At 41.0% G+C, this 144179-nt stretch overlaps 3 protein-coding genes across 8 annotated transcripts; 2 read left to right on the forward strand and 1 right to left on the reverse strand.

Annotated features, from left to right (window-relative positions):
* Nucleotides 1–20270: 20270 nt before the first annotated feature.
* Nucleotides 20271–80825, reverse strand: LOC135199438 (UDP-N-acetylglucosamine--dolichyl-phosphate N-acetylglucosaminephosphotransferase-like). Of its 6 annotated transcripts, none has more exons than XM_064227473.1 (7): nucleotides 80479–80825; nucleotides 76249–76396; nucleotides 71611–71814; nucleotides 69876–70003; nucleotides 31819–32050; nucleotides 23327–23515; nucleotides 20271–22704 (listed from the first exon to the last, which is right to left on the reverse strand). In XM_064227473.1, exons 1-7 carry the CDS (start codon nucleotides 80573–80575, stop codon nucleotides 22401–22403), a joined length of 1302 nt encoding a protein of 433 aa, XP_064083543.1. In that variant the 5' UTR covers nucleotides 80576–80825; the 3' UTR covers nucleotides 20271–22400. The 6 variants fall into 6 exon arrangements, with proteins under 6 accessions (XP_064083543.1, XP_064083544.1, XP_064083546.1 ...); XM_064227474.1 differs by having other exon boundaries at nucleotides 80432–80483; XM_064227476.1 differs by lacking the exon at nucleotides 80479–80825 and adding an exon at nucleotides 79996–80143.
* A 328-nt stretch (nucleotides 80826–81153) lies between these two features.
* Nucleotides 81154–96714, forward strand: LOC135199439 (histone H2A-like). Its single transcript, XM_064227479.1, has 4 exons — nucleotides 81154–81311; nucleotides 85022–85198; nucleotides 95192–95304; nucleotides 96388–96714. The coding sequence occupies exons 1-4, from the start codon at nucleotides 81290–81292 to the stop codon at nucleotides 96487–96489; spliced, it is 414 nt and encodes a 137-aa protein (XP_064083549.1). The 5' UTR covers nucleotides 81154–81289; the 3' UTR covers nucleotides 96490–96714.
* Nucleotides 96715–111453: 14739 nt separating this feature from the next.
* LOC135199440 (ubiquitin-conjugating enzyme E2-17 kDa) lies at nucleotides 111454–138133 on the forward strand. The gene is made up of 4 exons (XM_064227480.1): nucleotides 111454–111612; nucleotides 127113–127286; nucleotides 135107–135212; nucleotides 137295–138133. Exons 1-4 carry the CDS (start codon nucleotides 111589–111591, stop codon nucleotides 137432–137434), a joined length of 444 nt encoding a protein of 147 aa, XP_064083550.1. The 5' UTR covers nucleotides 111454–111588; the 3' UTR covers nucleotides 137435–138133.
* Nucleotides 138134–144179: the final 6046 nt, after the last annotated feature.

Raw genomic sequence — 144179 nt, forward strand, 5'->3', positions numbered from 1 at the left:
TACCTTACAGACCTTACATCTTGTTCGGGTTGCCCCAGGTCCCTCAGTGTGAGGCACCTCAATGTCTACCAGAGAGTTGCTAGTACATCTTCCGGTATATTTTGCATCTTCCAATCTTGGATGGTCTGGGATGCAGTTTAGATATTTGTCGAGCTTATTCTTAAACACATCTACGCTCATCCTCCGATATATTCCTCAGATGAGCTGGCAACGCATTGAATAGACGCTGCATTATCGATGCTGGTGCGTAGTGGATTAATGTCCTGTGTGCTTTCCTTATTTTTCCTGGTATAGTTTTTTGGGCACTATTAATCTACCTCTGCTTGCTCCTTTCTGATATTTTTAGTTTCCATGATATTTTCTGCTATTCCTTCTATCTGTTTCCATGCCTGAATTATCATGAGCGTTTCTCTTCTCCTTTCCAGACTATATATAATTTTAAGAATTGTAGTCTTTCCCAGTAGTCTAGGTCCTTAACTTCTTCTATTCTAGCTGTAAAGGACCTTTGTATCACACTCTCTATTTGTGCAATATCCTTTTGATAGTGTGGGTACCATATCATATTGCAATATTCAAGTGGACTACGAACATATGTTTTTTATTAAAGCATAATCAGTGTTCAGCTTTTCTTGTTTTGAAGTGCCGTAACAAACATTCCCATTTTTGTTCCCATTTTTGCTTTACATTTTTTGCCAACAGAGTTGCTATTTGATCATTGCATAACATGTTCCTATTCATCATCACACCAAGGTCTTTAACTGCTTCCTTATTTGTGATGGTCTCATTATTAGGTCCCTTATATGCATATAGCTTTCTTTCTCTGTCTCCATAATTTATTGATTCAAATTTATCAGAGTTAAATACCATCCTATTTACCTCTGCCCAATCATATACTTTGTTAAGGTCTCTTTGTAGAGCGTTTCCTATCTTCATCACAAGTAATTTCTCTACTTATTCTTGTGTCATCTGCGAAACTACTCACATACCGAATCCTTAACATTATTGTCTATGTCTTCAATCATAATAACAAACAGTATTGCAGCTAACACCGTACCTTGCGGCACACCGGATATTACCTTGGCTTCATCCGATTTCTCGTCGTTTGCAATAACTATCTGTTTTCTGTTGTGTAAAAATTCTTTTAACCATCTTCCTACTTTATCCACGATATTGTGTTTTTCTAATTTTCTTCGCTAATATATTATGGTCTACTTTATCAAAAGCTTTTGCAAAGTCTAAATAAACCACATCTGTTTCATTTCCGCTTTTTCATATTTTTGAATATGTTTTTCACGGTGGACTAACAGTTGGGTTTTGTGTACTTTTTCCGGGTACGAAACCATGTTGTCCTTTATTAAAAAACAAATTATTTTTTTATTAAATGTTTCATAATATTTTCTTCATTACCCTTTCATACACTTTCAGTATTATGTGATGTTAGACTCACAGGCCTATAATTACTTGCCTCTAGTCTTGATCCACTTTTGAAAGTAGGGGTAAATATACGACTAATTTGTGCTACAATCATATTCTTGCCTGTATCTACACTTTGTCTTAATAATATTGCAAGTGGCTTTGCGATAGAATGAACTACTTTCTTTAACAAAATAGCAGGAATTCCATCAGGCCCTGCAGCAGCTCCATTTTTAATTTCATTAATAGCCTGCACAATATCAGCTTCATTAATATCTATGTCAGCTAAATATTCATATTTTCATCCCTTACTTCTATATCATTATCTTCATTATCTATTCTAGGGGTGAATTCTCTCTTATATCGTTTCTGCCAGTATGTTGCAAATTTCCTTTTTTCATTCGTTAATCTCCCTTCAATTACTCAGAGGGCCTATTTCTATTCTTCTTTTATTCATCTTCTTCGCATATGAGTATAATAGTTTGGGGTGCTTGATAGGTTTAATAGGGTTTTTTCTTCCAAGTCCGTTTTTCAACTTTTCTTTTGATTGTATAATAATCTTTTTTTCTGCATTTTCTATCTTACTTTTTAGTTCTATAACTTTCCATGCATTTTTTTCTTTTGCAAGACCTTTTTTCCACTTTTCTGATTTTCTGGAACAAGATTCTTCTGTCTCTTGGTATGCATGAATGATGTTTACTTTTCTTCTTCGGTATATATTTTTCCACTATTATCTCCAATATTTTATAATATATCTCCGTATTTACCCTTATGTCATCACTTACGAAAATGTTATCCCAATCTTTGTTTAATTCTTCATTAATTTCTGACCATTTTATATTTTTTACTGTAGAAGTTGTATTTTTCCATTTTCATATCCTTCCCACTTTTTCATTTCTTGCTTATCTCTATTTTCCACTTGCTTTGGAATGAACTGTTAATTCTATGACATTATGGTCTGAAAATACTCGCATTATAAACTATTATTTCTTTAACATAATTCATCTCGTTCACAAATAACTAGGTCTAAAGATATTTTCCTTTCTTGTTGGCAGGTGATTTATTTGTTGATGTTGTATTCTAGTAGCATATCTAATAGCTTTTCAAATTGCCTCTTATCTTCTGCACTACTATTACTCTCTTTTTTATATGTATAAGTACAACCACAATCTCCTATTTTCGTTCTTTCCATTCTACGAAAGGAAAGTTGAAGTCACCAGATAGGAGAATAGTCCAGTCCTTGTGATTTCTACATATATCATCCAATTTTTTTCAATTATTAAGTCAAACTCTTTAGTATTAGGAAGGTCTATATATTACTATGTTCATCAATTTTTCAGATTCAAATTCTACCGCTATTAGTTCACATTCTGAGTTACTATATTTCTCATATACCTTGTTTTTTGTCTTTCCCATATATTGCGGTTCCCCCTTGATTCCTATTTTTTCTATCTGATCTATAAGTTTGGAACCCTTTTATTTGATCATCATTCCCAGTCTCTTGGGAATACCAGGTTTCACTTATATTCATTATATCTATTTTCTTTTCATTTTGGGTTAGTTCTTCTAAGTACTCTATTTTTCTTTTTGAGTTTACTCGTAACTAAACCCTGCGCATTCATCACTATGATGGTTTGCGTTGGTTTTCTCCTTCATTTAATACTGATAGTAATAAGGATTTCCCATGTCTCTTTTCCTGTTCTGTATGTTGTTCTTTTTTTCATTTCCAGAAATTCTGACATTAAAAAATCCAACTTTTCCATAATATTTGATCTTCCTTCATCATAATTATTCATTGTGTCTGAATCTGAACAATTTTCTCCGTTTCTGCAATATCCTCTTGCATAATAAATACAGTTATTATCTCTTGAGTAGAATTTCGGAGCTGATGCTTGAAATTCTTTGCTGGACACCTCTGCATCATCTCATTGGCGGTTTGCTTTCTCTTTTACCTGATATTCTTGATTTCTCTCTTTATTTGTTTCTTTCTTATTTTGGATTTTATTACTTGGTTGGTTATTTATTTGATTATGATTCATGGCTACAGGGTGCATATATTTGCATTTTTTGTCGAACTTACATCCTTTTCCTTCTTTTAGGTTTTTACATATTTTTGGATGCAGATCTCTGCATCATCCCCATATCCATCTAAGTATGCACATTTACCATATATTTCATAGTTTTGACATATCTTAGGATGTTTGTAGTAACATCTTTCTCCAAATCTGCAATTCCCTCTTTTCAAAAGGTTGCAGATTTTGTCTTTCTTGTCTATTTTTTCCTCTTTCCCGTCATTGTATAGATCTGGGTAGAGCCTCTTCGGGATTTGCTTTTCTGTTGTCATATCGTAATTTATTTCTTCGTAGGTATGTTGCTTTATTGCCTCATATGTAGTATCAATGAGTATCTCTGCATCCATACTTTTATCTTGTTCTTTGTTTTCCTTATTTTTTTCTGTCATTTCATTTTTGTTTACTTCTCTTCCGTTTTCCTCTTCTTCTTTTCTTCTTCTTCTTCCTCTTCCTCCTCTTCTTCTTCATCCTCAACTATTTGTACATTCAATCTTGATTTAATAACATTGTCTATCCATGATAGACATGTTGAACAAAAAATTCTTGTATCTTTTCTCAAATCTTGTATTACCTCAGACACTGTGGATGGGTCGGAATGTTGCATGCAGCACATTTTCTGATTAGGTTTTGTGGATTGACTATGCTATACCAAACCTTACACAGTTTGCATGCTTTTGGCATTCTTTTTCCTAATGCATCAATTAAGTATATTCACAAGATTCACCTTATTCATTTTCTTTGTCGGAATATGTTGGTTTATGTATATTTTCTTTATGAGTCTCTCGACCACTGGATTTTATTTGGAACTTCTTCAATTATTTTCAAGATGTTTTCATTAGATTGTTCCAGTTTGAAGGATTATATCCTTCTAATATATCTATGAATGCTTTTTTGTATCTTTTTGGTTAGGACTGTTGCTGATTTCATAGATGAGAAATGGCCCCCCAGTTCCTTCCTGACTACTATTCGTATTGTCGAATCTTGCTAATGCTAACGCCCAAAAACACGCCCAAAAAATTACGCAAATTTCCCGCAAAAAAATTGGAACTTACTGCCATCTTGTTCTGATTTATAGTATTTTTACACTTGATAAAAAAACTAACTTAGAAGACGCTTTATCCTACTATTTTCACACTAATCTTATCACCGATTTAGTTTCACGAACACTTCTAGATATTTCTCAAATTCTAGTCGTATGTTAAACTTGTGATATCTGTTGATTATTTGTGACTTCACGCGGGTACGTCTCACCAAGCAAGATGGCTTACTACGAGAGAGAGAGAGAGAGAGAGAGAGAGAGAGAGAGAGAGAGAGAGAGAAATTTAAAAAACAAAAAAACCGGACTGGCTGGCAACATTAAGAGAGGAGAGAGAGAGAGAGAGATGAGAGAGAGAGAGAGAATTTAAAAAAACCGGACTGGCTGGTTCAACATTAGAAGAGAGAGAGAGAGAGAGAGAGAGAGAGAGAGAGAGAGAGAGAGAGAGAGAGAGTGCTTAAATTGACGAGAATAAAAAAAACTACGAGAAACTAATTCAACTTTTTTTTAACCTACGAAATCGTTTCCATTTAGTTTTCTGGAAAGAAAATATCACAATTTCTCCTCAGAGATTTATTTTTTTTTAATCAAAAGAGGAAGTTACAGGAATTCCAGCGCTTCGATTAACAAATCGCTGGGATCTACGTCGTTATACACCCTTAAGAGAGAGAGAGAAGAGAAGAGAGAGAGGGTTGGGGGGGGGGGGGTTAGGGGGGGGAGGGGTTTTCAACTTGTTTAAAAAATGGTTTAAAATCTTATTTGAAGACTATTTTCCTTTATATTTGTTTACAATGCGTTTTAAAATCTTGCGTATATTAGTAAATATAGAAGGAAGGAAATATAAGTACTATTTATCTGTATACTTAGGCCTATCTGGATACCTCATTCACAGACGCTTGGAGGTCACGTAATCTTCTCCTGTCCGTCGGTCTGTCGTATTTATTATATAATAAAATTATTATATATAATTAATAAACGGCATCTTCGTACGGCCGTCTACTTTAGCACATCAATGTAAAAAAAAATAAAAAAAAAATGGCCAAAACTGACGATAACTGTTATAAAAACAAAAACCATCTCTATTAAACAGCCCATTCTCCCATAAATTAAAAAAAAAGTCTAAACATTTATCGTGCAACTTGATATATGACGTAAATACGTAAAAATAAAATGAAGGTATGCACTGTTTATTTATTTATTTATTTATCTAGTTTTAAACTCAACAACCCGCCCAAATGGAATTTTAACGTTTCCCGGGTTGGGGAACCTGTTATTACAATTTAGCTGGATAATGGCCTAGCCTTAGTAGAGGTATATATATATATATCCGCTTATCCTATATACCTGTAATTAACTACTTGTCTAACTACTTGTTACGCCCGAGTTTAACGAGATTGTGCAATTATCAAACCTGTAGCTAATTAATAGAACGCTGTCTTCACGTTCTAACTGCATGTAACCGTATATATTAGTGTGGTTTTGGTACTATAGTACTAAAGATGGGGGTAGTACTGGCGTGGTCTTAGTATTATAGTACTTAAGGAGGACGTGTTAGCGTGATCTTACATCTTAGTACTAAAGGTATTGGCGTGGTCTTAGTATTATAGTACTAAAGGAGGATGTATTTGAGTGGTCTTAATTCTATAGTAATAAAGGGGGAAATGGGTTGGTCTTAGTACTATAGTACTGAAGCAGGGTTATTAGTGTGGTCTCAGTACTATAACATTAAATGATGAGGTATTAGCGTGACCTTTAGTATTATAGTACTACAGTTGGGTTACTAGCGGGGCTAAGCTTAGCACTATAGTACTAAAGTAGGAGGTATTTGCGTGATCTTAGTAACTATAATACTAAAGGAGGAGGTATTAATGTGACCTTAGTATTATAGTACTAAAGGAAGAGTAGGGTTATTAGCGTGGCTATAGTACAGTACTATAGTGCTACAGATGGGGGTAGTATTGGCGTGGTCTTAGTATACTATAGTACTAAAGGAAGAGTAGGGTTATTAGCGTGGCTATAGTACAGTACTATAGTGCTACAGATGGGGGTAGTATTGGCGTGGTCTTAGTATACTATAGTACTAAAGGAGGAGGTATCAGCGTGGCCTTAGTATTATAGTACTAAAGTAGGGTTAATAACGTGGCCTCAGTACTATAGTACTAAATGGTGAATATTAGCGTAATCACACTACTAATGAGGGGTTAGTAGTGTGTCTTTAGTACTATAGACCAAAGGGTGGCTATTATCGTAGCCGCGGTAGTACTAAAACTAAAGGAAGGGGGTAATCAGCGTTCGCCTTAGTATCACTATAGTACTAAAGGGAGATCAGTTTGGAGTCCCTCTTCCACGGAGGTTGGGATCATCCTTCTTTTCATATTAATGAATCCAATCTGCTTTTTTTTTTCTTTTTTAAAGGGAGTCGGGACCCCCCCTTTATCCCCCACCCACACTCCTACCCCACCTCCAAGACCCGCCCGACGACGCCCGTGGTGATTGGGTATTCGGTACGAGACCAAAGCCCGTGTGGGTGGCTTAAGCGTGAAACTTTGTTAATGATCCCTAACTTTTTTTGGGCGCAGGAGTCTCTCTCTCTCTCTCTCCTCTCTCTCTCTCTCTCTCTCTCTCTCTCATACGTATAGACCTATCCTGACTGTATGATCAATATTAAGTATGTAATGTATACGTATACAGTAATGTCTGTTTGAATGATTAACGGGGCACTGAAGTGCATATACTTATTTTGAATCTCTCTCTCTCTCTCTCTCTCTCTCTCTCTCTCTCTTTCAGTTGAATCCGTATTTTTCTTCCAAAATAGAAGTAAAAAATAAAATTAAATTCGTACAAGACAAAATCTCTCTCTCTCTCTCTCTCTCTCTCTCTCTCTCTTCTCTCTCTCTCTCTCTCTCTCTCTCTCTAATAATTAAAAATAAAAATCAAGAAAATAGTTTGTGTCAAATGCCCCAACTCCGTAGAAACCGTTCGACCAATTAAGTAAGTCAACACTTGGGTCGAGAATTTTCCCGTAATGCCAGGAAATTCTGTGAGCTCTCTCTCTCTCTCTCTCATCTATCCTCTCATCTCTTCTTCTCCTCATTCCTCTATCTCTCTTCTCTCTCTCGTGGTCAAATCAAAGAGAGATTTTTCTAGCAATAAATCACTGTTTCTACCTTTTTTTTCTCGCTTTTTATATTTTTAGGAGACTTTAGGGAACGTAGCTTCAAGGAAAATGTTTCTCTCTCTCTCTCTCTCCAGCCCCTCGGGGATCAAAGTATTATATACGCCCATTTCTACATTGTGTGGTCGACAAATTATATTTAAAAAACCAACGACTAGTCGTACCAGCACCTCTGCGTAGCACCACCATACTTACATGTCAGCGCTCATTCCCAACGCCATTTCCCTCCCCAGAGAACCCCCAACCCCCCTTCCACCCCTTAAATATATCATATTTTATCTAATCACGGTTTGAAGGTCAAGGAACAACCACCCGGCGCCCCCCCCCCCCCCCCCAAACGTTTAAGGTTACAAGACCCACAATATTATAAAAACTAAGCGTTACAAGCCTTAGCAACATAGGTCTAGGAGTTGGCCATATTTCGAGAGCGATAATGAGACAATGAGACCCATTGACCCAAATTGATGGTTTATATGCCCCACAAACAGCTGAATTCCCTAATACCATTACTTACTTATTAATATCATTATAATTAATGTTAACGGTACAGGTACTATAACTGTTACCAATTTACCATATTTTTATTAAAAAAAAAAAAAAAACACCCGCTGAATACAGAGCAATAACTTTCATTTTTAATGAGTATTTTTACGTAATAGAAAAAAAGTGCATTCAATATTTTAACTCTTTACGAGGCTACGAGGCGCTATAAAAGGGGTATTAAGCCCCCTTTAATATCATCGTCCTTTATATACGCCTGCGAGGCAGTTAGAACGCCCCCGCACCATCCCCCAACCCGCCCCCGCTACTAAAATAAAAAATATATATATGAGACAATGACAAGGAATCTCTTTATATGCAAATTCAAATTATATCGCTTGGATACGTTCCGCTATGGTCAGCTGCTTCGGAATAGGTTGTGCCCTAATGTGTGTTCTACCAAGTTTTTTTGGTAGGTGAAAATGAGAGAGAGAGAGAGAAACGAGAGAGAGAGGAAGAGAGAGAGGAGAGAGAGAGAGAGAGAGAGAAAGGGTTATTATCTTTTCACAATACTAACCTTACGAGCTAAATATAGCTCATACGGTGTGCGGGCAAAACAACTGTAATAATTGTTTTTGGAGGTGAAAATGAGAGAGAGAGAGAGAGAGAGAGAGAGAGAGAGAGAGAGAGAGAGAGAGAGAGAGAGGTTATATCATAACAATACTAACCTTATGAGCTTCACGGTGTGCGGGAAAAACAACAGCATAATTGGGTATTATATGATACTATATAGGCCTATTAGTACTCGACAAATTACAAATCCATCAATATGTTTCATGAATATATATTTTTCCCCTAAAAAAATACACGAATAAATATATAACAATATATGTAGCAAAGAGGAAGTCATAGGCCTAGCGAGTAAACAAAGGTGGGGAAAATTGACAAACTTTTAATAACTCACCAACAATGAAGACGGAAACTAAAACGTATTTCCCAGTTCCTTGTTTTAAGGAAAAAAAACAGTCGCAACGTCGTCGTAATGACACAAAACAAAACAGTCTAGAATTACGTCTTTACTCACGTCACTTTTTTAGCTTGTTTATTACCTGGTAATGAGGCAGCGTCAGCTATAGTTCACAACCACATAGATTAACTTCGTTTGTGTTCAAATGAGGTACAATCATCTTATATTTTGCGTTTAAATTTACATATTTTTCCATTAAATCTGTTGTCATTTCAGCTGTGGAGTTGTAACTGTTACGTCAGTTTTACTACGCCCACGTAACTGTAGATATAAGTTGAAACAGATAATCACTGATACGTCATAAATAAGTTACGACCATCTTAGATTTTGTGTTTAAATTTTTATATTTTTTCATTAAATCTGTTTGTAATTTCAGCTGTGGAGTTGCAACAGTTACGTCAGTTTTACTACGTCCACGTAACTGTAGACCTAAATTGAAAACAGATAATCACTGCTCTTCATGGACATAAATTCCGTAAAGGGGTATACTATATGGCGCCGTCAGTGCACCTCATGCTGTGCACCGTAGGCATTACTTAAGGTTCTTCAGAGCGTGCCTTACGCCCCTAGCTGCAACCCCTTTCATTTTTTTTTATTGTACCTCCATCTATAGTCTTTATTGTTTATTGTTTATTCATATGGTGTTTTGACTTACATGGAACCAGTGGTTATTCAGTAACGGGACCAACGGCTTTACATGACTTCCGAACCACGTCGAGAGTGAACTTCTATCACCAGAAATACGCATCTGTCACCCCTCTATGGAGTGCCCGAGAATCGAACTCGTGGCCACCGAGGTGGCACGCCAACACCATACAAACCACGCCACCGAGGCGCCTTTTATTATAGTCTTTAGCTTCCATATTACTTTCCACTCTGGTATTATTTCCTCCTGTTATACACCTTTTAAACTTCTTCACACTCAATTCCCCTTTGAGCGGTGAATGACCTCATAGGTTCCAGCACTAAAGGTCTTTGGCCTAAATTTCGTATTTCATTCCATTTCATCAACTTGAATTATGTACCTGATATATAATCAACTGTGGTGGGTTGCAGCCAGGTTGGAGAAGCATGAGCCTAACAAATTCATCCCAAAATGTCCTCTGACGTTATACAAGATGGTCTTAATAAGGTCACTTCAGACTGAGCTGTTTATGGGTCAAGAAAAAAAAATCTTGTTTTGGTGAGTTTATTTGTTTGTATGGTGCTTTTACGTTGCATGGAACCAGTGGTTATTCAGAAACGGGACCAACGGCTTTATACATGACTTCCGAACCACGTCGAGAGTGAACTTCTGTCACCAGAAATACACATCTCTCACTCCTCAATGGAATGGCCGAGAATCGAACCACCGACCACCGAGTTGGAATGCAAACACCATACCAACCACGCCACTGAGGCGCTTTGTTTTGGTGAGTCTTGGCTGTCAAGAACAATCATAACTCCCACTCAAACTAATTGGTACTAGTGTGCCCTGTGAAGCGACTATAGACGGTACTATACATAGGTTCGTAAGTATCCCTTCAGGCCCACTGGAGGCAGTACCCAGGTTACAAAGGGCTCGCCTTATGACGTCCCGTGTTTACAGCACTTGAAAAATGGCTCCAAAATGGCATTATGGTAAAAATTTTGAGTCTTTTTTATGAAATCTCAATACAAATAGAGATGATGTAATATAAAGACATCCAATGGATTAAAAGTAAGGTTTTCTTACAATTTTCAACAATATTTCGGGTTACAACAATTTTAGATTTACTGCATAGCAGCAGAATGGAGCCCCCATCGTGAACCGGGGACTGCCTGTATTGACTTTCTGTGCTAGTCTAGCAATGTGATTCAATTTTGATAAACATTTTACTATAATCCATCTTCTTTGACCTCAGACTTCATAACCCAACCTCTTCAGGTAGTGATGTGAATGTTTCCACCTGGATTTTCTAAGCAATCCAACAGGCTTCAAGTGAGGTTCAGGCTGAACAAGATTGTAATCTGCATTTACTGGCATACTGGGATAGCTTCGAACACCATAGGTGATGATAATTCAGACAAAATGTGGAACTCCAAGGTCTACGTAGTACCAGTTCTGATCTTGGAGTTTCTCCCGAGCCAGTCACAAAATTAATGTAGAATTTTCCCACAGATCATCTTCCTATGTTCTAGCAAGAATAGCCTGTCAGTGGTCTGGGGTGGTTAACACTAACTCCATATTGGTGATCATGATGAGACTTAAGTTTCTGTCATTAGCCTCATCATCACTTAATTGGATTTCATTCAATCAGGTCATTAGGGCTGAAAATGTTTATCCAGCCTTAGTCATTCAGGTTTAGTAAACCATTATTAGTGGTGCCACATTACATCCTATGGCAGTGATATGAGTGACCAAGACCAAGGGACCTCAAAATAAGGTATCATCATATAGGGCAGTTTTAATTACGTTTGGCTTCTCCAGTAAACTCTGGAAAATAAAGATGCAGTACTGTCATATTAGTAAACCCATATTATTTGAAGAGGTTTCTGGTAAGACCAACTGTGAAAATATACGAGATGAACCAACACCACTAAAAATTGTTCTTAGGAGTAAAATAGCTCCAATTTTGCAATATACATGTATTAGACCCTGAAAGGCCTAAACCAAACTTATCAACTTGATGTCCCATAAGATCCATCACATTTTTTTTCTTAATTTACTACTGGGGTTTTTCAAACTTTAATCCTAAGGTTTCTGTGACATTTAACACTTTCTGTAGCCTCATGTTATATTTACACATACATCATATCACTCATTACTTGACATCCATTAATTTCCTAAAGATTCTATATCTTATAAAGTACCCTTTATAAGTTATAGAAGGTGCAAAGAAAGCAAAATTTTCAAAGCATTGAAAAGGCTGTAAATAAATTAATTACCTTGTATTCTAGCTTTTATTTTATCTTTAATTATATTTTCATCCAACACATAACAGAACAATAATTTAAATTAGAAAACATCTGCGGATATAACTTTACTATATACATTTACTATATGGTAAAATCAACCTGGGTTTCAACAACCATATTTTGTTACACTTCAGAACAATAAAAACATTCAATAATACTTAATATCTGGTAAACTAAAATTTAACCAGAGAAATATTAACATACAAAAGAGATCATTAAATGCTTTTTACTGGACTAGTATAAGCATTTGCTATTTTTTCTTCTAGTGATGGGGAGAACTGCAGCAACTCAAACTGTCATGCAGTTCAAGATATCCCCACCTGGACACTCAGCAGACAAAAGGATATACGAAAATGACAATTTGTCTAAAATTGCATTTTTCCTAACTATACAAACCTGAGGTCCTTTACAATAGGAAGGTACTAGCGGCAGCTGGATAGGTCGTAAGCTTTCGAACAAGGGGTTCGGTAGTTAACTGCTTGTCGACAGGCGCGCGGCGCGCGACTGGGAGGTAAACAAATCACTTTGCTTTTGCCCAAGCAAAAACTGCAGAGTGAGGGGTGGCATGAGGTGGGCTATGTGTAAAAGGACCTCAGGTTTGTATAGTTAGGAAAAATGCAATTTTAGACAAATTGTCATTTGTTCCGACACGGCATACAAACCTTCGGTCCTTTTACAATAGGAAGACTCACTTCTTGGTGGGAGGAATCTGAGTCTTTGTGAACAGACTGGTGTTCGCCCAACCTTGGAAGCCTCCCTGGGTCGTAAGAGCGAGGGAGGGATCCAAGCCTCGTCCGATTGATCGGGGGCTGTGCACCGCGGATCAATGGTCAGACCTCTGGACCGAGTACTAAGAGAGAGGCATGCGTATCTCTTCGTACCAGCAATGTAAGAACTTGTTCCTGTACAGGAGCAAATATAAAGTCATGGGTTTGACTCTTGTAGGCATCCACTTCCCCCCCTTGTAGAAGAATGTGGTGGATATTCTGCTCCTATCCCTAGTGAAAGGGATAGGATGGGGCTCTGTCATATAGCTCACCTGCATCTCGTCCTCATCCAGCGTAGTGACGACCGTGGCCCTCTGCCCACAGGTAGAGGAGAAGGAAAAGATGGGAAGAGAGAGCCAGTCACTCACTCACTCACACATCCATCCACACAGTCACACCAGGACTCGATGCTGTTCAGCCTGCGAGGGTCTGGGTTAGCTACACAACTTGTTGAGCAGCACACGGGTCCCAAGGAAAAGGTATCCAAGGACCTGTGGGCAATATCCCGAAGGTAGAAGGGACGAAAGGTAAAGTCTCTGTTAGACCCAGACCCCTGCCTTCAGGACTGCGCCACGGAGAAGTTCTTACGAAACGCCAACGACGGGGCCATACCTTCTGACTTCGTGAGCTCTCGGACCGGGACGTACGGATGTCGTCACTACCATCAGCCTCATACGCCCTCCTGATGACCTCACGCAGCCAGAATGAAAGAGTGTTCTTGGATACTTCTTTCTTGGTGACCCGGTGCTAACGAAGAGGCGTCGACACTCAGGCCTGAGGTGTCGAGTTCTCTTCAGATAGCGCCGTAGCGCCCTCACAGGACAAAGCAAGCATCTCATCCGCATCATTATCGGTGAGTCCAATAGGAGGAATCGTGAATGACTCGAACCTGTCCGTCAGGGATCGACGGTTTCTGAGTCTTTCGCAACGAAGTTCGGGACGAAATCGAGCGTCACAGATCCCCATCCCCTGGAGTGTCGTACATCATAGGAAAGACCATGAAGTTCCCCTACTCTCTTCGCCGATGCCAGGGGCCAGGCAAGAAGAGGGTCTTGAGGGTCAGATCCCTGTCTGACGACTCTCGGAGTGGCTCGAACGGCGTTCGAGTCAGACTCCTAAGGACGAGAGTCACGTCCCACGCAGGGGGCCTGAGTTCCCTGGGTGGGCAAGACCTTTCGAAGCTCCTCATAAGCAAGGAGATCTCGAACGAGTTCGAGATGTCCAATCCCCTCAGTTTCAAGACGAGCGCCAAGGCGGCCTCTGTATCCTTTGACTGTGGGGACTGAGAGGAGCTTCTCTCGGGCGAAGAAAAACGAGGAAATCCGCTACCTGCTGAAGAGTGGCTCTGAGGGAGATAGTACCCCGTCTACGACACCAACCACAGAAGACGGGCCCACTTCCCCTGGTAACAGCTGCAGAGGACTGACGGACTTTCCTCCAGCCATCTCTGTTGCTGGCGCTTAGACGAGAAAAGCCTCTCGTTCGCAAGAGATGGTGGATAACAGCCAGCGTGAAGACGTAGAGACTGGACTGCTCGGTGGTACCGCTCGACGTGCTGGGCGAGAAGGTTGTGCCAAGGGGGAATCTCTCTCGGTTCTCCTGCGAGAAGAGCCAGCAGGTCCGGAGATACCAAATGGCCTGTGGCCTTTATTTGGGAGCCACCAGGATCATCCTGAGATTCGGGGTGACCAGTGCTCGACTGATCACCTTGCGAATCAGGCTGAACGGGGAAAGGCATAGGCGAAGAGGTTGTCCCACGGGTGTTGAAGAGCGTCCTCTGCAGCTGCCCATGGTCCGGCACGGCCGAGAAGAACACCTGGAGCTTCCTGTTGTGCCGGGTGGCGAACAGATCACAAAGACTGGTCGCCCCCACAGGTCGAAGAGCCTTTCCGCCACGTCCTGGTGTAGAGACCATTCGGTTCCTATCACCTGATCCCGACGGCTGAGCGTGTCTGCTACTACATTCCTCTTCCCTGGAATGTAGCGTGCCGACAGCTCTATTGAGTGTGCCTCGGCCCACTCGTGCACCTGCCGAGTCAACTGGTACAACGGGCAGACACTAGTCCCCCCTGTTTGTTGACGTAAGCCACCACCGTGGTGTTGTCGCACAGCAACACCACTGAGTGTCCCATCAAGCGGTCCTGAAAACTCTTGGAGAGCGAGGAACGCTGCCTTGAGTTCCAGTACATTGATGTGAAGGTGCTTGTCGTTCTCGTCCCACACTCCTGAAGTCAGCAACTCCTCCAGGTGTGCGCCCCATCCCCTCAGGTCGATGCGGTCCTCGATGAACAGCTGCATGTCCGGGGGGAGAGTGCGCAGGCGGGGCACTACCTCTTAAGAGGATTCCTGTCGTCCAGCCACCAGGCTAGGTCCTGCCTCACCTCCTGTGTCAGTGACACTGGGAAAGCTTGGGGGATCCGTCGCCTGTGACCAACTCTCCTTTAGTCTCCACTGAAGAGAACGCAGGTGAAGACGCCCGTGAGGGACTAACTTCTCGAGTGACGACAGGTGTCCGATCACGACTTGCCATCGCTTGAGCTGCCTGTTCCTGCCGAGGACAGGAAACTGGTTGGCTTGCCTCCCATGAACCATTGCTGATCGCGACGTCTGCGGGGAAGACTCGCCCTGCTTACCGTGTCGATCAGCATACCAGGTACTTCATCCTCTGCTTGGGCTCGAGATCGGACTTTTCGAAGTTCACAACGATCCCCAGATCGCGACAGAACTTCCGAGACCAAGGAGAGTACCAGTTGGAAGAGAAAGGGAGGAAAAACAGACAGAGGAATTCCCGGAATCCCCCTCCTTTGTCCCCCCTGTAGCAACTGCGAGCGGGAGCTCGCCAGGACTAACCAATCGTCGAGATACCTCATCAGACGTATCCCGTGCGAATGGGCCCAAGCAGACACCAGAGTGAACACTCGCGTGAACACCTGTGGGGCGGTTGAGAGACCGAAGCAAAGTGCCCTGAAACTGGTACAAAACACCGTCCCGTCGAGGATGAAGCGGAGGTTACTTTCTGTGGAGGAACTGATGAATGGGTATTTGGAAATACGCATCCTTCAAGTCCACTGAAAGCATGAAATCGTTCTCCCTGATGGAGTCGAGCACTGAGCGTTTGCCGTCTCCATCGTGAACCGGGTCTGCGAACAAACCGGTTCAGGGGAGAGAGATCTATCACCGGGCGCCAGCCTCCCATAGACTTTTCCACCCAGAGGAAGAGTCGACTGTAAAAGCCCGGTGACTGATCCGTGACGATTTCTACAGCTCTCTTGCTCAGCATGGTCTTGATCTCCTGTCTCAGTGCTACGTCCTTCGATGACCCTGGAACGTACGACTGCTGTTGGACCGGGTTGGAGGTGAGGGGTGGCCGAGATTCGAAGGGTAATAGATATCCCTCCCGAAGGGACATCTACAATCCAGGTCTCGGCGCCGTAGCGCTGCCAAGTTGCCCAATGGCTGGCCAGGCACCCCCCCACACTCCGCAGCAGGTGAGGGGGAACGCCGTCCCTAGCGTTTCCCCCCTTTCTTCGACTTCTTCCAGAACCTCCACGGGAGGAGGAGGGCTGGGAGGAGGGCTGGTTTTACGACGGCCCCCCTTGCCAGAAGTCGAAGAAGACAGAGTCATTCCCCAGGGGCTTCGACGCAGCTACCGTCTTAGCCACCGAGGAAGCGCTAGCCGAGCTCTTAGACTTGGCCGCAGTCCGAGGCTGCCCAGAAGCCTTCGAGACCGCCTGGTGAACCAGCCGGTCACTGTCGTCAGTGCGCCGTCTGTCCACCGCAGCGTCCACCATCTCTCCTGGGAAGAGAGACGTGGAACTCCGTAAAGGTCCGTTGCGAAGTCCCAACGCCGCTTCACCGCCCCCAGCCGCCCTGGAAACCGACGTAAGGACAGCGTCCCTTCGTCGGAGAACCAGGTTGGCCCACAGGTTCACCGTCTGGTGGGCAAGGAAGGAGATGGCTCTTCCCCCAGACTGGCAAAGTCTCCTGAAGGCCGAGTCATCTTCGGGAGAAAGAAATCCCCCCGGAGTTGGCTGCGACCTTAGATACTGTGAGGGACCACAGATCTAGCCAGGAGACGGCTGGAAAAGCTGCCAATGGCGGTAGATTCCAGGCCGAGTGGCCTCTTGCTGCGAGAACCACAGGTTCTCGGACAGGAGCTGCTGCAGAGACACACCCGAGTTAGCCTGGCTAACTCCGGGTTCACCTGTTTGGGCGGCATCGGGTCTTCGGATGGCACGTAAAAACGCCGCTGTCGCAGCAGAGGAGGTGGAAGCAGCTTGCTCGACCTGCCAGACTTGAGAGAACCGTCTTGTCCGGAGACGAAGCGATTCAACCTGGTCAGCACTGAGTCCGCAAGCTCAGAACGCGGCAAACCCACCGTCGGTCTGGGTTCCCTCTTCAGGCCCCAGAACGACTCGAGCCGGGACGTGGGCTCGGATGGTGGGAGCGGCGATCCTTCCCCGAGGTCGTTGTGCTGACGAATCAGCGCAATAACCTCGGCAAAGTTCCTCTGGATCTCGGAGTGACTGCGTCCTGCGGAGTCGGACCGTCCAGTCCCTCAAACAGGAGCACCTCCCGAGACCCTCCTCCCTCAAGGAGAGGAGCAGCGACAGACCCCTCTCGGTCTCCTCCAACCACCTGTGCGTACGACCTGGCTGGTCCGAGAACCGAGCCTGGTACGTACGACGACGGTGGTGGGATCCTGAAGGGCGCACCCCTCACGATCACTCCTCAATACCTCGCCCCTCCCGGTGTAACCCGAGAGGTTGAAGGTATGGGAGAGGAAGACCTGACGCTCCCTCCTCGCTCGCTGGCAGAACCAGCGGGCTTGGAAGACTGCAGGCGATCGCCAAACCAGCCCGCGGTGGCGATCGAGCTGCAGACCTAGTCGAGCCGTCTCGCTGTGGAGAACGGCTGGACCGAGAACAGCGGCCCCGGTCTCGTGTGTCAGAGGAGCTGGTGCTGGTCGCCGTACCGATCGCTCTCTGGTGAGAGTGACGGTCAGGCGACCGGCGAGCTCCACTGTCACGGTGAGATCGTGCGTATCCTCACGGTGCGTCAGTTCGCTGGTACCAGCCGTGGCTGGTGCCGGCGAACGGGGGACCTCTTCCCAGCCTCAGCCCGTGGCCGGTCATGGACCGTCACGTCCGCCGCCCGGGTAGCCAGCTGCTCGCCGCGAGAGCGAGAGCTGGTCTGGTGAGAGTCGCGTGAGCGGCTGTCACCAGTCTTCCGCTCCGTGCCGTGAACCTGACGCTGAGCGGACTCAGAGGTCTGGTTCCTGGCTGCACGGTCGCTGGTAGGCGACCGTACACTCGGTACCTCTCGCGAGCGAGCGGCCGAGACGGACCCTGCTGCTGTTGGCCGAACCACTGACAGCAGGTGAGGAAGTGCCGGTGTTAGCCGGGCACTCCTCTGGTCCCCGGTAGTCTTCTTCCTTGCGGAAGAAGAGACGGGTCCTGCCCCCGAAGGAGCAGGGAGACCAGCGGAAGAACCCCCCGTCTCACCAGAGCGAGACGGGCCCTTAGAAGTTCCCGAAGGAGACTTCTTGGGGGGGGGGGAGGCGACCTTCTTTATTCTTCGGTAGCTTTGGGCGGGGGTGAGAGAGGGTGAAGAAGAGGGGAAGGGGTCAGAACGGATAGAGAGAGGGACGCATCGGAGAGAAGCTGAGGCGATGGGAACGAAGAGGCCGATGGGAGAGGAGGAAGATAGTAGGAGGAGGCGTCGAGATAGTGGGACGGAGGGGGAACGAGCGGAGAGAAGAATGAAAGGGAGCCTGAGTGGAGAGGAGGAGTTGTAAGAGAAGATTGCGAGGCGGAGCGAATTAGGCGTTGAAGCGAGAGCATTGAGGATGGGTAGCGAGGGACGATTGAGAGTAGATGGGGGATAAGCCTTAGAAGAAAGAAAGGGGGAGGGGGAGGGAAGGGGAAGGGAAAGAAGGAAGGGGAGGGAAGAGGCGGCAGACGACGACGACGACGAAGAAGACGATGAAGACACGACGACACCTTCCTCCTCTTCTTCTTCTTCTTCGTCAACAACCTTCTCAGACCGACGTCAGATCTGTTATCCAGGACGGAGCCGGGGCTGCTGTTGCCGAAGCAACAGGGCCCGGACGCACCTGTCCGAACAGATCAGCATCGGGAGCAGCGGCGCCAGGAACAGGAACAACATCGCAGGTGCAGGCATCACAGGAACGGCAGACGAGACAGCAGGAGCAGGTACAGGAACGGCAACAGTGGTCACGGCAGGTACGGCAGACTGTGTAGGCGGTCCAGATGGGCGGACCAGCGGCACAGACATCCTAGGTACCGGTGGGAGGTCCAGGGGCGAGCTCTTCGGGCACACGAAGTCCGGTCGCGGCAGCACGCAAACCCAGGTGGCGGCATCACACTCCCCCGAGTTACGGCGACTGGCCCCTGCACCGATGTAGTGGGTGTCACAGAGACCGCGTGCTGGGTGTACACCAGGTGAGGAGGTGAAGCGTAGCCAGGTGTTGTAAGGGTCGTGGTGGTGGTCGAGACCGTTGCATGGGTGACCGCCACTAGCGCCAGCGAGATGGTAGAGCAGCCCCTGGACACTCGGCACGCCCTGCAACCCCAACGATGCCCACACCTGTCCGAGGTCATCCTTCGCGGCAACCGCAACCTGAGGAGGCAAAAGTCGGGTGATTAGGGGGATCCTCTACCCGCTCGCAGCGAAGACGAACGGATAGAGGACCCAGAGTACAACTGGACGTCAGGGTATCTAGCGCCCTCCTCCACACTCGACAAGTCAGGAGAAGAGAAGGACCTAGACACCCCCCCCGAAGGGGAAGGCGCGAGACATGGAAGTTGAGCGGGCGGCAGGAAAGAAGACGAAGTGTCCGTCACCAAAGGAGTCGCGGGAGAGCTTTCCGACGACTCCTTTGCAGGCCTTGTTCGCTTCTTCCTGCCCTCATACAAAGTCCACTGCGCCTCCGACCAATCATTACAAACATCACAAGGCTCGGCTCGGGTGCATTCGCGCCCCCGACACCGAGCACACAAAATATGAGGGTCTATCTGCCGGGAAAGAGCGGAACTTCCCGCATTTACGCCTTCGGGATACCCGGGCAATAGTCTCCGTGGGGTAGCGAGGCGAGGAGATTCCATCATAAACCAATTAGTTGAATTAATATGAAAAAGAGAGAATGATTGTACTTACAATTAACTCTTTCATACACAACACAACCAATACTTAAGAAAGCAAAACGACGAGAAGCGGGCAGAGAGCGTTCGAACACACAACGTCCACTCGCGTGAGGCCGAAAGCAAAAGTGGTTTGTTTACCTCCCAGTCGCGCGCGGCGCGCGCCTGTCGGACAAGCAGTTAACTACCGAACCCCTTGTTCGAAAGCTTACGACCTATCCAGCTGCCGCTAGTACCTTCCTATTGTAAAAGGACCGAAGGTTTGTATGCCGTGTCGGAACAACATTACATTTAAATGATGACAATGCACAGGGAGGGTGATAGTGATAATCATGAACCACCTGAAGGATAATGACGAGATAAGAGCCTTTCAGGCCACACAGTCTTATGTTCTATATACCTCTTCCTGCTACATTATCCTCAGCCAAGTCTCCTCACATCTGCTTTTTTTCCATGGGACTTTAACAACATCCAAGATAGCGTCAACAGTTTGGTTAGCTAATATATAGAAGGGTAATTTTCCTATATACAATACACTTTTATTCTTTTCCCTTTATAAATACGTAGTATCTTCTGGGTGCATGTAAATTACCTCTGTAGCAAAGAGTTATAAAACAACTGACATCAGCAATGACAGACCAAAGTCATTCTTCCATCGCTTTATAAGATAACTGCAAACTTGTCCTGAATCTAAACAATAACTTCCAGACAGACAGTATGCTTACAAGACACATACAGGTACAGTTAGGCTATTCATATCAAACCAGCTACACATGTATATTTAGGACAACCTTGATACTGGTTTTAAGTCCTGGCTTGTTCAAACTGATTCTAATGGTGCCATGGACTTGTTAACCATGTCACTCATATGAAAATTGTAACTTTGGTGCTGGAAGCTATGAACTCCAGTTCATTCACAGCATTTTAAGTGACTAGTAGCAGTTTACGTGGATGGTCATTAATGAGAGCACTAGCACAAGTTAAACAGGTGCAAATTTTTGAAGGCTAAAGACACCCACTGGTTGTCAGGTAAGTGATGCTTAGTGAAGTTATGCAATTATGGATCTAGTTAATGGCCATACCACGTTGAAAACACAGCTTCTCATCCTGTCAGCCAAGTTAAGCAACCTAGCCAAGTCCAGGGAGATGGTTAGAGTCAGGAAGGGTATCCAATCTAAAATATCTGCCAAAACCAACAATGAAATGACCCATTCAAGATGGATAAGGCTCATTAGAAATGGCAACCACAGCTAAGGAAGAAGAAAGAGAAGAAGATGAAGTGTTGGGTCTGCATATTATTATGATGAGTGATCCCCAAGTAATACCAGATCCCATTAACTCAAGCTCACAATACTCTGAGATTGTAAGCACTGGGTTATCAACTTTATTCTCCTTACCCTAATGCCGGCAAAAAGACGAGGGTAGAGTGTAGATTTAAAATTCTTGCCCCATCTAAGCCAGAAAATATTAAAACTTGAAACATCCCAAGTGTCTGACCCATGTTGCAATGGGTCATGAAGCCCAAAAATCCAACAATGATGAGATTTTTATTAAAATATTTAAGTATCGTCATGCATCCTTTGTCAGACAGATTACAAAATATTCAAGTATTGTCATGCATCCTTAGTCGGACAGATTACTGTAATTTGTAATTTGCTTTTCCATCTGACATTTCAGAGCTGAGTCACACTTGATGTGAGTCCTGTGCACTTCAATCATAACCTGAAGCATCTCAGGAAAGTGTATCTTAACCTCATCTATGGAGCCATGACCTTAGTTGAGGGTTATATCTCATGCATCACTAAATTCTGAAAAGGCTGCGTAACTCTCAACGTAAATTACTTCAAAGTGATGTTTTACTGGTTATTTGAAGGGAACCTCCCTAATCTGTTGGTCTGCATATTGAACAAGAACATGCTAAATTATGGGGCATACATTGTACAGTATTTCCATACCATAACTTTGTGCTTTCATTTAATAATTGCATACGAACACCATACAAATGAAAAAAATAAGGTGAAAGAAAATGTGCTTGGTGTTAACTTCATAAACTACACGACAGTAAGTGATTTACATTCTTTTGTGGGGACTTTTGATTTTTAGAAAATCCAAACTGGCTTTGGGTGAATTAGTTTGAGTAATCATGAGTGAACTCAATTGTAATTTACAATATTGGGAAATGAACCAACATTCAACCATCCAGTGTCAAGCTGAACTAAATGCGTATTACTTACTCTTGAAATAAGTAGTTCATTCCTTGAAATAAGTAGTTCATTCAGGACTGTATCACAATAGTAATTGTCAGGTAAAAACAAAAAGAATATAAATTCTTAAAAAAATAAGTCTGCTAAAGGATATCGTATAAAAAATGCTAGACATGAACTCAACACCTGTAAAAGTAATAATATGGAAGTTAATGTTCCCTCATTCTGAGGTCCTAACTTTAGTAATGCTAAGTTTATCAAAGTGAGATTATTTATTGTACACATGTCCCCATCTTCACCAAGGCCTTCCTTAAGGCGCACAAAGCCAAATCTTGACAGAATTCGTAGAACAGAGAGTACTGGTTTTCGAACAGCATTTGTCTTGAATTCTGCTAGACTTGGCTCCAACTTATCTGAGTCAGGATTATATCTGAAAAACAAAGAATGAATTACAAGGAAGTTTGAACATGTAACAGAAACTGTTGTCCATTATATCTGGAAACATAATTAAAGAAAACAGTAAATATGTCAAGATAATGGTTCAAAGTTCCAATAATGTCTGACAACAAGATTTTAAAGGGGACTTTATCTTTCTTATGTTCTTTTACACAAATCTGAGGAAATTTCAAGTGAAATTACGACGGACTTTTCTCATGTGTTTAAATTATCAACAAATTTCTTTCTGTCACAGAGATTTGTTGTATTTCTGAAACATGCATAACAAATATACGTATAGAAAAATTTCCCCCACAACACTGTAGTAGTTATAAAGCTGCAAATCTTAAAAGTAATATAAGCCAATGTTTCGAATCATTTGTATTATTCTATCGAACTGGACATGAACTGATAAAAATATGCTTTTCAATATGCTAATACAATAGCTGAAAGCCACCAAGTAAGCCCCTGTATCTGATAGAGCCAGCCTTCATGCAGGTTTATGTGGGGATACCACTGCCACTGAAACTCCTTTAACTTTGTAAGAAAGAAAACATTGTTATTTTAAATCCCCCATTCTTCTACCGAAACTACAAAAGATGTTATTATCCACACACCTTGGTAAACGATGTCTTGGACAGGGTACAAAATGAAACAGTTGTGGCGTGGAGTACAAGAAGTTGAAGATCTGTGGCAAGAAAAACAGAAGAACTGTTTTGCTGAAGTGACCAATAATTGCCACCACAGCGAAAGTCATCCCAGCAAAATAGGTGTAAGTGTCTCCAACAAAAGCTTTTGCAGGATATCTGTGAAAAGAAAGGCTACATAACTTTTAAGCTGATGAAAGGCTTTGTTAGACTAAGAACTGAAGAGTGACATAAGTTTAGCAAATAACATACCAAGTGACTTCGGGTACTAGAATACAACAAATATTTGTCTGTATTTGTTAACTTTTGGGGGAGAAACAAACAGATCCAGTTAATGTTTCTAGCTATTAACTCATTCAACATATACACACATACACCTAAAGTAAATAACATATCTCCCAATTACTCTAATGTACAGAGACTACAAGCATCACAAGCAATGAAAAATGTCAAAATCAGGTAGTAATACAACGATAAATAGAGAGAGAGAGAGAGAGAGAGAGAGAGAGAGAGAGAGAGAGAGAGAGAGAGAGAGAGAGAGAGAGAGAGAGAGAGAGAGAGCAACCTGGAAGTAAGTACTCACTGCATGACCAACAATTTATTTCCCAGAACTCAAAAATCATTTCAGCATTCAGTTCCCAGTAGTGACTGGAATATGTATAAATGTTACAAGTAAACAAGCAAATGGAATATAATGCCATCATTGGGGAAGATTTCTTTGACAAGCTTCATGGACCAGCAAAGAAGAAATCGTCTGTGAGTAGATAAATATGAAGAGCAGCAGATATGCTAACAGGTCACAGAGCAGATACCTTGACAGCAAATCAGTTGGACTTTTGATAAGACTTCCAACCCCATAGCTTACTTGAGTTCTGTGAGTCCAATACAAGCCACAATAACATCCAAAGCAATGATGAATTAGTTTAACAAAACCAATGAGTCTCACTGGCAGACTAATGGCTTGGACGGAGGACGTGTCCTTGAACAATGAACACATGAAAGTATAGTAGTATATGGAAACTGTCAGTCAATCTAAACAGTTTTACACTACCTCCACATATCTAAATTTTTTCAAAGACAATTAAAATGTCCCACACTTAGAGAGAAAGGATCCAAGACATTGTTTTCATAATTAATGGAAAATTCAACTGAACTTTCCAACTTCAAAGATGTGGACATATACAGTTTCTCTGGCTCCCACATCTCTCATTAGCCTAATTTCTGATCAGATTCTCCCAGTGAACTCCAACCATGGACTTTCAGCAAATTTTTGGCACATCTACTAAAAATCTCCTCCATTTAAATAACATGTCGATAACTGCCTTGGCTGAGGTAGCTCAATTAGAGAACATCATTACCCATTGCTTAAAAAATATCACAAATTTTAAGTAATTTGTGATATTTTTTTATGTTTCTAGATATACTTACCCAGAACTACTTTATTAGGAGAATCCTGGATGTCAATCCAGTACCAACCAGAAAAAACTGGTTATTCCCTCCTGACCCCCCAGCCAGGTATGCCCCAGGGTCGAAGATCACGACCTCTGACCTGCAGTCCTTTCCACACCCCTAGAGCTCCTGCCCTCAGATACTCGGGGACGGAAGGGTGGGCAGTAAAAATTTCATAGTTCGGGGTAAGTATAGCTAGAAAAAATACAAATTACTTAAAATTCGTGATTTGTTCCGATGCCGTATACTTACCCCGAACTACTTTATTAGGAGACTTAATCCTTAGGAGGCGTGTGTATCTAGGGAAGGATGAGTCCCTACAAGGAAGAGGTCAGCCTCCTTCAGGAAGGAAGAAGGAGAAGGAAAAAGGGGGGAGACCCACTCCGCCGGATTAGGGCGGAGGTGGGGATCCCCTCTCCGTACAGAGGCAATCTCGACTGACGGATAGAAGAGGGAATAAAACTCTATGAGTGTAATGCAATGTTCTGTAAAAACGACTATTCTTCTCATAGACTCACCTGAAGACTGAGGAAATTTGGTGATTACTTCGAAGGCCCCGTAGGGAAAGGGGGGAGAGGATGGACATACCCCATACACACTTGCATTCATACGACGCATAACCTCCCCAGGCTATGCTAGCGCCTCTGCTGGCCTGCCACCATCGGCCCTATCTCAAAGGCGTCAAGGGACCTCCTTGTGCCATCCTTGAGGTAATATTAGGGTCATAAAGGTGGACTGTCTCGTCCACACCCCTGCCTGTAGGATCTGACCGACGGCCAGATTCTAGAAGAAAGACAAGGAGGTGCTTATACCCCTTAAGTCATGGGGCTTCGCGCCTTGCTCCCTCAACCAGGAGATGGTGTTCTTCGCGACCGTCCTCTTCTCGCCCCCGGAAGAGACAGAGGTTTTGAACACTGGGGCGGAGTCCTTCTGTTCTGCTGAGATACTTTCTCACCACCCTGACTGGGCCGCGGAGCAGGCCCTGGGATCCTTGGACTCCGGAAGAGCTGGAATAAAGAACTCCCAGAACCGCTCGTCTACCACCGACAGGTTCTGTGTCTTGGCTACGAAGGACAGTACGAATTTGAAGGTTAGTTCTCTCCAACCCCTTGAGTGGGACACCTGGAAGGAGAGGCCATGAAGCTCCCCCACCCTCTTGGAGGATACTAAAGCCAAGAGGAAGACTGTCTTGAGGGTGAGCTCTCGTTCTGTGAAATCCTGAAGCGGTTCGAAGGGGTCTTTTCCAGAGCAGCCAGGATCCTGGCCACGTCCCAGTGAGGTACTGAAAGGGACCTGGGGGGGTAAGTCTGTTCGAATCCCCTAATGAGTAGGGGAATGTCCTTGGAATTCCCCAAGTCTACCCCTCTTTAATAAGAGACCCGGCTCAAGGCCGCCCTGACCCCTTTGATAGCCGCGATGGAGAGCCCTTTGTCCTCCCTCCTATGGACTATTAATTCCGCAACGTGGGGAATCTTGGTTCGTAAGGGGTCCAAGTTCTGTCCCTTGCACCAGGCCCCAAATACCTTCCACTTTGCTTGGTAACCTGCTTTGGGGGTCCAGAGTAGATTGAGGACCTGCCTGAGGTCTCAGAAGGGAGAAATGCGTAAAGGTCTAGTCTGTCCCAAGGGTGCTGGAATGCGTCTTCCCACCCCACTGCCTGGTCCAGGACCGGGGCCCAGAACACCGGGAGCTTGCGGTTCAGCCGCATTGCGAACAAGTCCGTGGAGGGGGTGCCCCAACCCCCAATCAACTCGCCCACTACTGCCGGGTGTAGGGACCATTTGCCCCTGGTACCTGGCCTTGCCTGCTGCGTCCGTCGGCAATTATGTTCCTTCTTCCCAGAATGAACCTCTCTGACAGGGAGATCCCGGCGTTCTCCCCCAACTCTAGAACGGTGCCCACTAGGGCACACAGGGGTTGCGATCTCAGTCACCCCTGGTATTTGCCATAAGCAACGACGAATGCGTTTTCGCACCTAACTTCCACTCTCTTGTTCCACAGGCTGGTTTCAAAGACACAGAGCACTTTGAGGATGGCCAGGAGCTCCAGGCTGTTGATGTGGAGTTTGCGCTCCCATCCGACCACTTAGCCCCCCCCCCCCCCCCCCATTTCTGTCTGTAGGTGGGCTCCCCAGCCCTCCCTCGATGTGTATGTGAATAAGAGCATCTCTGGAGGGACGTCTGCCAGTGGAACCTCCCGCCGGAGGTTCAACATCTAACCACCAGCAAAGGTTCTCCGCCATAGGCTGAAAGGGAGCTATCATCTCCCATGGGGTCTTCCGGTCCAAGGCCCACCCATCCATCAGGTTCCATTGGACGGGCCTCATCGTCATCCTTCCATGGGTTACTAGCTTCTCCAGGGCGACGAGGTGGCCTATAAGCCTCTCCCACTCTCGAGCTGGTAGGAACGTGTCTGTCAGGAAGGGGGTCACTACGCCCTTGAAGTTGGAAATTCGTTCCTCTGACGGGAATGCCCGTGCTCTTACTGTATCTAGATCCATTCTCAAGTACACCATCCTGTTGGTGGTCTCCAGGTGCGACTTCTCCCAGTTCACGACGATACCTAGACGAGCGCTGATGTTCAGGAGTTCGTCCTTATGCTCCCTCAAGAGATCCTTTGAGGAGGAAAGGGGTAGCCAAGCGTCCAGGTACCGCAGGAGACGCATGCCCTTCTTGTGGGCCCAGGCAGACACGAGGGAGAATAACCTTGTGAATACCTGTGGCGCTGTGGCTAGGCCGAGTCAGAGGGTCCTGAACTGGTACGTTAATCCCTCCCACCTTACATGGAGGTATTTCCTTCTGGAGAAGTGTACTGGGATCTGGAAGTATACATCCTTGAGGTTCCCTTCCCTCAAGGCCGCCAGCACAGAGCAAGGGGTCTGGGGGCTGAACGCCCCGCTGTCCAGCTCCCCCGTCAGAGAAGGTTTACGTCTTGTAAGAGGATCCAGTAACCGTCCCTGAGGACTTGGACAGTCTAGGGATCGGCCCTAGAACCTCCCATCCCCACCAATGATTGGAGAGGCAACCCCCCACCGGAGGCGTCAAGTCAGGTAGGAGGCCTTGCCTCCTACTTGTTCCTGGGGAAGCGGCCGCCTTTACCTCTGCGAGAGGGCACGGACATGACTCTAAAAGAGGAGTGGAAGGCTTTAGCGGTCCTGGAGGAGGGCTGCATTCCCTGATGGTCCCAGTCCCCTGCAGACAATTCTGAAATACCTGAGGGGGGGCCCTACCCCCAGTCTGGGTCCTTGTCTCGGCTTCTGTGGCTCGATACTTCGTCTTGGCACCGCCCGAGGATGATGCCCTGTAGACGACGGAGTCCTGGTTTGCCTTCATCCCCCGTTTGATAGCTTCTTCTACCAGGCAATCCGGGGAAAGGGATTTGCCCAAGCCTGGAGCATTCTGGAGGACCTTCGCCTGCCTGTCCAGGAAGCCCCATGGGAGGCAAGCGAGAACCACGTCTCCCCACCTCAGGACCCAGTCCTTCCATCGGGTCAGCAGGTGGGTGGTCAGGAATGACTCATCATCGCCGCCCTTCAATCCCAAGCAGGTCCCACCATGGGGATGGGGAGTACTCCGGAGTGGCTGGACGCCTAATCCGGAGGCTACCAGCGGAAGCGGGAGCCTCGCTGGAAGTGGAGTCGGAGACCGTACCAGCGGAGCCATCAGGAGTCCCACTGGCAGGTGGAGTGTGCAGGGGAAAGGCTAATGGGGCAATGGCGCCACACTCTCACGAGACTGTCTTGGAACCACAAGCACGGGTGAACGCAAAGAGTACTGTCCGACCGGGGGAGTGGAGCAGACTTTCCCACTATGAGAGTGGAGCAGCCTTCAAACAGGGGGAGCGGAGCAGGCCATCTGACGGAGAGCGGAGCAGCCGACGGAAGCACGGAGCGGTCTGTTTGACAGGAGAGAGAGAGCCCCCCCAACAGAGAGTGGAGTGGTCCATCCGACAGGGGGAGCGGAGCGACCATCCAACAGGGGAAGCGGAGCAACCGTCCGACAGGGAGAGCAGAGCGGACCGTCCCACATGGGGCGCTGAGCGTCCATCCGACAAGGAGAGCGGAGCGGACTGGGTCGTTCTACAGGGAGAGCAGAGCAGGCCGTCCAACTGGGAGAGTGGAGCAGGCCTTCCAACAGGGAGAGTGGAGCAGGCCTTCCAACAGGGAGAGCGGAGCAGGCCGTCCGACAGAGGGAGCAGAGCGGGCCAACCGACAGGGGGAGTGGAGCGGGCCATCTGACAGGGAGAGCGGAGCGGGCCGTCCGACAGAGGGAGCAGAGCGGGCCAACCGACAGGGGGAGTGGAGCGGGCCATCCGACAGGGAGAGTGGAGCGGGCTGTCCGACAGGAGAGCGGAGTGGGCCGTCCGACAGGGAGAGTGTAGTGTGCTGCCCGACCGGAAGCGTAGCGTGCTGCCCAACCGGGAGAACGGACCGGATCGGCCAACCGGGAGCGGACCATCCGATCAGGGGAGCAGAACGTACCATCATCGACTGCAAACCCCGTCACGTCAGCTACCGCATCTATCCCTACTTATCCGGAGTACGGAGCCGTACTCTCTCAACTCCACGGAGCACAACTCCTCTTCTCCGCCCTGCACCCCTTATATGGGGGACTCCAACACAGGAAGAGGTCTATGGGGCAGCGGCGCACCCCGCTAACGGGACTGTCATGGGAAATATGAGCACAGGCGAACACGGCGCGGACCGTAAGTCTGGGGAGTGGGGTCACCCGTCCCGTCACGGTGGCCATTGTACCTACCCGAACCTCTCCGGTGGGCTATGAAAGGGAGAGCGGAGCGTTGCACGAGGCGGGGGGAAGTCGAACCTGCACGACTCCAGGTAGGCCGGCACCTCTATGCCTTGTACCCCCTCCTATGGGGAACTTCATCTGAGGGAACCAGAACCACGCCTGCCTGGGGAGGGGGTCGACTGCGAGGGCATCATTGGATGGGGGGGAGCAGTCTGCGCTGCAGTGCAACCCCCTCCCTCTGCCAAAGCACTTCCATGGGGAAGTCTGAACAGAGTGCGAGGGCCGCCGGTCCAGGACCGAGTTTGGTCCATTGAGAGACCCGTCAGCTCCCTCCGCCTCCAAGGGGTGTCAATCACCCCCAGGGATGTGACCAAGGGGCTCCGATGACTCATAGAAAAACTCTGACGGAAGCCTTGGCTGAACGAGCAGAGCGCTCCTCTCAAGAGCGGAACACTCTGTATCGAGAGGCAAGAACTTGTCGGCGCTCATTGCCGTTACCAGCGCGTCCAATGATGGGGCGCCCCGCATACCACCCCACATCCATCACTCATGAAGAAAGGCGGTATCGTCCGACAGCACATTCTGTGGGGGCAAAGAAAAGGACTCCTCACGGGGGCCCGGCAATGGACTCACCTAGGTCCCCTTGCTGGGAGGGGATGGGGAAAAGACTCCGACACTCCACTGGGGAGTTCTGAAGAGGAACCGGGAATGGTAAAGGGCCTCCCGGCCCCCGGCTCGTGCTTCTACTCCTCGGAACTTCCGAGGAAGACTTCTTCGAGGGGGATCGAGGGTTTCTTTTCCTCCTTGTTGATGCCAGATCCCATGACATAAAAGGACAGCCCCAATACCTGTTGAACAAGTGTGGGGGTCAAACTTCACTGGAGAAGGAGAGAGCCTCACAAGCCCTGCCCTCAGGACCAGGGCAACGCCATAGAAAAGAAGCCTCCAACTAACACCGACACCAACACACACGGGGTCAACACCCACACACGGAAACACAAAGGGAAACGGGCCGGTAACAGACAACAAACTGAAGTGTGTGAATACTGCAGCAACCAGGAAAGGACTGCAGGTCAGAGGTCGTGATCTTCGACCCTGGGACATACCTTGCTTGGGGGTCGGGAGGGAATAACCAGTTTTTTCTGGTTGGTACCGGATTGACATCCAGGAATCTCCTAATAAAGTAGTTCGGGGTAAGTATACTGCGTCAGAACAAATACAAAATACTACCATGTTTTAAGACTAGTTCAAAGTGCAGTCATTTATAAAGTATGTGGCTCTTGAATGTCACTTTATCTTTAAAACCTACAAAATAAAGAAAATACCAAACATTTCAACATTGGTTATAAGTAGTAGCTTGTAGTGATTCTTGAATGTCCCTTATTCTTAATGCCACTGAGAATTATTATCTCACCACAAGTAAAAACTAGTCATAATGCGGCATACATTACTATACATATTTCTCTAGATAACAATGACTCTACTGGGCAAACTTGGGTATGGTTATTCAGTATGATTAATAACTACAATTATCCGGATGAGATGGCCTGGAATGTGTACTATTCAGCAGAATATAACTGATGAAGAACAGGCAATATTACTCTGCAGTGAACATAAGTATGACAGGACATGATGAAATACTTAGCAGTGATATTACTTCTTTCACATACCCTTCTTGATGGGTGTTACATCTCGTGTATCATTTAAAATCACTACACTCTCATGTACATCCTCTGAAACTCTTGCCAAAGACAAGGAAAGACAGAAATTCTACAATAATGGACGTTTGCTATTTCAGACACTTAGAACAAAAGGAATGGAATGGAATATAGAATTTTGGGTTACGGCCAATCGCTCAGACCTATGAGGTCATTCAGCGCTGAAAGGAATGTTGATTGTTGAAAGATTTTAAAGGTGTAACCGGAGGAAAACCTCGCAGTTGCACTATGAAACAAATGTCAGTAGAGGGTGGGAAGCAAGATCAAAGAAAGAGCGTAAGAACAGAGGTACGGAACAAAGAATGAAAGGGGTCGCAGCTAGGGGCCGAAGGAATGCTGCAAAGAACCTTAAGTAATGCCTACAGAGCACAGCATGAGGTGCACTGACGGCACTACCACCCTACAGGGAATAGAACAAAAGGAAACACACACACACACACACACACAAAAACATGTACTGAAACTCAAAAGGACATCATCCCCAGGCTACTCAAGTGAAGATGACAAGCACCACTAAGGTTTTATACTGCAAAAGAGCACTGCTTACCTGTTATAGAAATAAAGCCCAAGAGAAGTTGCCAGAAAAGGAATAATGAGACAGAGCGAAAAGTAATGGAACTTTGACTGGTAGCAGCCGAGCTCCACCAAATTAAATGTTGCAACAGATGCTGAGATCACAATTGCTTGGCCACTCTCAAGTCCATTGATGCCGGCATATATATTTATTGCATTTGTGCAAAAAACAGCCAGCATTGACATGTAAATGTAATATAGAGGTCCTGAAAAGAGAGAGAAAAAAAAACACAATCAAACATGAATCAATATGGAATTTTCATTATAAAATAAAATTTTATTGCATACTTACCGAACAATTATACAGCTGTAGGTTCCTACGAATGGCAGACTATAGATTCAAAGCTTCCACAGTGGCGCCGCCAATGCTGATGTAGGTGACGTCATCTCCCTCCACTCGAGGGAACTACAGGTACAACTGGCCAGGTAACATCAATTCGTTCTGCCCAGACATCCACCTGTGGGGAGGAGGGAGGGCTTTGATTAATAATTGTTCGGTAAATATGCAATAAAATTTTATTTTATAATGAAAATTCCATTTTTATAGCAGTGCCTTACCGAACAATTATACAGCTGATTATCCATTGCTAGGATGGGGGGTTGTGGATGTAAGTTTTAATTCAAAAATAACATATGATTCTTGAAAACAAAATACCCAAAAGCACTGATAGTGCCTGTTGTACCTTACCTTGTAAGAGAGCTACTGCAGGAGAATACTGCCTCTGGTTGGTGCTCATCTTACGTAGTAGAAGGCTTGGGGTATGACCAATGGGTGTCTCTACATGGAGTGGAATATCCTCGTAGTCATGGTGTTCACCGCTGACTCAACGAAGATACAACAAAATATTGCCCTTGTCCTAAGCTAAGACCAGAAATAACCAACATGAAAACAACTGTCACCTACACCCAAATAAACACCTTTACCCACCAGAACTAACACTAAAATAACAATTTATCGAAAATTGTATTTTTCCTGACTATACAAACCTGAGGTCCTTTCACAATAGGAAGATACTTAGCGGCAGCTGAACCGGCCGTAAGCTTCGAACAAGGGGGTTCGGTAGTTAACTGCTTGTCCCGCAGTTGGCAGTCAGCTTGACTACGAGAAGAGTCACTTTGCTTTAGGCCCAGGAAAACACAGAGTGAGGGGTGGCATGAGGTGGGACTATATGTGTAATAGATACATTTATTAAATTTACAAGATCTGTAAATATAAACCCATGACCTGAGGTCATGGCATAAGGAGGGTTCTACGTGACCAAAGCAGACCTAGATTACGCTATGCGCTGTCTGCAGTAGCCTGACCTAGCTCAGAGCTTTGTCAACATTTTATGTTTATGATAACTTTGCACAACAACTTCCATGGGAAGTCGGTTGACCTGTTAACCTACGCCGGAAACTTGTAACTTCCCGAGCCGGCGGACTACGTATGTTTTTTATATGAATTGCTGAGATAGCTAATGTTCCGCTATCGACGCGATGCTTTAGAATGGCAGTTCCACGCCAACCATCAAACATATCGGTCTTCCGACCGAGCTGCATCTCCTAGTATGGAGTTACAGAATAAAGTTGTTATCTTTGTTCAACTTATCTGTTTGAATCATCTCCAATTTAGTTAAGAAGAACCACTCTACTAAGATATCCAAGGAGATGGGAGGAACCAGAAATACTTACGAATGACAGTCGTAAGGAGAACACAAAAAAGTTATCGTCAAGAGATAAGACTTACATGTGGTGGCAGCGTATAAGCGGAGAATATAAGTAACAAGACCCAATCATCAGCCGACCGAAGGTCTACAAGAACTAACTTCCACCTTCAACATCAAACTAAACAGAGGAAACGGGTATCTTCAATCAACGCAACAGTTTATGAAGACGCAGATATGTCCTTCATCGAGAAGAATAAAAGCATTAACACCGACGTTTGAGCAACTGTTGTCACTTATCTTCGAGAATCTACACCGGACGAGAGCAGCATCGAACATCAATGGAAAGAAGAAAACAAACACAGGAAACATCACCCGATCACGAGCAAGGACGCAGAGAGCACAGCTGGAGGCAGTAGTGCAAGGACGGAGGCTGTGACGTCATCAATCTTGGACTTCTCCACGCATCGTGCACCGAGAGAAGACCGTGACGTCATCACGACTTCCGACGCGAGACTTAGACAGGAACTGAGACGTCATCCCATGTCAACAATCCTTCGCAATATATTTCTGGAGCTAAGTACCATTTTTATCTATTCAGGTCTTTTCCTCAGTGAAGTGTTGTTCATCGTGAGTCGATCATCCAGTATTCTGGGGGTGAGTTGTTCGCCATATTAATCTTCCTTCATTACAGGATCAATCTTCAACTACGAGTTCTCACCCGCAGACTAATTTTTTTTCTCTTCTCGCTGTTGTTAATCGTTTCTTGCAGGAATTCTCCGTATAATATTTTATCATATTATCTGTATTTTTTGTATCTTTTGGGGGATTTTCCTATTATTATAACACACTTCTACAGTACATTGCATATGCGTTTACGTAGTGGTCGAGTGTACTCTTATAGATATTTTGATAGGATTGATAGAAGTGATAAGAAAAAAGTGAAAGTCGAAATGGCAACTACTCCGACTGGCAACCCCAATGTGGTGACTCTCGTTAGCGCGAGGTCAGCGATTGTCCCTTTTCAAGGTCGGGTCAATGGGTTCCTGCCTCAAAATGTTGAGGCATGGATCTCATCTGTAGCACGCTCATTTAAATGCAAAAAGCATCACAGACCCAGCAGTACAATTACAGGAGGGCAAGAGCTTCACTGACTTTGCAAAAGGTGACGCAAGTGCGTATCTAAGGGGGGTTTCTTTCCAAGAGGCGCTTACATGGGACGAGTTTAAAATCAGATTACGTGCCGTGTATGGGGGTGAAGAGGCTTTAGATGTAGTATTGGCATTGAGAAATATCCTTAACCAGCCTCCCCATGACTCAGCTTAATGTTTGTCGAGCGGGCGGCGCTAATTGCCGACCGGCTAAATGAATATCGGGATAGTTTAAGTAACTCCGGATGGGTTGCGGGTGATAAAATCAAAGTGAAAGATTTTATCCGTTTGATCTACCTTACGTCTATCACTGCAATGTTGCCTGAGCGTTAGTACGGTGTTTTGATAAAAAAAATTGCAGCCGACAGTACGGAATTAGATGTGTATAAACAAATCAAAAAAACATGTCTAAATGTACCGACCTAGATCCTTCGCTCATTCAAGTTTTTGCGAAAAATGAGAACAAGCCACAACAAGTAAATTGTGGTACATAATAATAATCAAGTTGCAGGGATGGTTTGTTATAACTGTAAACGACCAGAGGTCACATGATTTCAGACTGTCGGACGCGTTTTTGTTCAATACACAATAGTTCAACTCATTCATATAACCGTTGCTACTCGAGGAATCAACAGCAGAATGCTACAAACACGCAACCAGTTGCCAGTTGCAAATAAAAAGAAGGGTCCTCAGATACTATAAGAAGAAACAACCAAACGGAAATTCTGCACAACAGCAGAAACAACAAATCGTGCTTCAGGTACCTCTGTTCCTGGGCCCGTCTAGCCAGAACTTGCAAGGGCAAGCGAATTTCAAGGTGTGATAAACAAAACAAATACCACGTACAGTAGACCCTGACTCACGAACCACAATCCGTTCCTAGACCTTGGTCGTGTTCCAAATTGTTTCGTGACTCGGAGCTAATTTCCCCATAAGGTTAATGGGAATAATATTAATTGGTTCTCGACCCCTACGAACCAATATATATTATGTATATTTTGCCTTATTTACACAGATAATGTAAAAGTCAGTGTAAAAAACCTTAATATATCTAATAATATAATTTTAATTTTAAAATGGTAAACTAACACTATAAAAAGTTTGTAAAGTGAACACTTACTATGACTGGCGAGACTTCTGGCTTGACGGACAAGAGAAGAGGAGGGTGGTGGGTGGGGAGGAGGTTATTGTGCGGAAGGAGACCCTCCCCCATCCAGGTCGGGGAGATCTCGTTCCGGAGATTCAACTCTTCTAGGTTTTTTTGGTGAACGTTTAATCACAAACTTATCCAATGTCTGTTGCCTTTTCCTTCCTTGCATAACTTTTCTGAAATGGCTCATTAAATTTTTCATTGAGCCATATTCACGATCCTGTTTCGTACCAATTTTGTCCGGATGATACAATTCAAGGAAGCACTGGACATCATTCCCACTTTTCCAATGCGGCTTTTATCACATCACTGCTGACCATCTGTAACTTCCTCCCCAGCCTCCTCTTCGTCAGTTGATTGCTCCCGAGCAAGTTGCTCCTGCTGCTCTTTGTGGAGTTGAACAAGTTCGTCCGCAGTCAAATACTTCTGAATGTTCAGCGACCAATTCTTCAACATCTTCGTCGTTGACTTGTAGACCCATACTGTTGCCCATGGACACAATTTCTTGCACAATCTCTGCATCGAAACCCTCAAAGTCACGGACAGTTACGCACTGGGGCCAAACCAAAAGTTTCCGCCACGCAGAATTTAATGTGCGGTACGTAACTTCAGTCCATGCGTTATCAATGAGGGTTATGCAGTGAAAAACATTAAAGTGCTTCTTCCAAAATTCTTTTAAGGTTAATTTTGTCTCTTCAGTTACACGGAAGCATCTGGGGAAGAGCGCCTTCGTATATAATTTCTTAAAATTGCTAATGACTTGTTGGTCCATGGGCTGGAGAACAGAGGTCGTGTTGGGTGGAAGGAACTTGAACTGAATGAAGTCATGTTCACTGGCAGTCAGCCAAGTACGAAGGTGGGTGGCCGGGGCATTATCCATGATCAGAAGGCACCGCAGGGGTAGCTTGTTCTCTGTTAGGTACTGACTCACGGGTTCGGCGCAAACACTTCATCAATCACTCCATAAACAAGTTCCGTGTCACCCATGCGTTTTGTATTGGCCCTCCACATTACAGGCAGTCTGGCCTTATTTACGTGTGCTGCTTAAAGGCACCGGGGTCGGGTTATTTTTTTTTGAATGGTAGGACAAGTAGCGGCTTTAGTTTCAAGTCGCCACTTGCGTTTGAGCATAACAAAAGCGTAAGCCTATCCTTCATTGGCTTGTGGCCTGGGAGCGCCTTCTCTTCTTGGGTGATAAATGTCCTGTTGGGCATCTTCTTCCGAAGAGGCCCGTTTCATCACAATTGAAAATCTGTTGAGCGACGTATCCTTCGGCCTCCACGAACTCGGCAAACTCAGTCACGAATGCCTCAGCAGCAGCCTTGTCTGCGCTAGCAGCCTCACCATGCCTAATTACAGAGTGAATTCCAGTTCTTTTCTTGAAGTTATCAAACCACCCTTTACTAGCCTTAAAATCATCTGGCGTGGCACTAGTAGAAGGAGTTTCCTTCAGCAAACTCTGATACACTTGCCGAGCTTTCTCGCAGATGATCGGCTCGTTTACACTATCACCTGCCATCTGTTTCTCATGTACCCACTTCAAAATTATTTTTCTGCCTCTTCGAGGGTTTGCGATCTCATCTTGGTTAGTACTGTCACTCCCTTCGCAACATTTGCTTCTTTAATGGCATCCTTGTTTTTTCAAAATTGTCTGAAATTGTCGACTTGGCCATCTTGTACTCACTTGCGATATCGGTCACGCGAACACCACGTTCAAACTTTTCTATAATTTCTTTCTTTATTTCAATGGTTATCTTCCTCTGCACCCTCTTCTCACCATCACTCTTCACTTTCTTACTTTCACCACCACTCTTCACTTTCTTAGGGCCCATTATAGAAGAAAATCACAAGTTTTAGCGCAAAAAAATGCTAAGCGAATTGACGAACGTCCGTGTACACAATGAGATGAGACAAAGAGCGATGCGTGGGTGACGCCGTGCGTGGGCGGCTGGAGGATGGCTGTTCCCATGGCAACTCAAACGCTCTCACGTGTGCTGGGCGATTTCGCGCATTTTTCAAATGTTTGTGTCTAAAAATTAGTTTGTGAAACAAAGTGAATTGTTATTTTCCAGAAATTTCCAGCATTTTTCAAATGTTCATGTCTCAAAATTAGTTCATGACCCAAACAGAATTTTTATTTTCCGCATTTTTTTTTGTTCGTATCTCAGTTAGTTCGTAGGTCAAGGGTGAAATTTTACCTATAATTTTGGTCGGGGATCGAGTTGTACGTGGGTCAATGCGTTCGTGAGTCAAGGGTCTACTGTAGTTCACTCCAAGGGGGGAGAGGGCGATGTTGGGTCATCAATATCAACATCTTTTGTATCAAATAATCAATTTAATCATTTATCAGATCATTGTGAGGCAATTGATTTTCCTCATGAAACACACGGCCGAATCAAAAAAATCTGTGCAGGTTCCCGTAGATTTGCAACAAATTCATGCAATTATTAGTCAAGACGAGTTGCGACCAACCTTACATGCAGTAAATTTGGACCATAAGTCATTCACTTTGTTCTTTGATTCTGGTAGTCCACGTAATATCATGGATTTTAAGGACTCATCATTTACTCTTTTCAAATTTCCCTATAGAAAAGTCCGGAGGAATAAGGCTCTCAGGCATAGGGAATAATGAATTAAATGTTGTGGGCGTAACTCATGTACAGTACAAGGTCGGTAAGCGCACGTTTGCTGATACCTTTGTCGTTGTACAAAACATTAATAGGTATCCCGCAGTAATTATCGATACCCGTCTATGGGCACTCAAATATTATCTTAGCACCTGCAAAACACGGCGTGTATATCAAAGGGAAATTCTATAGGTCTTCTAATACCCTAAAATCAGTTTTAGATAATAAAGAGACAGACAGAGTTGTCACTTACATTACGGAACCAATCACCTGTCTCATGAACCAAGAAATAATACAGGCAACCCAACAGAACTCTCGCTCACCCGATAATATCAGCTTGCACGCAAACTCTCGAGCCTAACGTAACTTCAAATATATTAGTGCGTGTAAAGAGAACCTTGCCAGGATCTGAAACATTAATCCTTTCCGAAACTCTGAAAACACACGGATTATCCGTCACACAAGCCATTTATACAGTCGGCTCACAACAACAATGTAACATCGAAGTCTGTAATCATTTGAATACCACTTTAGTAATCCACAAAAATCAACATATCTTGGATGCCGAAGTCTATAAACATCGCATTCTACCGTAGCTGAGATAAATCACGCTCAATCAGTTGCGATGGACCCCTTTTGCAATCTATAAAGAACAAAATCAATAAGGACATTCAAGAAGAAGAAAATTCAGCAGAAACAATTCGTTGAATCTTTTAACTAAATATCATGATGTTTTTTCCACTACGGATGGAACCTTAGGAAAAACGGATGTTTTCAGCGAGCATCAAATAAGGCTCAAGGACAAACAGGAAAGTAATTTATGTACCTTCGTACCGACTTCCTAGAAATTTCAGAATGAGATAACAGAGGAAGTAGGTAAAATGTTAAAAGAAGGAGTCATTAGGAAATCAAACAGCCTTATAATTTTCCGTTAATAGTAGTACCGAAAAAAGATCGAACTTGGCGGATATGCGTAGATTTTCGTCGTTTAAATGAAGAAACAATCCCTGACAGATTCCCAGTACCATGTACCGATGATATCCTATCCTTACTAGGTCAGAATAAATATTTCACAAGCCTAGACTTACTAAAAGGATTTCATCAGATTCCGTTGGAACAAGAGAGTATCCCATACACTGCCTTCAGCACAGCCAGGGGACATTATGAATTTTTGCGTATGCCTTTTGGTTTACGTTGTGCTCCTATAACTTTTACTCGTATGATAAACATCGTGTTTGGAGACTTGTTAGGAGATATCCTACATGCCTACATGGACGACTAGTAATCTTTTCAAACACATTAGAAGAACATTTACGTAAATTGGAGTTAGTGCTACAAAGATTAAGGCAGCATAATTTAAGGGTAAAGATAAGTAAGTGTGAATTTTTTAAACAGAACTAGTCTATCTAGGTTTCACGGTTTCTAGTGAAGGTCTTTAAAGTCGTCCATTGATAAGGTGTCGGCTATCCGTAACTTTCCGATACCTACTAACGTCAAGGGAATACAGCAATTTTTAGGATGTAGCGGCTACTATCGCCGCTTCATACGCAACTACTCAATCATAGCCGCTCCCTAACCGATCTTATAAAAAAGGGCGTAGATTTCGTATGGTCTGAAATGCATCAACTGGCGTTCGATAAATTGAAAGATGAATTGTGTAGTTCTCCTATCTTGAAATTTCCTGACTTCGGTAAGGAACTTTTTCATAAGCAACAGACGCCTCAGACCTAGGAGTAGGTGGGGGTATTGCTTCAACAATATGATAAACAGTTTTTCCCTATAGCTTTTTATTCACGTAATCTGAGACCTTCGAAAGTAAATACGCAGTAATAGAACAAGGAAGGCTCGCTATTGTTAATTCACCTCGGTGACACTTTAAATTCATAATATACGGTTATCCCGTCAAGGTTCTCACTGATCATAAGCCCCTAACCGACTTCTTTTAAAGGCTTTAGTCACAGCCCCAAGCGAACTCGGTGGCACATGATCATTCAGGACTTTGGCGCGAGGATCGGGTATTTACCTGGGAAAGCAAATATCATTGCTGACGCATTATCACGCAACCCCTCGTTCATCTTGTACCGAGCCATTAGCTGAATTAATAGATATCTCAACCTCCACGCCCATTGTTAAAACTATATCTGAACAGGAGATCTGGCTGGAGTGCTGAACTATTACGACAGAACAAAGAAAAAGATCCGCAAATAGAAAAATCATCATTGCGTTAAACGGAAATCCGAAGGAAAAGGAATACCTAAAGTATAAGCAGCAGAATTATATCATACAGGACAATATCCTGTGTAGATCCGTGACGAGGAAAACCCGCAACACACCGCAGTTGAATAACAACCAGGTGGTGGTGCCTATCTCACTCATCACCCACTGTCTTTAAAATGTTGCATGGAACAAAATCCCACGCACGGACACCCGGGTTATACCTTGATGTCACAGAAAGCCAAATCCTTATTTTATTGGCATACGATGCTTACAGATATAAAAAAGCACATAGCAAATTGTCGCACTTGTCAAGAATACAAAGGGCACACGAAGACACCTGTCAGCCTAGGGGCTTACCCCGTGCCAAATCAACCCTTTGAAAGAGTACATTTAGATTTATTAACAGGATTTTACGAGTCGGACAGAGGAAATAAGCACCTCCTAGTAATTATAGACGCTTTGACTCGATATACAGAACTTATAGCGCTTAAAACAAAACTGCGGTCGAGTGCGCTAGGAAGTTTTTAAGCTTTTACGAGTGCTACATTTGTAAACATGGAATTCCACACATCATTATCTCAGACTCGGGCGGGGAGTTCAATAATCATTTCCTAACTCCTTGTGCGAATTCCTTTGTATAAAGAAAATCAATACCATGATCTATCACCCAGAGTCTAATGGGCTAGTGGAAAGGGCAAATCGTAAGGTTTTAAACATTTTAAGGGTCACTTTAGGGGGGGCAGACCCCAACTGGGACATTGCCATACCTGCGGTACTAAGCACACTTAATCACTCGTATCATGTGTCTATTAAAATGAAACGCACGAGGCACTGTACGGTATCCCGGCCCGAACGCCTTTCCACATCTTAAAGCCTACAACTAATTTATCAAATCCTCTAAAGGATGTTATGGATGCAAGCATAAGTCGATATAATATAATTCGTAAGAATCTAGAAGAAGCACAAAAAATAATGAAAAAAAATCATGATAAAATAGCTAAGCCAACTAGAACACATGCCGTGGGCGATCAGGTATACCTACAAGTATACGTACGTAAAGGTTTAAATTATAAACTGACACCTAAGTTTGAAGGCCCGTTTAACATTTTAGAAAATTTAACGGCCAATAGAGTTAGGGTTCAAAATGTATCCAAACCCACTGATGTGAGAATAGTCCCATTGGCACATATCAGAATCTAAAGAAAGGTAGATGGAGTGAGGGAAAAAATGGTTGTATTTATGAAACTTGTATAATAAATATATATATCTATTAATCATATTGTATGTAAACCTATTCTTTTACGCGAGTTATTACATATGTTTTACTCATTGCAGGTTTTCAAAAATGAATCTGTTATTGTTAGGAGTGATATTGTGTATTCAGACATCTTTTGTTGTATGGAAAGAGCGCTAGGACGAAAGAAATAGAATTTAATCATGGCTCGATTTTATCGAGAGAATAGATGATGTATTCATCGTGTCAAGCAATATTGTTATAGAAGTAGATATGCATGCGATTTTCTTGCCTGAAGATGACGTCCTTAACTTAAAGAATGACCTGATTGAGGTTTTGCTATTTCCCTTAAGGAAATGCATGAACGTAATTTTTCATGCTAACTCAGAGATTTCGCTAGCTCAAACACTAAGCGTCGCGGAAATGTTGTCTTATGACATACAAAATAAAAAACCGAAAACCGAGGCAGAAGAACTCGCTCGTGACCTGCTGATGTGTGTCTGTGCGGCACAATACTCTTGAACGCCGCAACCCGCTTATTCTGGCCGGACTAAACATCTTAGGATCAGTTGCGAATCTAGGCTTAGGAATCTCAAATCGCCTTAAGATAAATAATCAAAATAAAAGAATTGAGTTTTTGCAACACAAAACAGAATTGGCTTTATCTGAACTTCGCAGCCAGTTATCTTCGTCAATCAAATAATGAGTATCGTTAATGAACATTCAAATAATATCGATCAGGTCATGGAAGTTCAACATTTGCTGGCTACGTTAGCTTACTATAGTTCGAAAATAGATCATATCCTGTGAAAATATCACATTTTATTGAAAAGTCAAAAGATTACGTAGAAGCAATTACGTTAGCAACAAAGGGTGTGTTATCTCCTCACCTCATGCCTATTAAAGATCTGACGTTAACTTTGGAAACGGACGGGAGAAGCTAGGTTATATTCCTTTATTAGACGCCCATAAAGTAGAGTTCTATTATAGCCTAATATCAGTCAGCGTTGAAAATTATAGAATTATGATCACAATTCCTTTTGATTCTTCCGATGCTTGGCAAATCATACAAATAGCACCGTTTCCTACTTTCATGACGAATAACTCAAATCCAGTAATATCCAATTTAACGGGGCATGTGTTAGTGTTTACATAATAAAAATATGGAATGTTTAGTCCCATATATATAAAAGTCTAAAACAAAGAGTCAACCAGATTGCTTGCAGGAATGTGATCAGACTAGAGACGCTAAAGATGACGTTATACAATAAGTATGTAGGCTAAGATAACATGCCGTCACCTGAGTCATTCAATTGTTTATAAACATTAGTCCAAGCTCCCTCGTTGAGACAACTACCCCGACCTATAATTCAAACGGCCTACGTGATCTGTAGCGTGTCTCATTTGATTGTGTGTTCGTATGAAACTATGTCATTTGTATGTATGTTCATATGTTCGACTACTGTCTGTTCCTTCATAAACTTGTAACAGAGATGGTAGACAGGCAGAACAGAGTTAGCTATCGTCATTAGAAAGACCTGTACCTCTTTACCTAAAGCTTATCATGTAGAGGAATAGGATTAGCCATCATCATTGGCAGAAGCGATCAAGCTATCGTTATTAGAAGACTTGTACAATCATATCTGATCTTCAGCATGTAAAAACTTCAGAAGAATATATAATTTTTTATACTTAGTGTTTTCTACAAGAACCTCCTCACCATGAGTTTAACACATCGTCGTAATAACCAACAAGATAATACCGACTTCGTAAATGATCTACAAACCCTCAGACACTCCATTGAAGATGGGAAGTGCAATACCAACCGACTTAGCGTAAGATTATCGCTAGTCTAACATTACCTCATAGGGCGCCTTATCAGTACAAGGCACAAGCCCTAATATTGGTGGCCAGCGTACCAGAAGAACTCTACAACGTCCTACGAAGAAAAACCAGAATAATAAATCATGTATCATAAGAAGTCAACGACGACGGAAGCAGCAGATTCTTCAAGCAACCTAGTATCATCGTTAGTGAGCGACTTCAGAAAACAACAAGAACTCTTTAACGACGACGAAAGCAAGAGATTCTTCAAGCAACTTAGTATCATCGTTAGTGAATAACTTCAAGAAACAAAACCGACGTGTCCTCTTTTCCTACGACAACGGAAGCTTCGTCTCTCATTAGAATCATTCAAGAAAACATCGTTAGTGAGCATTTCCGGCACTCCAAGAAACAAACCGAACGAACGCGTCTGCAGCATCGGATCTTTCAAGGGCTCGAATCATCGAAACAAGCGCACGGGGGAAACTGAAGCCAAACCAGGTCGTCGCTAAATAGAGAAGGAGGACCAAGGCCGTGTGCGTTATCGAACACACCGTGACTTCCCACAAAGCAGCTAAGTACAATTTTTTTATTCATTTGGAGTAACTTTGAGTGTTTTTTCCTTTGCAGGTCGAATTTCGTTATTCCTGATGGTGAAGTACGAGACATTCTCAATCTATTTTTTTTTTTACAGAAATTATCTACATCATTGAGATATTGCTACTGCGAGTTTTTATCTTTGGTGTCTGTTTTCCGAAGTTCTACTGAAATATCATAATCATACTATGTTAATTTTATCATTTTGGGGGGGGGGGTGATTATTAATCCTTACTAACAAATCATATTAAAAACAGTGAAATACGTTTACGCAGTGGACGTCTGTATTTATACAGATGCATGGATAGGGTCGTTAAGCACCGTAGTGATTAGAAAACACACAAAAAACAAGTGGAACACCCGTACAAATCTATATAAATTAGAGGTAACACTATTTCGGGTCATGACAATAAATGCTCCTTTGCAAAGTCCCGCTCGCAGTTTTTAGCCTTGAGTTTTTTTTTGAGTTAAAATAAATATCGAACCTCAATGACTCAACTTAACTTTAAAAAATATGGCTGGATTGCAAGGAATAACATGTCTGTAAAAAACTTTCATCAGGCTAAATGCGCTGACCAGGATCCCTCACTATTTCAAATTTTAGCAAGAATGAAGTACAAACAGTTAATATTGAATGCAGTAGTGATAACTTGTCTTATTAGTAATCGCTCAGTTCCTAATAGTTCGTCATTCATTGCTTTATACGTAACCAGCAACATAATGCTAAAAACACACAATACGTTGCCGATGGTAATAAAGAGAAGGATCTTAATTATTACAAAAAGAAATAGAAACAGTAGCCCGTTCAGAATCAAACAAGCAAACTCGGTGACTGTGTCACCCTAGTCAAGCGGTCATGGTCAGTCAAAAACTGCCGAAGTGTTCAAAGCATAGCAAATTCCATACAATAAGCGACTCTAGCAGAGTGGGGAAAAGCGATGTTTTTGGTTCATACATGCCAATATCTTTTTGAATTAAAAAAAAAAAAAAGGATTTTTTTTTTTTTTTTTTTGTTTTTTTTTGTTTTTCCTATGAAACACACGACCCGTAAAAGTATCAGAGCCAGCAGTTTTTTTCGTTTTTTTTTTTTAATACGTAAGTTATTATAAGTAGTGGTGGATAAAGCCCGACTTGTACGCGCCGTAAAAAAATTAGAATATCTTGTTTATTCCTTTAGTACACGTAATATCCTGTATATTTACGGACTCACCGTCTGTTGTTCGAACTTCCCTAATGAGAAGTCCGGATAAGCGAGCGTTTACAGATACCTCTATAGTTATAAAAAACATTGATCTGATCTAGTGTAATTGTAAGATTCATCTAGGGGTATACAAAATATTAACTTACATCCTGCAAAATAAGGCGTGTTTATCAAAGGGAAATCCTATAAAACCTTCAAACATATTAAAATCCGTTTGACAAAAATGAGACAGTTCATCAAATAATAACTTATATAAAGGAAACTATACATTTGTCTCATAAATCGTAACATTGTTCAAATGACCCAACAGAATTCTCCCACAACCGCAGTCGCACTTTGCAGCAAATCTCGAGAAGCATGCACCCTCGAATGTCTTAGTGCGTGTAAAAAAGACTTTGCTGGGAAATGAAATTTTAATCCTTCCCGACACTCTGAAGGATCTTAATTATTACAAAAAGAAATAGAAACAGTAGCCCGTTCAGAATCAAACAAGCAAACTCGGTGACTGTGTCACCTAGTCAAGCGGTCAAGGTCAGTCAAAAACTGCCGAAGTGTTCAAAGCATAGCAAATTTCCATACAATAAGCGACTCTAGCAGAGTGGGGAAAAGCGATGTGTTGGTTCATACATGCCAATATCTTTTTGAATTAAAAGGATTTTTCCTATGAAACACACGACCGTATAAAGTAATCAGAGCAGGTTTTCGTTTTTTTTTTTTTTTTAATACGTAAGTTATTATAAGTAGTGGTGGATAAAGCCCGACTGTACGCGCCGTAAAAAATTAGAATATCTTGTTTATTATTCCTTTAGTACACGTAATATCCTGTATTTACGGACTCACCGTCTGTTGTTCGAACTTCCCTAATGAGAAGTCCGGATAAGCGAGTGTTTACAGATACCTCTATAGTTATAAAAAACATTGATCTGTATCTAGTGTAATTGTAAGATTCATCTAGGGGTATACAAAATATTAACTTACATCCTGCAAAATAAGGCGTGTTTATCAAAAAGGGAAATCCTATAAACCTTCAAACATATTAAAATCCGTTTGAACAAAAATGAGACAGTTAATCAAATAATAACTTATATAAAGGAACTATACATTTGTCTCATAAAATCGTACATTGTTCAAATGACCCAACAGAATTCTCCCACAACCGCAGTCGCACTTTGCACGCAAAATCTCGAGAAGCATGCACCCTCGAATGTCTTAGTGCGTGTAAAAAGACTTTGCTGGGAAATGAAATTTTAATCCTTCCCGACACTCTGAAATATAACAATTTCCGCGAACAAAGCCCTAGACAACGGTTGACTCGCTGCAAACAAGTTAATATAGTAATCCACAAAAACCTATACATATAATATCGCATTCTTTTATTGTTGCTAACTTTTAATCCCGCCCAACCCACCCCGTCTTGGATGAATCTCTCTGAATAATCTATCTAAAGTAATATCAGTAAAGTCATTCAAGCAGAGGTGATTTCAGCAGAAATTTTTTTTTTTATCTTTTACCTGAATACCAGGAAGTTTCTCCACTAGCGAGTGATCTCTGGGAAAAACGGATGTAATTTAACACAAAATACGGTCTAAGGACAAACATAAAGCTATATACGTACCTTCGTATAGACTCTCACTGCAATTTCAAAATAGAGATAAATGACGAAGTTGAAATATGTTAGTAATAGGAGCCATTAGGAAATCAAATAGCCCATATAATTTTCCCTCAAAACGTCATGCCATAAAAGATCGGACTTGGCGTATCTGCGTAGATTTCTGTCGCTTAAACAAGGAAACGACTCCCGATAGTTTCCAGTGCCATGTAGCGACGACATCTTATCTCTGTTAGTTAGAATAAATTTTTCACCAGCTTGGACTTACTTTAAAAGCTTTTACCAGATACCATTACCTAAGTGATTGTACCTCATACACCGTTTTCAACACACTCAGGGGACATTATCAATTTTTTACGTATGCCTCCGCTTACGTTGCACCCCAATTACAATATAGTGTTTGGAGACTTTTAGGGGATACCCTACATGCCTATATGGATGATCTTGTAATCTTTTCTAATACCTTAGAAGTACATTCACATAAACTAGAGCTAGTGCTACAGAGACAAAGACAAATAATCTCAGAGTAAAATATCTAAATGTGAGTTTTTTAAAAAACCCGAACAGTTTATCTAGGTTTTATGTGTCTAGTCAAGGTCTTAAAGTAGTCCATGGTATGGTGTCGGCTATTCATAACTTTCCGGTTACCTATTAACGTAAACGGGGGATACAGCACTTTGGCGCTGTAGTGGGGGTATTACAATCGTATGTAAATATGTAACTCTTCAATCATGACAGCTCCTTTAACAGATCTTACGAAGAAGAGCGTAGATTTATTATGGTCTGAAAAGCATCAACAGGCGTTCGATATCTTAAAAGCGGAAAATGCAGCTCACCTAACTTAAAAATCCCTGATTTAAATAAAGAATTTTTTTTTATTGCAACAGACGCCTCAGACCAAGGGTGGGTAAGAGGTATATCAGTAATATGATAAACAGTTCTTCCCTATAGCTTTTTATTCACGTAAACTAAACCCTCCCTGAAAGTAAATATGCAGTAATAGGCAAGGAAGGGCTAGGTATCTTTAACTCACTAGTACATCTTAAATTCATAATCTATGGCTATCCTGATAAAGTCCTTACTGAACATGAGTCCTTTACCGAGTTTTTCAAAGGCTTTAATCACAGTCCAAAAGGAACTCGGTCACAAATGATTCATTCAGGTGCTTTGGAGCCAAGATAAGATATCTACTGGGAAAGCAATTATCATAGCTGACGCATATCCCGCAATCCCGCACCATACTGCCAAAAGAACCATTAATTAGACTAAAAGATATAGAAACATCCGTGCCTATTGTTAAAATCGTATCTAAACAAGAAAATTCCTTAACCCAAGAGATCGCGAGCATTGAATATCTGGGTCGGAGCGCAGAACTGTTACAAACTGAACAAAGCAAGTGTCAGCAGCAATAAACATCAAACAATAAACACTTCGAACGGAAACAGGGTCAGCGGCTAAGCAAAAACAATAAACACTTCGAGCAGAAACCCTAAAGCAAAAGTATATTTAAAGTATGTGTATCAGAATTATGTAATCAAATGTAATATTATATGTAAGTCCCGTGACGAGGAAAACCCAAAGAAAAAACAGCAGATGACTAACGACCAGGTAGTAGTAATAATCTCTTTCATACCAATCGTCATCAACTGGGTTGCATTCCGTCATCCAGGTTTCCCTACTATGTCACAGAAAGCAAATCACTGTTTTACTGGCCTACGATGCTTACAGATATAAAAAGCACATAACTGATTGTAACACGTGTCATGAAAACAAGGGACACACTAAGACACCTGTCAGTTAAGGGCCTATCCTGTGCCAAATCAATCCTTGAAAGAAGTATACTTAGAATTATTAACAGAATTACGAGTCTGACAGAGGGAATAAACACTTCTTAGTGTTAATAGTTTCCTTGACACGTTATATAGAAGTAATAGCACTAAAACAAACACCGCAATTGAGTGCGTTAGGAATATTTATGAGTGCTAAATCAGTAAATATGGAATTCAACACACAATATCTGTGACTCGGGCGGGTGGTGTAAATCAATAATAATCTCCTTAACACGTTGTGTGAATTCCTTTCCATTAAGAAAACCAATAATATATTTTATCACCCAGAGTCAATCGGTTTGGTAGAATAACGGATAATAAATAGGAATGTCAATGTCTTACGAGTTACAACTCGTGATGTTGGATCGAACTGGATTATAGCGGTTTCTCGCGGTTTAAATACCTTTATCATTTATATCTTGTATCTATAGAATTGATGCCGCAAGTAGCCTTATACGGTACGCCGCTAGAAACACTTTTCCACATATTCAAGCCAACCATTAATTTACCAAAAATATATATTAATTTATCAAATATATATATAAAAAATATAAATAAATAAATAGAAAAAAATAAAATAAATATGGATACAAGTGGAGTCAATATAATACACTCCGTAAGAAGTCAGAAGGGTTACAAATTATAATAAAAAAGGAATCACGATAAAATCAATAAGCAAACGTAACCATAGATTAATTGAATATCCAAATATATATGCGTAAAAGAGTTTGAACTCTAACTTAACGCTTTAGTAATGACAAATAAGCTAAAAGTTCAAACCCATATCCAAAATCTACTGACATATTGTCTGTCCCGGTGATTTATATTCGTAGTCAATGAAAATAAAAAAAAAATAAAAATTAAATAAATAAATACATTAAATAAAATAATAATAAAATAAATAAAATCAAATAAAAGAGATTTTAAAGTCAGGAAGTACTAGAAAGAAGTGAAAATGTTATCTATGAAAAATCCTATATGAATCTTATACAGGGCTAATAATATATATAGAATTTGTATGGAAACCTTTTTCATTAGTTGAATAAGGTATATTTAATTTAACATAATTACAATTATGCAGAATTCCAACATGAAACTAATATATTGTTCATTGTTTTGGTACTGTTTTTTTTTCAGACATTCTTCTCATGTGGGTCGAGTATTAACAAAAAAAATTTATCCTAAAGTCGTATTTATTACAGCAAGTAACGTAACTCTTAGCTGACTGAGAGCAATCTCCTGCCAAGTGACGACGTCATCATTGCCGTATCAGCATTTGTTCCTTTAACCTCAATAATCTGCTTACATAGGCTTCATCTGTGTGTCGTCTCTGCTTGCAAAACAGATTGACTGGAGAAAGGAATGCTTAGCCCGAACTTCTCATGGGCAAGGCAGAACGTTAGGTACAAGTGTCTATCGGCGGTGGTGCGCAATGCAACTTTAGCTAAGGAGTTGCAATCATTTTTTAAAATTAATAACAAAATAAGCAAATAGAATTTCTATAACAACGAAAGGAATTAATTTTTCTGAACCTCATAGACATTTAGAAGTACGTATCAAGATATATATGTGAAATATTTACTTGCAACATTAGCCTATTACCAATTCAAGTAAAACATTCATGGGGGAAAATGTCCCATTTTTCATGAAAAACCCAAAGTTTATTTAGAAATTAGTTACTAGTGGGTTTTTTTCGTTGCATCTCCTACCTATTAATAAAGTTTTTAAGAAATTAACCTCAGAGGATGCGCGCGAGAAAATTGAATATGAAACTTTTGTTAGGGCACATAGGATCAGATTTTATCACAACTTAATTTCAGTTAGCATAGAGAAATACAGAATCATGATTAATCTTCTCTTTGACTCTTATGTTGCCTGGCAATCTTACAAATAGCTCGTTTTCCACTTCTTTGTCTAGTAACTTACTACCAGTAATATCGAATTATTTTCTTTGAGATTCGTAATGATATCTATTTATTTTTTATAATTATGGATATTTTTACAAGTCATCATAGACCTGGATAGGTTCACTCATTGTAATGCCATGGATAAAAAAGTTTGTACAGCGGATTCTTTTGAATTCCAAAATATCAGCGAATTCATGTGGGTTACGTCTGGTCTAAATGGCTCTCTCCCCCCCTGTATTTGGATGTCGTCTGAATTTACTTTGCCCTTGTGACAAGTATAATTTCACTTGCAGGCTGATTAATGGAACCTGGTTACAGTATCCTGCAGTACGAGAGTTTCACATCGCAACTTCAAAAAATCGTTCGTTGCAGCGGACGACTACAGTCAAGTAACAACCGCCTACAATGTGAAAGGAATTTCATGGACTTCTTCGACCGACACGTATCTCGTCGTTTAATCTCGTTTTAATGCGAGGAATGCTCCGGCGGCTGTCGGAATCAACTACGAAAGGGACATACTTCCGACAATTACGACCCGAAGGATATTCAACTCTACTTTGCTGGCGAAGGACTCGTGCTGGGGATGTTTTTTTTATTCATCTGCGCAACGTGAATCGTGTAGCTCCTATTAGGATGCAGAGAATAAGTATGAGCGCAAAAATAGAACGTTGGACCGCCCAGCCCATTTTGCAAATTTTCCCCTTGTTTTAACCCTGTGAAATAGGCCGTTTCATTTGGCTATGGGTGTTTGTCTGGAACTGTGTAATGGACGAAAAGTTGTTCGAGAGCTAGTTAAATGTGAAGTAGTATAACCTCGGTCATGTATCATGTATCCTATATATAATAAATACATGATCCTATATAATTGATCATAAATAACAGAGTCGAAATATATCTTTGCGTGTACGCGATAGGAATCTCTTATATAAATGATCATAAATAACAGAATCTAAATATATCTTTGCGTGTACGCAATAGGAATCTATTTAAAGTGCACATATATTAATCATAATTATATGAATCCATATACATATGTATAAACAAATCAGGTAAGCCTATAATCAATCTGTTACCTTTTATCTTACCAAATATCTGCAGTTATATGAGTTAGTAGATTGATTAATGTATCAGATATATAACATTTAGCATAAAATCAACGAATCAATCAGCATAAACATTATAATTTTTATCAATTCATATATGAAATTTTTTATCAGTTAAAATATGATTTTTATCATGTTAAAATCTTCATTCTATGCAATTATCAGAGTACATTAGTATTTTCTGTAGCATATGTATCTTAATGAGATGAAGTGAAAAAACTGTATCATTATATATCCGTGATCACTATTATTTTAACCAATATTCATTGTTTTTTAATTTTATTTTAGACTTGAACTCAATTCAATGTACACAATGAATTTTTATTTACTTATATATATATATATTCACATAGTGTCTGTATCACACTCCATAGTCAAATGCAAGTCAAGTTGAGTAATATTCAGTAGTTGGTTTTGGTAGCTGACCGAGCTGATGTAAGTGTTTACATAATAAAAATATGGAATGTTAGTCCATATATATAAAAGTCTAAAACTAAAGAGGTCAACCAGATTGCTTGCAGGAATGTGATCAGACTAGAGACGCTAAAGATGACGTATACAATAAGTATGTAGGCTAAGATAACATGCCGTCACCTGTAGTCATTCAATTGTTTATAAACATTAGTCCAAGCTCCCTGCTTGAGACAACTACCCCGACCTATAATTCAAACGGCCTACGTGATCTGTAGCGTGTCTCATTTGATTGTGTGTTCGTATGAAACTACAGGTCATTTGTATGTATGTTTCATATGTTTTCGAACTACTGTCGTCCTTCATAACTTGTAACAGAGATGGTAGACAGGCAGAACAGAGTTAGCTATCGTCATTAGAAGACCGTACCTCTTTACCTAAGCTTTATCATGTAGAGGAATAGGATTAGCCATCATCATTGGCAGAAGCGATCAAGCTATCGTTATTAGAAGACTGGTACAATCATATCTGATCTTCACCATGTAAAACTTCAGAAGAATATATAATTTTTATACTTAGTGTTTTCTACAAGAACCTCCTCACCATGAGTTTAACACATCGTCGTAATAACCAACAAGATAATACCGACTTCGTAAATGATCTACAAACCCTCAGACACTCCATTGAAGATGGAAGTGCAATACCAACCGACTTAGCGTAAGATTATCGCTAGTCTAACATTACCTCATAGGGCGCCTTATCAGTACAAGGCACAAGCCCTAATACATGTACTGATTTCTTCTGATAAGAAATCATTTACAGTCATTAAGACTTAGATAAACTCACTCACTGTTCAGAAGCCATGAATAATAAAATTTGTACAGCTGACTCTTTGAATTCTATCCTATATCAACGGATTCATGTGAGTTAGGCATAGTGCTAAACGGCTCTCTCTCTCATACAAGCGAAGGTTGTCTGGGGAAACTTTATCCCTTTACGGTAATAAATTCAATTACAGGATGAATAATGGTTTTTTCCTGGATCCGTTATGATAAAGCGGATTCGACGTAGTGTGTCCGGACGGTACCAACGCCCATGCCCCTATCTTCGTAGCAGCCGATGGTTGTACGGACATCTACAAACTAAACTACACCGTCAGAGGGGGTCAACACGATAATACGTGAGAAGGCGTATTTCGCAAACTACACGTGGGCTTCCACAATCATCCCGTCACTACCTCTCCCATACAACGCGCGAGTGGCTCATCGTTTGACGCAACTGGCTGAGATGACCCACGCGTCACCGACTTATGCAGGTGGAGAAAATCTTCGCTACTACATTCTGCTAGCCGTGTTCAGCGTGACGGCCATATTGGTTATCGCCGTCAACATCTTTGCTTGGCGTAGGCTGAGGCGTAAACAGAAGGATCTCCAAGGGAACGTATTGGCCCGTCTAGATGATGTACCCGTTAAAACTCAATGTCGTTTGCGTTTAGGGCCGCCTGAACCTGGCCACTTCAGTTCGTGCCTAGGGAACTGTCTGGAATTGTGTTGTGTGTGAAAAGCGGTCCGTATGCTGGCAAAAATGTAGGACAAGAAAGACTCACGCCTTTGCATTTGAACAGTTAAGGTATCTCCAGGGCGCCTAATAAAGCATTATAGCCCAATATTATACATTAATATATTCCTAAAGGTATTTTTCGGGCACCTAATAAAATATATCAGCCCTATATATTGCTTTTCTGCAGATTTCCATAGTTATACTATTATACCATTGTACAATTATATTTATCTATCACAAAGAGTGTCAAGTACTCTTTAACAATTATCCATGATCATGCTATAATCATTATTTAGTAACCATTATTCTTAATCAGGTTACCTGTTATCATATTAATCATGTATACATGTTAATCTTTTGATTTTTACCTTTTTATTGTTTTGGGTACCTAATCATTATTATTACCAAACATGGATCTATATTTTTCCATGCATTTATCTTTGTTTATGAATATGTCAACAAGGGTATGTAACAGAACCTTTTTATGCATTTAATCACTTATTATGTTATACCTAGACGTATGTTACGAGCACGCTCCTATGAACAATGTTTAAAGTAATTTTTTTTTGGTTATTCAAGGCTGTTGAAATAGGTAGCAGTCCGACCCTAATGTAATAGATACATTTATTAAATTTACAAGATCTGTAAATATAAACCCATGACCTGAGGTCATGGCATAAGGAGGGTTCTACGTGACCAAAGCAGACCTAGATTACGCTATGCGCTGTCTGCAGTAGCCTGATCTAGCTCAGAGCTTTGTCAACATTTTATGTTTATGATAACTTTGCACAACAACTTCCATGGGAAGCGGTTGACCTGTTAACCTACGCCGGAAACTTGTAACTTCCGAGCCGCGGACTACGTATGTTTTTATATGATTTGCTGAGATAGCTAATGTTCCGCTATCGACGCGATGCTTTAGAATGGCAGTTCCACGCCAACCATCAAACATATCGGTCTTCCGACCGAGCTGCATCTCCTAGTATGGAGTTACAGATAAAGTTGTTATCTTGTGTTCAACTTATCTGTTTGAATCATCTCCTTTAGTTAAGAAGAACCACTCTACTAAGATATCCAAGGAGATGGGAGGAACCAGAAATACTTACGAATGACAGTCGTAAGGAGAACACAAAAAAGTCTATCGTCAAGAGATAAGACTTACATATGTAAAGGACCTCAGGTTTGTATAGTTAGGAAAAATACAATTGTCGACAAATTGTTATTTGTTCCGGTACGTATACAAACCCTCGGTCCTTTAACAATAGGAAGACTCACTTATTGGTGGGTGGGATCTGAGTCTTATGAACAGACTGGTGTTCGCCCTACCTTGGTTCCCTCCCTGGTCGTGATCGGGGTGTGCACCGCAGGATCAGTGGTCAGACCTCTGGACCAAATTTATAAGGAGGTAAGCGTACCTCTTATAAATAGCAACAAATGAAGGAACTAGTTCCTACTTCAAGAGCCAAGATGAAGTCATGGGTTTGTCTCTTGTTGGCTTCTACTCCCCCCCTTGTTGGGGAGTGGTGGATAAAAACTCCTATCCCTAATGAAAGGGATGAGATGGAGCTTGGTTGTGTAGCTTACCTTCGTCGGCCTCCTGTTCAGCGTAGTGACGACCGCAGCCCTCTGCCCACAGGTAGAGGAGGAAGAACAAAGGAGGAAGAGAAGCCAGTCACACTCTCTTTCACTCGTCTATTAATGCAGTCACACAAGGATGTGATGCTGTTCTGCCCGCTCAGGTGCTGGGTAGACTCGCAACTTGTTGAGCAACCACCACTGGTCCCAAGGAAAAGGTGTCAAAGGACCTGTGGGTAATATTCCGAAGGTAGAAGGAAGTAAAGGTGGTCTGGTTAGCCCAAACCCCTGCCTTCAGAACCTGTGCTAGGGAGAAGTTCTTGCGGAATGCAAGAGCTGGACAAATACCTCTGACTTCATGGGCTCTCGGACGAAGGGTATGGGTGTCGTCACTACCATCTGTGTCGTACGCCCTCCTGGTCACCTCATGTAGCCAGAAAAAGTGTTCTTGGAAACTTCTTTCTTGGTAACCCTGACGCTAACGAAGAGGCGTCGACACTCAGGCCTGAGGTGTCGAGTTTTCTTCAGATAGCGCCGTAGCGCCCTCACAGGACAAAGCAGCATCTCATCCGCATCATCATCAGTAAAGTCCTTCAGGGAGGGGATCGTGAAAGACTCGAACCAGTCGTCAGGGACCGAAGGATTCTGAGTCTTCGCTACGAAGTTCGGGACGAAATCGAGCGTCACAGATCCCCATCCCCTGGAATGCTTGACGTTGAAGGAAAGACCATGAAGTTCCCCTACTCTCTTCGCCGATGCCAGGGCCAGCAAGAAGAGGGTCTTGAGGGTCAATTCCCTGTCTGACGACTCTCGGAGTGGCTTGAAGGGTCTTCGAGTCAAACTCCTAAGGACGAGAGTCACATCCCACCCCGGGAGCCTGAGTTCCCTGGGTGGGCAAGACCTCTCAAAGCTCTTCATCAGGAGGGAGGTCTCGAAGGAAGAAGAGAGGTCCACACCTCGCAGTTTAAGGACTAGGGCCAAGGCGGCTCTGCATCCTTTAACTGCAGAGACAGAGGAGCTTCTCTCGGCGAAGGAAAACAAGGAAATCCGCTACCTGCTGAACAGTGGCTCTGAGAGGACACCAACCACAGAAGACGGACCAGTTCCCCTGGTATACAGCTGCAGAGGACTGTCTGAGGTATCCAGCCATCTCTGTTGCTGCGCTGCGAGAAAAGCCTCTCGCTCGCAGATGGTGGATAACAGCCAGCCGTGAAGACACAGGGACTCGACCGACCGGTGGTACTGCTCTACGCGTGGCTGGCACAGGAGGTTGTGCCAGGGGGGAATCTCCCTCGGTGCTTTGGCGAGCAGAGCCAGCAGGTCCGGGTACCAGACAGCTTGAGGCCATTTGGGTGCCACCAGGATCATCCGAAGGTTCGGGGTGATCAGCGCCATGCTGATCACCTTGCGAATCAGATAGAATGGGGGAAAGGCGTAAACGAAGAGGTTGTCCCACGGGTGTTGAAGAGCGTCCTCTGAAGCTGCCCATAGGTCCGGCACAACTGAGTAGAAAACCTGTAGTTTTCTGTTGTGCCAGGTGGCGAACAGGTCTACGACTGGACACCCCCACAGGTTGAAGAGCCTTTCCGCCACGTCTGGGTGAAGGGACCTCTCGGTTCCTATCACCTGATCCCGACGGCTGAGCTTGTCTGCTACCACATTCCTCTTGCCTGGAATGTAGCGGGCTGACAGCTCTACTGAGTGAGCCACGGCCCACTCGTGCACCTGCAACGTCAACTGATGCAACGGGAGAGACACTAGGCCCCCCTGTTTGTTGACGTACGCCACTACCGTGGTGTTGTCGCTCATCAACACCACTTAGTGTCCCACCAGACGATCTTGGAACTCTTGGAGAGCGAAGAACGCTGCCTTGAGCTCCAAGAAGTTGATGTGAAGGTGCTTGTCGTGATGATCCCACACACCCGCAGCCAGCAACTCCTCCAGGTGTGCACCCCATCCCTCGGTTGATGCATCTGAAAACAGCAACATCTCTGGGGGGGAGAGTGCGAAGAAGCACTCCTCTTACGAGGTTCCTGTCGTCCAGCCACCAGGCTAGGTCTTGCCTCACCTCCTCCGTGAGGGACACGGGGAAGAAAGGTGGGTCTCTTGCCTGTGACCAACACTCATTTAGTCTCCACTGGAGAGACCACAGGTGAAGACGTCCGTGAGGAACTAACTTATCGAGAGACGATAGGTGACCGATCACGACCTGCCACTGCTGAGCTGGTTTCTCCCGTCGAGACTGGAACTGTCTTGCTGCCTCCCTGAACCTGCTGATCCGCGAATCCGTGGGGAAGACTCGCCCTGCTACCGTATCGATCAGCATGCCCAGGTACTTCATCCTCTGCTTGGATGGATGGATGTATGATATTTAGGGCTAAAGCCTAGGCACTGGGGCCAAGAAGGCCATTCAGCGCCGTAATGAAGGTTAAATAAGTTGAATTATGGTAAATGAATGAATGAATTAGTGAAAGAAATGATTCATAAAATTAGATGTGACTAATAAATAAATTAAAAATATGAATTTTAATGAATGGAGTAATATATATTAAAAATAGTTTAATGTCTTTAAAAATCTGTATATGATTTATAAAAATTTATCAAAATATTATTAAAAATTTCTATACACTTTAAAAAGGAGATGAGAGCAGAAATGTCTGCTTCATCTCCCAAGATATTTGAGAGGGATTTACCCAGGAAATATCTTTCCCTTTGGTTAAAATATCTGGGGCAAACCATCAGAATGTGCTCCAGTGTTTGTATCTCGTCACAGTAAGCACACAATGGTGGGCTGCTTCCTTCTAAAATAAACTGATGGGTTAAATAAGTGTGCCCAATCCTTAACCTCGTTAAAATAACCTCTGCTCTTCTGTCAAGCTGGAATGACGAAGGCCACTGCTGTATATTTTTCCTAATACTTCTGTACTTACTGTTATTGGCAAGAAGAGGAGAAGTCCACCTTTCTTGCCACTTAATACAAAAGACCTAATAGGACCTTTTAGGTCTGTATGAGGCACTTTCCTGAAAGTTGTTTCTGGCAGAGCGCTAGCAGCTTTTGCTTCCCTGTCTGCAGTCTCGTTTCCATGAATCCCCACGTGAGAAGGAACCCAACAGAAAGAGACAGACTTACGCAGACAATATATACGAAAAAGGGACTCCTGAAGTTTTTGGATTAATGGATGAGCTATTAAATCTTTTGATAGCTTCTAAAGTGCTTTTAGAATCAGAGTATATGACAAAATTAGTGTAACTACTTTGAAGAACTAAGTCTAGGGCAGAGACTACGGCTGTTAATTTGGCAGTGAATATTGATGCAAAGTCAGGCAATTTAGCTGTATATGCTGTATCACCAAGGATAACAGCACACCCAACACCACTGTCTGACTTTGATCCATCTGTATAAATCTTCACATAATTGGCATGGGTAACGTCGTGCTCTAAGAATTTTCCCCTAATCTCTTCTTCAGTACAATCCTTCTTCTTAAATGATTTCTTGCATACTAATGCTTCAGGAATAAGCCATGGAGGATTTACAGGATGTTTTACTTCCAGGACTTTCTGGGATTTGAGATGGTTATCCCTAACATCCTCATTCAGTCGAATTTGGAATGGTTTAGAAGCTCTTGTACCAGAGAAATTCCGCGAGTCTGTTTCCTTAAGTACTTCAAAGGAGGGATTTTTGGGAGCACTTTTCATTCTAGCCACGTATCGCAACCCTAGCTCTTGCCTTCTTAGATCAAGGGGAAGATGATCTGTGTCTACATATATGCTTTCAACAGGAGAAGTTCTAAAAGCCCCTGAGCATATTCTCAACCCCATGTTCTGTACAACATCCAATTCCTTTAGCTTGGTTTTACAAGCTGAGGAATAGATCTGACAGCCATAGTCTAGTTTGGAGCGACACAGTGAGCATCCTCTGCTTGGGCTCAAGATCCGACTTCTCGTAATACACTACGATCCCCAGATTGCGGCAGAATTCGAGGAGTCGATCCCTGTCCTGTAGCAACTGCAAGCGGGAGCTCGCTAGGACTAGCCAATCGTCAAGATACCTCAGAAGACGTATCCCTACCAAGTGGGCCCAAGTCGACACCAGCGTGAACACTCGCATGAACACCTGTGGGGCGGTTGAGAGACCGAAACAAAGTGCCCTGAATTGGTACACCGTCCCGTCGCGGATGAAGCAGAGGTACTTGCTGGAGGATTGATGGATGGGTATCTGGAAATTCATGTCCTCCAGATCCACAGAAAGCATGAAGTCATTCTTCCTGATGGAATCGAGCACTGATCGTGCCGTTTCCATTGTGAACCGAGTCTGGCGAACGAATCGGTTCAAGGGAGAGAGATCTATCACCAGGCGCCAGCCCCCAGAGGACTTCTCCACCAGGAAAAGTCGACAGTAAAAGCCCAGCAACTGATCCCATACGATCTCCACAGCACGTTTGCTCGGCATGGCTTCTACTTCCTGCCGAAGCGCCACATCCTTGGTCGAACCAGGAACGCACGTCTGAAGATGGACCGGGTTGGAGGTGAGGGGTGGCAGAGACTCGATGGGTAGTAAATATCCCTTCCGAAGGACGTTCACTATCCAGGTCTCCGCTCCGTAACGCTGCCATGTTGCCCAATGGCTCGCCAGGCACCCCCCCACTTCCGGCAGTAGGTGAGGGGGAACGCCGTCCCTAGTGTTTCCCACCTCTCTTCGGCTTCTTCCCAGATCCTCCTCGAGAGAAGGACTGGGAGGAGGGCTGGTTGTGGTCGCTCCTTACCGAAGAAGTCAAAGTCTTTCCTCTGGGCTTCGACGAAGCAATCGTCTTAGCCGCAGAGGAAGCGCTAGCTAAACTCTTGGGCTTAGCCGCAGTCGTTCGAGGTTGCCCAGCCACCTTCGAGACTGCCTGGTGAACCAAACAGTCACTCTCGTCAGTGCGCCATTGTTCCACCCCACCACCTCTCTGGGGAAGAGAGGAGGAACTCCGCACTGGTCCATTGCAAAGACCCAAGGCCGCCTCTCACCCAGCCGCCCTGGTCACTCGGGTGAGAACAGCGTCCCTACGCCGAAGAACCAGGTTGGCCCACAGGTTAGCCGTCTGGTGGGCCAGGTAGGAGATGCCCCTACCTCCAGACTGGCACAGTCTCACAAAATCCGGGTCCCCTTCAGGAGTGATGTTCCCCAAGGAGGCCGCGGTTTTCGACACTGTGAGGGACCACAGGTCGAGCCAGGAGACTGCTTGGAATGCTGCCATAGCGGTAGATTCCAAGGCAAGTGCCTCTTGCTGTGAGAACTAGAGGTTCTCCGACAGGAGCTGCTGCAGAGACACCCCGGCCTAGCTAGCTCCATGTTAACCTGTTTGGGTGGCAGAGGATCTTCCGAAGGCATGTAAAAGCGCCTCTGTCGCGGTAGAGGTGGGGGAAGGAGCTTGGATGACCTACGGGACCGGAGCGAACCCTCCTGTCCGGAGACGAGAGCATCCACCTGGCCCAGCACACTGTCAGCCAAGGCTGATCGCAGCAGACCCACCGTTGTCCTGGGTTCCTTTTTGGTACCCCAGAACGACTCCAAACCCAATGTGGGCTCGGAAGGTAGGAGCAGCAATCCTTCCCCGAGGTCGTTGTGCTGACGAATCAGCGCAATAACCTCTGGATCTTGGGAGTAACTGCATCCTGCGGAGATGGGCCGTCAAGCCTGTCCAGCGAGAACGCCTCCCGAGAACCTCCTCCTTCCACAGGAGGAACCACAACAGACCCCTCATAGTCTCCTCCTGCCACTTGCGCATACGATCTGGTCGATCCGAGGACCGTGCCAGGTTCGTAGGGCGTCGTGGCGGGATCGCGAGGAGCGCGCCCCTTGCGATCACTCCTGATCGCCTTGCTCTTCCCGGTGTAGCCCGAGGAAGTTGAAGGGATAGGAGAGGAAGCCTTGACGCTCCCCCCGCACCCACAGGCAGAACCAGTGTGCTGAGGGGGCTGCAGGCGATCGAGCTGCAGGCCTAGTCGAGCGGCTGGACTGAGAACAGTGGCGACGGTCCCGAGCGTCACAAGAGCTGCTGCTAGTCCCCCTCTCTGCCCGGTCCCGGTGGGAGCGGCGGTCAGGGACCAGCAGAGTCCGCTGTCGCGGTGGGAGCGAGGCCTGTCTTCACGGTGCGTCACGTCGCTTGGACCAGCCGAGGCTGGTTCAGGCGACCGAGGGGACCGCTTTCTTGCCTCAGCCTGCGAACAGTCTGGGAAGGTCGCGTCAACCCTGGGTACCAGCGGTTCGCTATGAGAGCAATCGCTGGCATGGCGGGAGTCACCTGGATGACTAACGAAAGTCTTCCGCCCTGTGCCTAGATCCTGGCGCCGAGCGGACTCGGTTGCCTGGGTCTTGGCTGCACGGTCACCCGTGGGCGACCGTACACTCGGAACCTCTGGCGCCAGGCGAGGAGGTACCGGTGTTAGCCGGTGCTCCTCTGGTCCCCGTCTTCTTCTTCCTTGCGGAAGGAGATGGGCCCCGTTCCCAAAGGAACAGGAGGACCAGCGGAAGCCCCAACCTTCCCACCGGAGTGGGAAGGACCCTTGGAAGTCTCAGAGCGAGCCTTCCTAGTGGGGGAGGAGGCGACCTTCTTCTTCTTAGGCTGTGGGGCCTTAGAAGTCAAAGGGGAAGCGGCGGCAGACGACGACGAAGACGACGATGAAGACGACAACAACACCTTCATCCTCTTCTTCTTCTTCTTCGTCAGCTTCTCCAGGACCACCGTCAGGTCTTCCATCCAGGACATAGCCAGGGCAGTTGACGAAGCAACAGGGCCCAACTGCACCTGTCCAGAAGGACCTGGGGTGGGAGCAGCAACACCACGGGCAGGAACAACGGCGGCAGAAACTGGTACTGGAACTGGAGTGGCAGCGTGGTCAGGAACAGGAGGCAGAGCAGGAACTAGCGGCATCCTATACACAGGAGGCAGGTCCAGTGGAGAGCTCTTAGGACACCAGAAGTCAGGGGCTGAGGCAAGAGCGACAAAACCAGGTGGCGGCGTCACAGCGGGCATCCTCACCTCCGTCAGCAGCGTCTGCACAGCGGCTGTCGGGGTCACCGTGGCTACGTGCTGTGTGTACACCAGGTGCGGCGGAGCAGCGTAGCCAGGCGTGGACACCGTCATGGTAGTCGTGGTGATCGGGCCGTGGGTAACCGGCATAGCCCCTCTCGCCAGGTGACTCAGTAGCCCAAGAATCGTCGGTGTCCCATGGAGCCCCAGCGAGTACCAGGCCCGGCCAAGATCGTCCCCCGTGGCAAGCAAACCTGAAGAAGCAAAAAAAAATTTGGGTTAGTAAGGGGCGGGTCACCCCTCGCCCGGGGGGGACAGATCCCACCCCTAGCGAACGGAAGACCCCAAATACAGCTGGATGTCGGGGTACCTAGGCCCGCCCCTCCACGCTCGACTGATCGAGCGAAGAGGATAACGGATAGCGACAAGTTGTGTCGAAAAGAGAGGGAAGTCGCTACCGCTCGAACTTCGTGCGCTTTCACTCTCAGTAAAGGAAACACTGCGTCGTTAGCTTGAGAGTATGCTTTGACAATTAATCCTCTCAGAAAAAAGGAAATAGCATTTTTTTGAGAGAGGGCAAGAGGGATTTTTAACCGAGCACCACAAACGATTAGATTGACCTCTAATTTTCTCCGTTCTGCGGAGGTAATATCTTAATGCCCGCACGGGGCATAAGAGCCATTCTTCTTCTTCCTGGTCTATCAAGTCTGTCAGGTTCTTGAGAGCGAAGTTCCGTGGCCAAGGATTAGAAGGGTTTTTGTTTTTCACGAAAAAATTGAGCTCCACGGAGCAAACTGCGTCACCTTGAGAAAATCCCACCTTTTTGTCCATCGCGTGTAGCTCGCTAACTCGTCTAGATGATGCCAATGCAACTAAAAATAACATCTTCTTGGTGAGATTCCTCATAGACGAAGAAAGTGGCGGTTCAAAGGGAGGACCCGAAAGCCGTTTAAGAACTATATCGAGATTCCATGCTATCGAGCCCTTTGACGATTTGGAAGTCTCGAATGATTTAATTAGATCGGACAGATCACTATTCGTAGATAGGTCTAGTCCTCTGTGTTTAAAAACTGAAGCCAGCATCGCTCTGTATCCCCTAATAGTCGAAGGTGCTAAACACTTAACGTCCCTTAAGAATAAAAGAAAATCAGCTATTTCGTTCACAGACGTTTCAGAAGAAGAGACTTTAGTTTGTCTACACCATTTTCGAAACACTCCCCATTTAGACTGGTATAGTTTGTTAGAAGAATGTCTTCTGCAGTTCGCGATAGCTTCTGCAGCTCGTCTCGAAAAACCTTTCGCTCTGACGAGACTCCTGACAGTCTGAATCCTGTCAGTGGAATCTTTCGAAGTGCTGTTGTCTGAGTAGACATCTCTTTTAACGGAAGAAGTCTGGGGAAATCTACGAGCAAGTCGAGGAGATCTGGGAACCATTCTTTTCTTGCCCAGAATGGAGTGACTAGTGTCAGAGAAACATTTTTGTGGAATGACATTGTTCAGCCCCTGTCTTATTAGGCCGAACGGGGGAAAGGCGTATGCTTCCAGGCCCGACCAGTCTAGTAACATTGCATCAACTGACCATGCAAGAGGGTCCAGGACTGGAGAGCAAAACAGCAGAAGGCGATTGTTCCTAGAAGTTGCAAATAGGTCTATCATCGGCTTTCCCCAAAGTTTCCATAGGTCTAGGCAGACCTTCGAATCAAGAGTCAACAACAGCAGTACTTGATGACGGCGACTTAGTTCGTCCACCAACACGTTCATTTTCCCTTGAACAAATTGAGGGATCAGCGTAACTTGAAATTTTTCTGCCCACAGAAGCAGATCTTTTGCAAGGTTGTAGAAGGTGAAGGAGCGTGTTCCCCCTTGTTTCCTGATGTAGGAAAGTGATGTGGAGTTGTATCCGTGAACTGCTAACACCTGTCCCGTCACGAGATGAGAGAACGCCTGAAGTCCCAGGTACACTGCTAATAGCTCCCTCACGTTGATATGAAGAGAGCGTTAAGTTTCCAACCATTCCCGACACTTCGTTCTTCCCCAACAGGGCTCCCCATCCTGCGTCGGAGGCGTCTGAAAAGAACTGAAGGGTTGGGTGGAGCGGACAAAGCGAAAGACCCTCTACAAGTCTTGGTTTTGAAAGCCACCACGCTAAGTCCTCCTTGATTTCGTCTGAAATTGAGAATACTGTCGAGTCCGGTTGAGTCTTCTTGCACCATGATGCCTGCAAGAAGAATTGTAGGGGCCTCATGTGCAGCCTTCCGAGTTTGACAAACTGTTCCACCGAAGCTAGTGTTCCTAGCAGACTGGTCCAATGGTTGGCAGAACAGGACTTGCGGTCCAAGAAGTCCTGTACTACTTCTAGACACGACTGGGCTCTCTTTGGTGAAAGAAAAGCCCAATAGAGAATGCTCTGAGTCGGAATTAGTTGAGATTTCTCCTCGTTTATAAGAAGACCTAACTAGTGAGTTCATGAAAGAATCCTCAAGATCCTTCATACACTGACTTTCCGAAGAGGAGTGGAGAAGCCAGTTGTCTAGGTAGAGTGACACTGATGCTCAGGAGGTGTAACCACTTTCCCAGCGGAGTCAGCACTCGCGTAAATACTTGCGGTGCTGTCGAGAGGCCGAAGCAAAGAGCTCGAAACTGGTAGGTCTTGCCCACGAACACAAACCGAAGGTATTTCCTGGAGTCCTGGTGAATTAGGATATGGAAGTATGCATCCTGCATATCCAGGGATACCACCCAGTCCCCTTGGCGAAGGGATTCCAATTCCGAAAGAGTCGTTTCCATGTAGAATTTCATCTTCTGAACGAACCAGTTCAGTGCGCTTACATCCAGTACGGGCCTCCAGCCCCACGATGACTTGGGGACTACGAACAGACGGTTGTAAAACCCTGGGGATGGTCTGTCACTTATCTCCTCTATGACAGCCTTCTGCACGAGAGTCTCTATTTCTCGAGTTAAGGCTACAAACTTCTCCGAGCCTGAAGAGTAGGCGGGTAATGCGATGGGAACATTGGATAGAGGCGGAGTGTCTTTGAAAGGAACGGAGTAACCGAACCGGAGAACTTGGGTCACCCAGGGCTCTGACCCTCTGCGACTCCATTCCTCCCAAAAGAGGCTCAGTCTGCCCCCTAGCGGAGCATGAAGGATTGAAGGATCACTTGGATGATTTACTGTCGGGTTTGGTCGAGGACTTGGTCAGGTGTCATAAATTTGATCAGGGAACAGATGATTCTTGTCGAGGAGAAAACAAAAGGGCGGACTTCTGAGGTGAAGCGACTCCTCTTGAAACAAATGAACACCCAAGCTGCCTTTTCTTGAGAGTCCCGAATGCAAAGAGAGATGCCACCCCATCGCAACCATCCCGAACTGATTTGTCGGCACATGACAAAACCCCAAGCCAGTTTGATGCTAGGTCCTCTTGAAGAGTAGGGCAGTCCTCTATTTTCGTACCAAGGGCTCCGATCGTCCAGTCCAAGAAGCTCAAAATCTCCAAAATCTTGAAGATATTCTTTACCAAATGGTCCAATTCGGGTGAAGTAAAGAATATTTTAGCTGCTGCAAACGCGGACCTATTTGCATCTACCAGTCCAGAGAAGTCCCCTGGGAGGAGGTAGACACTCCCATGGAGGGGGCTTCTCCGGTTACGTAGAACCTATACCTCTTCTTGATAAGTTTCGACGGAGGATAGGTGAAAGTTGCTTTCCCGAGCTCCCTCTTCAACTTCAACCAGTCTTCTATATCACGACGCAATCGTTTAGCAGCCTGGGAAAGTACGAGCTTTGGGAGAAGAGGATCGAAATTCTTCCTTCTCATCAGGAAGATGGAAGCAGGCGACCTGGGAGTGGCTGCTACGAAGTAATCCGGGTACATGTCCAGAAGGTAGTGCAAAAGCTTTGAATAGCACGAGAGAGGAATAGAGTCTGCTTCTAAGTCCTCCTCGTCATCCGAAGAGATAGGCAACAGAGGGGGTTCTTGATTCGACTCATTGTTCTTCGGACATTGTTTGCTTTCTTTTTATCCAGTTCATCAGCTCTTGCAATTGTCGACATAAAGGAACTAAATTCTCGTCTTCTTGAGTTGAAGTCGTAGCAACTGGGGTTGTGGACTTCGATACAATCGACACTGAAGGTCTTGCACCAGTCAAATTATCTGTCGCATGCGAAGTCGAAGGTAAACTTTCGACAACTTGATGAGTCGAGATCTCGACGGACTCAGAATCGGTCGTGAGAATCCAAGACGAAGTCTATGTAGCTATGCTACACGACGGGCAAGGGTTATCTACTTCTCTGTTCCTCTTCACAGGGGGCGGAGAGAACATCTCTTCAACGGACGTGAGGCTGAAGAATCCCGCCACTTACGACGTCTAACCGGCGACGAACAGCCATCCCCTCAGATTGCACTGCACTGACACTTTTCACTTTACTAAATGTCTTTTCTATGAAAGACTTTACAGATAAACCTAACTGCATAACCGTATTAGCTAATACACCAAATTTCTTTTCAAATTTAGGCTCGAGGCTGGCAATGGTGTCAGGAGAAACTCCACGGGAAGTTGGCAAGGGAGTTACAGGAGCACGAGTAGGAGGACTCAAGATCAGAGACATAATAAGAGGAGAAGAAGGAATAGGAGCAGGTGCTTCGATAGAAGAAGCAGAAGCTATACTAGTCTTACTTTCAGCTCTGGGAGCCGCCTTCCTCTTCCTATCCTTAACCCTTAAACGCCAATATGACGTATTAAACGTCGATGAAAATTGTCCGTCGGGTGCCAAATTGACGTACGAAACGTCAACACAAAAAAGTTTTTTTTAAATTCGCGGAAAAATAGTTATAGGCCTATTTGATGAAAAATTTTGAATCACGCACCTTGAGGGATGCTGGGAGTTCACAGATCAATCTGCTGTTTTGTGTACAATCGTTACCCAGGCGCGCAAGCGCGAATTTCTTTCTTCTTGCACTAAAAAGCATCAGCGACACATCTCAGAAATTATTTTGTCACTTTGACATAATTTTTGCACCACTTTATATTAGCCGTTACATAGAGTTTTATATATGAAAATGTGTGCAATTTCATGTAGAATACAACAAAATACAACTCATGGTTGTAGCTTTTATCATTTTTGAAATATTTTCATATAAATAACGATGTGTCAAAATTTCAACCTTCGGTCAACTTTGACTCTACCGAAATGGTCGAAAAATGCAATTGTAAGCTAAAACTCTTATATTCTAGTAATATTCAATTATTTACCTTCATTTTACAACAAATTGGAAGTCTCTTGCACAATATTTTGATTTATGGTGAATTTATGAAAAAAACTTTTTCCTTAAGTCCGCGCGGTAACTCTTCCGAAAAAATCTGAAATTTTTTCGTCCAATTGTCGTAATGTTTGCAGAGTTTTATATTAGCTGTTACATAAAGTTGTATACATAGAAATGTGTGCAATTTCATGTAGAATACAACAAAAAACAATCCATGGTTGTAGCTTTTATTACTTTAGAAATATTTTCATATAAATAACGAAAATAGAAAAAATTTGACCTTCAGTCAACTTTGACTCAACCAAAATGGTCAAAAACTGCAATTGTAAGCTACAACACTTACATTCTAGTAATATTCAATCAATTACCTTCATTTGTGACAAATGGGAAGTCTCTAGCACAATATTTCGATTTATGGTGAATTTTTGAAAACTTTTTTTTTACGTCTGAGCGTTACGAATTCGTGCATCATATTGTGATAATATTTTCTCTGTGTTGCTTTGATCGTTTTACAATTTGTTATATAGCAAAATCATCGCAATTTAGTGTACAATACAACGAAAAATAATTAACTCATTAGCTTTAACCGTTTTGCTCACAGCGCGATTTGTATACAATTATATATGAAATTTTTTTTCACGCTGTCATATATTCCAATATTTATATATGATAATGATATTTTATTTCATTTCTGATGGTTGCATAGTAAACTTCAGGCAATGACAAAAAGAGGAGCCAAAAATGAACTTTTAATCTTGAAAATTAAGCGTGCTGTTATTTAAGGGTTAATTACCTTCCCCGAGTGAGAAAAAAAAAACTTTCCACTGTTGTTCACTCCCATCCTTGCATTCATCACAAGTAGACTCTCTCGAGCACTCACAACCCTTACACTTAATGCACTTAGTGTGCAAATCATAAATTAATTTAACTAACCTAGTTTTGCACCCTCCGGCGCAAAACCTAACTACTGAAGGACTAGAGTCCGACATGATGGTAAGACCAAAAAATTGCAGAAAAGAAATTCAGTTAACTAGCTTCAATCCCACAAACACGAAATTGAATACTTCACCGATATTGGAGAGATAATACTTCCCAACAAATGAAGAAAAAAGTCTGCACCGACCACCGATGTTCACCAGAAGCCAGCAGAGAACGAACTGATGTTACCTGGGCAGTTGTACCTGTAGCTCCCTCGAGTGGAGGGAGATAACGTCACCTACATCATGGCGGCACCACTGCAGAAGTTTTGAATCTATAGTCTGCCATTCGTAGGAACCTACAGCTGTATAATTGTTCGGTAAGACACTGCAATAAAATTAACTGATATACATCCTAAACACCAAACATTATTTTGACAATTACATGGGAATGAATTTGTCAAAGACCTTGACTGTAGTTGTCACACACACATGAATGCAATGCCTTAGGCATAACTACAAAGTAGAAGGCTATGCCAAAGCTCATGAATCATTCAAAATGTAACTCACTCTATTGAACCAACCCTCAACATCTGATTGCTCTTTTAGGTGCTTGTAACAGACTAGAATAAAGTGAAAACTTCTTATTAATTCTTCTACCTTTAAATGAATTTGGAATATATCATTAACTTGTTTTTGTATGTGAAGAATGGTAGAAAAGACAATATTGATGAATGTCAAAATGCATACATCAATGTCAGTGAATTAACAAAATGCAGGTAGAAACATAAGCATCTAAATTACAGTGAAGTACCTGCTAAAGAAACAAAAAGCAACCGGGTTGTTATTGATACTGTATGAACTTTCTAATAGTGTAAGAATAACCAAAGCTTTTCAGTCTCACCCTTAAACTCCGGTTACTTGGAGGGGTCTTTGGCTGCCAACAATGTCAGTTTCAGATCTGCTTCAGATATATGTGAGTTTATAAGTTTAGCAAAGGGTTCCAAATTTACACATTTAGTAAATGGCTTTATTTCCGCTAAAGGAGGGAATAGCTTGGGTTTCACACCACTTCTAGCTTCCCTGGATGTACTAAGAGTTCTTTGCAGCAACTTCATGTAGTAGGTTTCAAAAGACTGTACAAATCCTGTTCATGATACCATAAACATCCAAGTACTTGAAATGATCTCTTACACACCTATATTAAGTGTGAGGCCTATCCACGCTCGAAGAGGCTTTGGAACCACCACTGTTGTAGAGCCCATGTTGATGTAGTAGACCATCAGCAACGGTAATGATGCTAAAGTCGGGAGCACCAGTTTGTATCTGAAAATGGTAAAATAAGGATACAACTCCAATTCCTCTAAAGACAGTGTGACATGACTCTTAAAACAACTGCTAACCATAAAAAATTTTCTGAAAATGGTAAAATGAAAGATATAACTCCAATTCCTCTAAAGACAGTGTGACGTGACTTGAAACAACTGCTAACCATCAAATATTATTATCAATATCTGATCATCATAATACAGCCATTTAATTTTGCATTCTATAATGTTAGTAACAAAATCACGATTATAAATTAACTGTCCTGTACTTTGCTAAAAGGTTACTTTCATATTTCTATAAGCTCTAAATGTATCTCCCATGAGCTACTGGGTATCAAATTTCATTATCAATCCAGTGACCATCTACAAGGAAGGAATGAATGTTTCCCATTTCAACTCACACTGCTCTAACAAAGGTTAAACAAACATACTTAACAGAATCTATGAATCACTTTTACCAGTTATATATGTATTTTAACAACCACAATGTCTTAACATTTTGACTTCCTCACACTTTTATCACAAAACGCTTTAGAACAAAGTTTGGAGTAAATAAAGAAACTCTCACCTTCCTGGGCGAGATTCAATCTCACAACTGAGAGGTTCCAGCAATTATATGCTGATGTACTTTGCTACAAAGACATACAAATTCAACACATTTTATTTCCCATATACATAAAACTCATACGTATGTTACTTTTCACAACTACAAATGAAATAAGAGTACTAGTGTAAATTTCCAACTTACTCTCAAATGAAGGAATTCGAGATCGCAGGGAATAGCCACCACTGCAAAAGGGTTTAGTTACAAAATCTTTGGAGCTGGAACTTTGCAATTCATTTGTTACTCTCGTAATATGACACATTTTTTCAAACAATTTGTATTTTTCATAGCTAACAAACCCTCGGTCTTAACAACAAGATAATTTTCAAGTGTCTAGCTGGAACTGGTTAAACAATCAGAGGTTATAAAGCAAGGAATCTGTGAAATCTGGCAATGCACGCATTTGAGAATATTTTGGATGAGGATGAATCATCCAACTTTCACTGATATGCACCATAACTACTGGTAATCACACACAGTATATTAGCTTTCATGCAATTGTCAGCTTAAGTAAAGGAGGACTGTCACTTAAAATTCTGCTGCCTTATGTCTGTGTATACGTATATTGTTTTTATTGTGTTTTACGTTGCATGGAACCAGTGGTTATTCAGCAACGGAACCAACGGCTTTACGTGACTACCAAACCACATCGAGAGTGAACTTCTATCACCAGACATACACATCTCTCACACCTCAATGGAATGACCGAGAATCGAATTCGCGGCCACCGAGGTGGCAGGCCAAGACCATACCAATCACGCCACTGAGGCACTTTTATTTATTATGTCTGTATAGGCCCTTTACCTCAGTGAGGCAAGGTATTACTCTCTCTCAAGCCAGTTAATAACTTTTCCACTTAGCATCCATATTGTAAACCACAATTAATCACAATTAAACGGCAAAATCAATGACACTTCCCAAACCCTTAAAAAGTCTGCTTTATCACGATTCTATTATACAGTATTTCAACTTCAAATATTACTAAAGTAAATCTTGCTCACCTCCACTTCAAATTGAGAACATCGTCAGCAAAACCCAAGAAGAGCATGCAACATATGCTAAGTAGGGAAGTCAGATACTCGGCAAACACTGCATGTGGGAAGGGGCTACTCCGATTTATGAAGTGGTGACCAAATGGAACGCCAAGGAACAGAAACATTGTAATCAGGAACACCGAACCACTGACCATTCCCATGGATTCTGGACTGCAAAAGAAATACAAAAATCAAACATTATTACATCTGAAGTCAAAAGTATATCTTAGTTTAACCAGACCACCGAGCTGATTAACAGCACTCCTAGGGCTGGCCAGAAGGATTAGATATTTTTTTTTTTACATGGCTAGGAACCAATTGGTCACCCAGCAACGAGACCCACAGCTTATTGTGGGATCTGAACCTCATTATATCAAGAAATTAATTTCTATCACCAGATATGAATTCCTCTGATACTGTGTTCGCAGAGCCAAGAATTGAACGTTGGACCCCTGGATTAGTAGCCAAGTGCAAAAACCACTCGTCCAATGAGGAACTAAACAATATTACAAAAATGTATTAGATGTAAATACAAAAAATTATTTTTTTAAACAAAATCTTTCATAGATACAAAATTCTTACTTTTACTGTCTTATTAGCCAGAAATAAACCAGGGGTATTTGTTATTTAACTTAGCAGTAAGGTAGTTAGTAGATAAGATGACCTAACCCAAATGAAGTGAGACTTTATCCTAAATGGGAAGAGCTTGCTTCTTACTTTAACTGTCTCATTAGCCAGAAATAAACCAGGGGTATTTGTTATTTAACTTAGCAGTAAGGTAGTTAGTAGATAAGATGACCTAACCCAAATAAGGTAAGCCCTTTATCATTTTATGAGAAGAGCTTGCATTGCGGGACAATCGCCTAACAAAATGTGTGTGCCAATCTGGAGGAATCTGATGGGGACAAGTCAGGTAAAAGCAGGTAGTATCCAACAGCGGAGTATCCATTGTCTCCTGTGTGCCGGAGGTGTTTCAGAGTGAGCACGGAAGCGGAAAAAATATATTTTTTTTTAAATCACAGCGAGCTTAGTTTTCAAGATTAAGAGTTCATTTTTGGCTCCTTTTTTTGTCATTGGCTGAAGTTTAGTATGCAACCATCAGAAATGAAAAAAATTATCATTATCATATATAAATAATGCGATATATGATAGCGCAAAAACGAAATTTCATATATAACTGTATTCAAATCGCGCTGTGCGCAAAACGGTTAAAGGTAACACGTTACATTTTTTCGTTGTAATGCACACTAAATTGCGATCATTTTGGTATATAACACATTGTAAAACGATAAAAGCAACACAGAGAAAATATTATCACAAAATAATGCATGAATTCGTAACGCGCGGACATAAACAAATATTTTTCAAAAATTCACCATAAATCTAAATATTGTCCTAGAGACTTCCAATTTGTTTCAAAATGAAGACAAATGATTGAATATTACTATACTGTAAGAGTATTAGCTTACAATTGCAGTTTTCGACCATATCTGACGAGTTAAAGTTGACCGAATGTCGAATTTTTTTATATATATATTTTTTATATGCAATTATTTCGGAAATAAGAAAAGCTACAAACTTCAAATATTTTTCGTTTTATTCTACATGAAATTGCGCACATTTTCAAACATAAAACTCTATGAAATGCCTAATATGAAATGGAGCAAATATTCCAAGAATGGGACGCACGCATTTCAGAGATTTGTCCGCGCGCGGAGGGAAGGAAACATTTTTTTTAAATTCACCATAAATCTAAATATTTTGCTAGAGACTTCGAATTTGTTTCAAGATGAAGATAAATGACTGAATATTACTAGACTGTAAGAGTTTTAGCTTAAAATTGCGTTTTTCGACCATTTCGGTAGAGTCAAAGTTGACCGAACGTGGTTTTTTTTCTATTTATCGTGATTTATATGCAAATATTTCAAAAATGAGAAAAGCTACAACCTTCAATTATTTTTTGTTGTATTCTACATGAAATTGCGCACATTTTCATATATAAAACTTTATGTAACGGCTAATTTAAAATGGTGCAAACATTACCACAATCGCACGTATGATTTTTTTCGGAAGAGTTACCGCGCGGACGTAAAGAAAATGTTATTTTTTTCATAAATTCACCATAAATCGAAATATTGTGCTAGAGACTTCAAATCTGTTGCAAAATGAAGGTAAATGCTTGAATATTACTAGAATATAAGTGTTTTAGCTTACAATTGCGTTTTTTGACCATTTCGGTAGAGTCAAAGTTGACCGAAGGTTGAAATTTTGTCACTTATCGTTATTTATATGAAAATATCTCAAAACTGATAAAAGCTACAACCATGGGTTGTTTTTAGTTGTATTGTGCATGAAATTGCAAACATTTCCATATATAAAACTTTATATAACGGCTAATTTCAAAATGGTGCAAACATTACCACAATCGCATGTATGATTTTTTTCGGAAGAGTTACCACGCGGACGTAAGGAAAAAGTTTTTTCATAAATTCACCATAAATCGAAATATTGTGCTAGAGACTTCCAATTAGTTGCAAAATTAAGGTAAATGATTGAATATTACTAAAATATAAGACTTTTAGCTTACAATTGCGTTTTTCGACCATTTCGGTAGAGTCAAAGTTGACCGAAGGTTGAAATTTTGGCAATTATCGTTATTTATATGAAAATATCTCAAAACTGATAAAAGCTACAATCATGAGTATTTTATTGTTGTATTCTATATAAAAATGCGCACATTTTCATATATAATACTTCATGTAACGGCTAATTTACAATGGTACAAAAATTATGTCAAAGTGATGAAATTTCCGAAATGTGTCACAGATACTTTTTAGTGCGGCAAGAAAGAAATTCGCGCTTGCGTGCCTGCGTAACGATTGTAAAACTAAAACAACACTTGATCCGTGAACTCCCAGCATCCCCCAAGGCACGTGATTCAAAAGTTTTAGGCTGGTAGGCCTATAAGTATTTTTCCGCGAATTTAAAAAAAAACTTTTGTAAGTCGACGTAAAATACGTCCAGTCGGCAGTAAAGGGTTAATCACTACTGGCATGTTCACATGAACTACAAATTACTTACAATATTTTTATAGTCTGATTCATGCATTATCTTTACACTGCATTTTTCCATTCAGATGTTGTGCCACAGTGTCAGTGCAACCCGACAGGAAGCTGCCTTCCATAATGAAGTTGCTACAAATTACAACACTTTAAAATATCCACATCAGGAGCATGTCAAGTAAGCCCATTAAGTTGCTTCACATACTACAATATGGCTTCCACTTTGCAGACCAAACACATAGTTCTTTAGAGCATTCTATCAGGCCCCAGTTACATCACTTAAGAGCCCATTAATGTTTATTTATTCACAGTATTTACCTAGTTGTCAAGTTTCTTCAATCTTAAACTGTTTTACTTCATAAACAAATCCTTTTGGCAAATCTTATGAATGTAAAAATGTAACCCAGTTGATTTGTTAAACTACTAGATAATGAACATGAACGCTTTGCAAAAACTGAGCAAACATCGGTATGGGGACAGGCCATAAAGACCATTAACTTGCAAAGCAACCTTCCGAAGAACGATCATGAGAATAGATGGGAAAATTAAGATATAAATAGAGAATAGATAATTTATTATTATTATTCAGAAGATGACCCCTATTCATATGGAACAAGCCCACAGGGGGCACTGACTAGAAATTCAAGCTATCAAAGAATATGGTGTACAATTAACAGACAAACAAACAGATACAGTTCATCAGAAAAACAGGTCTAGATGATATTTTTAAAGTCATGAGTCCACCCTTTTCGTTGCCTATTCCTTTTCAAAACAAAATCTTACATTCATTCATCCACTATTCCTTAGCCAATCCTTCACTTTCCAGGCACAAACTTGGTAGTTTCAACACTTCCATATCAAACCAGTAAGAGACAAAAAAGAAGTTCTCCAACTTTCCTCACAATGGCTGAAGGCCAAAGTTAGCTTTTGCTACAGATGATGGCACTCTGCCTCACCTGGCATTTCTCACCCCAGATCTTGTCTCTGAATTCAGCAGGATTTTGCCTGATCATCCCCTTATCCATGGAAGCCCATCTTAAGCCATTCTGGCCACACATGGCAGGGAATCAATACAAATGCACCTCATACATACCTCTAGCTAAATCATTCCCTCTTTCACACTACAGCTTTCTGTACAGTGTGAGAAGAAAGATCATCCAACAGAAAGAAGCTTGGAAAAAAATATAAGGTTACTTGGAATTCATGACTTCGAGAAATACACAAACCTCTAACTATGACATTTGTAAGCTAGTGACTACTATGTATGAACACATCTCAAAATAAATTAAACAAAATCTATGAAATAAATAAAATTACAAAAGCCAACTTGATGGCTTTTTTGAACAATGTAATCTTTCATGGAATGCACTGAACTTCATAAGTATACTATTCTACAAATGCTTACACTAGAAAAAGTAAGAAAACTTTAACCTACTCAGAGGTTACATAAGCTTACATACATTTCCTTTACAGGCTGCCTATTTGAGCAAGAGGTTGGTCTGGCATGAGGCCAGGTTAACCTAACAACAAAAAAACCACTTACACTTTTTTGTCACGCTCCTTTTTACAAAGGTCTCGTCCAAATAGACCTGCATCGATGAACATGGAGGACACCAATGGTATAGTTCTGATGACTGCACTGAACCCGACGACAGACATCACCACGTTTATGCAGAGTGACAGCAACATGTCTGAAAATAGGCAAATATCAGAATATAGAGCTGAGGGTATATCACGATATAGAATTTAGGCTAAAGGCCAAGCACAGGGATCTGTGAGGTCAGTCAATGCTGTAACTGAAGTTGACAGTAAAAGGTTTGAAAGGTGCAACAGCAGGAAAACCTCACAGTTGCACTATGAATCAATTGTTAGGAGAGCTGGAAAGTAAGATGGAAGAAAGAGAATGTTACAAGAGGTAGAGTAAAAGGAACGAAAGGGGTTGCAGCTAGGGGCTGAAGGTATACTATATAAACAATTCTGGATATGACAAAACCGGTGATGGCAATTTACAGTTTGCCAAGACACCGATAATCCTTTGAGATAGCATCGCCAGAGAAAAACAAGACCCCTCATGGATTAGCCAGACAAGTCTAATGTTGGATCCTCCTCTTTCCGTGGAGTCCATTTCCTTTTGCCACATATACAAAGAGTGGTCTGGCATATTCACTACTTCCGATCTTGCTCCACTCATCTAAAAATGCTGAATAGACCAAATTTTCTCATCACAATTCCTACTTTTATATCTTAACATAAGTTATTAAAAACATCAGCATGGGGACATTAATGCTGTACATGAAAGGGCATTAATCCTTTAACGAAACAGTATACACGTATCAAGAACTATGGCAAAATGCCAGGCTTTTGACACTCTTCCTTACTCTTTTCCTGACATTCCTTTATTTCTTCTTTTGCTACGATATACCTCCTCTTCCCACTTCCACCAATCTGTTGTCCCAGTGTTCTCAGCTTCTGGCCATGGAGGCCAGCGCTTCTTGACTATCATGTCTTCAGATTTTCACAGGTGCGTTTACCTCTGGAAAAACCCTCATGGCAATTATGGTCTCGGCATAAACTTCACTTGTAAAGAAAGTCAAGCTGTGCACCAATTAAGCAATTACCTTAGCTGCTGGTGTTTAGAAGCTTAGTCTCGTATAATCAGGAGATTAGTGGCTCCTTAAACTACAGTCCAGGCCTCAAGATACTAACACAAATTGGCTGTTGCATAAGAAATGTGGTGGTAGCCAGTGGCGGACCTAGAAATCTTAAACTGGGGGCACTTGGGATTAACATACGTAAAATGTGCACAAATATAGTGCATATCAACAAATGCACACACATATATGGACACACATTAGTAGTTGCTGTTGAAATAATCATTAACTAAGCAAATGTTTGCTACTAATATTGATTTAATGAAAGAAAACAATGTTCTATTATTCATATCCAAGGGGAAGGGGGATTGCACATGACCAGGAGGTCCCCCCTTAAATCTGCCACTGGAGGTAGCCTGAAGACAGCAGCATTACCACCAATTTTGCTCAATGATTTTGACTGACCTCTCCTCTAATACATAGGCTACTAGGTATCTGGAAAACACAATGACATAGTACCTAACAGTGCTACTTGGCTTGTTATCTACATGTCACCTAGACACCTATTACAAGTATAAAACAATGTAGGTAGCTTAAAATCTCTTTTAGAATTTGGCTTAATACTCTCTAAAACAGGGGTTCTCAAAGTGGTTGGTATCGACCCCCAGGGGTCATTAGGATCATCTTAGGGGTCTATGAACAGTTAGGGGGTCAAAAGGGGGCCGATAAATAACTAACTGGTATCACACACGTCATTTTCTTGCTCCGTGGTTTTGGCCAGCATCCAGCCGATGCTCGCGAGCAAAAGTGTTGTATCGTCACACTAGGAACTCGTGGTTTCGAGGAGCCGTAGGAAAAAGTAAACAAAACTGATCATCTGATATCATCATGGCGCCCAGAAATTGTCGGACTGTTGCAAGATGCGCTGCAGTGGGGTTTATTTCTCGGAAACTTACGTGAATGCAAGAGTAACAAAAAACGTTTGTGGGTTCAAGAGTGGCTCAGGAGAGTACGTCTATCAGCAGCAGCCATCTTGTTTGTTTACACTATGCTGTGGCTCGCGGCTCGTGCTGGCTGCTTTCCGTCCTGTTCGGAAGCAAGAATCTCGAGCTAAAAGCTCCCGGTTTTTCATTCTCGGCAGCAACGGCTCGCTGCTCGAGAAAAAAATGCCTAGTGTGAGGCCAGCTTAACATGTTGGAGAATTAAGTTACATATAATCGTACATATACAGTTCCAAACATATTTTCTCACTAGGTGTTACTTTTGTTATCATACTGAATGTCAAGTACTAAACTAATACTATACTCTAATTGATTCCGACATTTTTTTTTAAATATTAAATGCTAGTCTAGAGGGTAGATAGAATATCTTCAACTTCATAAGGGGGTCGAGGAGTTAAAAAGTTTGAGAACCACTGCTTTATAAGAAGATATTTGCAAATATGGACCCAAAACTTAAGACATATAATCTCAGTCTTATGGTTGAGGCATTCCCTCAGGATAATTGACATTTAGTGGGGTTATAAAGGGTTATAGGCTAAAGGCAGTTCCCCCAAGGTGAGGTTCATCATTGCACTCCAGTGATGAACCTTGCAAATGACCAGGACGAGAAGACGACTGTGCAGTGCACAGAAGGTTGCATCTAGGTTGGGTCTGCATGTGCCAATACCCTCTAGCCTCGTAGATTGCATGGTAGGTAATTCTAGGCAATAACTCAGAATGGACTGCAAGGAACGGTACCGTGAATAAGACAGCCACTAAATAAGCAACCGAAATACTATAGGAAACTGCTAATTCCAAAGAAATACCCGCCATGGGCTTATTAGCTAGATTTACAGATTGCATTAGGTATTATGGGGGCTAAAACCATGGAATAGGCTACTAAGCTAAGCTATCATGTCACTCCAGTCCTCCCACAGTTAGGTAAAGACGTAAGGTTAGGCCTGTGATTAACCTAATCATGTTAGCATAGGACATAACCTAATTACAGTAGCATAGGACTTTGGCTAACCTAGGTAATTATGCTAGCATAGGTCATAGGCTACCTAACCTAAGTATGCTAGCATACAACATAACCTAATTATACTAGCATAGGACATAAACCAAGTATGCTAGCATAGGACATAGTACCTAACCTAAGTATGCAGGCATAGGACATACCTAACCTAAGTATGCAGGCATAGGACATAACCTAAGTATGCTACCATAGGACATAACTTAGGTAAGTTGGTAGGTATGTTGGCATAGGACATAACCTTATGGTAGCATAGAACATACTAACCTAAGTATGCTAGCATAGGGCAAATTTAATTAGGTATGCTAGCATAGGACATAACCAAATTACGTCAGCATATGTCATAGGATAATTATTCAAACAGGTAGTAGTATAGTAAATGACCACCAAATGACACGCCATCTAACAAGAACGATTTCAAACATCTACAAAGGCATAAGACCTACCTAGGTAATATAGGTCCGTTTTACCTTTAACTATATAATTTAGCTATAAATCACTGCAGGGAATTCGTCTAGATTAATTCGTGATGTAGGACGCCGTAGGATAAGAAGGACAACGAATAATATTCACAGCAAAAGAGCAAAAGTCAATCCACGGCCATTTCTGACGGACGTGAACTTGAGCAATCATTAAAAACGTACTATTTAATGTCTGTATATAAAAGGAAGATTACCAAATCCTACCTGTAAACCCTTAATAAAAACGTATTATTAGTCTGTATATATAAGGAAAATATAGGCTAACTAAACTCCTTGCTAACTGTACACCCGTAATAAAAGCGTATTACTAATGTTGTTATACTAGCTAGTATAAAAGGAAATACCTATAGTATTACTAAACTCCTAACTACTATAGATCCTTAATAAAGCACAACAATTCACACTAAAACCAATTCCCTCAGATAGGTAATAATTATATTTAATAATTTAACATCTTAAATAATCCATTCGAACAAAATTCAAAACTGGTATTAATTTCTGTATATATATAAAAGGAAAAGATTACCAAGTCCTAACTAAGTCTTAATAAAGCACAAAAAATCACGCTAAAACCATTTCCCTCAGATAGCTATTAAATATATTTAATTTAATTTAGATAATCCATTCGAACAAAACGTACATATGAGGATCAACGTGATCATATGATCAACGCAGACGCGTGTTTACCTTTGATTGGTACCAAGAGATGATCACAGCTGACGTCGTAGTAGTCGTAGACTCCGATTCCCAGGAGCTTCTCCGTTACTATGGAAACCAATTCCATCTCGCCGCATAAAAAGGAATGATATTCCCGTGAAAGATTTGTTATGGGAGATTTATAGTTCTTTTCGATCTTTACAGTTCGTCGGAGACTACGTGTGACTGACGTGAGCTTAGAGGGATTCGGTTTCGGTTTGTTTACAAAAATATGGCCTCGGGCGATGTGGCCATTGTGGGTTTGGGATAGAATTGTGTTATTTCATTCATTATTTTACTCTATTAAGCGTTATTTTATTTTCTGAATTAATAAATAAATGAACTTTGACATTCTAAAACTGTCATATAAAGCGCATATATCTCGATAATTTGCACCTCCATAAATTCTAAAAACTATAGTCTGTAATGGTATTCTGAAATTATAAAAATTATATACAACGTATATCTTGAACTATATTATATTTGTAATGTAAAAATTTATAAATTATCATCTTTGTGTAATATTTTGAGCCACATTCCACTTTTATCCGTATCACATCGGGCGCTCGCCTCCGATTTCGGAGTCCCCGCGAAATATCTGGGCGCCGATTGGTCAGCGGATGCCAATCGGCTTTCTGATTGGTCGAAGCGACTGTCCTAACGGGTTCCCTTTTTACCGCCATCGCGGGGTAACAATGTGGTTGGGCAGAGTCGTCTTAGCAGCCGTTGTAGAAGAACGTAAATAAAACCTGCTCTTCCGGATAAGCTTTATTATTATTAGTTCTAATATTATTCTCCAGTCATGTCTGGTCGTGGCAAAGGTGGTACGTATGAATTTGTTTTTTGTTTGTTTATTATGTGGAATTAAAGATTATTTCCTTTTGCAATAAATTAATCCGTTGTTTACTTCCTGATATATTGAATACCTAGTTCGTTTTGTATTCTTGCTATTTAATTAACGTATTTTGTAATTAATTTATTTAAATACATTTTTAAAAGTTAATTCTTTGCAATGTAAACAAACTTATTTTCGTGTCTTAAGTACAACGTAATTCAGGTTACCGTTACTATTTTATTTACCTTTTAGCTAGTAGGCATAGGTATAGCCTATATATTGTCATCATTGTTATTATATATATAACTATAAATATGTAAATATTGTATTAAGTACTTATCACAAATGGCGACCAACTATTATTTAGTTTATCCTATATTGTTAGATTTCCTTTCGCCTAGAGGACGTCTACTAGGTATAGGCCTAGATAAAAATTCCGGACGGTATTTTGAGCCCAGCCAATTCAAGACTGTATTTTGATTCCAGACTACATTTTGAGCCCAGCCAATTCCCGTCAGTATTTTGAACCCATCCAATTCCGGACGTTATGATTCCAGCCGGTTCCGGACGGTATTTTGAGAGCTCTTGTCAATTCCAAACGGTATTTTGAGCCCAGACAATTCCGGACAACGGTATGATTCCACAAGATTCCAGACGGTATTTTAAGGCTCGCCAATTCCCACTACTACCTATATTTTGAGTCCCGCCTATTCCCGACTGTATTTTGATTCCAGCCAGTTCCGGACAGTAATTTTGGGCCCAGATTTCGGCTGATCGGAAAGATTTGTTTGTCCCAGGCCTAGCCTAGGTATATATTTCTCTGTAGCCCAGTACGTATTATGGTTGCTAGTAATTGAGAATCGAGCCTATGGTATTTTTTTGTTGGTCAACTATAATTAACCCCCCAGAGGCTAATATGCTGGACACTGCCAGGTCCACTGACCCCCCCCCCCCCCCCCCCCCCCCCGCAAATCCCTAGGATGAACGACGGAGTGGTGACAGCAGCCACTTCCTGAAACAGGCGCTTGAACTACTATGTTGCAATTTTGGGTTAAACGCTTTACTTTGAGAGAAGCGTAGAGGTCTTGGTGTGCTGTCTCGATGGGCCGCAACGCTTGACTGATGCCCATGGCAGCGGATTACAGTACTTTTTTTAGGAAGGTGGGTGCGCTCCGAGTGAGGTGGCCGCTATGTTGCTGCTCGGTCATTGTACCCTATTAATTAGAAGTGCTAAGGTTCGCTTCCAATTCGAACTTCAATTCTTATAGACAAACCTGTATTTTCAATGGTAAAATTATTTTAGTTGCGCGGCCTGATTCCAGCAAGTCGTTGACCAAGACTGGTTCATGTAAATGGACATAACCTTCCCTATAATAAAATATAAATATCTTTAAAATGGATACGTCATAATATAGTTAAAAATTATACTAAATGAATACATATTATATTTCATGATTACATATCAAAATATAAATGAAGAATTTAATCAAAACAATATTGATTTGCTACTGTTTCACAAAACCTATAAAATTTGTCATTGTGGTTTCTTTCCACAAACATTTGTTTTAAGTAAGAGTTCAACAATTCCCTTCTGCATCCGAGCATGCGTTTTATTCATATTTTGTGTTTATTCCAGTAACTCTTGATTGATTGAGTATGAACTCCGGTAGCTCTATCAACGAAATTTAACGAGTGATTTAGGGTAAACAAACCGCATGATACAGGGGTGGACCATGTACGATCAATGTGTACAACCCAAAGAAAAGTACATTATTACACGTCCTGACACCGGTGTAGAGGTCTTTAGCTCCGTTTCTCACCAACAAGTCTTGTCTGATGCCCATCTCCGGTGTCGGGACGCGTTATAATGTACTTTTTTTGGGGTTGTACACATTGATCGTACATGGTCCACCCCTGTACCATGCGGTTTTTTACCCTACAGTATGATGAGCGAATCCTAGGTCCCTTTGAATGTTGCAATATGCTCCCCACTGATCACTGTGAATGGTTGTTCCTGGCAAAACTACTTTCTTAGTTATCGGTAATAGCGTTTCAGCATTACGCGAATAGACTATCTCCACGTAACCCAAAGCATACCCGAATTGGATTCTGAGGAGCGCATCCCCTGTGGTGTTTTGGTTTGTGGCTGAAGCAAGACTCATCAATTTGCACTGATATTTCTGGCCCACCAAGTCTAATATTTTTTTTTTTTTTTTTTTTTTTTTTTTTTTTTTTTTTTTTTTTTTCCAAAATATTTCGCGCAAACTTCTCGAAAAAAAAAAACTGACATATCAATGACTGTCTTTTTTTAAAACATTCAAAAACTGTGTGGTTTGCAATACGCTCAAACCCTGACACCAGTAGAAAATGCCTTCTATCCACTTTTGCAGTGAAAGCTTTGATCGATAAAAAAACTAATCTTTAAGAATTGATTCGTAGTACTTGTATTTGGGGCTTAATGATTTGTTCATATAGAGAACGGTCCACGTTTGGAGGCTCTCTATTTTGTACAAAAGTAAGATGTTGAATTAAAACAAACGAAAGTTCAACGATAGACTATTTTCTCAAATAGGAAACAGTTTTATTAACAGTTAACATAAACCAACTTGTTAAAGATTAGTATCTAATTGTGTGGTTAGAAACAAAAACAAGAAATGATTTAATAATGAAAACTGAAAGCTAATCTTTAAAACATCAGGGCAATGTGCCCAGACCTGGATGGGGTGTGGCCCCCCAAAAAAGATGGTAACCTGTCCCGGTTGGCTACTGGGGGAATGAGGCTGTGCAGTTAGTTCTTTGCATGTTTTTAGACCAGGTTTAACTGGGAAGTTTTGTTTGACGTAGGCCTACCTGTTTTAGGCATTTTTAAGATTTTTCCTACGAAAATATGCTAGTAAAAGTCCTTTTTCGGTCTGAACTCTAATTCCACATGACAAACATATTTTGCAGACATTTCTTTTGCTCCTTTTAATTATCCCATCCAAGGTTTTAGGGTGAAACCAATCGTTCAAATAGGCATAATTCCAGGAATGCTTTGAACAGGTAGGTCTAGGTCCCCAAAAAAAAAAAAAAAAAAAAAAACTATAGTCTGGAATTGGCTACTTTACAGAAAATCTAACATAAAATAGACCAGCCATTACCCTAGGCCTATAGGCCGTAAGGTAGACCCACTCTAGGCGAAAGGACAAAATGAGGATATAGGTAGTTAGTTCTCTAAGCAATTAGTAGCCCACTCTTGCCATTTGTGACATTACCAAACATAAACATACCATAATATATAAAAAGCCTGGCTTAGGTTGTATGCAAAAAAAAAAAAAACAAAAAAAAAAAAAAATTCAAATGGTGTAACTTTTTTTTTTTTTTTTTTTTTTTTTTTTTCCTAGAATAGAAATTTGGCATTAGGGAAAAATGAACCTTTGTACACATGACTGCTGTCAGTGGTAAAACGCTTCAAAAGATATGAACTTTGTCATATGTATCACTCCTTCGTGGCATTCACCTTTACGTATTTATATATTCGTCACGCTCAAACTTGCATGATTCAGTTATACATATACAGTGGTTTCCCCCATATTGGCAGGGATGAATAATGCAGGGAATTCCAAAGGGAAATCCGCAAATGTGAGTTCGCGAATACTGGGGGTCCACTGTATATCATATGTATATGGTTCCATAATAATGCTGATTGACCTCTTGCAGGTAAGGTGAAGGGCAAGTCAAAGTCCCGATCCAGTCGAGCTGGCCTTCAGTTCCCCGTTGGAAGAATTCACAGGTTGCTTCGCAAAGGAAACTATGCTGAGAGAGTCGGAGCTGGAGCTCCAGTTTATCTGGCTGCTGTGATGGAGTACCTTGCTGCGGAAGTGCTGGAACTTGCTGGTAGGTGTCTGTTTGGAAGGAAATGATGCTGTCTAGATGTAGTTATGTTTAGCAGGGTAATAAAAATATATATAAATACTAGAGACAGATAAGCAAAGCCAGGATAGGAAAGGAACTTAATGATATAATCTTATACAATTTGGAATAGCCTCTGCAGGACAAATAAGAAGGGATAAAACTTGATGATACAGGGAGTCCCCGGGTTATGACGGGGGTTCCGCTCTTGAGACGCGTTGTAAGCCGAAAATCGTCAAAAATCCTAAGTAAACTTTACTTTTCATGCTTTGGGTGCATTAAAAACTATGTAATACTGCATTCTTATTACATTTTTCATCTTAAAAAAAATTTCAAATTATGATTATTTTGCATTTTTGGAGGAATTTCTTCTGCCAGATCAGCATTGTAAGCATCATAACCCTGGAACATGCATTGTAAACCTGGTAATAATTTCTGATAAATGAGCTATAATTGAAAAGCGTTGTAACCTCAGAACGTCGTCAGCCGGGGACTGCCTTTATTTAGTGAAAATGGGAGGATCAGTTGGTGGTTTAATGTCTTCAGTAAGCTTGCTTACAAAAGTGACTATTGATCATGTCTTGTTGAATAAATTCATTTCAGTAAAGGACAGTAGTCATTGTCTTGTCTATATATGACTCAAACTGTTGTGAGGTGGCTTTCTCCTACTAGCAATTCTTCAAGAATGGAAGGTGTCTTCCCCTCCTCCATTAACACCTTTTTGCACTTGCTGCCCTAAACAATTACTAGCTGGTCATATGCTTGCTGATGTAACAGCGTTGTTGAAGATGCTAACAGCAAGAATAGTCACTAACTTTATTTGACATGTTACTATGCTGTTAAGCGCCATTAATCGTGAAAAATAGACTTAAAGACTTACGGAGGAAATCTTATGGCGTGGCGCTGGAACGTTTCTACCTAAGTCGAGGACGCACTATATAGGCAGTCCCCGAGTTACAACATTCTGAGGTTAAGGCGCTTTTCAGAAATTATTTCCAGGGTTACGACGCCTACAACGCTGATCTGGCAGAAGGAATATGACACCAAAAATACAAAAAAATCAATATTTGAAGGATTTTTATGAAAAATGCAATAAGAATGCAGTTTACATAGTACTGAATGCACCCAAAACATCAAAAGTACGGTTTTCTTAGGATTTTTGACGATGTTTCAGCTTATGGCAAATTTCGGGTTACAACGCGTTTCAAGAATGGAACCCCCGTCGTAACCTGGGGACTGCCTGTACTTGAGGGGACCATCCGCTATGGGGTTTTTTTTTTTTTTTTTTTTTTTTTTTTTTTTTTTTTTTTTTATTTTTTTTTTTTTTATGCAAAATAGATAGTTTTCATATATATATATATATATATATATAAAATGCCTTCATCATATAAAAATTTCAAGTCATTTGAGCAAAAACTTTGGTTTTGTACATGAACTTCCCTGACAGATATATACTTAGCTATAGTCTCCGACGTTCCCGACAGAATTTCAAATCTCGCGGCACACGCGACAGGTAGGTCAGGTGGTCTACCTTACCCGCCGCTGGTGGCGGATGTACGAACCACTCCCGTAAGCTTGTCAGATTTTTCTCTGTCGCGGGAACGATAACAACTGTTGTCGGTTCCGCTCGATAGTTTTTCGATTCTCGCTTGCCTGGAGTTAATTTGGACTTCTTTTGGTGACGTATTCGCTTTGTTTGGGCTTGGCATACGCTTTTGTGGACCGGTTTGATTTTGAGTTTGATTTTCTTTAACGATGTCTGATCTAGAATCGGTAGTTAAAACTTCGGTGTTGTTTTAGGGTTTGCGTGAATGAAGGATGTAAGGTGAGGTTGCCGAAAGCTTCGGTAGACCCCCACACGGTTTGCATGAAATGCAGGGGGAATGATTGTGCGTTTGCTAACCCTTGTAGTGAATGTAAGGGATTGAATGAAGAAGAATATAAGGCTCTCTCTTCTTATGTTAGGAAGTTGGAACGTGATAGAGTGCGTAAGGCTTCCTCTAGAAGTTCTAGCAGATCTAGAATGAGTGAGTTGGATGTGGATCCTAATAGTACTAACGTAGAATTAGAACCTTCTTCCCAAGTTGCAGCCCCGGCTCCCCGCACCGAAGCCGGAGATTCGCCTTCGGAGGCGGCAGCTCTGAAAGCCAAGAATCGTTCTGTGGATCAGAAGATTCGTCAGTTGGAAGGTAAGGAGAGTGTTAGTGATCAGTGCAGTGTCCCCAGTGTTGTGGAGGGTGCGTCTGACCGGCTCCTTAAATTAGTGCCTCTAGGCCTAGACCTCTTCCAGACTCCCAGTTCCATGGAGTAGGAAAGTCGAAAGCCGCAGGAGGGCTAGGGAGAGCCCCCACCGGTCAGGCGTCCCCTCGGCAGATCCTGAAGTACGCTCCCAGGCTGCCTCGGATCGCTACAAGAAGGAGCTCCTACGCCAATGCTTCTCCTCTTCGTCGTCTCCCTCTCCCGAAGAAAGAGGTTTGAACTCCCCGGATGCGTCGCGCCCGTTGAAGAGGGCTTGGAAGGCTCCCTGCAGTCCTTTGGCTTTCTAGTCCGGAGGTTTTCCCGGAAGAATCGTCGGTGGAGGCGAAGAAACACAAGAAATCCTGTGATCGTTCTTCTTCTCGCTCGCGCCCTTCGCGCATCGGCGCCTGCTCCGAGGAAGAATTAGAAGATTCTCCTACGAGTACTCGCGGGACTTCAAGCTCAGATCACGGCGCTAGCAGACTCTCTAGCAGTTAGATCACGTAGGAAGAAGGACGTTTCTCTTCCGATCAAGAGATCTAGGCGCCGCTCTTCAGAGGATCGTTCTCCTGTTCATATGGGGAGGTTTCGTATGAAGGTGGGTGGGGGCTCGCGTGAGCGCCCTCGCTCGCGGGAGCGCCCTCGCGCTCGCCTGGCTCTCTTTCAATTTCAAGGCGCCAAACATCGGTAGGACGCTCTATGGAGAAAGAAGTTTTTTTCTCCAGATTGGATTCCCGCTTCCGGTAAGCGCACTGCACCTGCTCATCACGCGATTTCTTCAACTCCCTCGCGTGAGACTTCTCCTCAGCAGCCTCAAGATTATAGAAGGCGCCCTTATACAAGTAGGCGTTCTTCTTCCAGATGTCACTCTCCTCGAGTATCGATCGTGACTTCTCTCCTGACAGGCATCTAGAGTCTGGTAGGAGTCGTGTGCATGATAGAGCGGCCTACTGTTAGCCGCTCCCCGCAAGGTAGGCGCCAAGAGCCTACTGCACATAGCTCTCCTAGTAGGCGCTCGTCTCTTTTAAGGCGTCATACTCCTGATTATTCTCCTAAGGGCAGACAAACAAGAGTCTTTCAAGAGCCCTTCTCCGTGTAGGCGCTCTCCCGCTTCTAGGCGCACTTCTCCTGACCGTTTGTCTCTTGGTAGGCACCAGGAATCCCGGAAGCGCCCTTCTCCAAGTAGGGCCTCGTTAGTTTTGAAGCGCCCTTCTCCTGAATGTTACCCTCTTGTTAGACGTCAAGAGTCTCGCAAGCAGCTTCTCCTAGTAGGCGCATTTCGCCTTCCAGTCGAACTTCCGTTGATCGTACGCAACTGGACAGGTATGGAGAGCCGCGCAAGCGCTCTGCTCTCGATAGGCGCTCTTCTCCTGGCAGCCGCTCGCCCCAGGATAGGTGCATAGAGTATAGTAGGCGCTCGCCTCCTCGTAAGCGCCCTGCGGATGTTTCCGAGAATTCTCGGAGTAGGAGCCCTACCTCTCCTTCGGCTGAGATTCCGTATACCTCGAAGAGGGAGTATCATCGTATACTTCCCAGATCTTCTCATCGTTCTCCAGTGGATGTGAACTCTTCTAAGAGAGGGCGTTCTCCAACCTCTCGCTCAACTCCTGCTAGGATCCCTTCGTCACCTAAGGATCTTCCGCGCTCGCCTCGACAAGACGTCCTAGAAGGTTCGGATGAGGAACCGAACACTTCTGCTGCTGTCTCTTCTTACAAGAAGCTTACAGAGCTACTTTTACAAGTTTTTGGGGATTCCCTTACGCCTACGGCTCCTCCTTTCTCCTCACTCACTTTTTTCAACGGCGAAGACAGCGAAGAGTTCTTCTTGTGTGAGGATGAAGCCAACTCTTTCTATGAAAGAAGGCACTGAGGAGTTTTGGTTCCTGGATGGCTTCCAAAGAAGAAGCGGGGAAAACGATGTTCGCTTTTCCTCCTTCGAAGTTATCAGGACGCGCTGGTTTCTGGTACGAAACAGGAGAGCCCTTAGGATTGGGTCTACCGTCTTCGTCTGATTCGGATTTTTCGGCACTGGTAGATTCGACAAGGAGAACTGCCCTTAACTCTGCTAAGACGACTTGGGCAATGAACGAATTGGATCATTTGCTCAAAGGTATGTTTAGAGTGCTAGAAGTATTTAACTTCCTTGATTGGTCGTTGGGAGTCCTAGCCAAGAAAATTGAAGTGCCAGAGTCAATTTCACCAGATGATCTTATGTGTGTGTCTTGTATGGACAAGTCAGTAAGAGACGGAGCGAGTGAAATCGCCTCCCTTTATGGGGCCGGCATCGTGAAGAAGAGGTCGGTTTACTGTTCCTTCTTAACGAAGTCGGTCTCCCATGCTCAGAGGTCTTCTTTGCTGTTTTGCTCCTCTCTGTCTACTCAGTTGTTCCCGAAACATCGAGTGCAGGACATTTCGAGGTCACTTTCGGCCAAAGCCACCCAGGACCTTTTGGCACAGTCGGCAAGAAAACCTCGCCCTTCCTTCCCTACCAAGGCTAAGAAGGAAAAGGCAAGAAGTGTTCGAGAACCCTTTCGAGGGGCATCTTCATCAAGAACCTCTACGTTTAGAGGTCGTAGACCTTCAAGAAGGGGTAAGACTTTCGCCAAGTCTGTTAAAGCCCCCAAATAACTTGCAAGTCCTTCAAAACAACGGTGGGCGCCAGACTCTTAGAGTTTGCAGAAGTCTGGGCCCAAAAAGGGGCGGATCCTTGGACCCTTTCTATTTTGAGGAGAGTTACCTCATCCCTTTCGTCGAAAGACCTCCCTTGACGACCATCCCAAGGGAACTGACGGCCAGGTACAGAGACCCCATCATGAATCAAGCTCTCCATCTAGCAGTAGATCAGATGCTGGAGAAGGGGGCTATCGAACTAGTGACAGACCATCATTCATCGGGCTTCTACAACCGCCTTTTCCTAGTTCCGAAGTCCTCAGGGGGATGGAGACCGGTGTTGGATGTAAGCGCCCTGAACTTCTTTCGTAGAAAAGAAGAAGTTCACGATGGAAACGCCTTCATCAGTGCTGGCAGCGCTTCGTCCAGGGGACTGGATGGTTTCCTTGGATTTTCAGGACGCTTACTTCCACGTACCGATCCATCCTTCCTCGAGGAAGTTTCTCAGATTCATGATGGGGGGGAAAATTTTCAGTTCAGGGCTCGTGTTTTTCGGCCTCTCGACGCCCCTCAAGTGTTCACGGGGATTTTTGAGGAATGTGGCTCAATGGCTTCATTTGAAAGGGGTGAGGATATCCATGTACCTCGACGATTGGCTAATAAGGGCCAATTCAGAAGATCGTTGTTTGAAGGACTTACAAGTAACTTTAGAATTGACGAAGGCTTTGGGACTTCTCGTCAATTTCAAGAAGTCATCCCTAATTCCCGAGCAAGAGTGTGTGTATCTCGGGATACAGATGAACTCTCTGAGTTTTCGTTTCGGGTTTTTCCCTCCCTCGCAGGAAAGGATAGCCCGAGGATTCGAGAGAGTAACAACCTTCTTAGGGAAAGAAGTATGCACAGTGAGGGATGATGAGTCTGCTGGGGACACTCTCCTCTCTGGAGCAATTCGTTTCCCTAGGAAGGTTGCACCTGAGACCGCTCCAATTCTTTCTTCATCGGAATTGGAGTCGTCGTTCTCATGGATTTGACGTTTCTCCCTGTCGTTATCCCAGGACATCAAGAAACATCTCTTATGGTGGACAGATCCCAACCTCTTTGCGAAGGGACTGTCTCTTCAATCACAGACCCCCAACCTGGTGTTGTTCTCCGACGCGTCGGACATGGGGTGGGGTGCAACTCTGGGAACCAACGAAGTGTCAGGTACCTGGGTGGGGGACAAGGTAGCCTGGCACATCAACAGAAAGGAGTTGATGGCTGTGTGGTTGGCTCTGAAGGCTTTCGAGCCCAAAGTCAGAAGATCGGTAGTGCAGGTCAACGCGGACAACACTACAGCTCTGGCATACATCAGGAAACAGGGGGGGACGCATTCCTTCTCCCTGTACGAGACAGCAAGAGACCTTCTTCTGTGGGCAGAAGAAAGAGGAATCAAGCTTCTCACCAGGTTCGTGCAGGGAGAAAGGATGTTAAGGAGCAGATCTCCTCAGCAGGAAAGATCAGGTCCTTCCCACAGAGTGGACCCTTCATCTGGATGTATGCCAGAGCCTGTGGAAGTTATGGGGCAGGCCACACATAGACCTCTTTGCCACGTCAAAGAACAAGAGGCTGGATCCTTACTGCTCTCCGATATCGGATCCAGAGGCAGTAGCAATAGATGCTCTTCTTCTAGACTGGAACGGACTCGACGTCTACGCGTTTCCCCCCTTCAAGATCCTGGGGCTAACTATCAAGAAGTTCGTAGAGTCCGATTCAACGAGAATGACCTTAATCGCTCCCTTTTGGCCGGCCCAAGAATGGTTCACAGAGGTACTGGAATGGTTGGTGGACCTTCCAAGATCGCTCCCGCTAAGGAGCGATCTACTCAGACAACCCCACTTCGACAGGTACCACAAAAATCTCCTCGCTCTCAGTCTGACTGGTTTCAGACTGTCCAAAGTTTGGTCAGAGCGAAAGGCTTTTCAGCAGCAGCTGCTAAAGCAATCGCAAGAGCGAGGAGACCTTCCACCTTGCGTGTATACCAGTCAAAGTGGGATGTCTTCAGACGTTGGTGCAAGAGGAAGAACATTTCCTCTTCCAGTACCTCTGTGACCCAAATTGCGGATTTCCTTATTTTCCTCAAAGAAGAATGTCATCTGGTTGTGTCAACTATTAAGGGATACCGCAGTATGTTGGCGGCGGTATTTCGGCATAGAGGCTTAAATATATCCGATGATAAGGACCTGCATGATCTTATTAGATCATTTGAAACCATTAAGCGTCCTCATGTAGTACCGAACTGGAATCTAGACGTAGTCCTACAATTCCTTGGATCGTCTAGATTCGAACCTCCTGGGCTTAGCCTCTTTCAAGGACTTGACGAAGAAGGCTATCTTCCTTTTGGCCCTCCCAGCTACAGCTAAAAGAGTGAGTGAGCTCCAAGCTATTGAGGGCAATGTAGGGTTTAAGGAAGATTCTATGGTATGTTCGTTTCTTCCAAGTTTCCTTGCAAAGAATGAAAACCCATCACGCCCTTGGCCCAGGAGCTTTGAAGTTCGTAGTTTATCTTTTCTAGTAGGGGAGAGCCTGAAAGAACTCTTTGCCCTATGAGAATTATGAAGTATTTCCTTAAGAGGAAGGAACAACTTAAGGCTAATCAAGATGTACTTTGGTGCTCCGTAAAGGACCCCACTCGGCCCATGTCGCAAGAATGCTCTTTCCTTTTTTCTGAGAAGCCTTATTACAGAGGCACATGTTGCCTGTAAGGAAGATCAGTTTAGACTACTGAAAGTGAAAGCTCACGAGGTGAGAGCCATCGCAACTTCGCTTGCATTCAGAAAAAATATGTCTGTGCGGAACTTGATGGAGGCGACTTTTTGGAGATGCCAATCGGTTTTCGCAAACCACTACCTACGTGATGGAAAAATCACATATGATAAATGCTTTCGCCTTGGGTCCTTTCGTATCGGCGGATTCGGTGCTGGGGCAGGGAGCTGAAACTTATCCTGTGTAAATTTTTTATATGTTACCCTATATTTTATATTGTTGTTTTTTGGTTGTCTGAAAGAGGTTGCAGGAGGCACCTCTTTTTTGTCGTAATATTAACCCTTTGTATTTGGTTAGGTGGTCTGGTGGGTTTTGGCTCCTTGCAGAGGTAGTGGTAAGGATCTGTTAGTAAGCGGACAAGGTCCCTCTAACAGCATCCGACTTGGATTCTACCACAATAGGGGATCACATATCCCAGTGGTAGATCCGAGAGTCTTTCAGCATCAGGTCCCACCGTCCTAGCTGTAGCTCTCCAGGCAATGCAGACTCAGAGATAGTATCTATGAAGTCTTCATCCTGAAAAGGTGAGAACCAAGGTTTTTATATCCTACAACATTAGTTGTTTCCCGTCTTACCTGTATTATTGAGCTGTCTCTTACCCTCCACCAAGGGTGCCAATCAGCTAAGTATATCTGTCAGGGAAGTTCATGTACAAAAATGATATTGTTAAACTACAATAAAGTTTTGTACATACTTACCTGGGCAGATATATACGACTTTAACGGACCCACCCAGCCTCCCCTCAGGAGACAGGTGGAAGAGAAAAATCTGACAAGCTTACGGGAGTGGTTCGTACATCCGCCACCCCAGCGGCGGGTAAGTAGACCACCTGACCTACCTGTCGCGTGTGCCGCGAGATTTGAAATTCTGTCGGGAACGTCGGAGACTATAGCTAAGTATATATCTGCCAGGTAAGTATGTACAAAACTTTATTGTAGTTTAACAATATCATTTTTATTAGCAAAAATTATGATTTAAAAAAAAAAATTAGGCAGCGATTTCTCCGCCAATAATGACATCAGTTGTATTGAAAATCATACCATAAAAACTTCTTTATATACAGAACAATTCTGTGACATTTTTTTTTTAGACACTCAAAAATCTATTTTAAAAAAAATCAAAATTCTGTCACACAGAATTATGGGGTTTTTATTCCTCTTTCCAATGATATCTTTCTCTCTAAAATTGGATAATAAATAACCGAGTAATGGTTACCGACATGCTGCGCATAAGTATGTTTTGAGTTATGAGCTCCCAAAGATTTGCTATGTAAATTTTGCTTTTTTCTTATAAAAGTCAAAACAACATTATTATAATTACTTTATTTGTACTTTTATTGTTGATTTCTACATCAAGGATCCTGGTTCTACCCCTAAAAGTGGTACTAATACCCTCAGCATGACACCAGACAATGATGTTGACGGCGAGACGAAACAATGAGGACGCTGATAACAATGAATTTTTGTGTTTTTCTTTCAGCACACTCCTGGCCTTCGCTAATTTTGCTAGCCTTAGTTGCTGAGTAGCCTTCTTGATCTTAGGTAACTTAGGCATTGCTATAAGTTCACTAAGAAGTTATAAAAACAACGTAAATAGCTAGTGACCAAACGCAAGTGACGAAGTGCATGTAACTCCTTTGACGTCTGTGGCGTAACAGAGTCATTCTCTGAGTCTCTCCTATAAATAGCCGCTCTGAGCAGTCTCCTCTCACACTGCCTTTCATTGCTACCAGATGTATAGAATCTCGAAAAAATCCTTGTATACATGCAAAAATAAACACGCAAAAACGATTCTGTCAAACTCAGTCATACAGACGACGCAGTTACGATGACGTCATCATTTAAAAACCGCTATGTCTTCATTATTTGTAAAAATAATTGGCTGAAACTTCTGGAAAGCATGCACGGCATGTTTCTGCATAGATACAAGTATCATAAGAGATCGGAACCCACCAGACCCACAAGAAATGGAATTAAATGTAGGGTCTGCTGTTGGTACCAGAAAAAACAAATGGGAAACCAGTTCTGTTCAGTGGAGATAGTCCCATAAATCATCAAAATCTGCATGGTACCAGTAAACAAAGTGGGTTGAACCATGAAAGATATTGAATCTTTACAGACAGACAGCAGTCAGGTGTGGAATTAGTTTTAAGAGGAAATTAGGTATTGTAAAAACAGTTGGACTGGCAAGAAACAAACATTGTAAAAATGTGTAAAAGGTTAAATGCAATCTGTAGTTTTTTTACTTGTGTATGGAGATCCTGAAATGGGTTTTAATGTAATGCCAACTTTATATATATGTTTTATTGTAGTTTTTCCATTTTTACAGGTAATGCTGCTAGGGACAACAAAAAAACTCGTATTATCCCAAGGCATCTTCAGTTGGCCATTCGCAATGATGAAGAGCTGAACAAGCTTCTCTCTGGAGTTACAATTGCTCAGGTATAGTTCTTCTTCTTTAGTACATTAACGTAATTTTTAAACGCAAATCATTCTCTCATTCATGTGAGTTAAGATTTTGAATGGCATGATATGAAGTTTTCTTTTGTAATTGCAAATTGTGTTATTTGGGTTATAATTCAGTTAAGGATAAATGAGGCAAATTGAATCGTGATTTGATTATGTTCCTGTCCTGCTTATGGTTATCAAGCCAGACCAGGCTAGTGATCTAGATGTAAAAATTGATGTCCAAAATTGTTTCTCTCAAGCAAATATTTTTGCTCGGGTGACTGATGAGTGCCTGGTTAATACTTCGTACAGTATTGGGTTTTATCTATTACATAGCCTTCACATTGTTAACTGTTAATATTAGCAAGGTATGTTTGCAAGTCTTCATACCTGAGTTGTACCTACAATTTCCATATTACTGTCCACCTATCTAACTCTTCATCTTTTGTGCTACTTTTCGGGGTGGAGGTTGGCGGTTAGCTGCTCCTTGACTACATCGTTTATTTTTTATCTATCTGGCTGTTCTTTACACTCTTGATTCCTCACGGGCACCTTTGGCTGAAGGTGCCCATTGCTTGGATACACCTTTCTGTTTTTTCATATTAAACAACTCCAATATTATTACCTAAAGACATAATGATTTTATTTTAGTTGTAGAGGGAACTATTTTACTGCCATTTAAAAATTGTTAATAGTTAGTTATACTAATGCCATTGAGACCACAGCCCAAGTTCTTAAATCTCAGAGTTAATCATTTGTTTCCCAGATGTAGAATCTAACTGTATTATAATATAGATAATCTTTAATTAATGCAACATGTGCTTGAATGTTTTTTCAGGCTTCTGACATAATGCAGTTTAGTCTGCATCCCTAGTTTAAATATCAAGAGCTAATCATGAGCATCCCAGATGTAGAATCTTAATATTATAAAGTAATCTTTAACGCAAAATATGCGTGAACATTTTATCAGGCTACTTTATTAATTGCATTCTGTATGAAGTTGTTTGCACATGTATTGCATAAAAATAGCTGTGTTAATGCTTGTTTATAAAAGTGCTGTTTGCAAAATCTTTTCAGGGTGGCGTCCTGCCAAACATTCAAGCAGTATTGTTGCCCAAGAAGACCGAGAGTGCCGGTGCCAAGGGTAGCAAGCTCAAGAGTCAGTCACAAGAATATTAAGAAAAGTTACAAGAAAATGTGACCTTTGTTCCTAAGCAGTCTTAAGGGTTACTACATTTGAAGTAAGGAATGTTAGGGTGTTGAGAGATCCTGAGCCTATTTTAGTTTGTGCCTTGTTTAGGTTTTATATCAAAAGGTTTTTTTCTCAGTACAACATTTTAGTTTAAGGTTATTGCATCAATGCAAAGAAGGTTGCTTTTTGTATTAAATGAATGAGGAATGAAATTTTTTATTGTCCTTGAAAAGTGTGCTGTACTCGTAGCAAATGCCAAGAATAAAGCATTATGTTGGTTGTGCAGAAGCCATCCCTGGTAAGACTGCCTCATGCATCACATAACTTTAACTACTATTCACACACTTATTAAACTCCATGGTTGTGTTGCTAATTTCTACATATGGAAAACTATTTGGATGCCAACATATATAAATGCACCTTGGTTATCTCTGCTTAGCTTGGTCTATGAAACTACATTCATTGCTTTTATTCTCTTATAGCAGTGTTTTACATGATCATACTATCTTGGCCTTTGTGCTTCATCTTCCCTAACTGGTATCTTGTTGGTGGCCCTTCGAGTAAGCAATAGTAAACCAGCTTTGGCCCTCATATGGCATGTAAGAAATGAAGTTTTTGTAGAGGTTGATTCAAAAATTTTACCTGATGTGAAAAAAAGATGAATTACAACTGACTGACCTTTGCAGTTGGATGTTATGTAAGATAACACTGGTCTTTGCTAAGGTCAGTGTTGCTATCTTGTGCATCAGTGCACTCGTTAAAACATTCTATACCGATTTCAAACATTCTTCAAGGTGTCCTTAGACTTTTTGCTATTTGTGTTCTGGTGATGTGGCAATGTCTGGAGTACACTCATTGCATACCCCCGTGATGCTGCTCTTCTAGTTGCCGTTCATTTTCCATGCGTTGGGTCTGTGGTTGCAGAATCATTGAATAGAGATCCGACAAAGATTTAGAAACTGAATGGGCTTTAGGGTGTGAAGTTCAACCCTTCTGAAACTGAAGTATGATAGTAACTATCTAGGACATCTTTATCTTTACTTCCAGATTTATATTTAAATGATTTGGTTTAAATGCTAGCGAGTTTTTAAGATTTTGCTGTAAATTTAGAGATGCGAAAGTGCAATATTGCTTCTGTTCAGATTATTTTCTTCCTTGTTGAAAGTACTGTTGGGGTGTTTTCTAGCATTAGGTTAAATATGACCCAGTTTGTTAGGTGCTTTATATTGGCTGCAACTAAATTATCGAACAGTATTTGGTGCAGTTATGGAATCTTCTGATCTCCAAGTATTTAAGCAAACTGCATAGTATTCATTCCTGCTCTACTGATGTTGCCTGAATTTCAGGTGTATTGGTTATATTTTCCTTCTCATTTATTTTTCACTTTTTCATGTAATTTGTTTCTCATACTGTTTTCTCATTAGAGCCCTTATGGTTTTGTCAGCTGATTCTATGTAAGGGTTTTCAATTGGAGATTGAATTCAGTGTGATGTTCTCAACATGTAATGCTTGTACATTAATTTTCATTTTGTGCGGAAAGTGTGTTCTATGGGTTCAGTTCCTCACAAGTTTGTGCAGGGAAGGCTCCCGCCTTGACCATATTGCATATAGCTGACATCTTTTACCTCTGCAGATATTTTGGATCTGGCTGCTTCTGATCCCATGAATAGACTTGTCTTTTACGAGGGCATGTGTAGTTGATTGGAAGAGAATGTTTCGTAAATGAACGCTCATTGTGAGGTCTCTGGGTAAACTAGAGTAACCTGATATGATTTGAAATAATTGTCTCCCTTATTTACTTAAAATGAATGCTGGTATTGCCTGCATTCAAATTAATGTTCAACACTGCACAAAAAATTTTGGGAGAAATTTTGCTCTTAAGGTAAAGCAAATTTGAACCCAGACCATAGCAATATAAATTATTGAATTAAAAATCACTCGCTAAAGATGTTGCAGGAAGCAAGTAAATACTAATGTGCAGAGCTATTAAGAGACTGGTTGGTGGCAATATCCCAAGAAACGGAAACTGCTGTTTACAAGTGTGTAATGAAAAATGGGAAATTAAGGTATTTTCAAGGACTGTCAATTCTTGCTTCACATGAGGGATTACGCACGAGTTGCCAGATGCCACAGACTCCTTGCTTTAGAATCTTTGATTGTTTTCAACTGGTTTCCATCTGACACAGGATTATCCTATTAAGACAGGGTTTGTTAGCTGTGAAAAATATGAATAGATTGAAATTTGTCATATTTGGGGAGGTGAAAATTCAGTCGTGATAGAATTGGAGGCTGTTTATCCTGGTAGGTACCATTTAATGTCCAGTGAGTGGTGCTCTCCCAGAGCAAAGATATATTCATATAGAAAATATAACTTGGAGTAATTTACTATTACTGGAATGTTGCACTATAGCGGTATGATACTCTTATAAAAAGAATGAGAAAATTTACTGTATTCAGTTCAAGCCCTATTCATATTGAACTTTCATTCCAAAATAGTTTGGAGACATAGGAATATGAACCTATTTGGCATACCAAATCACTAAGGGTATTGAAAGGTTCTAGTGCCAGTTTGAGACCAAGTTTTTCTTGTAACTGAAATTAGAGGAGAGAAGTTGATTTTAATCATTGTAACCAATTCCTGACAATGTTGTGTTCAATTTCAGTTTTTATGAAATTAAGACTTGAATTGTTAATTTGGGCAGCACAAAGAAAAATACCAAGTAGCCTAAAAGTTAGGAGAATGTTAGAATTATTAAGTCCTCAACAGTTACCATTTTGAACTAGGTGGCCTTTAAGATTCTAAGATTGATACTTGAGTTTAAATATATAGCCTTCCCTTATTAGGGGCTAATTTTGTTCACGTGCTTTACGTAAATTCATTACTGTATTTCTGTTGTATCTTAGGTGTGATCTCTGCTCTGTTCTGAAATTGGAGATTTCAGAACATCTCTTGACTTTTAAATCCTTTCACTAGTTGAACGTTAAGTTATTGTCTTGGATGTTCATTCATCTGTGTTATTCAGACATGAACACAAGTGGCTCATTTTATGTTTGACACAATATTTCTTAAACCACCAATTTACATTTGTTTAAAACAGTTTACTATAAAATTTTTGAATGAAATCTAATCTTTGATGAAACCTGTTGACTTGCTTGAAGAAGAGGTAATGCCATACGTATTTTGAGTTCCTTTTCATTTTAGGAAATGACCAAAACATAGTCTGCGTCAGATTGTGTTTTAAGTAGGAATGAATATTGCATTTACCCTCAGGACCCAAAAGTTTGAAAGGCATAAAATGGACCATTTTGTTTTGGTGCAGCACCTAAATGAAATACCAGCAAGTTACACTGTCGACATAATTGAACTTGATAAGAAAGCTGCATAACATAGTTTTGAGAACCTTACAAGGAACAATGGAGAGGTCCATCAGTATGGCCATTACTGTTCATGTCTAGAGACATAAAATTTGTATTAAATGGATCAGCAAAAGCTGCTAATATTTTCTGGTTAAGTGCAAACTTTTACACTTTATTTTTAGTGATTCCTCCAACAGAAAGAGCTGTGGCACCCCAAGTTACTCTTGTAATAAGAGAATTGGTCGGGTCCATTTTGCAAACACCCAAAAAGGAAAATGTAGGTTCACTGCTTATGCCAAAAGACTTGATACCCATGAAATGTCATTTGAGACAATGGTCTTTCTCTCCTTAGTCTGAACCCTTAAACCAATCCAACGGTATTAAAATTCAGACAGTCAGGCTTCAATATCAACATTACATGTCTTAACTGGTCTGTGTGACATTGCTGTAATCAATGACAAGATTTGCTCTCTAATGCAGTCTCCCCACCCTTCAAACTAAGGCCAAGTAGAACAACATAAAGACCTCCTATGTAATTTCACAAAGGAAAGTAAACAATTGCTTAATAAGCTGCTGTATCATTGCTAAGACTAAGCATGAAATTAGAATGCAGCCTAGGTAAAATTACTACCAAATAATATAAATTCCCAAAAATGAGCACTTGGCTGAAATATATCACCACATTCATTAAAACCAGATCCCAATTCAGGAAAGCCTTGGCGGTAGTTTTTCATTCTGATGTGGAAGACTCAAAATGTCTTGATATTGGGGTACCACAAGTAATTAAAAAAAACTTAAAAATTAAGATATAAAGCTGAATATTTTCCACTTTAAGAATAGATACTGTTATTTGAGGTTTCAGAAGTTGGGTTGTCTCTAGGAGATCCATCTACATTCTTGACCAAAGCAGCTATACCAATGACCTGACATACAAACTCATCACAAGTGTTAAAGGTGTACAAAGAATAATAAAAAAAAAACATTATCATAATGCCAAAAACTGCCAGCAAGTGAATCCAATACTTGTACTAGAGAGGTGTTCTCCCAAAATTGTAATGGCCCAAGTAAATGACATCCCACACAAATACACTATATTTGAGAAAATCATTTCTATAACATGTCGGATGACAATCGCCTCCAAACTAACCCACAATTATCCAGACAACCAAAGAATAAACCAATTCCAGCAAAGGTAAGGTAACATATAGTAATGAAGTGCTCTGTCTGGATGTACCACCATAATCATTTTCAAACTTTCAACACAAACATCTAAAATATGCTTTGGACTGCTCTTTGCCTGACCTCATTTGGTTTGGTCATCACTTGTATGAACAAATGACAGACACATTAGCTCATGTTGGCAATCTGCAGAGATGTGGGCTTGAAATTTCATTCCAAAACTCAAATGTCATCTGCAGTCAGTCACAACTAGATGCAGGCAGCCAACAGAGTAAATAAGTTTAATCTCTCTAGGCTGTCACCAACTAACCTGCTGTATAATCATGTGAAATTATATACAGGTAGCCCTATACAGACAAACTTAAAAAGATATATGTTACTACACAGTGCTTTATGCCATAGGTTAACTACTACAGTGCTGGATACAAGCCCGTCCTTCTGCAAACCTGTTTGGCTGCACCGGTTGGGGGTGGGGTAAGCAGGGGAGGGATGCTGGGGGTTTGGGAGACAGCAGCCCCAGGTTCTAGTACACATAGCACGCACCACAAAGCTCGTATGTGTATACGTATAGTATATATATATGATAAACTTAGAAGACAAAATGGTGAAACTGCCAAAGACAACAACAATTCAAATAAAACTAAAAATGCAATATAAGTAACAACAAACACACAAGCTACAACAGATGTATGCAGAACTCTACTTTTGACCAGGAATAGCAGTTTACGTAATACAACTTAAAGTGTATGAAGCCATCACTGCTACATACATCATACTTTGAACAGAAATGGTAAAAAAGCAAAATAAAAATACGGAAGGTAAAAAAGTATGAGTAGTTGAAAGGCCAGGGTGCTACCAACTTACCCACCCAAGTCATAAGACAAATTGGAACTTAAGTACTTCTGTGCCTGGAGGTTCTTCCTGGGCACGCTGCCGACTAACATGCCAGCGAATTTTACCCAACTTCCCAAACCCACCAGTGACGTCCTTAGGTTCCTACTTTTGTCACTGAGAAATATTTGCAAATGACTATATTTTCATATCACTTGTGATAGAGCTATTTTTAGAGGGTTTTTAAGTGGACTTTAACTATCTTTGGGGTGGGGGGGGTCAGTTGGCATCTATCCCTCATGAATATGGGGATCCACTGTACTATATGGATATTTGTATAGTATATGTGTATTTAATAGAACTTATGAGGTATTGGTAATGGTATATACAAGGAAGGTAGATTATATGACTCTGGTACCGCCGTATGTGACAGGAGTAGTACATCCTTATTTTCTCTTACTCAGGGAGTAAGCCTATAAACTAATTTGTTGTTGTTGTTCTCGTTCCTGTGGGGGGGGGGGGTTAGGAAAGGTCTATGGCAGAGTCTAAAAAGCGCATTAATTTAAAGACAGGAATTTTAGGATAGTATATTTATGATTAATTTATTAGAATGTAAATGTAAAGAATAAAAAATGTGAATGTTAAACAGTGCAGAAAAATTATTTCCAATAAAATATAACTTACTTATTTTAATTTTCGTTGGTGAAACAAGGCTCTATTTGGCCTTAGAATTTACCACGTACCCTGAGTAAGCTGGAGGTCGGATCATACCTTGTTATATATCAAATTGATGGTATATGCAAGATTATTCAGTTATTAATTTTGTCCTTATTTTTAATCAATTTTATCTTCCATTTGAATTATCTATCATTTCAATTAAATTTAAATTAAAGTTAGTATATATTGATTAATTATGTTGCTTTTATTGTTAATCATTTTTAATTTAAATTTTGTTATCGGTCTCCATATTGAACTCTTTTTAAAATGCTAATTATATTAGGATCATTAAGGAATATCTAAATGGCGTATCTTCCACATCTCCAATGCTTATAAGTTCTTATCAGTTTTGTTATATATTTATAAAAGCAATCCTGCCCAACGTTTCTATTTTGTTTTTAAAGGCATTAAGATACTTGTATATATTCAGAGACTCACAGATTTCCTAATCAAATTCTGAAATGAAGTAGATAATATAATATTCCTATTAACTAGTTCCAACATGCAATAAATATTGAAGATCAATAATACTATTTCTTGCATAAGACTATGGTTACGTTTTATTGCTTGAACGTAATTGCATAATTGTTTATAGCTTTGGTTTGTTTTAATCCCAGAATTTTACTTTTAGCAAATCCAAACTAATTATTATTACTTAGAGCAGGTTTATTCATGTCATGCAAGAGTTCATCAACAGACTTTTTATTGTTACGTATTTTTAACATTATAGTTCTGTTGATGAATTTATTATGAAAAAAAAAAAATTTTTATCAATAACTGAAGTAATAAACTGCTATTGACTGTAATTACAGCCAAAAGGATAAACATTTAAATTTTATTACTAACAAAAATTTTCTACCTCTAATCTACGGTCGTCCTTATGGACAATATCTAGGATAGTACAAATATTTATTGATTGATGTATTTATTTATTTATTTGCGTTGAAAGTGGGACGTATTTTAGGCTAATCAACAACTAATCTTATCATGATCGTTACTAATCCAAAAGTTGCTGTGAATATTGATTCTTGAGCGTATAGACGGGAACCAGTCTGTCTTGTATAGTTAGTACCACACACATTATATTGTATAAATAAGGGTAATGATATATTAAATATAGTATACATATATGTGTGTATGTGTTGGTAGGAGAGAGAGACACACACAGAGACAGAGATACCATCGAGGCAAAGAAAATTCCATGCGGATCAATGAGTGCACGAGTATTGTAACGTCCTTGGCGGATACATAACTCTTAATGGTACTAATGAGGTTCATTCTGTCTTATCAAGTGACTAGCGCTCGTGACACGAAAACAGCGAAGAGGACTCTCTCTCTCTCTCTCTCTCTCTCTCTCTCTCTCTCTCTCTCTCTCTCTCTCTCTCTCTCTCCTCCTCCTCCTCCTCCTCCACCCTCACTCTCCTCTCTCTTCTCGCAGTTCTCTCTCTCGTCTCTGCTCGTCTCTCTCTCTCTCTCTCTTCTCTTCGCTCTCCTCATTCCTCCTCCTCCTCTCTCCTCCATCCTCCTCCTCCTCCTCCTCCTCCTCCTCCTACTCCTCTCCGCCTCCTCCCTCCCTCTTCCCTCCTCCTCTTTTGTTAGATTATGGCTCCTCCTTGCCTGCGGATTCTTATCACGAGTACATTAGACCGATGTCTTCCGTTTGAGGGAGTTGCTCCTGGTCAGTGTTGAGAACTTTAAACAGTCGTCGATGTGTAATGGAGTAAATAATTGTGTGTGTGTGTGTGTGTATATATATATATATATATATATATATATATATATATATATATATATATATATATATATATACATTACCTATAAAGCGTTGATAGTCCATCTGCCCAGCAGCTCAGAATGAAATACCATCACGAATCTTCTTCATCTTCTTCTTCGTCTTCTTCTATTATTATTATTATTATTATTATTATTATTATTATTATTATTATTATTATCGTCTCAATGAGATTTCTGAATGATTGATCCGCCCATGCTGAATGTATGATGTAGGTTATAGGTATACGTGCACAAGCGCACATCACAAACAATCGGCGCATTCCTTTGTCATAGTTGCAACTCACTGTCACGTGCCGGGTACTGTGATTGTCTGTTACTCTGAATTATATATGAATGCGTAATAAACAATGCATTACTATACCCAAATACTATTATTCTTGCGTTTTGATACATTGTTATCTATTAATCAGTAAGTTATTTCTTTATGTAACTCTATTTACATCCTTTTTATAAGAGGAGCACCTTAATATTATTTGGAAGGAATTGAATTTCAAGTCAGTGGCCCCTTCGGTGGTATCTCTCTCTCTCTCTCTCTCTCTCTCTCTCTCTCTCTCTCTCTCTCTCTCTCTCTCTTACCTAGCACACATACACACACTCTCACGTTGGCGTTTAAAATGTCCCATAGCAATGTTGGTAAATATTTACCAACAGCAACACCATCTTTTTATGCAAATAGATACGAACAGCTGATTCTATTACATAACCATAATGATTATGCTTTAGTTGTCGGTGCTATTTTCTCTGGAGAGAGAGAGAAAGTCCTAGCTGTTCACTTCTACATAGGAAGTTGCTTGGTTATTATTAATATTGATTCTAAACCGACTGATTTTTGTAGTGATGACAATGCTGAAGAAACGATCATTATCTTTGTAATTGCAATGACACTGTGACTCCGTTTGAAACCAATTGGTAATTTATAAATGGGCTTTTTCTTATTCGTGACTGGCAACCTTTGTATACCCATCTTCTAGGCCCATATAGCAGCTGCAAACCCCATTCAATTTGATTCTTAGTGCAAGTGCTTTTTGAGGTTTTCCTCTTACACCTTTCAAATTAACTTCTTTTTTTTTACGTTCTATTTCCGTTTCACCGCTGAATGATCTCATACGTTCCGGTGCTCGGCCATTGGCCTAATTCTGTATTCAATTCAAGCTATAAGTTGGGAATGTGGTAGGTCTCTGGCTGGAGAGAGAGAAAGTTAATAACAAATGGGGGTGATCAGTACTGCACAAAAATAGTGCTTCCATTAGCTGAATTGAAAATTCCTTGAAGGGCTACCAAAATTCCTTGATTTTCCTCGACAGCCATTTTCATTTTCCTTGATTTCTTCCTTGACCAATTTTAGACATTCACACAAAGAAAAACATAATAGTAGAATACTGTTGCCATTTTCACTTAGATCATGGCAATACTTATCAACAATAAAGTTGATTATGTTTGTTTGTATGGTGCTTTTACGTTGCATGGAACCAGTGGTTATTCAGCAACGGGACCAACGGCTTTATACGTGACTTCCGAACCACGTCGAGAGTGAACTTCTATTACCAGAAATACACATCTCTCACTCCTCAATGGAATGGTCGAGAATCGAACCCGCGTCCACCGAGGTGAGAAGCAAACACCAAACCAACCACGCCACTTAGGCGCTTAAAGTTGATTATGTAGTTCATCATATGGATCAACAGCCAAAAGATTTTAATTTTTTTGTAAGTAAGCATGGCCATTTCATTGTGTTCATGAATCACCTAAAATGGGCTTGAGAATTTACCTCTAAGTCTACTTTCGGAAAGAGGGCATTTTGGAAACGTAACGAAACAGGCAGTGGAAGATGAAGGCATAGTTGTGAAATAAAATTATTTGATGCCATGCTGTTTGAAAAAGAGAGTATGTAACGTTCTCTGATGATAATGTAATTTAGCCAATATAGGCTATACTTTTTTTAGAATGCATTATCTGTATTTCAATTCAATAAGATAAGGTTTTTTAAGATTATCCTCATGAAATTTTCTGAAAAATAAAAAAAAATTTCCTTGACAAATCCTGGAAAAATCATTAAAATTCCTTGAAAATTCCCTGAAATTTAAGATTCCTTGAAGTTCTCCTTGATGACCCTAAAATTCCTTGAAAGTGGAAACATCATTGAAATCGGGAGTTTCTCGATTTGGAATTGATCCCCGAAGTAAACCCGTATACAAAGAATCTCTCTCTCTCTCTCTCTCTCTCTCTCTCTCTCTCTCTCTCTCTCTCTCTCTCTCTCTCCCGTCAGTAAGAGTGATATCATTGATTAAAATTCACGTGTAATAATTAACACATACACACAATGACCAGCAATAGATTCTACATTATATATATATATATATATATATATATATATATATATATATATATATATATATATATATATATATATATATATATATATATATATATATATATATATATATATATATATATATATATGTGTGTGTGTGTGTGTGTGTGTATGTGTGTGTGAATAGATAGAATAATAATTATTATAGATATAATATAAATACTACGCAATTCGCAGTAGACATTCGTAAGTGACGAACTTACGCATGAAGGAAAAGTTGTGTCCAGTCAAACTTCCCGCGGCGAATAAACATAAATACTTTTAAGACTAAAAAGTCTTATTTTGTTTTTTTTATCAACCAGTCCATTTATTTAACCGTTGATCTATCTAATTTTATTCCACGTCGGCATAGCAATCCCACGACGCCTAAATGGCGTGCAAACAAAAGCGAAAGTATGATTCATAGTCTTCGTCACTTATTTTTTCACAGGAAATGATATCGTCAGCTGAGATAGCTGACCGCACAACGCTCTAGAAAGTAGTGCTCGGTCCGTCCGATTTACTTTCCGTACCCGGATGAAAAGGTATCCGCATTCCTTCAAAGAATGCCATTCGAAATAATATAAACTTTGTGTAATAGATCTGCAAAAAGTGGATGCAATCATCGCAGAACGAGAAGACAAGGAATCCCTAGTAAGTCCGCACAGGACACATCGATTCGTTCGTTGACAACGTCTCCCCGGTCGTGTTATTTGCTAGTTGGCAACTCTTCTATTTTAGTCTACCCCCACGATAAAACAACATTACAAAATAAACCCTTTTGACCCGTGCAGTAGCAAGCTCACTATGCAAATTACGTAGTTTTTAATTGACTTAAAACGTAAAGATTATTTTTTAGCGTTGCACGTAAAGTATGCGACTTAAAAAAATAAGGAAACTTCTCCTTTATTCCAGAACGATCACAGCGAGACATTAGCAATACGGCGACCATATTCCACCATTCTGCACCTTTCCGATCAAGGTAAAGATTGCCTCCTGCCTCTTTCATGCTACGCTTTGGAATGCGTCATGTCTGCCTCTGTCACAAAAGATTCTGTTCATGATAGGAATTTAAACAAATGCGACGTCAGACATCGTATTTACACACAAACACATGCGTTGTTTTTGTTTTTTGTTTTTCTCACTTTCCTCTTGACTGATTCTACCCTCCTCAAGTTCCGTCCAGCAATTTCAACTTAAGTTACATTGTTTTTCCTGGTCTAAATCTCTCATTTCCTCTTCCTATCATTTATTACTTTTCGTCCTGCTTCCTGTAGCTGCTTGTACCTACAAACATGAATTCTACACACAACTCGTATTACGTCTTTCGCGTCTGTTTCTTTAACCAAAGCCCATTTCTTTTTCGACCATTTTTTCTTATTTCCTCTTTTCGCTACCTGTGGGCCATTTTCACATTATCTTCTTCGCCAACCTAAACTTCCTATCTGTCTCAACTTCCCATTTCAACAAATAGTGTCTATTCATACAAATACATGTTTCCATTTCTTATATATAAAGCTGACGGTCAGACTATGTATGTATGTATGTATGTATGTATGTATGTATGTATGTATGTATGTATGTATGTATGTATGTATGTATGTATGTATGTATATTCGCTATAGACATCTACATACAATGTCGGACCTTGTATGTAGATCTTATAGGGGATGTTTTTTTTTTTTTTTTTTTTTTTTTTGCTGGGTATATTGTTTTGATCCGGCCATGCTAACTTCTTTATTATTATTCGTAGGGACTGAGTTCTACCTTGCTTGGGATCCGAGGACTACACACACACACACACACACACACACACACACACACACACACACATATATAATATATATATATATATATATATATATATAGATATAATATATATATATATATGATATATATATATTATATATGTGTGTGTGTGGGTGTGTGTGTGTATTTATATATATCTATATATATATCTATATATATAATATATAATATATATATAGCTGGTATGCTTGGGGTTGGTGATTTGAATTAATAAAAAAAATCCCCGACATGGACCTTTGGTCTTGGCCCATCTAGCTGCCATCTGTGGAGAATTACTTCACAGTTTTACAAAGTCGTTTTGTGTCGAAGATTTGGTATTAAGTATACCCTGAGCATTAGTATCTTTTGTAAGATTTGCAAATATTGTAATTTTGAGGTTTTTGTTACCACGAAAAAACTTCCAATTTGTAGCAAGTAAATCTATGTCTATCTGTGGCCATTTCTGCATAAATATGTATACATATGTATGAAATATAATACTATAACGTTCTATAATATTCGCTATTATAACAGCAAAACTGACTGGTAATAATCTACCATTGAGAGAGAGGGAGTGACCATTTTCTATACATATGTATATATACGTATGGATTCTAATACTATTAACGTTTCATCAAATTCGCTATTATTCACGACAACTTGAATATTTACATGAGCAAAACAGATTGGTAATCATTTTACGCGAGAGAGAGAGAGAGAGAGAGAGAGAGAGAGAGAGACGAGATGGACGGCGATGAGAGAGAGAGAGAGAGAGAAGAGAGAGAGCGAGAGAAGAGAGAAGAGAGAGAGAGAGAGAGAGAGAGAGAGAGTGGTCCATCCGAACAGTAGAAACTCGCACTCTCACAGAGTCGGCGTTTCCCAAAATCCGCAGATTCAGCGGAAAACGAAAATCAACACAAGACGCAAATAGATTCTGCAAGATCAGACAAAACCACAGGTTTCATATATGCAAGACGTCACAAAAACGGAGGGCAATAATTTCCATGCCATGACCAGATTTTGCCGCGTTTAGAGGGTATATAATATAACAGAAGTAATTGCAATGCGTTCTCTGTCGAGGATATCTGAGTATATATATATAGCCTTTCGCAGTTCGTTTGCAAGTGTCGTGTAAAATACGTCACTGATAAATGTCTGTCGTCTGCTTTATTGCGACTGAGCCACTGCATGGGGTCATTCTAACTCAGTTCTGATCGCTCCCACTGACCTCAATTCGAATCCTGGGATGGGTAGAAGCCATTTTATTTCGTTTCCTAATTTGGGGGACGTCATTGTCATCAACTGAAAACGTATACAAGATTGACGGAAATAGCGACATTCTACGATAATTATTCCGCTTGTTATATATGTGTAAGGTAGAATTCCGTAGGGTATAGGATTAGTATCAGGTAGGGAAAAAAATAAAGGCATGGGCTGGCAACTCCATCCTTGCAACCATTTCGTTAAAAGGGTTAACTCCACGCACACACACACACACACACAGCAAGAGAGAGAAAGAAACATCACAGCTTAAATGGTCAAAGACACATCCATACCTTAGCCATCGAATCGTGGATTTAATGTCGTAAAATATAAGTTGCAAAAGGTGAATTGCTCTTGGAAACTTGTAAATGTTATTTTAAAAAATGGGGGTAAATCATACTTCAAGTCTTAGGAAGTGATATAACCAGCGTTTCGAAGATCAATACTGTTAACCTATATTTAGTAGTGTGACAGTTTTTAATTTTGGAAGACTCCACTGGGGTTGCCGTTCTCTGTACCATATTTTAGTTGGGCGTGAGAGGTCTTTTAAGCCCAATTTGAAGGAAATCAATAAAAAGTCAATATTCCACTTTAAACACACGAATAATTTCATTATTATTCCTCAACGAAAGTCGTGAATATCATAATAAAAGAACGAGAATATGATAGTCCGTTCTAACGAACGCATCCAACACTCACAATGGGAAAAGTTAGACGAACTCTATGAACCAAAAGAAAAAAAACATTTTCCCACAGATTTTACGACCCGTACGTAGCAAGCACACGAAAGCTGCTAATGGCAGGGGAATGGTACGCTTGAAAGCAATTAAAATCGTAGCATTTCCCCCGTTCATTTCCATCCCAAGTTGCTAGAATATCCCCCTCCCAACCCCCTCGAGAGAAGCATTTTCCCACAGATTTTACGACTCGTCCGTAGGAAGCACACGAAAGGTGCTACTGGCTGGGAAATGATACGCTTGAAAGTAACTTGAAGACGTAGCATTTCCCCGTTCATTTCCATACCAAGTTTCTAGAATATCCCCCCTTCCCCAACCCGCCCGAGAGAGAAGCATTTTCCTATAGATTCTACGACTCGTGCTTGACGTCTCATTTCCCCCTTCATTTCCATCCCTAGTTGCTAGAATTTCCCCTCCAGCGGCCCCCTCCCCATTTTCCTACAGATTCGACGACTCGTACGTAGCCAGCACGTGAAAGGTGCTAATGGCAGGGAAATGATTCTCTTGAAAGTAACTTGAAAACGTAGCATTCCCCCATTCATTTCCCTCGTCAGTTGCTAGAATATCCCCACCCCCTCACCCCCCCAAATTTCCTACAGATTCGACGGTTCGTACGTAGCAAGCACGCGAAAGGTCCTACTGGCAGTGAAATGAGATGCTTGAATGCAGTTAAGATCTTAGCATTTCCCCATTTCCATCCCAAGTTGCTAGAATATCCCCCTCCTCAGCCCCCTTCGCCCCCCACTACCCGAGAGAGAGAAACATTTTCCAACAGATTCGACGACTCGTACGTTCCTGAGTCGCAAATGAGACGCCCGAATGCAATGAAAATCTTAGCATTTCCCCGTTCATTTCCATCCCAAGTTGCTAGAATATCCCCCACCCAAGAGAGAGAGAGAGAGAGAAGCATTACCGAAAGGTCCCCGAAATGGGCTGTCATGGGGACTCCGTGGTCGTTGGCTGGCGTGTATTCCTCCGCGCAGGTTCCGCCATCTACCATCTTGGTTGGTGCAGTGTGAGAGCGAACTCGCTGTAAATCGCGTGCGTGTCCTACGTTTATATAGACAGCCATGGCACTTAAAAGAATTAATAAGGTAAGCTCGACTCCCCGGCGGCCTCCGGAGGGGCGCGCGCCCCCCCGAAACGAGGCCGCCGCCGTAGATTTAAGGAGATCCTGTCGGAGGGGGGTTGGAAAATGACGGCCGAGGAGGAGGAGGAGGACGATCGAGGTCCCCGTTTCCCTCCGTTATATCCGCGCTTCCCCCGCCCCACGTCGTGCCCCGCGGGCGGCCGGGGCGCCCCGAATGCGCCCTGGGGACCGACGCATTCGAAGGCGGCCTCAAATCGGCGAAGTGGAGCCCGACGGGGGCGGCGAAGGCGAAGGCGAACCCACGGGGTCTCCTCGGGACCACCACACTTGTTTTGGTGGAGATGGATCGAGGCCCTCGAGCCGACCTGGGGAGGGAGGAGGGGGGTTCTGTCCCTCCGACGGGAGGGCCCGAAATAGGTTCCTAAGGCAGGCAGAGGCGTTTTAGGTGAATGTGGCTGGCCGCCCGTCCCCCCCCCAATTTTTCCCCTCCCATCCCTCTGGCGATTTTGTCAAGTCACCGAAAAGTAGGGGGTCCTTTGATGTCCCCCAGTGTCGCAGTTTGGGGCGATGGCCCAAGGGACCCGATTTGAATGTCAGGTTGTTGGTTTAATCAATAAAAACTGCTTAATCATTATGGAGAAATGATCCTAACAATATTGACTTTGTGACCTACGATGGTGCAATCCTGTCATGCCCTTGGGCCAGGGGTCAGGCTGCTCCCCTTAGGGTATGCCAGTTTACAGTAAAAACTCTTTCGAGTCGTACGTAGTAATTTGATGTCCATAAGTCCACTGATTTGTAGCTTAATAACATTCTGATGTTTGTCAATTAGGCAATTTTGTTTTTATTTCCATGCAATGTAAAAACACCACACAAACAAACATTGGTACACCCTCTAGGGAAAACCCAGCTGGAACGATTAGAGTAAACGACTGCATTTCCTGGCTCAACTCGCCGACTATTACGGCTGGACACCCTCCGAAAAAGTACTAATAACGCGTCCTGGCACCTGAGATGGGCATCAGTCGCGATTTGTTGTTGGTGAGAGACGGACCTAAAGACCTCTACTCTCCTTTCGAAGTAAGTATTTTCTCCAAAGTTAGAAATTAAGGCCAAATTCAAAGCATTAAACAGAGGGTAGTGAAAAGGGTGTCCAACGCAGTGCAAATCTCACCAAAACAGGCGCGTGTGTCAACAAACTTCCCATTTCCTGTGATAAATCCGCACACCACTTGAACCCATAGATGCGGGGGCACTTTCATCACAACAATCAGAACATGGTTACAAGTCCTGTATTATGACGTCACGACATCTTGACTTTCGTACCTATTGTAGATGAATTGCTATTCTCAAATTTTTTGCAGAACAGTTTACCAGTTAGGGGGAAACATCACGACAGGCCAACCCTCATCACGGTAGACGAGTCTTATTCACTTGATATTTAATTGGTGAAACATGAATACAATTGCAACTCTAAGCATACCATTTAAAAGACTGAAGTTTCGTCAACATATTGTGATATATGAAAGCCCCATACGAACTAAAATAAGCATGTGAGCTCTTCGTAAAATATGTTTTCAAGGCAGTTTTGAAATCCAATATGGCGGCTACGTTTTGCATGGACGGTTCTCATCAGTGACGGCCACCATCTTTCCCCAGCCTTCCCAGCACTCATTTGAACAATGTTAGCGTATGTATGTAACGTTTATTGATCTTACTCAAGATTGCAGTTGTAATCAGCACAATAAAACAACATTTTGTTGCCTATATTAGTGAAAGTATGAAACTTGTTATTCCCGGGGTTATGGTTGGAACTGAATTCATTCTTACCTTGTAATCGGCGGTTTTTATCCTTACTGCCATCACAACTGAAACTCCACAGTGCTTATTTGATTGTTATTATACACATTTTGGTCTCGGTTCACTCCACATTGCACTTTAAACCCGTTGCTGTTCCTGGTTTCTAAGCGCGCGCGCCATAAACACAATTTCGAACAGCAGACGACGACAGACGACGAAACTGCAAAGTTTTATTCCCTAAACTGTTTACTTTACTCGTTATTTAGTTTAAATTTACTTTGTTATTTAAAAATTTTGATTTAATTCATGTATATTATCTTTTTTTTTGCAACCAAATTACCCCGAAAAATTACAGATATTTCTAAAGTAGATAAAATCAAATGTTTCTAACGTTTTTGTACATCTGGCTGCCGAAAACCATAGAGGAACGAATACGTTTTTTTTTTTTTTTGCTAGCACTTTTCATTTATTTCAGTCTTTATTAGTATTTTGAATTTCTTTAATAATCGTATGCCAGAAATAAATGTAACCTTTAATGTTTGCATGCTAAGAATGGCAAAATCATCGTTGCCACATTAGTGGAGGCTTCACACATACGCCGTTCCATTATTATCCTGTTAAGCGTCCGCCCCTGATGAGCTCGCTGCTAACGTACCGTCACGCTTTTTTTGTAATCAGCGATCATAGCACTGATGATAGTTTTTCAAAGTTAATATTGATTTTCTCTCGGAGTCCAGTCACTCGGCAAAGAAAAGTCATCTTCACTCCCGCAATTGGAAGAAAATTTTGTATCATCACTGGAGGATTCAGAACTAGAGCTCTCATCATCAAATAGGTTATCAATATCACACTCCTCATCTAGTATTTGATTGATCTCACCTGAAGAAATATGCCTCCTCTTTGGGACATTCATTGTGAAAGACGCGAAATCCAATTTGTCTCGATAAACGCCCGAAGCGTATTGAAAGAAAACCAACAGGGACAGGCAGTTTTCTAGCATAAGCGACCACCAGGAAAGAGTTGCCAGGCTGGAAATAAGTTTCCCATGTGCTGAGTGTTACCAAATGATGTTCCTACACTTTCTATACGAGTAAACGTATTATTACGGGGCTGACGGCTTGACAAGCACAGTTAAAGTCTTGAACGTAATATCCCGTTGAAGGCGCTACCGAGTAGATCGCGGTAAACGTATTATTACGTGGGTGACGCTTAACAGGTTATAAACTGTTTCCATGAATTCTAGTTGTCATAGTAATGCAATAATGATAAAATTGCTTTAATATTTATGTATATATACTTCCAATACATAGCCTAATTTCACCAATTTCAACGTTTTGTGTGTGTATTCTTATACCGAGTTTGGGGGCAAAACACATACCGAATGGCAACAGAGAGAGAGAGAGAGAGAGAAAGGAAGGCGGAGGAACGAAGAAGAAAAGGGATGGCGGTGGAGGGGGGGGGTTGGGGAGAGGGTAGGTGGAGCTTTATACGCGTGTTCGTATCCATTCTGCATAATGGAGTTTTTGTCTCTTGGTACAAGGACAAGTGTCGTTATTCTTTACGATTAGTGATTCACGTACCCTTAAAATTAAGGCACTGGGTGTAATGCACTATAGCAAAATCTTGTTCTGTTAAGAGTGTTCGTTACAGAAATAGGTATTGCCCAAAAACGTGCTTGGCATTGCACTGTCTCTGAAACCATAGTAGACATGCCCCTTGGCTTAGTTGTCAATCAAGTTTTTATAACCAAGTATTTTTTTACAAGCTAGCTATTGAATAAATTTGTATTTTTCTCAGTCAAAACATATGCCCCTCAATGCTAACTTTCCTCTTTAATTTTACGACTTTCTGGTCATTGGCAAATTCGGCCCCATAATTTCTTATGGTGCGAAAACAGACAGAGGCCCATGGACCGAAAACGATTGCGTCACACTACGGCGATAATCCAGCAGTAAAACATCTTCATATATCCAAAAAGTAAATAATAAAGATATATATGCGCATTACGATTATAACAATTACATGTATAGCTGATAACAATCTGCATGAATAACTGGTAAACTGTTCTGCAATGACAGTTGAGTATAGCAATTATTTACAATAGGTACGAAAGTCAAGATGTCGTGACGTCATAATACAGAACTTGAAAGAACGTTCTAATTCAGAAAAATAATTACTTAAATTTGAGTCAGTCGAGTTACTTTTTCAATAACGAATATTTTCAAATTAATCATCATCAATATAGTAAAATATTTATGTTTTTACTACTTATTCAAAAATTCAGCCAAGGAGGTCAACGCCTTCCTTCCGTCCCATCCTTTCCTAACCCCAAAACAAGCTGTTTACGCCTGGCTTGTTGTTGGTGAGAAATCGTGTTTCGATTGTTGTGATAAAAAGTGCTCCAGCGTCTGTGGGTACAAGTGGTGTGCGGATTTATCACAGGGAATGGAAAGTTTGTTGACACAAGCGACTCCGTAAACATCGAGATGGCGTCAATCTTCGAAACATTTTTAGTTGTAAGTAAAAATTTCTAAAGCGTTTTGGTGAGATTTCCACTGCCGTGGGCGCCATTTTCAGTACCCTCTGTTTAAATCTTAAAATTTGGCCTTAATTTCTAACTTTGGAGAAAATACTTACTTCGAAAGGAGAGTAGAGGTCTTTAGCTCCGTTTCTCACCAACAACAAGTCGCGACTGATGCCCATCTCGGGTGTCAGGACGCGTTATAATGTACTTTTTCGGAGGGTGGCTTGCATTGATTGTAGGTGGCCTGCTTGGCCTGCTGTGATGTTCTACCCTATTCATGCAGATTGTTATCAGCTATTCATGTAATTGTTATAATCGTAATGCACATATACTTATTTACTTTTTGGATATATGAAGATGTTTTACTGCCGGATTACCGCCGTAATGTGATACAATCGCTTTCGGTCCCTGGGCCTCTGTGTTTTCACACTATAAGAAATTATTGGGGCCAAATTTGCAGACCAGAAATTCGTTAAAAGAGGAAAGTTAGCATTGAGGGGCACATGTTTTGATTGAGAAAAATAAAAAATTTAAAAAATAGCTAGCTTGTAAAAAATACTTGATTACAAAACGAACTGGATATTGGTACGGCAGCCGTACCCCGATCTCGGTAGATATTGGTACGGCAGTGAATTGCGCATGCGCTAACCGTTGTTTACCGCCTCACGCATATCCAAAGACTATATACTGAAGTATATACACAGTCTTTGGGCATATCAGTGACAGCAAGAAAAATGGTGACGGAACAGCATGAACCGCGGAATAATACATTAGTTTTCGCCGAAAAACAGATGTTTTCAGGCTTTAACGAGCTGAAGAAAGCCATAGACATCTATGAAGACTCAAACTTTCAAAAATTGGGTAATTCATGGTATATACGTAGGTCACGAACGATCGAATCGGCCCTGAAAAGAATTCCGAAGAGGAGATTCAAAGAGGATTATATATAAATATATACACTACCATCGTACCTTTGGTGACTTTCTCGGCTCTTTATTCTGCCCGACGTCGGCAGCTGCAAGGGCCGTTATATACTTTACAATATTCTTTTAATTCACTTCATTGGGTATATTGCAGCTGTCGGAGAAGACGATAGAATTTACCAGGTCCATTAAAATCTGGATAGTGTTGTTTTTGTAGTACAAAAAAGCGGGACACAATTCACAAAAGCTAAACAAACAAAAACAGGGGGGAGGAACATTTTGCTAACTGAAAAAAGGGGGAAACAAGATGTTTCAAAAAGGTGACTTGTCCCACTAAAAGCCGAGCTCTGGTTTACATAATACAGTATGATTAGCAAACTGGTAAACGGATACAGCTAACTGCCGTATCTACAGCAAGTCAAGACCGCAAATACGGCGCCAATGACAGAATCTGCCGTACCCTCACCGCACTATATTATTTGTACGGCAGGAAGTCTGAAATTGACGCATGCGCAATTCACTGCCGTACCAATATCTACCACGATCGGGATACGGCTGCCGTACCTATATCCTGTGCCATTACAAAAAACTTGCTTGACAACTAAGCAGCATACCTACTATGGGTTTCAGAGAGTGCAAGCACGTTTTTTGGCAATATTTCTGTAACGGACACTTATCAGAACGAGATTTTGCTATACAGTTACCATCCGAGTTACGACCTAGATCCGTTCCGACCAACAGGTCGTATGGCAGAATGGTCGTTAGTCGAAAATACCAGCCAAAATGGCCGACACGTGGATTATAAGTACTCGGTTAAAGTGGAAGATTATACTGTACTCGAGGACATATGATATGAATGTGTTGCATTTTTAAGTAACTTTTTCTGTTGAATAATATTATTGTGTATATACAAGCTGTTTATTTATCATTTTTATGCCTTTTAGTTTCACTTTTATAATTTTATCATATATTTCTGTTGAATAATATTACTGTACATATGTATATACAAGCTGTTTTATTTAAAAATTTTATGCCTTTTAGTTTCACTTTTATCATACTTTTTCTGTTTAATAATATTACTGTTGTACTATACGTACAAGCTGTTTATGTATTTATCATTTTTATGCCTTTTAGTTTCACTTTTATCATTGAGATATTTTTAATATTATACTGTAGGTGCAATGTATTTAGCTTTTTTTTTCAGTTGCTTTGTTTATATACTACGTACATACATCTTAATATAATATGGTTTTAGAAATAAAATATTTATTACTGCAGTTGAATTTATTATACAAAAATACAAATGAAGATCAAAATACGAAAATAGAAAAGTTAGTTCAAAAATAGAACATACAGTACTGTAGTACAAAATAGAAAATACATATGCATGTAAAAAAATAAGCAAAACAACACTCAAAATTAATGTTCACTGGTGCTTGGTTCTACGTCATCAACACTTTCTTCGTACGCACGGTCGAAAGAAAGATCAGCTGTTAAGTCAGGCGAGGCAGGGGATGGGGAAGGGTTGGTTACTGCGCTGGCCGATGTAGGGGAGGGGGTGGCTTCGATGCTGGATGAGGCGGGCTTTTGTGTCCGTTTGACAAACATGCTAAGTGTCGTTTGGATCTTCTGCTTTTTCTTTTCATCGTAGATTTCTTTGTATGGCCTCATTACTTCTTGCATAGATCTCTCTATCCGGGCAAACCGTTCAACATTCGGATCCATTCCTTCCAATTTATGCAGCATTGTATTAAGCATTTGTATGGCTTCCGATAATCCCTTTACAGTAAACTTTCGTTCGGGCTCCTCCTCTTCTACAACTTCCTTTTCTTCCTCTCTTCTTTCTTCTTCAGCTTTCCTTTCTTCTTCTATTGCTAACAGTTCTTCATTTGTTAATTCCTCAGGTTCTTCACTTATCAGTTCTTCAATTTCTTCTTCATCACATCCTAACTCAAGTTGCTTTGCCAAGCTAACAATTTTTCCTCGGACGTTGCTTAATTCCTCTTCGTTATCGAAGCCAACAAAATCTCTGAGGAAGCGTTTGCAGCAGTGTTTCCAAATACCACTCATACATTTTTCTGTCACCAAATCCCAAGCTTTAGCGACATGCTTGATACAATGGTAAATGTTGTATGATTTCCAATAATCCCGCAAAGTCAGCTCAGGGTTTTCATCCATAGCTTCGATGGCTTGGTCAAAGGAAATTCTTACGTAGTGCGCCTTGAACGTAGAAATCGCACCCTGGTCCATGGGTTGGATTAGGGGGGTGGTATTAGGGGGAAGGAAGACAACGCGCACGTTAGGATGAAGATCATCCAAGTGCGTCGGGTGGCCAGGCGCATTGTCAAGCACTAATGAATGAAATCTTAAACGGAATGCCCTTATCGCTACAATATTGACGTGCCTCCGGTACAAAACAGTTTAAAAACCAATCTTCAAACAGTGCTAGCGTCATCCAGGCCTTTCTGTTACTTCGGTAATAAACTCGGAAGGGCATGTTTGTTCACATTCGTTCAGTGCACGCGGGTTTTCTGAAAGCGCAATCAAAAAAGGTTTTAATTTATGTCCTGCGATGTTTCCACCGAACAATAGCGTGAATCTTTCTTTGATTGCCTTGTGCCCTGGTGCACTCGCGAATTCTTTGCTTATGTACGTGCCTTTCGGCATCTTTTTCCAAAACAAGGCAGTTTCGTCCACATTAAAATTCTGTTCAGGCAAATATCCTTCTTTCACAATTAGTTTATCAAATTCTTCAACGAATGCCTTAGCAGCAGGCGCATCACTGCTAGCAGCCTCGCCTTTCGTCAGAACATGGTGCACTTGGTACCGATCTCGGAATCGACGAAACCACCCATCACTCGCTATAAACTCCAACGAAGCATATTCTTCACCTCCTTTCTCTTTTAACATTTTAAATAAACTTGTTGCCTTGCTTTGCACTGCTCGCAACATCACTTGCACATTTCTTTGTCTATTATCTTCCAGCCACGTAAATAACAACTTTTCCATGTCTGCTATCGGTCCTTCACGCTGTTTGGTGATAATAGTTGACTTGATTGGGGCTGCTCCTTTCACTGCGTCCTTAATCCTTTCCTTGTCCTTTAGAATGGTGGAGACCGTGGAGTGGGAGAGATGGAGACTTCTGCTTATACAATTAACTTTCATCCCACCTTCATATTTCTTGATTACGTCCATCTTCATCTCCGTCAGTGCCTTCCTAGCTTTCTTGGCAGAATTGCATTCTGATGAGTCAGACTTTCTCTTAGGGGCCATGGCAAAGGTGTAATAAAAAAAAGGTTCCTGCTACAATGTTACAGTACTGCTACAATGTCTAGACAGTGAGTGAGGTGGTTGGGATGAGTCTGTCTGGATGCTGTGCTGACCGGCGCCGTCGTAACTGTCATACCGCGCCGCACGCACTACACTACCGCGCTGCCAAACAGTAAACGCCGCCAAATATAAAAAAATAGACCCCTGTCGGACACTGTCGTAAGTACGGGTGGACGTAACTCGCGCAGGTCGTAACTCGGATGGTAACTGTAGTGCATTACACCCAGTGCCGTAATTAATATGGGTATCGTGAAACCCTAATCGTAAAGAATAACGACACTTGTCCTTGTACCAAGAGACAAAAACTCCATTATCCAGAAATGGATACGAACACGCATAAAAAGCTCCACCTACCCTCTCCACCCCCCACCCCCCCTCTCCCCCCCCCACCCCCCCTCTCGCCACTCTTCCCCTTTCCTTCTTTCCTTCGCCACCCCTTTCCTTCGCCTTCCCCTCTCTCTCTCTCTCTCTCTGTTGCCAATTGGTATGTGTTCACCCTCCAAACTGGGTATAAGACTTACACAAAACTTGAAAATTGGTGAAATTAGCCTATGTATTGAAAGCATATATACATAAATATTAAAACAATTTTATCATTATTGCATTACTATGACAACTAGAATTAATGGAAACAGTTTATAATAATGCATCGACATATGTGTGAAGCTCCACTAATGTGGCAACAATGATTTTGCCATTCTTAGCATGCAAACATTAAAGGTTACATTTATTTCTGGCATACAGTTATTTAAAGAAATCAAATTACTAATACGTATAGACTTAAATCAACGAAAAGTGCTAGCAAAAAAAAATTATAATCCACTTATCCGTAGTCTGTTCCTCTATGGTTTTCGGCAGCCAGATGTACGACAAGGTTAGAAACATTGGATTGTATCTACTTTAGAAATATCTGTAATTTTTTGGGGTAATTTGGTTGCAAAAAAGGGGTAATAGACATGAATTAAATACACATTTTGAAATAACAGTTGAACAAAATAATGAGTAAACAATTAAGGGAATAGAACTTTGCAGCGTCGTCGTCTGCTGCTCGTAACTGTGTATGTGGAGTGAGCGCTTAGGAACCAGGAACAGCAACGTGGTTAAAGTGCAATGTGAAGTTAGTTAAGACCAAAATGTGTACAATAACAATCAAATAAGCACTGTGGAGTTCAGTTTTGATTGCAGTAAGGTTAAAACCACCGATTACAAGGTAAAAATGAATTCAGTTCAAACCATGACCCCGGGAATAACAAGTTTCATACTTTCACTAATATAGGCAACATGATGATAGTTTTATTGTGCTGATTACAACTGCAATCTTGAGTAATATCAATAAACATTACATATATATGCTAACATTGTTCAAATGAGTGCTGGGAAAGATGGTGTCCATCCGTGACCAGACCCATCCAGCCACACGATCGCCACCATATTGGATTTCAAAACTGCCTTGAAAGCATATTTTACGAAGAGCGTCACATGCTTATTTTAGTTTGTATGGGGCTTTCATATATCACATTATGTCGATGAAACTTCAATCTTTTGAATGGTATGCTATTTGTACGAAGTGAGGCATATTTGTCTTAAGTCGTACTAAAACTAAGGAAAATCTGTTTGCACTAGAAATCACTGACTAGAGCAAAACTCATCCAATTGAGAATTTTCCAGTGAAAATGGTCAAAATTGTGATAGTGGTCAGAAATAACATTGCCTCATTTCACATTAATCATTGTCCAGGCATGTTGGTCGTATTCAAGAGCTTGTATATGTGTGAAATAATTAGGAGTGAGTCATTTTCCCTCTTGATTGTACGTTTTGACTAAAGTGTTTTCTAGAAATTTGCTGTTGTCCATAATGCAATGTCCATAAACTTGCAAAGTCTAAGTAGTGTTAAATGTGGTGTATCCAATGTTTGCAAGGCCCAATAGCTACTAGCCAGTGAAGAAACTAATCTTCACGAAATTAAAAAAGAAAAAAATCCTCTGCTTTGTGCCCATGGTGATGTTGGGCGAGGCATCATTGCTCACATGATGAAAAACAAAAGCCAAAACTGATTTGTCATGTACCAGATTGCATCATGTGCTAGAACATTCTAGAATGTTCTAAGCTGTCATTTAAGTGTCAGCATGTTAGCAGATATAGGAATAACACATATATGAAGAGCATTTTTATATTTTTTTTTTATTTTTTTTTTTATTGATTTTTGAGGAAAATGTTAGGTTTTATGGAATCTTCCTGAAGTGAAATTGTTGATTGCCACTGCAGTATTATTAGACAGTAAAAATGTTCAAACTTTGATGCATTCTTTTGGCCATGTTTTGGAGGATAACCAACTCAGGTTTTGAGGAGTGTGGTTTTCATTGATTTTTTTTAATTAAATAGGTGTGGTATTGATTTTTCAGTTTATGCCTGACGTTAATTGTAAAAAATCTAATTCGGTTAGGCAGTTGTAACTTTAAAGAGGAACAGTTGGGAGGAAATTGTCAAGTTTAGTTTTGTGAAGCAGTCGTAATTTTGAGAAGAATGGGAGTAAGTTAGAATAAAGCAAAAATATCCCATGTAGTAACGTCAACAAATATAATTCTTGTCATACCAATATCCCTGCAACTGCACATAGGCAGCAAGTCATGTAGTTGTTGTAGCTATTTCACTGTAGCTTTAATATGCTTTTAAAAAGTTATAAGTTTTGTTCAGTAGTGTGCTTGATTAGGCTGCTCTTAGTTGTTAGCAATTTTTTAAAAATATGGTCTAATTTTGCTGCATAGCAAGTTAACATATCTGGCTTATAGGTACGGTAAAACCCAAAGGCTTTGACCAGAAGTCTTTACTAGAAGCACTGAATATTAGTGTATTTGTAGGACTTAGAGATTCTCCTTATCACGGGAGTAAACAAACTTCCCATTAGCCGCTTAAAACTTGCAAAATAACTAATTGTAAATTTTTGGTTGAAATATATTTTAAAATCTCATTGGCAAACATTGTTGGTTGAAGTGTATTTTAAAATCTCGTTGGCAAACTTTGATATTTTTTTTAATGTCTTCAAGGAATACATATTCAGTCATTGTTTAAATGAAATTACAAACTATATTTAAAAAAAGGGGGTTCTTCAGCTTCCTATCACACATTTTAAGGAAAAGTTAAAATGACAAAAGTCAACAATTTAGGAAATGTTAGCCGTTAACTTTAGAATTTCATGTAGTATTGATTCCCAAATATGTTTACGACCGGAACTTTTAATTAGCATCTATGTAATTAGTTTTACCATTTATTGGGTAATAATTATGTTTGTTGCTTATGATGGGACCGAGTTTGCTGACGAGTGATCACACCGCTGAAGACTATGGTATATCCAAGTTGGCTTCTAGGTCATTGTCGACATCAGCTGGGTTGTACAGCGAACCCTTGGGGGGACAGGACACTCAAAAACACATTCCCCCATTATTCGCGGGAAATCCAAGCATTCACTTTTTTTTTTTTTTTTTTTTTTTTGAGAAATATCCACAAATTCCTGGTTTTTCAAATTCATCATAAAATGCACTTTTTGTGATAAAACTGTTTAGAAAACCAGGGTTACACATTTTTAGTTAGTTTTTCTTGAATTATACCTAACAAACTAGGCAGTTTGTTCCTATACGTTATACAAACCATCGGTCCTTTGCATAAGGAATTACTTCCAGCGCCAGCTGGAATTAATTCCTTATGTAAAGAACCTCAGGTTTGTATAGTTAGGAAAAATACAATTTACATTCAATAATTGTGATTTTAAGTATTTTTTTTTATAGCAGTTTCAACTATTCAGGGGGAAGGGGGCCATTCTAGTACGTATCCCCCGCAAATACAGAGGGAACGGCGTACGGTGAATTTAGCATAGTTAGTATATTGCAAGAGAGCAGTCCATTGTTTCAGTGTAAAGGAGGTTAGTATTCTTAGTTTAAAAGCTGAGACAGATTATAGGGGCAAGTTGGCCAGATAGATTAGGCGACTAGGCCACTGATTTTGATGGTGAGAGAGAAGAGAGAGAGAGAGAGAAGAGAGAGAGAGAGAGAGAGAGGAGAGAGAGAGATAGAGAGAGAGAGAGAGCGAGAGAGAAGAGGAGGAGAGAGAGAGAGAAGAGAGTGTGGATAGGGACAGATACTACTGTATACTGAGGCTAATTGTATTGACGTTGCTTTGCATTTTGTTCCCTTTGAAGTCTTGACATGAATATGGGTATCATAGTGATAGGCTCAATATAGCAGCCAGCTTTTGAGCCATTGCCAGGTCTGCATAAATAAAACCTCTGGCAGAAGACCAACCTCATATAAGCTATTTTTATTGTCATTAAGAAGTATACTTTCGAGGGAAGTAACCACAGAGCAAGTGTATTGAGATGATTATTGAGGGTGTAGTATGTACGTGTGTTTGTAGTACCTTCCCCAATGGGCCTTGGCTGTGTAGAAGAAGATTGTCGCCAGACCGCTGACTTGCCATTGAAAGGAGAAGAAATGTTGTGTGGTGTTGCGAATTCTAAGTCATAGACTGTGTAACAAAATTTTTCAGTTGCAGAGTAAGGTGTTTAGGGCAGAAAGTAGTGCCATCACAAGTTATATTTTCCGGACTATATAGGATGTTTGTGTCCTTTTTTGTCTTTAAAATTAAAGTACAGAAATCGTATCTGTCAGATAAGAATCATTTGCCATAAGCTTGATTCTAAACTACCACCATGAAGTATTGATTACGTATACTTTTACGGTTCATTAAAGTTATGAATCAGAATGAGATTGCAATATTGTGCAAGTGTAAGTCATCATAAAGGCATGACATAGCATTCAAAATCAAGGGTAACCTTGTACAGTTTGAGAGTTTACCTTTGGTTATACAAATTTTTTTTTTTTTTTTTTCCTTACATCTGTTTAATCATAAATCTTTTAATAATAATGAGTATCTCTTAATAGTAAAGGGTATACCATTCAAGCTTAGGCTAACATAACATTAGGGCCTGGATACACAAGTGCTCAAAACTTCGCGTTGCTGACGCTTTCTGATGCAGTGTTTCACAGTGTGATATACGTATCTTTATATGCTTTTCAATGGACAACCACTAATTTGGACTACACGAGCGTTACTAGCGTTGCGTGGGCATGGGGATTTTCTAATGTCTGTGTTGACGTTAATAGCACTCTAGTAACGCCTTGCCCGACTACACAAGACTGATGGCGCCCAGCTTCCAGGAAGGCACCAGGTAGGGTAGACCTCTGGGCTGCTCTAGAACAGTACCAGGGTCCACATGCCACTCTACGCCAGTACCACAAGTGACAGCATGAGGTGTTCAACACATTTATTTTTGAAGTTGAAAGCAGGCAGGCAGTTTATAAGTCCAAATCTAAGGATTATGTATAGCAACGAGAAATAAAAGCAAAGTGCTGGACTGATATAGGGATGGCACTGTTCCCAGACTGGAATGACAAGGCGGAAGCCGAAAAAAATATGAGGCACAAGCCTGTCACTCATCCGACTTGGACAGCATGCATAATGAACTAAGCATGTTTTTTTTATATACTCTGTAACTCTTAAAAAATAGTGCTCGTGTAGTGTGGCCAAAAACTCAACGTTAGACAGATTTGGTAATGCTGCGTTTTTAGTGCTCTTGTATCCAGACCCTAATTCTGTTCATTCTTGGTCAGGTCTATTCTATGATTGACTGTGATCCCTAAGCCATATTGTACTGTAAACATTACAGGCAGTCCCCGGGTTACGACGGGGGTTCCGTTCTTGAGACGTGTTGTAACCCGTAAGCCGGAATATCATAAAAAAATCCTAAGAAAACCTTACTTTAAATGCTTTGGGTGCATTAAAAACTATGCAAACTGCGTTCTTATTGCATTTTTCGTCAAAAAGATCTTCAAATATTTATTATTTTGCATTTTTGGTGTCATATTTCTTGTGCCAGATCAGCATTGTAGGCGTCGTAACCCTGGAAATAATTTCTGATGAATATAATTGAAAAGCGCCTTAACCTCGGAACGTCATAGTACGCAGTAGCAGTAGAAGAGCCTTAGGTACTGGAAAGCCCAAGAAAAGATGCTTAACGAAGGTGGCAAAGGATTGGTTGGTTCTTCAAGTTTTATGAAAAATGTCCAGAATGTGTGTCCGTATTAACTCTGCGCAGCTATCTTAAGGGTGGGTCTAATTGTGCTGCAATGCTTTACATTTGTTACTTGCTAAAATGCCCTTCTAAGGTTAGCAGCAATCACTTTGTATTGTATTGATGCCAACCAAACCCTGCAACAGTAATCGAATACTCGGCATGCTCATTTGCACCATAGGATATTGTTTTGATAGTACTTCTACATGAAAACCATCAGAAATCATAAAAATTTCTTAACTACATGTCAGTATCTTGCATGCAAATGCTTGGTGGTTAAGCAACTACATAGACGGCAGCATTTAAAATTAATCTCGGCAATCCTGGACACTTGCCCATTGTCAAGGTTAAAAATGTAACAACAGTACTCACGTGAGGTCTAAAAGGACATCTTGACTACACTTTCCTGAGTATTGGTTACCATATAGGGTTTTTAATTATTGTACGTATTGGCAAACAAAAGGAGAAATGATTAAATAACACTTTTAAAACCATAAGAGCATTAGAGTGAGTGATGGTAAAGGTTGGTATTCTGTTTGAGCAATGTTTACTCCCTCATATTAATCTTTATACGTGTTATATTGAGAATGTACTGTTAAATGATAGTTGTGATTGTTCATAATTGTTAAGGAATTATTCTATAAGATTTTTTTTTTTTTCCACTTGCTTTTGCAAATTGGAATAAATCGTTCATTTTAAATCATGATTGCCATTTTTGACATAACTGAAAATAGGAGTTTGGTTAATGTTTTGGTTAGTTGTACATTTAAGGACCTGTTACACATGATTCTCTTATATTTCAGGAGTTGCAGGACCTCGGGCGGGACCCACCAGCACAATGTTCAGCAGGTCCAGTAGGTGATGACCTGTTTCATTGGCAAGCCACTATCATGGGTCCACCAGAGAGTCCATTCCAGGGAGGAGTATTTTTCCTCACAATACATTTCCCCACCGACTACCCCTTTAAACCCCCAAAAGTAAGTGGTCTTCTGTGACTCATTTTTTCCAGTAACATTGGGAGTGTGACTGGTTGGTTGCTTAGGGCGACATTCACGTCATCATTTTTGTGCTTGGTTGATCATTCAGAGTAAAAGCTGTGAGTAGTTTGAAAGTTTTGAAAAAGAAAAAGAAAAAAAAAATGTAAGGCTTGCCATCGAGTTAGCAAGAATGGACAATTATTTTTTGCGATCTATAAACATAGTTTTTGATGTGCAACAACACTTCGATTAGCTCAAGGACGTAATGTCATGTCACGATTGTTTTACAGTTGCTTCCTGGCGTTGAAATGGCCTAGACTTGCTAGGCGACTGGTAATATTTATGTTGCCAAAAAGCTTGCTCTCAATGTGATCTTGAATGACTTGTAAGACATACATGTCTCAACAACTATTTTGGGTGAAAAATCTGCTGTTTTAGTTGCAACTTCTACATAAAATACATGGATATAAGTTTTCCATATTCTTTGTACTGGCCATATCTGATAAGTTAGACAAGTTCATGTTTGAATTTTGGAAGAAATTCTGTTAGAGAATGCCATTTGGCACACTTACACAACATTATTACCCGATAACTGGGTATTCAGCGATAGCTTTTGCTCTTCTAATCTTGAAAGGTTTATCTTCATTGATGAACATGTGATATTGTTGAGAATCTGCTTGAGTTTAAATGATTTAATGGTATGCTGCCAATTCTGCCAGATCGGTGACTGGACTTGCTATTATTCATGTATTGTTGATCTTTTTTGTTTATGGTACCATGACCTACGAGTGAATTAATGTACAAGTTTTCTGTGGTACGAGTCGTTACTCAGTTGATTTTTTGCATTGTTACACGAGCAGAAAATTGAGGTACGGGCTCGAGATGCCGCTGCTACGTAGATGGCAGTGACAAAAATTAAGATGAGCAAAGAAGAAAAAGTAAATGCTATGCATCTTTTCCATGAGTTTTGAAAACTTGTACATTTCTTCACTGTATCCAATAATGTTGTATATATTCTCATATTATTATAGTATAGAATAATACTAACATAGTGGTCAATGTTTTGGTTTGGAAATGAGCTGATGACAAATAAGAGTGTGTTTTGCCATAATGCATTTCTGAGCGAATTTTCTTGCTTCTAGTTATCATACTAGTTAGATACTTCACTTATGAGACAAGGTAATTTTTCATTGTACAACGTGTTAAGTTGAAATATGACTTGACTACATCTTCTTGTAATTGAGATTATGTTGGCGGCATGTTTGAGTAAAAAAAGTACTTGATTCCGTTTACTATTTTCACTTAATTTTATCATAATACAAACTTTACATTATTGATCTTTTATTGGCATGAAAACAACAGTAAAATATGTTCTTTCAAGCCTATTAGTTTCAAATAATATGATTTTCTCTCAATTTTATCCATGGTTGTGGTTGGTGGCATAAGTTTACGGGAGTTTTAACCTGGTTGCTGATGCCTGATAAGTCATTAGCAGCTTGAACAGTTTTCTCAGCTTCAGCTACAACTTGGTTTGAATTTAAGAGTATATTTCCTTGTTGATCTTTGATCTATAGTGAAAAAAGTCTACAGTAATTGTTTACTGTCGTACGATGGTTGAAATTCAAGCCAAACGGATTTTGTTGTTATCCAGTTCGGTTGTACTTTGCAAAAAAAGTTTTCTCATTCAGTTGTTCATGGCTGTACACATTTAACACGAGTATAACATTAAAACAATATGTGTTATCATTCTCTTTTGTTTTTTTTTAATTTGTTTAACAAGAAGATGGGGCAAAGTTGACCTATTGTAATTTGGTCTGTCTCGTAAAATTGGATTATCATAAAATGAATGATCGTAATTTGAACACTACCTGTACATGATATAAAACTTTATTATATCTCTGCATACTCATTTTATTATGTTTTTATACTAATCTAGCAATTGTCACAGCACAAACACAGAAAACTAAGATAATATTTTGTTAAGAGACAAAAGCTTTTGGTAGATGGAAAAGATATACTAACACCCTCACATTGCTTGTGCTTCTAGGTTTATCACGTTTGTCTTACATGGTGTAGGGAGTGCTTGTAAGGCCTGCAGGCTGTCACATTTAAGCCAAGAGAAATGCCTGGCTTCTTTGTGTCTTTGGCTTAACATTGGTCTGTTGCCTTGCAAAATCTGGCAATACAAATTTTGATGATTTTTATCAGGCTGTGTCCCATGTCTTACAGGTCAGCACATTACAGAGCTACCCTACCTTTTCACGATTCACTTTGTTGTGGATTCTTGTGAAACATATCTTTCACATTTCCACAGGAGCTTTCCCCAATTCGCAAATTTTTCTGAGCAGTCTCTCTAAGATTTTAACCGATTCTCTTCTCTCTCCCCCCCTCCGTTCTCTTCTCTCTCCCCCTCCCTCCGTATTAACCCTCTTACGCCGACTGGACGTATTTTACGTCGACATTTTTTGTCTCCCGTGTGCCGACTGGACGTATTTTACGTCGACTTACAAAAGTTTTTTTAAAATTCACGGAAAAATACTTATAGGCCTACCAACCTAAAACTTTTGAATCACGTGCCTTGGGGGATGCTGGGAGTTCACGGATCAAGGTGTTGTTTTGTTTACAATCGTTACGCAGGCGCGCAAGCGCGAATTTCTTTCTTGCTGCACTAAAAAGTATCTGTGACACATCTCGGAAATTATTTCGTCACTTTGACATAATTTTTGTACCATTGTAAATTAGCCATTACATGAAGTATTATATATGAAAATGTGCGCATTTTTATGTAAAATACAACAATAAAATACTCGATGATTGGAGCTTTTATCAGCTTTGAGATATTTTCATATAAATAACGATAATTGCCAAAATTTCAACCTTCGGTCAACTTTTGACTGCCGAAATGGTCGAAAAACGCAATTGTAAGCTAAAACACTTATATTTTAGTAATATTCAATCATTTATTCAATCATTTACCTTAATTTTGCAACTAATTGGAAGTCTCTAGCACAAATTTCGATTTATGGTGAATTATGAAAAAACTTTCCTTACGTCCGCACGGTAACTCTTCCGAAAAAAATCATATATGCGATTGTGGTAATGTTTGCACCATTTTAAAATTAGCCGTTATATAAAGTTTTATATATGGAAATGTGTGCAATTTCATGCACAATACAACTAAAAACAACCCATGGTTGTAGCTTTTATCAGTTTTGAGATTTTTCATATAAATAATGATAATTGCCAAAATTTCAACCTTCGGTCAACTTTGACTCTACCGAAATGGTCGAAAAACGCAATTGTAAGCTAAAACGCTTATATTCTAGTAATATTCAAGCATTTACATTCATTTTGCAACAAATTTGAAGTCTCTAGCACAATATTTCGATTTATGGTGAATTTATGAAAAAAATTACATTTTCTTTGCGTCCGCGCGGTAACTCTTCCGAAAAAATCATACGTGCGATTGTGGTAATGTTTGCACCATTTTAAATTAGCCGTTACATAAAGTTTTATATATGAAAATGTGCGCAATTTCATGTAGAATGCAACAAAAAATAATTGAAGGTTGTAGCTTTTCTCATTTTAGAAATATTTGCATATAAATCACGATAAATAGAAAAAAAACACGTTCGGTCAACTTTGACTCTACCGAAATGGTCAAAAAACGCAATTGTAAGCTAAAACTCTTACAGTCTAGTAATATTCAGTCATTTATCTTCATCTTGAAACAAATTCGAAGTCTAGCAAAATATTTAGATTTATGGTGAATTTTAAAAAAAATCTTTCCTTCCCTCCGCGCGCGGATTCTCCGCCACAAATCTCCGAAATGCGTACGTACCATTCTCGGAATATTTGCTCAGTTTCATATTAGGCATTTCATAGAGTTTTATATATGAAAGTGTGCGCAATTTCATGTAGAATAAAACTGAAAATATTTGAAGGTTGTAGCTTTTCTTATTTCCGAAATAATTGCATATAAAAAATATATATATATAAAAATCCAACATTCAGTCAACTTTAACTCTTCAGATATGGTCGAAAACTGCAATTGTAAGCTAATACTCTTACAGTATAGTTTTATTCAATCATTTGTCTTCATTTTGAAAAAAAATTGTAAGTCTCTAGGACAATATTTAGATTTATGGTGAATTTTTGAAAAAAATATTTGTTTACGTCCGCTCGTTACGAATTCATGCATTATTTTGTGATAATATTTTCTGTGTGTTGCTTCTATCGTTTTACAATGTGTTATATACCAAAATGATTGCAATTTAGTGTACATTACAACAAAAAAAAAGTAACTTGTTACCTTTAACCGTTTTGCGCACAGCGCAATTTGAATACAATTATATATGAAATTTCGTTTTTGCGCTATCATATATCGCATTAAATATGATAATGATAATTTTCTTCATTTCTGATAGTTGCATACTAAATTTCAGCCAATGACAAAAAAAGGAGCCAAAAATGAACTCTTAATCTTGAAAACTAAGCGCGCTGTGATATTTTGAAAATATTTTTTCCGCTTCCGCGCTCACTCTGAAACACCTCCGGCTCACGGGAGACAATTTTTTTTTTACTGCTTCGGCGTAAGAGGGTTAAATTAGGAAGTGAACTGGTAAAATGAGCAGTTATAAGTGTTTTCGATTAAGGGTACTTGGTATATTTGGCAGTTATAAGCCTTTTCAGATGGATTTTTGCATTTCTGTGGTGGGTTCTGGAACCTACCCTCGTGAAGAAGTCTGGTACCACAGTCCATTGAAGTTCGGTCTGTGGAGATGGATAATCTAATCTAGAATTAACATAATTTGAGTGACTGTGATGCACACCCATGTTAGTTTCTTTCACAGTCATATATTCACAGATAAATGGAAGTCACGCAAAGCTGTTGTTCCTGTTGCTGAATAACCACTGGTTCCACGTAACGTAAAAACACCATACAAACAAACAAACAGAGATGATTGAGTTTTATAAACTTTCTATTGTTGCTGGGATTCATTGTTGTATAACACAAATTTATCCTCAGCAACACAGGTATCATTAGTAACTTTCAGTTTCCCATTTGTTGGATTATTGTTTCAAGAAAGCTAAAAACGTGAAGGTATAATTACATAAAATACCAATAATCCATCCTGTCACTTCACATATTTGTAATGTAACAGTTTTGCAGTTTGAAAAATGGTGATACTATTGGCAAACCACTGTTAACCCTTTCGCTGTGAGGCTTTTATCTTCACTAGTGACGAGATCAGACTCCTGCAAGTCATTTAAGAGGCTTCATGATCTCCCTTTTATATTTGTTCTTTGATACTTCATATTTTCATGACTTAATAATATTACACTGTATTGTTACAATATTTTATTGTTGTAGTGATAGAATATACAAATATGTAATTATTCAAATACCACTGAATTTGTATGTAGCTCTCATTAACAATTTATTTTAGTGATACCTCTCAAAGAAAATCTTATTGCCAATAATATTTTCAGAGCACCGATTTTTTACGAACAAATTCTTCAATAGTCTTCTATTTGCAAATTTTATCATGTTTTCTGTTTACACACAGCATCTCAGTAATTTGACAAATCTGCTTCCTCTGTCATTTCCTCTGATAAGACTGTGTGTCTAAACATTTTCTAAGGTTCTTTTGTCTATAACTGTGATATAATGAACATCACCATAGTCACTCCTGTCACTATCAGAACTTTTTAGGTAGTTCAGGCCTACTACTTTCATTGTCTTTTCCACATACGAAAAAGCCTTGGTACTACATCATCATAGTGACAAACCTTCCCCCTTCAGGCCCTTTGATGGTTACTGAAGGTCTGTCCCTTGTCATGAGATAACCTTGTAAGTTACAAATCAGATGTTGCCATTTGTCGTTAGTGTAGACAAGCTTCTTGCAAGAGAAAGGTGACTGAGGAGATTAGTCTTATGTAGCGAAGGGGTCAACTCATTTTCTGATGGTTGGATACAATCGGTTACAGCAAATAGTTAGTACCCTATAACAGAAAGCTGTATTCAAAGCCAAGTTTTCCATAAATTTGATTGTAATTCAGTTGAAACTCAAAATGCACATTTATTTCACAGTACCTACATCAGATTTTTCCCTTCATACAGTAGATCTTCTCCATAGTATTCTGGGTCGGTCTTTGCATGTCTTTGCCTTGCTACTTGAACATATACAGGCAGCCTCCGATTATTGGCAGGGGTTCTGTTCCTGGGGCCTTGGCGGTAACCAATAACCAAAATTCAAAAGCCTACGGGTGCCACAATCCACCTTACGGTGCTCCAGAATGGAGATACTAGTTGTTGGTGCTCTTTTGTTTCATGTTAATTTTCCTTTGGAATTCCTCTCTGGTGTAAGTCTTCATCTGCACTTTCACCGTGATTACTGGGCCGTTTTACAGGTTTGTTCCGGTTACTTCATAAAGGTTACTTCCATAACTAGTGCTTTTCTTGACTGTTCCCCATCTTTCACCACTGTTCCTAATCTCTCATCTTGTTGAAAACATCCCTGTATTTTTATTTCCCAAAGCCCCATCATCTTGCATTATGTGGACCTTAAACCACAACGTTGCTTTAATCTTATTTTACAGTTGCTCCATGTTATTTAGTGCCCATATTAATTAAGAGAGTAGTAGAGGCTTAAAGAGAAGTATATGCTTTGTATGTCAAAGGAATAATTTTTAATTACCAGTAGTTGGGCAGTCCCTGCACTTTTTTATAAGTTTTGATAGATTTGCTTTAGTTCTAGAGAAAAGTTATCTTAGCTGTTAGGTCCCATCTCCCTTCCCTTCGCTGCCCCTGGATTCAACTGTCTACTTTCAGGTTTGTTTGTTTTTTTAGAATTTGTTGAAATATGGATGGTTATTCATGGAAGAATAGTGCCAAAGCACATCAAATTGGATTGTTGCACTCATTATTGTCAGGGTGTCTGTACCTGGTTTACTTTGAGACACCAAATTGGTCTGTCAGCTGTCTCATAAGTAGGCTTTTAATAATACTTGAAACTTGCACAATGTTTTGGGTTAATGCTCTCAGGGAATTTAGTTTTAGTCATTGTGGTAAAATGTTTAGGTGATTTTATCCCCCCTTGCACTGAATCTTGGGTAATGCTTGAAAATATAGTTGTTTAAGCATTGTAATAATTTGAAGGCTAAAGTGGAGAGTACTTTTTTATTAACAATGACTTTCATATTGTAATGCAGTCGTAAAAAGATAAAGTAATTTGGACGAGTGGATTTGAGAAATACAAGTTGATGCTGCTCAATTTCTTTACTAAATGGAAACCATAGGCAAGCTGATAGATTCCTTTTGAACTATGACATTGTACTTATCACAAAGGACAAAACACAACAAAGTAGACCTCTTACATGTCGCTTACGTACCCTCGAGCCAAATGATGTCTAGACCAGCATCACTTACGAAGTGATTAGTATCGGTCAGTCCTGTCATCCAAAAATGGGATCATACCTTACATGGTTGCCTGGTGATGGATGTCATTATAATTTGAGGAAGCTGTTGACTGGGAACCCTATTTTGAAAGTTCTACTGGACTCCTGCTTGGTTAATGGCACCTCTATAGGTATTTTAAGGCGCCATAACTCTTATTATCAATAACAAACTCTGCCTGTTGTAGCGTCATAGATCTCGAATTTATAGATAAGCACCATTTGCTACACCACCGATAAGCAGGGACTGTCTGCACGTGGTTGTTTTGTTTTAGTCTACTGATAACTAAATGTTGTCTTGTTATTAAAAAAAATGTCAGGGCAGTTTTAGTAAAATGTGATTTGTTTTTTATTTGCTCTAGGTCGCTTTCACAACCCGCATCTACCACCCAAATATTAACAGCAATGGTTCAATATGTTTGGACATTCTCAGGAGCCAATGGAGTCCAGCCTTAACTATTTCCAAAGGTAAGAATTTGCTTCTGGTTGTGCAAGTTTATGAATAATCATGAAACATACTGAATTGAAATATTTTCTTGTACTCGGAAGAGTACACGTGTTATTAACAATTATCTTGGAAGGGAAAGCTCAAGATAGTCCATCTTGAAATCCTCAAGTTCTTACTTAGCAGTCTTACTACTCATCAGAGAAATGGTCTTTTCAGCATCAGTTACAGGTCCAAGTGGGTTTTCTTTGTTTTCCTTTCTTATTTTTACATTAAGAATACACAATTATGTAGAGATATTTGTTCAGTTATCCTTTTTTACGTAGGTGTGAGTCTAGAAAAGTTTCTAGGCAAACAAGTAGTTAAGTGGAGGGTTTTTCAAGTGCACAGTATAGTATGGTTATTATTGTGATGAGATATTTGAACAAGATCCAAGGACTGGCCAAACACCAAACGAAAACCTCATACAGTTTATTCTTATCACCCAAAGACAATGACAAATACAAAATATTTGTGTGGGAGAGTTCTTTACCAGAGTTTTGTGCCCTGTGGATTTGTTTTGTGGATTTTGCACTTCATTATTAGGAAAGGAAATAGCCCATTGTTTAATGCTTCTTGGTAACTGGTTGAAAGGGACAAACATCCCATCCTTTTGACCAGCTTTGAATGGAAAAAATGGTTGCTACTGTAGTAGGCAGTCGAGTTTCTGCTATGTTAGGCAGTCTAGAACCTGAGTGTTTTTTAATTTTTAACATAGTAGGTGGTCTACCTGCGTGTTTCTACACTGTTTTGCTGTCTTTAATGCGAGTCCCTCAGGGATCAAATGCCCTTAAGTGCACTTAACTGATCCCAGAGTAGCTAGTACTAAACACAATGAAATACATTTGATCCTACTATAAGTAGCACCGGAGAATGTGATGATTAATATATGTTCTTGGATACTAAATTAAGGCACCACATGCCGAGTGTTGAATCTATAGCCATATTTTGCTGATTTTGTGCTGCACAGTAATCTGTGCTTGGACCTCCACTAGTTTTTTTTTTTTTTTTTCTCCTCCTCAAATGGTACTTGGTGGTGGCCTTTAGTTTTAATAAGCCTGTAATGTGCTTTGTATACTTGTTCATTGCAGGATCATTAAAGGCTGCTGGGAAGACTTGTTCCTAAAATATCGAAACATTATTCTTCGCTGCATTACATGGCCCCCAACTGCATTGCTTGCTGTCTTGTACTTTTAAACTGTTCCCTTTGGTTTCATCCTACCTAGTTGTCCATCTTTGTTATCAGTAAAGAATAAGCCATTCAGGGAGAGTTAATGGGTCTTAAATTGAAATATATTGAAGTACTCAATAGGCAGAGGTGGGATTAAAAATTTTTTTGCTAAATAAAGCTGCTGTCATCAGCACTTCACTACAGAATTCCTTTACATAAATGGATTAGCATCTGATTTGACATGTACAAAATGAGCCCATTCATAATGAAGGACTAAGATTCTCCACTGGCTTATGTAAACCATCTCTTAACCAAGTTGAAAATTGGTGAATCCTACCTGTATGTACACCAGGACTTTAATAAGCTGTTCTTGGTGTAATTAAAATATGAATATACAAACGTTGATTGGACTAAGACTTTTTCAAAACACACTGTTCAGTTACTCAAGGCCATTCTCTTTGTCTTTTGTAATGTATAAGGTGCAAGCTGTGACAAAAGATCAGCAGTTCTTGAACTCACAAAGTCTTAGTGTTGAGGCAATAGGTAAGCTGCAGACAAACATTTTATTAGACCGGTAACAATTACCGAAGTTGAAATAAGTGGTTAGCTCTGTTAGTGAGCGCAAGCTGTAATAACTTTGATTGTAGATAGTGCAACTTATAAATATTATGTCAGTTATATCAAAAGTATGTGGTCCTTTTTCAATAAAATTGTTATTTTTAATGCATTACTAAGGGTAGGATTTGAGAATGGTTTGTATCGGTGATAATTTTAGCCTTTGGTAACTTAGGGTAAGGTGAATGCAGGTTGAACCGTTGACGGAAAGCATCTTGATAGTTTAGAAGTGCATGCTTACGAGTCCCTTCAGTGGAGCTAAAATGTGTTTCCTTTTCAGTGCTCCTCTCAATTTGTTCACTACTGTGTGATCCAAACCCGGACGATCCACTGGTGCCAGAGATTGCGCGAATGTACAAGACAGATAAGGTCAAGTATGAAGAGTTGGCCAGAGAATGGACCAGGAAATATGCTATGTGATCCCCCAGTGGCAGAGTGGTGGAGTGCGGCCAAGCCCAGACCCCGCCTCTGCCATAGCACCACCACTACCACCCTGACCGCCATTGCCGTTGCCATCGGTCTGACTGCTGCTGCTGCTGCTGTTGTTGCTGCTGTTCCTTCTCTCTTCATCCTGGTTATGTTGAAAATCCAAACAAACTTTTGACTCTCACCCTTCACTAATTACTACTCTACTGTCTGGTGAATAGCTACACCGTCACCTCGATGGTTCATCACTACACTATCACATTTGGCCAGCAGCCTTTCATTTGGCACAGAATAAATATAAATACATTGTGGACTGAGTCAGGGCCTTAATCATTCATCCGCAATTTCCCCAAATAAAGTGCCACTGCCATCAGCGGCTCCTCTTTGTACCTAGGATCTATTGTGTAAAAATGTAAACAAGGAAGTGCCACCTCCTCCACCGTTGCAAAATATCATGCTTGTGTTAGTTTGGGTAATACTTGGGTCAATTTGGTAGTGTGTGGCCAGTTGACATTTTAATGGTTGGGGAAGAAGAGAGAGACTTTCAAGGGACTGGAGCCCTCTTAGCCAACAATTACCAGTGCAACTTGATTAGTCTTCATTCACCCACTGTAACACATCTTTTATTACTCATGTCTGTGTGTCCCGAGCCAACCTGCTTTGTTCTCTAGTGATGAAAGAATTGTGATTTTACTCGTTTTTTTTTTCTCTCATTTTTTTTTCTTATTTTTTTTTTTAGCCCAGGTAACCAGGAGTTGAGTGTATTTTGAGAAATGTGTAAAATTGCCCTTTTTCACTTCAGTGTCACCCCATCCACTATAATCTTACATCATCTCGTGTAATTCTTTTTAAGTTCCAGTGTGTGATTCTCTTAACATTACAATGAGGGGGAGGGGGAGGGAGGGTAGTTGGCAATCCATAACACATCACCTCAGATATCATTGCTAAGCTGTTGTTTAATATTTCAACTATCATGTCTGTCCCTAGCCTTCTTATTAACTTATGGTTCATTTAAAATTGGTATAAGAACATTTATTCATTTGGCCAGGTGCACTATTAGAAGAGTGACATGATAATTATTCTGCCTCATGCGTTATTAGGAACCGAAATATATAACAAAAAAGTTTCTTAATTTTTAAGCTACTTAGGTCCAAGACTTCTCTCCTTTCACACTATCAGGCTCTTCCGTGACTTCACTAGTCGTCCTCTCTGCTGCAACCAACACTCCTTACTATTGGCTTCTTGCTGTATCATTTGAGGGTTGTGCTCTCGGAGCCCAGTCTGCATCATCCTCATGGAAGAGCCTGGTGGTCGAGTTATCAGCTTTGCCTGCCTCTCGTGCAACAGGATACGGGAATATGATTTTTATTATTATTATATATAATTTCTCTGGCAGAAAACATGGGAGGCAGGTATCTTCAATACAAGGCTGTTTGGTTCATTTAATACAGTATTCAAAAAAATCTTTTCAATACAATTTTGTCAATAAAGGTGTACAGAACACTTTTCTTTTCCTTTTTTTTCAGTCCTTTACACCAAGTACAGTAACATGATTGAAACTTGCTTCATACTTTGCAGTATTTATTATAATAAAAGTTTCTATATGAGGTGAACAACCATTGTCTGCTTTTACCTAATCATCTACTTATTCAAGAGCAGACTGGTTTAGTGTATTTGAGAGAATGGCAGGAAGAGCAGTTTCTTGTAAGAAATGCTCTTCATTAACTTGAATGACTTTTCAAGTCCTTATGATGTGTTTGCATCACCAGAGAGCAATTGCATTAGAGGGGTATCTCAATCCTGAAATTACTGGTGGTCTCTTGATGAAAATAGCTAGGCATTTTGAAAGATTTTTTCTTATTTCCAAGCCAGATTTTGGATTGATAAAGCATAAGGTTTGAGCCCTATTATGTAAATACAGTACTGTACGTGTATATCAAGTGTCAGGCCATCCCTTGAAACTCCCTATTTGTGTTGTCATGATGAAATAAGAAACTTAAAAGGCAACCGTTTATGGACTTGGTGATACCACAAACAACGTTCTCGCACAGTAAGCCACTGCTGCTTGCAGCTTCATGAAAATTTATTTGCAAGGCTTCAGAACCACTATTATGCAATATAGGCAAGAGGTTTTGTGTGTTGAAGTGTACTCATGTCAAGGTACAACCATATGCATGGGAGAAAATACTAACATGTTTTGGTGATGAAAGGGATCTGCTTTATGGACACTAGAAGCCAGACTATGACCCTGGATGTGTCTTAATGCTCACTTAGGAAACCACGCAACTGCTTGTTTAAGCCAGGTGAAGTTATCGTGCATCTTAAAGTTGCTTTTGATTTTTACCGAGAACAACAAAATAGTATTCCATCGTTTAGGTACTTGAGAAAAAAGGTTGCCAAAGCAGTACCACTGCTCAAATGAGTTTGCTATGGTAATAAGGGATGTCATTCACCTTGCACCAAAAATAGTTTTTGGAAGTTTAGTATAATTGAAAATGTAGAGTTGACTGATGGTTTCCCAACCAATAGATAGGTACTGGGATGTCGAGCTCAAAAGTGTTTTCTGAACCTTGACTTAGCATTCAGGAGTCATTTTACTAGTTTAAAACCAGTCTGTGTTGTAACAACGTTCTTGTCTATGGCAAATAAGGTGAATATATATATTTTTTTTATATATATATATATGAAAGTTACGGACAGACTTGACTTTTGACCCGGCAGGTGTAGGTCGAAGGTTAGTGTACTCTTTTACGTACTTGGGAAATTCTTCAGAATATAACAGGAAATGCAGACTGGATTCAGTGATTAGATCATTAATTTAATTAATCAGGTGAAGTACCACAACTTAATTTGTCATTAGTTTTATGAAGAAACTGTGCACTAGATATAAGAAAATAATGAAAAAGTCGACTAAGCTCCAGTTAAGACATTTGTCTTAATTGCACTGGCTATGAGATTGTTTAATGCTACTAGTCCTGAAACAATGAAAGCAGCCTACAAGCATCAAGTAAAAACGCCTTGTATCTTAATGTTTATGCTCGATCATCTATGTAATGTCCTCAGTATCATCTAAAGAGATGCGTACTTAATATAAATTATTTTTTTATGCTTCTGAGATGATATAGGATAAATTTAGCACATCAAAAGGTCAAAGATCTGTGGTGGTTTTTTTTTTTAAGCAGAACGGTAAACTAAATGAGAAAGGATCAGTAGCATTGCCCTCTTAATCATGTAATCCATAGGTTATGAAAAATTTGGCATTCATCTCATTTGGGAAACAAGACAAACAGTGATGTATTCCACTCCAACAAATTGGAAATGTAATTGGCAGAGGAGGCAGTTATGATTTATAAATTAAGAGATACATTGCTTAAATAACTCAAATGCTACCTGTCACTAAGAAGTAAATGTGAAACTGTACAGTTGAATGGTTAGATCCAGTTGGGTTTTTCCATTTTGTGTAAAGATGTATGGGTTCCTTACACCCAAACCTGGCACATTTCATTGTTTTGGTTTTTAGCATTTTTACTGATGAGTGGAAACTAACACTGCCTGCTCTAAAAAAGGCTGTTCAGGTAATGTTTACAACAAAATGCCCATCTCTCTTCCTGGAATATGAGGCTGTGTCCACACAATCAAACTTTGCTCGATTTAACGTTAGAAGAGGAGAAACGCCTTTTCAGAGTCGGCACTTAAACCGTTTTGTGCTAGCTGTTTCTTTGTTTCTGACGTCACGTTGAACAAAATTTGATTGTGTGGACGCAGCCTTAGAGGACCAAAGAGTAATTGCTTGATTTATGAGAATCTTGAAAAAAATTATTCCAGCCCTTTGATCTAATAACGTTAAGGTTCATTTATGTAAACCTTTTGAGATAAGGGTCAGAGAATGTGGTGGTGAATGGCTCTACAGCTGTTTGTGATTTGCAGCATTTCGAATAGTTAATTATGTTTTTTATGAGGCCTAACCTACCTATGTTACATTTCAAAATTTGTTTTTGTCTACTAGTGGTTACTAGAAATTGAGGCTGTACAAATTGTACATGATATACTACTATTGTTGTTAACAGCTCACCTTGAACATAGGTGATTTTATAGTCATTCCTGATATCTTTTTCTTATAAATTGTTGGAATTATTTTTGTCTGGTTTCCTTTTTGCCAGGGATGATAACTATGATTTCCACTTGCAGAATGATTTAAGGCTGATCAGTGTTAAACTGGAAGAGTAGGATTGGCAGCACAGTGTAGTGCATTATTATTTTTAGTGTAAGGTATATTAACCAATTTATTTCGGTGGAATAATAAATTTTGCGTACATGTGTTAACTGAATACAGTATATTACCAAATGCTTGATGAAATTCATCAGAGGTTTCTAACCTTACTTATACCCATAAGGGATTTCACGTATCCCCATCTGAATGCAAGATTTTCATGGCTAATTTTAAATGGTACTTTTCTTGTTTTGAACCCATTATCCTGTTTTGCTTTGGGTGCATCAGCTGTGCTGGAATGCTAAGTTTCTTTTTGAGTTGGCAAGTCACTGATTTTCATGCCTTGGCAAACTAACCCTGTATTATTCCTTGTAGCCATTTTTTACAGCTTTCCATACCTCCTCCACTGCCAGTGGTCACGTTTCTCTTTAGGCATACTACACTGTTGTTTTTGGTATCTACTGCATCATTGGGTTAGACAAGAGATGAAATCTTTCTGGTCTCCTTTTAACTTTTATCCCTTCTGCCTGAACTCCCATCAGGTCTAGGTCTTCATTTATCCATAGGGCTTCTTAAGTGTAAGCTACTTCCATGTCAAATGCTTTTCCAACCAAGAGTTCCTCATCCCTTTGCATGAAATGTCCAAACCGTCGGTTTATATCTTGGTCTTTTTATCCTCTTTGATACCACATCTTTTCACTGATCCATCATCCGTAATTCAGTCTTTCCACCTTACTCATGAAACCAGCACTATATTACTTAAGGTATTTCTGTTGATGCTATCTACCATAGTTTACTATATCTCTGACCACATTTAATAGTGTAGTACTGTACACTTTTTCCTCAGTTTTTCTTGATTTTGCGACAATTTTGACCAATAGACTATTTTTATTATTGGTGTTCAACCGTGTTCGATTCTCGGCCATTCCATTGAGGAGTGAGGGATGTGTATTTCTGGTAATAGAAGTTCACTCTCGACGTGGTTCGGAAGTCACGTAAAGCCGTTGGTCCCGTTCCGTTGCTGAATAACCACTGGTTCCATGCAACGTAAAAGCACCATACAAACAAACAAACATCCATTTTACAGTACCGATAACTTTAGTGGACATTTTAGCTGTAATCAGCTATGCCTAGTTTCTTCACTAATTTCCTGGTACAGTATTCATACTTTCTAATTGTAAATTCATCATTCTACTGGTAGAATGATGAATTTACATACCAACCACGCCGCCTCAGTGGCGTGGTTGGTATGGTGCTGGCGTGCTATGTCGTTGGTCGCTAGTTCGATTCTCGGGCATTCCACTGAGGTGTTAGAGATGTGTATTTCTGGTGATAGAATTCACTCTCGACGTGGTTCAGAAGTCACGTAAAGCCGTTGGTCCCGTTGCTGAATAACCACTGGTTCCGTGCAACGTAAAAACACCAAACAAACAAACAAACAATCAAACCCTATATAACACTATCGAGTTTTAGAAGGTGCTACGAAAGTGCAAAATATTGTTATTTGTTAAGAGGTATGCCGTAGCATTGTTCTGTATAATAGCAAATAAGGTCACAGCTTTTGGCATTCAATGGAAAAATTATCATTGAAAACAGTTTTGGCTTAATCTTTAGATTTATCTGGCCACATCAAAGCTCAAACCCTTTATTTAATTGTCTTGAGTAGGCATTACTAAAGGGTGTTTACCATTGAAGGGGTTAGTGCTGTCGGTGTGCCTCCAGCTGCAACCCCTTTCATTCCTTTTACTGTACCTCCGTCCATATGCTCCACTAAACTGTGAAGTATTCCTCCTGTTACACCGTTTGAACCTCTTACTCTGCATTCCTTTCAGCACTGAATGACCTCGTAGTTCCCAGTTCTTGGACTTCGGCCTAAACTATATTCCATTCCATTCCATTTACCGGAGGTGGGGTTACTGCTGTTATGCACCTAATATGGTGTACTGTAGGCATACGTAAGGGTGTATGCAGAGTTCCTTCAGCTAATTCCAGTTCGCTGTTCAACACCTGTTACCAAAAATTGAACAAAATCAGACATATTGCATTTTAGAATTAATGAAATTCATGAACAATGGCAATGCAAAATAAGATGTTTTATGAAACTGGCTTTCACCATAAGTGTTTTGAAGACTCTTTTACCCCAGGAAAGCTCGGCATTCACTGGAAAAAGCAAAACGGTAAGTTAGAAACAGATGTAGCACTGCATGATTGATTATTAATTAGAAAGTAGCACATACGAAGATTATTAAGTTTATTTGGCGTTCAGATAGTAGCACTGCATTCGTTCAGTGTGAGGAGAAACATTCACACAATTTAAAATCAAAAGACCATTATGAAGAAAATATGGAAAACGGGTAGCTATTACTCTGCTATTCCACTCGCTCCTTCAACGACAGAGGGAAGATGAAGTAATAATGTACTAGTTACGCATAAAAATTTGGAGAGGTTCATTTTCTATAACGATGTCTGTAGATGCTTCTTACCTTAACCCTGTAGTACTACGATGGCTGAATTGGTACTACTTGAAAT

Source organism: Macrobrachium nipponense, chromosome 25, assembly GCF_015104395.2.
Source record: "Macrobrachium nipponense isolate FS-2020 chromosome 25, ASM1510439v2, whole genome shotgun sequence".
Classification (NCBI taxonomy): Eukaryota; Metazoa; Arthropoda; class Malacostraca; order Decapoda; family Palaemonidae; genus Macrobrachium; species Macrobrachium nipponense.

Bases quoted from the DNA above. Each gene is read 5' to 3' on its own strand.
- LOC135199438 (XM_064227473.1), bottom strand. From the start codon at position 80,575: ATGGAATTGGTTTCCATAGTAACGGAGAAGCTCCTGGGAATCGGAGTC. The intron at 71,815-76,248 runs GTAAGTGGTTTT...TTTCTTTTGCAG, and splicing joins AAGGAGCGTGACAAAAAAGT to TCCAGAATCCATGGGAATGG. The intron at 70,004-71,610 runs GTGAGCAAGATT...TACCATTTTCAG, and splicing joins GTTCTCAATTTGAAGTGGAG to ATACAAACTGGTGCTCCCGA.
- LOC135199439 (XM_064227479.1), top strand. From the start codon at position 81,290: ATGTCTGGTCGTGGCAAAGGTG. The intron at 81,312-85,021 runs GTACGTATGAAT...GACCTCTTGCAG, and splicing joins GTCTGGTCGTGGCAAAGGTG to GTAAGGTGAAGGGCAAGTCA. The intron at 95,305-96,387 runs GTATAGTTCTTC...AAATCTTTTCAG, and splicing joins CTGGAGTTACAATTGCTCAG to GGTGGCGTCCTGCCAAACAT.
- LOC135199440 (XM_064227480.1), top strand. From the start codon at position 111,589: ATGGCACTTAAAAGAATTAATAAG. The intron at 111,613-127,112 runs GTAAGCTCGACT...CTTATATTTCAG, and splicing joins CACTTAAAAGAATTAATAAG to GAGTTGCAGGACCTCGGGCG. The intron at 127,287-135,106 runs GTAAGTGGTCTT...TATTTGCTCTAG, and splicing joins ACCCCTTTAAACCCCCAAAA to GTCGCTTTCACAACCCGCAT.